The 144,179-nt window shown below is 39.3% G+C and overlaps 3 protein-coding genes across 10 annotated transcripts; 1 reads left to right on the top strand and 2 right to left on the bottom strand.

Annotated features, from left to right (window-relative positions):
- Positions 1 to 73,640: 73,640 nt before the first annotated feature.
- Positions 73,641 to 80,631, bottom strand: snap29 (synaptosome associated protein 29). 3 transcript variants are annotated; one of them, XM_066643548.1, is made up of 6 exons: positions 80,162 to 80,631; positions 77,677 to 77,946; positions 77,348 to 77,544; positions 77,122 to 77,207; positions 75,786 to 75,890; positions 73,641 to 75,671 (listed from the first exon to the last, which is right to left on the bottom strand). In XM_066643548.1, exons 2-6 carry the CDS (start codon positions 77,914 to 77,916, stop codon positions 75,511 to 75,513), a joined length of 789 nt encoding a protein of 262 aa, XP_066499645.1. In that variant the 5' UTR covers positions 77,917 to 77,946; positions 80,162 to 80,631; the 3' UTR covers positions 73,641 to 75,510. The 3 variants fall into 3 exon arrangements, with proteins under 3 accessions (XP_066499645.1, XP_066499646.1, XP_066499647.1); XM_066643549.1 differs by having other exon boundaries at positions 80,167 to 80,631; XM_066643550.1 differs by lacking the exon at positions 80,162 to 80,631 and adding an exon at positions 79,273 to 79,922.
- A 12-nt stretch (positions 80,632 to 80,643) lies between these two features.
- Positions 80,644 to 143,501, top strand: pi4kab (phosphatidylinositol 4-kinase, catalytic, alpha b). Of its 6 annotated transcripts, XM_066643546.1 has the most exons (57): positions 80,647 to 80,882; positions 91,088 to 91,204; positions 92,621 to 92,714; positions 93,097 to 93,185; positions 93,925 to 93,997; positions 94,601 to 94,863; positions 97,654 to 97,720; positions 98,447 to 98,595; positions 98,712 to 98,777; positions 99,475 to 99,565; positions 99,660 to 99,851; positions 100,024 to 100,124; positions 100,542 to 100,671; positions 100,913 to 101,042; positions 101,133 to 101,228; positions 101,318 to 101,501; positions 102,453 to 102,556; positions 103,574 to 103,742; positions 104,093 to 104,143; positions 111,601 to 111,709; positions 112,195 to 112,331; positions 113,812 to 113,945; positions 114,039 to 114,121; positions 114,207 to 114,277; positions 114,529 to 114,653; positions 114,765 to 114,846; positions 115,715 to 115,798; positions 115,889 to 115,978; positions 116,498 to 116,617; positions 118,020 to 118,046; positions 118,515 to 118,613; positions 118,729 to 118,821; positions 120,780 to 120,936; positions 121,929 to 122,056; positions 122,387 to 122,545; positions 123,454 to 123,605; positions 123,818 to 123,925; positions 124,041 to 124,168; positions 125,969 to 126,127; positions 126,328 to 126,407; positions 127,310 to 127,509; positions 128,408 to 128,498; positions 129,834 to 130,001; positions 130,188 to 130,241; positions 134,258 to 134,378; positions 134,483 to 134,612; positions 136,914 to 136,984; positions 137,125 to 137,197; positions 137,437 to 137,507; positions 137,617 to 137,723; positions 137,822 to 137,926; positions 138,141 to 138,266; positions 138,396 to 138,516; positions 138,824 to 138,983; positions 139,084 to 139,173; positions 139,283 to 139,366; positions 141,891 to 143,501. In XM_066643546.1, the coding sequence occupies exons 1-57, from the start codon at positions 80,784 to 80,786 to the stop codon at positions 141,940 to 141,942; spliced, it is 6,414 nt and encodes a 2,137-aa protein (XP_066499643.1). In that variant the 5' UTR covers positions 80,647 to 80,783; the 3' UTR covers positions 141,943 to 143,501. The 6 variants fall into 6 exon arrangements, 5 of the variants coding, with proteins under 5 accessions (XP_066499641.1, XP_066499643.1, XP_066499639.1 ...); XM_066643542.1 differs by lacking the exons at positions 118,020 to 118,046; positions 118,515 to 118,613 and having other exon boundaries at positions 100,542 to 100,656; XM_066643541.1 differs by lacking the exons at positions 118,020 to 118,046; positions 118,515 to 118,613.
- On the bottom strand, positions 104,921 to 111,362 carry serpind1 (serpin peptidase inhibitor, clade D (heparin cofactor), member 1). Its single transcript, XM_066643547.1, has 5 exons — positions 111,316 to 111,362; positions 110,188 to 111,133; positions 108,817 to 109,090; positions 108,452 to 108,596; positions 104,921 to 105,451 (listed from the first exon to the last, which is right to left on the bottom strand). The coding sequence occupies exons 2-5, from the start codon at positions 111,119 to 111,121 to the stop codon at positions 105,260 to 105,262; spliced, it is 1,545 nt and encodes a 514-aa protein (XP_066499644.1). The 5' UTR covers positions 111,122 to 111,133; positions 111,316 to 111,362; the 3' UTR covers positions 104,921 to 105,259.
- Positions 143,502 to 144,179: the final 678 nt, after the last annotated feature.

Below are 144,179 nucleotides of genomic sequence, written 5' to 3'. Positions count from 1 at the left end.
TGGCGGCTTAAAAAAATGTCCGTAAGTGTGAGTGAATGTGTGTGTCTGTGTTGCCCTGTGAAGGACTGGCGCCCCCTTCAGGGTGTAATCCCGCCTTGCGCCCAATGATTCCAGGTAGGCTCTGGACCCACCGCGACCCTGAATTGGATAAGCGTTTACAGATAATGAATGAATGAATGAATAATTGTGGCTTATTTTTGATGTTGCTCACAGGTACGAGGCAGTAGTTAAATTGGATACACAAGGGGCAAACAATAGTTAGGGTAAAATAGTCCATGGTTTAGTTAGCTAAAGTTTGGTTACGTTTAGCCATTTAAAATATCATCTTTGTATTGCTAATATGTAATATATTTTTATTCCTGTCTGTGCTGTACTTGTGATGACAGGGTAGTCAGGATGAAATTGTAGAGTCAGCCAGACTGTAATGTGCTTAGTTTTTTGTTCTGTTCTGTTTTGTTTCTTGTTTGTGCTCCCCTCATCATGTGAGTGTTCCCCCCTGTCTTGTGTCTGCTTCCTGCTTGTTCCCTGGTCATGTGATACCCTTCCCTTGTGTTTCTAGTGTCATGTGTCTTAATAAGTACCCAGGTGTTTCTTGTTGGTGTTGTCTTTATATAACCCTTGTCAGTGTTTCCTGTTTGTGGGTCATTGTATGTATGTTTGCTGTCTTTGCTTTATGGCAATGGTCTTTAGCCTTGCTCTGTTTAGAGGTGACAGTTTTGATGTCACACATCAAGATATGGGGTTAGAATTAAATTTCAAGTCTTCTACATATGGTTTATTTATACATTCACATTTGATGAATTGATGTTAATAAATACTATTGGGTACAATCCTGCAGACATCAGAGGCAGGAAGTTGTGTCAGTTCAGCCCTTCAGCCAGAAACACTATCTGTTCAAATGACCAGATAAATCTTAAAGGACAAGTTTCCTATTTTAAATGTTGTTAACATGTACAGACAAAATTACGCCTGTTATTTACAGTAATTAATGATTTCCATAGTTTTGTTGCACATCTTAACAATATTACAAACTTTAGAAAAGTTTGGAAGGAAGCATTTCATGTTCTGTGACCAGTAAAATATATAAAAAATGCAGTAATATGTAGATCTAATGTGTAATGGCTAATGAAATTTGGTGGGGTGTGTCATGGTGTTAAAGGCCAGAATGATTGCCTGTTGTATCTGGTGAGAGTAAGTTTTTCAAGTTCATTTTTGTCATGCAAGACACAGTTGAAATGTTATTATTGTCATCTTTTCATGTCATTATGGAAAAAAATTTTATAAACTGAGTTCATGTTTTAATATTATTTTATATAGGTCCTACCTAGGTATTTTTTACCAAGAGCAGAGGAAAGAGGCGATTTCCTGCAGCAAGTCTTGTTCCTGCCAAGAGACTTATACCACTTGAAGTGACTCTTTTTGATGCCAAAAAAGTGTGAAAAGACTCCAAAAGAGCAGGAGGAAATAGTTCATATGCAGTCAGGTTTGGGCCGTAGGACTGCTTATTTAGATGAGAGCACAACACATGAAGAGATAACAAAATACAGTTTTGTTGTCTAGCTGTATAGTAAAACATACAGGGGATGGACAATGAAACTGAAACACCTGTCATTTTAGTGTGTGAGGTTTCATGGCTAAATTGAACCAGCCTGGTGGCCGATCTTCATTAACTGCACATTGCACCAGTAAGAGCAGAGTGTGAAGGTTCAATTAGCAGGGTAAGAGCACAGTTTTGCTCAAAATATTGTAATGCACACAACATTATGGGTGACATACCAGAGTTCAAAAGAGGACAAATTGTTGTTGAACGTCTTGCTGGCGCATCTGTGACCAAGACAAGTCTTTGTGATGTATCAAGAGCCACGGTATCCAGGGTAATGTCAGCATACCACCAAGAAAGATGAAATACATCCAACAGGATTAACTGTGGATATGAGAGGAAGCTGTCTGAAAGGGATGTTCGGATGTTAACCCAGATTCTATCCAAAAAACATAAAGCCACAGCTGCCCAAATCATCGCAGAATTAAATGTGCACTTCAACTCTCCTGTTTCCACCAGAACTGTCCATCGGGAGCTCCACAGGGTCAATATACATGGCTGGGCTTCTATAGCCAAACCTTTGGTCACTCATGCCAATGCCAAACGTCGATTTCAATTGTTCAAGGAGCGCAAATCTTGGGCTGTCGACAATGTGAAACTGATATTCTCTGATGAGTCCACCTTTACTGTTTTCCCCACATCTGGGAGAGTTACGGTGTGGAGAAGCCCCAAAGAAGCATACCACCAGACTGTTGCATGCCTATACCATACTAATAAATTATTGTGGTCTAAAACCAGGTGTTTCAGTTTCATTGTCCAACCCCTGTATATACTGTTTGTGATGGTAAAAACAGTTTGAGTTTGTCCTATAACCCTTTGTTTCCACTTTTAATTGTCTTTACCACACAGGAGAGGACAGATTCAGTGTCAGACTCACATTTGGTTTCCAAGAATTTTGAGGAGACAGTTTGATGCAGAATGTTGCTGGTATTTTTTTTTTTTACAAATAAATAGAAATACAAAATAAAGATGCAATTGTAGCATAATATCCATAAATATTGCATTTATAGCTGTTGGACGTGGCGGGTGGGCCCCAATGACTGCAGGCCTTGTCACAGCTAAAGCACAGTACGCCACCTGTGTCCCAATTGAGGTCAATGATGGTATTGATGGTCTGCCCTCCTCCCCTTCACACATCTCATTCCCCAACTTATAGGGTAGCACCCATCCTATAAAGGGTGCACACTCTCAAAAACAACAAGAAACACGAATATGAACAAAATTTAAAAACCTATTTGTGGCTCCTACACTGTTAATAACATTAAATTAAACAATTGCATAAATTAATTTTTTTTAAATCATAAATTCTTACCTTTTTAAATATATCCTTAGTTGTCCTTACCATTACACCATTATTATTTTTTATTTCTTTCAATGCAGCAGATGACTGTCTTCTCTTTTCTAAATCTCTCCCCTTCTATTTCCTTGGAGCCCTACTCCTTACCCATGCCTCTTTCCATTTCAGTTCCTCTATTTCTAGTTTATGTTCAACTTGTCTAATTTTATTCAATTCCCTCTGCCTCCTCGTGCTTGCTTTTTTCAGATTCTCCCTGATCCATTTTTCTCCTTCCCTACAATGTTTTAACATTACCCCATAATTTATTTGAATACATTTTAATGTTTATTTGAATACATTTTAAAATTTTATATTATCCCACCAGTTTGGTGTTTGAACAGTCAAGTACTGGGTCAATTTGGTGTTTGAACAGTCAAGTACTGGGTCAAGCACACAATTTAAATCTCCTCCAAAACCAAAGTGTCGCAGAAATTGGATCCATATTTTTATAGTGGATCTAACAAGTGGACATGTGTGTTTGGATATGGTTGATTTGCTGCAGTTAGTGATGAGAGAGAGCAAGTGTTGCATGAGCCTGCTTCTGAAATACACCAACTTAACTGGGGTCATTGGTACCATAATACTCTTTTTTTGAATGTTAGCTGTCCAATAACAGTACAAAAATTTGGGTAGAGTAAGGCCTCCCAAGCTTCTGTGGAGATAGCTCTTGTGGATTCTTTCCACCCCAGATAAATGACAATAATTGTTTGTCAAGAGAATGGAAGTAGTTTTTTGTTAAAGGAACAGGGGTGCTTTGGAACAAATACATGAATCTAGGTAGAACAGTCATTTTAATACAATTTATATGACCTGCTAAAGTTAAGCCTAAAGTGTCCCATGTTTGAAGATCTTGTTTGAGTTTATCTATAAAAGGTACAAAGTTTTTTGAGTAAAGTTCTTTAAATATTCAGGTAATATTTACTCCCAAATATCTAAATCAGCATAAAGAAGTACTCGATATTCTGTTCTCCTCCTAGATATACCTAGAAATTTATTAGTTGTTTTCAGAAAAATCGATAAGGGTTCAGTAGCCAAGGCGAATAAACTCTGGCTCAGGGGACACCCTTGACTGGTAGACTTAGAGAGTGGAGAATACTCAGAATTTACCACATTAGTGAATACTGATACTTTAGGAGAAGAATATAACAACTGAATCCAAGATATAAATATTGGTCCAAATCTAAAATGTTTCAGGACTTCGAACATATATGTCCACCCCACTCTATTGAATGCTTTTTCAGTGTCGAGAGATTTGATGGCCTCAGGTATCTTAGAAGATGAGGGAGAGCATATGACACTAAAAAGTTCACGGATATTTGAATATGAACTACGGCCTGGCATGAATCCAGTCTGGTCAGTGGATATTAAGTTAAGTATGACTTTTTCTAATCTTATTGGAAAAAATGTAGCCAAAATCTTAACATCAGTTTTTAACAGAGAAATGGGTCTGGATGAATTGCATTCTGCTGGATCTTTACCAGGTTTTAGAAGGAGCATAATAGAAGCTTTTGTTAGAGTCTTGGGTAAACTGCCTGATTCTAGTGCATGATTATACATTGTTTATATCAGTGTTTCCTGTTTGTGGGTCATTGTATGTATGTTTGCTGTCTTTGCTTTATGGCAATGGTCTTTAGCCTTGCTCTGTTTAACCTTGCTATGTATTTAACCACTTTGTTCTGTATAGTCCTTGTCTAATGCTTAGTCGTGTGTGATGTTTAAAAGCTTTGTTTAGGGTTTAGCTTAATTTAGCATCTAGCCTTGCTTAGTTTTAGCTTACATCTGTCTAGTTACCTTTTGTTTATCGTTAATAAATCTATCCTGCATAAACCTCCTTCCCTTACTCCTTGACCACTCCTACAAATCCCCCCATTATTATACAGATGCTTATTGGACCTACTAAGATCATCTGAAAGACAACGAAGCACAGTTTTGATGTCACACATCAAGATATGGGGTTAGTATTAAATTTCAAGTCTTCTACATATGGTTTATTTATACATTCACATTTGATGAATTGATGTTAATAAATACTATTGGGTACAATCAGCGTCGAGAGATTTGATGGCCTCAGGTACCTTAGAAGATGAGGGAGAGTATATGACACTAATAAGTTCACGGATATTTGAATATGAACTACAGCCTGGCATGAATCCAGTCTGGTCAGTGGATATTAAGTTAAGTATGACTTTTTCTAATCTTATTGGAAAAAAATGTAGCCAAAATCTTAACATCAGTTTTTAACAGAGAAATGGGTCTGGATGAATTGCATTCTGCTGGATCTTTACCAAGTTTTAGAAGGAGCATAATAGAAGCTTTTGTTAGAGTCTTGGGTAAACTGCCTGATTCTAGTGCATGATTATACATCTGAAGAAGAATTGGGGCCAATTTATGTCAGATTTTTTTTTTTATAGAACTCAATTAGGTATACATCAGGCCCTGGTGCCTTGTTACTTTGCATTTTATCAATGGAACCCAAGATCTCTTCAATTTGTATAGGTTCCTCTAATTGTGCTCGGACAACAGAATGTAACTTGGGGATCTCTAATTCTTGTAAAAATGTAATAATTGCCAAATGATATTGAGAAGAAGAATAAAGTTTTATATAATATTCTTTTATTAACTTTTATTAAGTTTATTAATTTGTGTTGGGTCATCAATAAGATCTCCACTTGGGCTGCGGACCTGCAAAATAGTTTGAGAAGCTAAGAGATAGCTTGCTTAATGGATGTTTTCATATATATATCCACGCAATCTCAAAAGAGCTTGTTCTGCTTTATCTGCAGATGCAATGATTTTATTTTGTTTTAGTATTTTAAATTTTTTAAGCACAGTGGAGTAAGCAATTATTTCCCTATGACTTTCAAAGTTTCCTATAGAATAGAGGGTGAAATTGAATCAGATTTATTTTCCTGTATAAAGTTATCCAGTGCAATTTCAATCATTATACAAATGTTCTCATCTGCTAATAATATGGGGTTTAGTTTCCAGGGAGGTCCTGTTTTGCGTGTCGAGGCAAATATTAAATCTAAAGATAGTGGAGCATGATCAGACTCCACTATGGCATGATATTCCATGCCTTTAATGGAGTGGAGAAAAAAAAGATCTATGAAAAAATAACTTTTTGTCTGAATAAAGGAAACGCCATGGGTCCACACAACCTATCTGAGATACAAATGTTGACCAGGTTTGAGCAAACCTGGATGTAGTAAATAATTTAGTGTTTAAACAGTCAAGTACTAGGTCAAGCACACAATTTAAATCTCCTCCAAAAATGTTATATTTATGCCAAATATTTATATGAGTTTATGTCTGGTTAAAGGGAAATTATTTTGTGTGCAAAGTTAATGTCATCCAGATTATAGGGACTTGAAAGAATAAACATGCTACTATTATAAATTTCCCTTGAGGATCAGAGACTATTTTATTAGGATGGCAGTACCCCCATTTCTAGAGTTAAATTGTGAATGAAAAATCTGACCTATCCAGGGTTTTTAAAGCCTAATATGATAGGTATTGCGTAGATGTGTTTCTTGTAGATATATAATTTCTGGTTTTAATGCCTTAAGATGTGCAAAAACTTAACTCTTTTAACAGGACCATTTAGGCCTTTAACATTCCAACACACTAGACGTGTATTAGTGCACTCTCTTATTGATTTAGTGTTCATCCTACTATCCATGTAAGCTGTTTTGGAATTTAATTAAGCAGCCAGTTAGTGTTAGTCTATAATAGATCACACAGAAATTAAAATTAGCAAACGAGATTAAAGAAACAAACAAAAAAAACCCTAAATACAACATTGCCTATTTTAACCTAATAAGTGAAATCACCACATAACATAGTTTTGGGAGCTAGACCATGCCCTAATTACCTCTCCGCAGCTTTATTTATACCCCTTCACTCTCCATCCCCGCATTTTGTCTCTCACCCACCCGTTTTTCTGCCACCATGGACATCGCTCTTGTCGCCGCCGATGACAAATTATTTTCAACCCCCGGTCCCTCATCTACCAGTTCACAACCTACCCCTAGGCTTTGCTCGGTGGTTGAGGTTCCACGATACTTCCCGATACAGCGATCCCAGCCTCTGACATGCAGACGCTGTCAGGCTATCGCGCCCTTCAATTTACACCTGTCTGCTACTCCCACCTTGGGTCGGCCACTGCCCCGACCCTCCCAGCTTCAGCTCCGGCCCAGGCCCCACCTTTCCTACCCGGGTTTCCGTGTTTTCTCGATTTTCTCTTCCCCTCCCTGCTACCTTTGTTTCTCATTCTCTCTCTCACACACCTTCACACCTGCCTCTGTCTATTTTCTTCCTCTTCCACTGCCCTCCTCTTGCATCCTTCCCGCTTTCTCGTCATCTTGACCCCCTCCCCCTTCATCCCAACCCGTCCCTATTCATCCATCCCCTGCTCCCCATTCATCCCACCCCGACCCTATTTTGTCATCCCAATAATTTCCATTTCCAGTTTCTCAGGCCCCTCACCTTCTCTCGCTCTCTGTGCCAACAGGTGCTGCTGCTGACCCGTCCCCGCCCCCTCATGCATCGGCCTCAAGACATGTCCTTTTCCTCGGCTTCAGCTCCCTTGGCTCCGCCTCCTCCCAATGCTTGACTGTTCTCTATTTCTCTCTATTTACTGCATCATCCTCTGCTCTGCCTTTCTGAACTGTCGACAGGAATTTGACAATTTTCTGTCCATCCTCAATCTCGGCGTCCATTTCAGGGGTTCCGCCTTTTATGAATACCATCGGCAATTCTCTGCCCGCCTGCAGCAATGGAACATCACTTGCTACTGGGGCGCTCTGGATCTAGAACTTTACTGCCGTGTCTTTGCCGGTTGCATCGCACTTTTATGCGACGAGTGTGGCAACCCATCCCATCCTGCCCCATCATGTTCACTTCTCACATAAACTCCCACTTCTGCAACCGCTATTGCCCCCACTTCATCCTCAGCCACCATCGGATCACGTGTTACTACTTCCAGTTCTCGTGGTAGTCACGGACGACGCCTGTCCTACCTCAACGCCAGATTATTTGTTTAACTCGGGTGGATGTTTCGCACCCTCATGTAGATTCCTGCACATACTGTGGCCAGGCTCATGCCCGACCCAGCTGTCCCCTTAGACCACCTAAATTTGGCAGCAGCTGACTGCTTCAGTTCCTTTCCACTCCCATCAACGTGCCGGAATTTGCCACCTGCCTCTCCCATCATCCCGACTCCACTTTCACCCATTTCCTTCTCGATGGCCTTCTCTTTGGCTTTTCTCCTGGCCTGGTAGTCCTCCCCAACTCCTCTTTCTCCGCTCACAATCTGCTATCAACCGAAGCCAAACCCGATGTCGTTTTGTCACTTCTAGACAAGGACGTCTCAGATGGTTTCATGATTGGCCACTTCTCCATGCTTTCCTTCTCTTTCTTCCACATCAACTCTATCAGCATCGCCACCTGAAAATATTCAGGCAAGAAACGTCTCATCATAGACCTCTCAGCTCCCCATGGCTCCTCCGTGCCATCCATCAATAATGTCATACCCAGCACGGATTTTTCCCTCTCCTATACTCGAGTTAATGACGCTATTTCACTCATCAAGATCATTGGACATGGCGCCTGGTTGGCCAAGGTGGACATTGTCTCTGCCTTTAAAATCCTCCCACTTCATTCCAATCTCGGGCACCTTTTTGGCGTGCACTGGCGAGGCTCATATTATTTTGCAGTATGGCTGACCTTCGGTTGTAAGAGCAGCCCCAAGATTTTTGACTCCTTGGTCGAGGCCCTATCTTGGATATTGCTGAATGTCGCAGACGCCTCCATTTTCAGAAGTCATCTTCCCACTTCATCCCGGCTCCACCATCTTTCAATCGTTTCCCAAGACCTCATCTTCCAGGCCGTAGCACCCAACACCCTCTCTACACACTGGACCGGCTGACTAAACTTCAGACGTTTCCACCAGCTTCATAACATTCCATTTCCATGCTTTGACTTCCAAACTACAACCTTGTTCATCACTTTTACCAGCATACAATTTCCTATCCAGTCATCAACCATCTTCAGTATAAAACACAGCAAAACCGACCAGTTTGGCAGAACCACTCCAGTATATCTGTTCAAACTGTCTTCCCTATTCAGTCTATTTGAACCATTCCTTTGCCATCTTCAGACCCAACACAAGCAAGCCTCATCTCGACACAGATACATCCGTACCCATGCCCATGATCTGCTTGCAGCCCACAAACAATTTGGAACCGTCTAATTTTGGGGGCACAGCTGTACACGCACACCTCCAAGCCACCTCGAACTCCAGCCCAAACCTTCTGAGTCCCCCCCCCCCCTTCAATGCTTTTCTGGCCGTGGTCTATGCTAGTAAAGGCTTGGTTAACTGAAGGCTATTCTAAATCAACTAATTTTCTAGAAACCTCCAATATTATCAACAAAGAAAACAAAAAAAAAATATTCAGAAAAATATTCTATAGAGGAGTACGAGCAATTTAAAATGTGCAATATCGATGCTTAATATTTTGCATCTACTTCACAAGTGTAGCAGGTATTGAAGCGTAGATATGTAAGTGAATAATTTCGCTAAAATATAAAATTATGTACTAATAATAATTTCTAATGAAAATTAGAAATGCATACCATGAAGATTTCAGCACATTGCCTTGCTATACTTGAAGAAAGAAAACTAAAGTTTGGTTGAACACCAAATTATGAATTAGCAGATGTAATCTTCCTTATACAGTTCCATTAGAATAAATTCTGAGAGAAGTTTTCATTTCGTCAAGGAAATCTGTTCTCTGAAGAATTTCTGAGCTTAATCTGGGGATTCGAATGTAAACAACACCTTGTTGAAATGTATACTCAGACGAGCTAGGTACAGCAGCTGAAAGCAAACAATTTTCTCATATAGGGAACGTTCAATCTCCTTGTATTTTGCGCATTTCCTAGATAAAGCAAGACTAAGGCCCGTAAAGAGTCTCAAAGCGCTACCGTTGTAGATTATGCCATGTTTTCTTGCCCATTTAAGCACCTTTTCTTTCTCTTGATAGCGGTGGAAACACACAAAAAAAGGTCTAGGTGGTTGGTCTGCTTTAGGCTTTGGAGCAAAGAGTGATGTGCCCTCTCCATTTCTTTTTAGCATCTCATCTCCCAAGGCCTCCATCAGTATTTTTGAGATAAGAGGCTCGAGTCATTGGAGGTTGGGTATTTTGCGTTTTTTTTTCTTTATATTTTATATTACTCATCTTATTTGGTGCCTGTTGAAAGTACGATTCTTGTTATATCCTGTTGAAAGTCTTTAAGCATCGAATTTACAATGAATATAGCTGAAACAAGATAAGTGTTCTGAGCTCCTCACATCCATGTGACACATCTTCCTTCTATCCTGCCATACCAGAAGTCCCTCAAAACAATTCTTAAAGAGAGAAAGGAATGGTTACTCAGAGATGTCTCAACATACCTGACTGATGCTGCTTTGTTTGAGAGAGCCCTCCACCCACAATGAAAGCTTTCTCCCACCCCCTCAATTTTTGGTTGAGGGCATGGAAGAAAGCACCTTTCCCAGCTAAATCACCTGCAAACAAACTAACTAAAAAATACTATTCCCTATTTTAATTTCCAACTTTATACATTTGTGTTAATATGAAATGCTATTCTTATAAAATCATAGGTACCAATCCTTGCAAGAATAGCAACTCTATCTACCACTGATGACATCAAACCATGTACAAATGGTGAGCCTACCAGAACTTTACAATTCTGTTTAATGGGAAAATAAAGAGTCTGTGTTTTGTCTTTGTTTGTTTTAGGCTTCTTAGTACTAGTCTAAGAAGTGAGGTGGGGTGTTTTCCTGGCCTCAGCACTGTCACATCCTGGCCCTTTTTTGTTTGTTTTCCCCCGCCATTTGGCTCTGTCTGTCTGTTATTGTCCATGTCTCCGCCTTTGTTCCGCCTCCTTGTCATTTTCCCTCGTTATCTGTGTCAGGTGTGTCTAGTCTGTTCGTGTATTTAAGTCCTCTTCCCTCACTTCCTGTGGGCGTTCATTTGTTCTTTGTTTTGTTTCGTGCATCTCTTTCCCGTACTCGTTCTCCTACTTGTTGGATTCCCTTAGTCTAGTAGTGTTGTCGTGTGTGTTATCTAGTCCTAGTCTGTTTCGTTGTTCCTTTTTGTAAAATAAAGTCTGTGTTATTAGCGTGTGTGTCCGCCTCAGTCAGTCCGTCCCTTGTGCCTGACAGAATGAACGCCCGACAAAAGGACGCACCTAGCATGGACTACCCTTTTACGAACTGTGCAATTCGCCGGACTCCATTTCGCACTGGCCCTAAAGATCCTGTGGAGGAGGCTTTAAGAGCGGCCTCAGAATGGAGTCATCGGCTCCAGCACGTACACGCCAGAGCGGCTCAGCGCCTTCAGTAGGAGTCGATTCAGGAATCGAGTGATTGCTCCAGCGGGAATCGTAGGAGCCGCCGAAAGAAGCAGGCTGGAGTCTCCCCCTCGCTGGTGGATTACCCCCTCAGGTCTGGGGGAATTTTTGGGGGGATGTTAAGGGTAGGGGCTGTTAGCCTCCAACCTCAGGACAACGGAGGTGAGTCTAACAGGGGCGCACTTCCGGGGGAATCCCTCAAGAGTGTGCCCATCAGACCCCCTAAACCCTTAACAGCTCCAGTCCAGGACGTCGCTGCAGGGCCCCCTGCCTCCGTGGACGTTGCTACTGTCCCTCCTGACCTCCAGGAGAAGATTGCAAGCCTCTTGGCAAGTCTGGAGGTCTCCATGAAGGCGGCCACCCAGGCCGCTCCGGTCCCCGAGAAGGCGTCTCCCACGGCCGCTCCTGTCTCCGTGAACGCAGCGCCCGCCACTCCTGTCTCCGTGAAAGCGGCGCCTCCAGCCGCTCCTGTCCTCGTGAAAGCGGCGCCTCCAGCCGCTCCTGTCCTCGTGAAAGCGGCGCCTCCAGCCGCTCCTGTCCTCGTGAAAGCGGCGCCTCCAGCCGCTCCTGTCCTCGTGAAAGCGGCGCCTCCAGCCGCTCCTGTCCTCGTGAAAGCGGCGCCTCCAGTCGCTTCTTTTCCCGTGAAAACGGCGCCTCTAGCTGCTCCTGTCCTCGTGAAAGCGGCGCCTCCGGCTGCTTCTGTTGCCATGAAAGCGGCGCCTCCGGCTGCTTCTGTTGCCATGAAAGCGGCGCCTCCGGCCGCTTCTGTTGCCGTGAAAGCGGCGCCTCCGGCCGCTTCTGAACCCGTGACTGTGGCTCTGGCTGCTTCTGAACCCGTGACTGTGGCTTCGGCCCCAAGGACTTCTGGGCCGATCCCCAGAACTGTGCCCAGGCTGGCACCTTGGACAGTCCCACAGACTTTTGCCAGTCCTGGGCACCCTTCACTTGTATTAATTCCCATGTCTGTCCCTGTCATTGTTCCTGTTTCTGTTATTGTCCCTTTACCTGTGTCTGCTTTTGTTTCGATTCCTGTCCCTGTTACGGTGTTCGTGTCTGTCCCGGTAAACGTCATGGTTCCTGTTCCCCTGCCAAGTCCAGTCCAGTCCCCTGTTAGTCCTGTCCAGTCACTGTTTAAACCCTCTGTCCGCTCTCATGTTCAGTCACCATTTAAACCCTATGTCCAGTCTCCTGTTCACTCCCAGTATCCATCCTCAGTCTCAGCACCTGTCCAGTCTATGTTTCAGTCCCCTGTCTCCGCTCCTGTTCTGTCTCAGTCCCCGTTCAGTGTTCAGTCAAATGTCCAACACCCTCTCCAGTCACGTGTGCTTGCTCCTGCCTTGTCTCCTGTCTTCTCTCAATTCCCGTCTCTTCTTTCTAGTCCTGTCCAGTGTCCATTTAAGTCGAGTCCCTTGTCACCAGTTCCATGTCCTGTCTTATCATGAGTCTTCTAGTTTTGTTTTTGTTTTGTTCTCCTGGCCCCTCCTGCGCCAGCTCCTGGGGAGTCTAGCTTTTTCGCGCTCCGGGAGTTGCGCGTCTTGGGGGGGGGAGGGCGTCTGTCACATCCTGGCCCTTTCTTGTTTGTTTTCCCCCACCATTTGGCTCTGTCTGTCTGTTATTGTCCATGTCTCCGCCTTTGTTCCGCCTCCTTGTCATTTTCCCTCGTTATCTGTGTCAGGTGTGTCTAGTCTGTTCGTGTATTTAAATCCTCTTCCCTCACTTCCTGTGGGCATTCATTTGTTCTTTGTTTTGTTTCGTGCATCTCTTTCCCGTACTCATTCTCCTACTTGTTGGATTCCCTTAGTCTAGTAGTGTTGTCGTGTGTGTTATCTAGTCTGTTTCGTTGTTCCTTTTTGTAAAATAAAGTCTGTGTTATTAGCGTGTGTGTCCGCCTCAGTCAGTCCGTCCCTCGTGCCTGACAAGCACACAGTCATTTCTAATTGGGTTTATTAGGATTCAGTGGGTTTTGAATGTGACTGATCTGGTTTTCGGTCTTATGCTATGTGCAGGTATTTTTCCTAATTCCTAATTATTTGTCTAAGATCTGTTGCAACACTGCAGTATTTTTACATGTGTTTCTTTAAGACAGAAGACACATTGGGGCAGAATGATACTTGTGCCCATACAAGTGTGCTTAAATTTTCCCTGGTTTAAAGATCCATGGGTGAACTAGAGTTCCTGGTCAAATATCGCAAGGGTAAAACAGAATTTTCTCTAGTTTTTTTTTTCCCCGTTTGAGGCTGCTCTGACAAAACTGTCAGACAAATTATGCTCCAAAATGAAGGCTAAGCTGTGTAAGAGATTTAATATTCCAGTAGTGTTATACTGGAATCAGGAGCAGAGTTTTACACAGTCTTAGCTAAATGTATGAAAAAGAAGGACCTTGAGGGGTGCGTTCAGGTGTTCACAGAGTGGCATTCCTTAATAATGAATGAACAGAAGAAACAAAATGCACAATTGTTACAGGAATGTGCTAATCGTCAGCATACAGACATTAGTGCACAGAACACACTCAGAGCTATCTCAATGAACTTCAAGCTAAAGTAGATACATTTGAAATATAGAACTTAAGGAATAAGCTGCAAAAAAGGTGGAGAAGCAGTAACCATCCCTTACAAAATTTCAAAGAATCTAGAGGATAAATTTTCCAGCTCAGATTCTAGTGACAGCATTGATGATGAAATTATGATTTAACAATGTTTGAAGCTGCTCCAGTTGAAACAAGTAAAATCTAGAGAGGGGGAGGATAAAATTTAAATTAAGCACAACCCACTAAATCTTGAGAAGATAGACCGCCTGTCGAAAGAGATTAAGCACCCAAAAGAAATGGGCATTGGTCCTTTTTTGAGGCAAATGACACGTAAAATCAAACTGTATTCTCTCCATCCTTTAGATGTCATGTGTGCTCACAAATGCTTCTACCAGACGAGGCTGAAGTTATGGAGGAAAATTATAAGATACAGATAAGTTGAAATCTAGGAAAGCAGTGCAGGAATGTAGTATGGGATTGCTTTCAGTATTTAGGAACAGTATACTGCCAAAATGTGGAATGTCATCAGGGGAAAACTCGGTACACACAGGTTTGCTGAGGTGTTTTTGCCCCTGGGGGAAGTTCAGAGTTTGTCTGAAGAATGTCGGTAGCAGACGTTCTGAATTCTCATTTGTCAGTGGCCTGATGGCTTATCTCAAGAAATGAGGACGATTTTGCTTCTGTTGAAGCCCAACACACTAGTACACTGACTGAGTTGTCCCACTTCATCCAGACTGTCAAACATGGGTGGCTCTTTCTATAGATGGTGAAAGGTTTCAGTGGTCAAGACTGCCACAGGGCCTACACAATAGTCCAACTACTTATACCCAGGCTCTAAGGCGGCTATATATATATAGCACAAATAGGACTCACAGACCCCTTTAAGGTGGAACTAGATGCTTGAATACAAAAACTGTGAATAATCGGTTGAATAATATAATTAGTTTGTGAGATTTAAATGGATAAAGTGGAATAATGGTTGTTTCAAAAGTTACAGTGCTAGCTTCAGCTCTTAAGGTGGAACAGATAATTCAAGAAGCGGGTTGGCATTAGGACTTATAAATGGACACGTAAGGTGTAACTAAATGTTTGTCTATGAAAATTGTGGATAAGAAGATATGCCTCCTAAACAACATTTATGGAGGAAGGGAAAATCGATAGACCCAGATTGTTTGCTTGGAGCTGACGGCCATGAAAAACTGTCATTGTGTACAGTAAATCTCTCTCTCAAATGTGCTCTCAGGGTAAATGCCAATTTCAAATTTTTGATAATTACACACCTCTTTTAGTTACTGGTTATTTATTGCTTAAATCTCAGTTATCACACTCCATATATATTAATCCCTTTTCTTCGCACATTATTGAAGGTCATATAAGGCTTTTGGTTTGCCAATTAGCCCAGTCTTTGAAATTTTAATAATTAATTTCCTGTTATGAGTGCTATTGTTACCCAAATAAATAACTCTTCTATAAGTGTGCTGTGTCTGTGTTGTAATTGCTCATGAAAGACAAGTGTAAATCCAAGTCCAAGAACTCATCCTTAATCTAGTGAAATTGCATATTTATACTTAAAGTTGTGTTGCCTGCTCAGCTGATTAATTACTAATTATTTAGTAATTAATTAATGGCTAATTAACTGCTACACAAACCAATGAACTTGCATCACTAACACACCTTCAATTCATTATTTAGGACAAAGGTCCATTCTTCCTGACTGTGCTTCTGCAGTGGGTTCACTCCCGGTACCAACCACCATCAGAGGGCATAGGGCATTCTTGGGCTTGTGCAATTATTGTCATCCATGGATTGAAAATGATGCTCAAATTGCTCAGCCATTGTATACTGTATGTTGAAGGGGATCCCCAAAGAAACAGTGTTCAAGTTTCCAACATAGCTGAAATAGCAATTAAAGCTTAAGGATGCTGTGACATCTGTCCCAGCATTAGGTTTTGTTTAACCTGACCTGCACTTTACATTGTATGTTCATGAAAATGATGGTACGTAGTATGGCCTGTAAAGGACTGTTCAAATAAATTGGATATAAAATGCATCTAGTTTTGGTCCATGTTTGCATGCCATGCAAGCAACATATTTAACTGTTACTATGTGTACTCCAGTGTTCTTATCACAATCACCCAGTGCATGGTCCACATGCTGTTAAGTCTCAATTGTTTTCTGCTTGTGTAATTAGTTACTACTCAGAGATGGGGTAACTGGCTCTCTGCACTCACAGCTCCTATTATTTGCCTGCAAAGGGTACATATTACTAATTACTTGTCATTAATGATGACTACATTATATGATACGTGTAATGAGGGTGAAGATGATCATGACTGTTGTTTTATCACACATTCCACCCATGAATAATTCTGAAATTCCATTGGTAAATCTTAATTTAATTTAGTTTACTGGTGGTTCAGCACAAATTCTAAATGACTGTAAACATGTTGGATGGGCTGTCTGCTCGCCACATGCAGAAATAGCTCAGGGTCCATGATATTTTTTCTGCCCAAGCTGCTGAATTGGTGGCCTTAACTAATGCTTGTATGCTAGCATCATTTTATATAGATTCCAGGTATACATTTGGTTTCATTCATGATTTTGGCCATATCTGGTCATGTTTTTCAAACGGCTACTTGTAGCCCTAATAAACATGCCTTTCTGATCTCATGTCAGCCAGTGATCTCCCATCAGAACTTGCAGGTGATAAAGTAAAAGCTCACAATTCCTCTGACACAGATGAAACACAAGGTAATGCTATGGCTGATGCAGCAGCAAAAGCTGCAGGAAAATTACCAGCAGTGACAGTGGCTGCTACAAAAACACTGGTTCACAAACTGTGCGTTTATCACTTGTGCAAATGTACTCTGATGCTCATTCTATTGAAGTGTGGTCTTGGATGGATAAAAGTTTATGTCTTGATTACAGTATTTTTTGGATAAAGGGAGTGAAGTATTTAGCTCCTGTGGCAGTTTTACCACACTTGGCTCAGCAAATTCATGGTTTAGTACATGTGGGAGTCCACAGCATGGTTCACAAGTTCTCTTCAGTATGGTGCAATCCTAAATTCTGCTCCCATGCAGCTGAAGTAGTGCTGCATTGTATATTGTCAGCTGAACAATACAGTGTCAGGTGTCTCCACAATAGCACACTCAGGACCTTTCACACATTTGCAAGTTGATTACGTCACACTACCTCCCTGTCAGGGAAAGCAAGATGTGTTGATTGTGGTTGATAAATTTATACGTTGGATAGAAGCTTATCCAACCAAAAAGGGAACTTCTTTGCACATAGCCTGACATCAAAGAGACTGACCAGGGAACACACTTCACAGGGAAAGTGGTGCAGGAAATGATGAAAATGTTACAGGTTAAATGGAAGGTCCACTGTCCGTACAGACCTCAAGCATCTGGCCAGGTGGAATGGCAGAACCAAAATATAAAGCAGTGTACATCAAAGTGGGGTTTCTCGGGTGGATGTGCTACCTGCTGTACTGTATAGTATCAGTGCCTCACCTACATGCAAAATTGGTTTGTGTCCATATGAAATCATTACAGGACGTGCCATGTCTCTACCAGGAAATATTGATCTTAGATAGGCAAATATGCATCTTACTTCAGATGCCTTGTTAATGTACTGTAAGCGGCTCACCAATTCTTTACATCCTGCTCAAAAATGTTAAAGATGCTTGGACTGAGCCTTCCAGAGGGGGACATCCACTTGTTCCAGGACAATTTGTGATGATTAAAAATCACACTACTCATCCACTTAAGCCAAAATGAAAAGGCCCATTCCAAGTGCTTTAACAGATGCAGCAGTATTATGTCAAGGAAGGAAAGCTTGGACACATGTCACATTGCAAAGTAGTGTTGCCACCTAACTAGGGATAGATGGGTGAACTGGCTGGAAGAGCTTTGGAAAGAACTGTAAGCATGTAGGCTACAGGGGCCACACCCAAAGTGAAGACACCCTCTTTCTACCTACGATTATTGTTCCACACTTCCAGCCAGTATCTTAGGAACCCAGTGTTAGGTAAGGTAAGATGTGGTGATACCCGTTGCAATACTGATGTTCTTCAGAATTTGTAAATTTTATATATAGCCAACAAGATACTGGCAGGGTATCTGTACCTTCCAGGTAAAGTCAAGTACAACAGTGGATGAACTGAAACATCCTTGGAGGTTTCTGTGTGGATGTGTTCACTTCACTATTCTTGATTATCCAACTTAATTAATCAGAGGAGATTACAGAAAGGAAAATGGAACTGTAGCTCCTTCTACGGACTATAATGGACTACATGTGCTGCTGTTCATATCTCAGATGTAGGCCTTGACAATGTATTTCAACTACACTAATAATTAAAATATATTAGTGTAATAATATTAAAATATCTAATACTAGATGTTTTAAAGATTAAGGCCTATTCCATTTAGGAATTTGAATAAGTTTTATTTCTTTTGTTTGCATGTACATTTTTTCCTTTATTTGAATTACCATTTTGAAATACCATTTGTCCTAGCATTCAACATATTCAAGAGTACATGGATGGTACTCTTTTAGAAAGGTTTAAAACCTCCCCCACATTTGGTCCTCCCTCTTTTCTCTCTTGCCTTCTAGAGGTTAGGTTTTGGCTTCAATGACCTCCTTCTTTGTGAGGTTTTATGAAGAATTGCTTCTCCTCCATTTGCTCCCTCCTCTAGCTCAGAAGGAGGTCCTTGTGTTGGTTGTGTTGTCCTCATCCATCTCCATGTGCTCATCCTATGACAGAGCCAGCGGAGTCCAGTCCATTGTTCTGCCTGTCCATCTTCGTTATTGTCCCAGTTTGTTTGTCAGTTTCACCGTACCTGTTTTTTTGTCCGTTAAAGTCTACTCCTCCTTGAACCTCCATCAGTCTGATCTCTTCATGTACAGAGAATGTCACTGTCTGCTCTGTCCTCTCTCTCACAGCCTCATCCGTAGCCCTTCCCCTCCTCATCCTCACAGACAAAGCTTATGAGGGCCCTGTTACAATCAGGACACTTCACTGCCTTACTCTCACTCGCAAAGTGCTCATACCAGTCCCTGCAGACAAACTCTGCCTCATAACATCTCCTGGTCTCATACACTGCCTGCTCCCCTTTTGGGGAGGAGGATGAAATCCGATGCCGCCTTCTCCAACACCTCCCTTTGGGAGAGCTCCGGTCTAGGAGCTGTACCAGCATCCTGTTCTCTCCTTTTTTGGAGACATGGACACTTCTCACTTGAGGCAGGACAGATGTGCCAGTTATTGTGAGTTTAGTTTGCAAGCTCTCTGCAAAACAGATGAATGAGTACGTGCAGTTGCTGGAATGGGAGCTGGGCCCATCTTCAACGCAGCGATTCTGGATGACGTTGAAAAGGCAGTCATGACAGGTGTACAGGTCAAGGCTGCAACAGATAATGAAGAAACAACTTTAACCACAGTTTGTTTAACAGACTTTGGTAATATCGTAAATGATTCTGCAGCCACTATGATGCTATCCACTGGAACAGACTTTGAAGTGCCCTGGACCAGCTTACGACCATATCCAGGAAGTGCAGCATCTGTGGTTTCAGAACTCAACATGGATAATGAGGCAGGTCTTGTGAGCATGGGAGTTTTCTTTGTCACAGAAATACCAACTGGTGCATTCAAGGATCCAGACTCCTTTCCTTACTTTCTGTTTGCATTTCCACTGTCCTCTGCCTCTCTCTGAATCCTCCTACCTACTCCATTCTCCTTCGCACTTCTCGTCCCACATTCACCGTCTCCTCCACTCACGGCTTGACTATGATTTGGCATAGCACCAGAAAACACCAGTATCAGGATCGCTCCTTACTCTACCTTAATTGACAACTTCTCGTTTTTATAAATTCCTGTGGCTACTCTCTTCAAAATAGGAGCCAAAGCTAAAAGGCTTAAAGCACCTAGTATTCCCAGTCTCCGATCCAGTACTAACTAGGCGCAACTCTGCTTTGCTTCCGGCATCAGGGTTTTTTTTGTTTTGTTTTTTTCCCCCCCCTCTGTATTCATATGTCAAAACTACATTAACACAAACAGAAATACAACCAAACCAACACAGACACAAGAAAACAAACACATCATTCAATAAAACCAAAATGTCACCAACAACTGAAAAAGAGAATCACACACACAACAAAAAAAAAATCCTATAGTCCCCACCCCAACAACCATTTCCAACAAAACCAAACACAAAGAAAAAACATTCCATATTATTCAAAATCAAACAAAAATGCTGCCCTTTTTTGCCTTTACAGAACAAAAAAGAGAAACAAATCAAATAAACAACAAAAAAAACAGAAAAACAATCAATTCACCTCCCTACTCCAAATAAACCAGAAACTATACTGTACCATACCATATATTCATTGTAAAAATAACCCCACTCTAGTGAATCCTACACTTAACTAATTTCGGGGCTCACTGCAGTCCAGGTCAACGACAAGCTTGCTGCCAGAGAAAAACATGCAATGGTTATGCCTAATGAAGAGCCTGAAGAAATCATGGTCAGTATGACCCAGACTGCAATAATCCCACAAGGTTCAGACCCTATTCAGAATATTACTTTTGAATACAGGCCATACCTCCGTTGGCTTGCCCACAAGATTATTCCTGTGAGCACAAGCTGCCCATCATGTTTTAGACAGCATGAGCTCGGCAGTGTAGACTAAGGCAGATGAGAGCCGCCCCTGCAGCATGAACAAGGCCATTGTTTCCCATCCCATCAACCATAATGTTGCCCACCACACACTTCGCTCCAACGACAGGCACAGCAGTGCACAAAGGTGCCCCTTAAGCCCCTCCAGGTATGTACATGTGACATACCCTACACTTGGCCTCCTCATCTCCCAGGATCTGGCAGATCCCGTGCTTGGTAAAGATGGCCGATAACACCCAAACCTTCTGCCACATCAGAGCCATACAGTGAGCACCAATAGAAGCTGGATTTTGGCTTTACAAAAGCTATATTTTGGAAGAGGGCATAGGGATCCTTCATTGTTAGTGGTACTGAACTCCAGTCCCTTCGAAAAAAGAACCTTTGTTTGGCTGACTGGATCTTCATGATGTAGAAAAAAATGGGATGTCTCTCAAAAATTGATGAAAAATGGAAAACCTTTATCTTTAATAAAATCTTTACAAAGATGTACCATGGGTTCAGCAGAGCTGGACTGAACATTGAGTAAAAGAACACAGCATTTTTATATTCCAAACACCGCCTTTAATCTCAGCTCCTCCTAAGGAACACAATACACATAGAACCCTCTCATCTGTGAGGAACTTAATGTGTATTGAGTTCTATCACCTCCTCGTCTAGACTATGCCCCTTTGGCTGTGATGGCCCTGATTGTCCACCAACTGTTGGTCACAATGAGCTGTTGTGGCCCTTCCTGTTTATTCATAACAAAGGCTTTCCCATCTCGAGAAGGAAGCTGGTTTGAACCATTTGCCATAATGCTGTTGAGTGTAGTATGGTAAATAAGTAAATTTCCTGGGTCCACACTTTAATTTCTTACAGTCCCCCCTTTTGATGCTTTTGGCCCTTAAGCATCACTTCAACTACACATACATTCTCAGAGTGGTACCTAGTGGCCGACACCTTCCTGCCTTAGGTTGCTCCTCACTGGGCCTGAGAAGTCTTACACGTCATTGGAGAAGTGTCTCAAAACACACCGGTACCCACTCTTTCAGCTAGCAGCAGGATCATTGCTGTCCTTCTAAAGAAAGGGGAGAAAAAAAATAACAAAAATAATAATAAAGTAAAATAATACTAATGACCCGTATCGAGGCTTCTTGGAGTCTCATTCAACAACCATCACATCCAACTGAACTGCCTAAATGAAGTGTTGGAGAAACTGGTAATGTGGCGTTTCAATACAGACCACATACAATGTAACATTACACACTGACATATTATAAGAATAACACACACACAAACAGCAGCCTTGAAAGTCAACTCCCAAGCTAATCCAGAAATTGCAATATCCATATCACCATCATGCATTTGCCTAATCAAGTCTGTATCCTTTTTAGTGAGGTCCTGTGAGACTTTGATAATGTGTTTGTCTTTCCTTTGCATTAAAGACATTAGCAGATTATCCAAGTTAGATAGCTGAAAATTTAATTCAGGGACATCTTCTACAAACCCTAGCTCTTCTTCTGGATTAACAAAAACAATTTGCTCAGTTAGATTAACATAGGGGAAGTGAAAGCTCCCTACTGACCAGGTTGAATGTGGTGTAATACAAAATGAGGTGGCATTTAGGGGACAAACTTTTTCAGTTCCGTTGTAATAGATGGAGAAATTTCTGTAAGTTGTGGTGACACATGCCTTACTTGTGCCTTGTACCACTACTTTTGTAAAATCATCATGTAAGTGTTTCAAGGAAATTTAACATGTTCCATCACCCATTTGTTGCTCTCCACACAAGGATTGTTTCCCTATAGCATCACATTCACAAAAAAAACCAAAAGGAGTCCGGTCACAGCAGTTGGGGTTCAGCCTCCTCCATTCTCCTGACTGCAACTGTGTGATAAACTCAGGAAGGTCTTTCCTTTCCTTTAAAACATTTTCCTGTAATATTCCTAGACTATCAACTTTGACCACTCTCTCCAACACCTGCTCTTTCTGGAAGATAGGTATAGAAATAGTTAAAAGCATTGCATACATTTGTCTCATAAAACAGCCAAAATGTTCAAAGCTATTACCAGCTGAACAAGCCCATGATTTGTCTTTAGGGTTGTTAATCACATTTTCATTCCAAATACAGATTTCCTGAAAATCTGTATTGGTGGTATCTTATTATTGGTTTTGGATGGTATCCCTCCTTTGGGGGTGAAAGGTAGATGTGTACCCTCCATTAAAGGCCCATAGTCTAGGGGGCTATAAAATCCAGCTGGAAGAGGATGAGAGGAGATCCTTGCCATTTGTAAAATGTAACTATATGGAATGGGCAGTTTACATTCACCCAATATTTTCATGAAAGTCTTTGGGTCTCCTGATGAGGTTTTAAAACAATCTTTTAGTCCAAACCATTTCATGACTACTTCTTCAGTGAACAGTGTTCCTGGAACCTTTCCAGCCAACACGTTCTGTAGAATGTGAGATATCTCTTGATACTTTATTGAGGCACAATTTAGTTCTTTCTGCATGTGGTTGAAAGCTCTCTTAACACTATTGGAGATAACCGACAAGGATGAAGCGATGGTGTGAATATCTTGTACAGCTTCCTCTTCCTCTTTCAATCCCTCTTTTAAGTAGGCATCTGTCTGTAGCACTTGTTCGCCTACCATGGCTTTCAGTTTGAGCTCGTTCTTTTTAAGCTCCTTGGCACTGATCCAGCTGGATATTCCTAAACCAGTCCCCGTAGCTCCAAGTATACTGTCCATGAAGCCTAGTAATTTCTGCTTATAATTGGTTTTCTGCAAGAATGGGGGTTGAAGATCCTCTGTAGGCTGGTTTGAGGAGGAACTGGTTGCCACAGCACCATGATATTTTAGGGATGCTGTAGTTAGTAAATCTTTGTACATCTCAGTCAGACTTACTCCCTGACACCTTTCATCTATCTCTGGAGACCATGTTGTCAGGTTCACCAAGACTGGGATGTGGACCCATTGGATATTGTTGATCCAGATCCCTTTATAAGGTCCGGTCACCACACCGGATTAAGGGCTGGTTGAAGTTCTGGACATTCTTGCAAACTTACGGCCATAGGAAGAATGATTAGAAGTATCTCCTGCCACATTTGTGGGGAAGAGAAAAAAATATATACAAAGAATTAAAACCCTGCCCCCCCAATTTTTTTTTTAAATAAGAAAAAATTAGAGAAAGAAAACAAAAAATTTATAGTAATAATAATTAAGTAAACTAATAATAAAAAATAATAATTGCCCTCCTTTCCTGTTTCTAACAATTAAAGTCGTTATATGTCCTGTGAGTTCTTATATGCTTTTAGTTATTCCACATGGAACCATTTTAGTGTGGGTTTGTTGTATCTAGTTTTGTAGGACACTTTGTATTCAGTATCTCTACATTTATCCACAACAACATATGGTCCCATCCAATTTGCTGACCATGGACCATCATGATGATACCATGATTTACCATGCTTTCTTCACCAATTTCAAATTTTTTTTCACTCACTTTTTTGTCATAATACATTTTATTGTATTTCTGATTGGTACCAATTTGTTGGGCAGCTTGGTGATACATTGCAGGTAAAGAGGAGCATATATTCTTAAGAAATGTTTCTGTTGTCCATCCTTCAATCATAGGTCTTGGCATTTCCAAAAACAGGTGTTCTGGCATTCGCATTTTCCTGCCTGTCATCAATTCATGAGGGCTGAACCCTGTACTTTTATGTATTATCCCATGTAAAGACATTAAAATGCTTGGAAGATTCTGTGCCCAGTTAGAGGCATTTTCCAGCACCATTTTCTTTAATGCTGTCTTCAATGTTCTATTTGCATGTTCTACCCCTCCTGAAGATTGTGGATGATGGGCTATATGTAGCTCGTGTTTTATCCTCAGTAGTTTTGCCATGTCTGTGTGTATTTTGCCTGTAAAATGAGTACCCCTATCACTCTCTAGGCTTAGAGGTAGACCCCATCTGCAGTAGACTTGTTCCCTTAGAACTCTTGCTGTAGCAGAGGCTGTACCTGCCTTGATTGGGAATGCTTCCAACCATTTACTGAAAGTGTCCAAGACAATCAGAATGTACCTGTAACCTCCTTTAGCTGCTGGAAGTGGGCCTAAATAATATATTTGTAGGTTTGTCCATGGACCTTCTGCTAGACAAACTGGTCTCAAACAGCCTTTCTGTTTGACCTGTGATGGGTTCATTTGGGCGCATGTTAAACAGTTTGCACAGTATTTGTTTATGTCTTTATCAATGCTAGGCCACCAAAATATGTTCTTCAATCTGTCTTTTACCTTTGTTACTCCTAGGTGTCCCCCTTGATTATGAATATGATACAGGATATCATTCCGCAATCCCACTGGTGGAATCCACAGTGTAGTAGTGTCATTTTTGTAAAATAGCATCTTCTCATGTACTGTGAGTTGTGTTTCCTATTTTGTAAAGGGGCCATCTAAAAGAGCTTCATTATTAAGTTTCGCCCTAATTGCCTCACATATGTGTGGATCAGAGTTTTGGGCAACTTTAAGGTCCACTGGCCTTCGACCGCCGCTCTCTTTGCCAACTCGTCCACCACCAGGTTACTATCCCCATGTCTGCATGTTCCTTTTTTTTTTTTTGATGTGCCTTCACCTTTAACAAAGCTATTTTATTTTTACTAGCTTTGACTCTCTTTTGCCAAATGGGTAAATACTCTGTCAATGAATTGACCACAAATGCAGAATCTGAATAAATGTTTAAATCAGAATCAGGAAAAAGCTTGTAGAGCTTGTAGGACTGCTAATATCTCAGCTTTCTGTGCTGAAAACTGGGCCGGACACTTGTACATAAAGTCACGTTCCTTTGAATGAAAAGCAAAACCAGTGTGGTATTGTCCATCATTCCAATACCGAGATCCATTAACATAAACATCTAAGGCATTCTCCACAGGTCGTATCTCAAACACACTGTCTGGGGGCTGGCTAGGTTTGTTCTCACAAATATGTGGGATACCTTCATAAAGAAGTGTACGGGGCAACATAGAATTGGAATTGTACACTGTTTTTAAATTTTTGGAACCTAAATCTAGAGTCCATCTGGCTAATCTAGAATTAGACACACCCTTTACCTTACCAGTTAAAAGGAGCTGGAGTGGGGTGTGACGGGTGTGGAGTGTTACTTCATTAAAGCCATAAATGTATTCAAAATGTGACATGGCCCAGTGGACAGCTAACAGATGTCTTGTGCATGAATCAAATGCCTTTTCAACTGGACTGAATACACAAGAGGCATACGCTATAGGACGTGACCATCTCTGTACCTCTTGAAGTAAAACTGCTGAAAGAGCTTCTTCTGTTGCTGCTGTTTGTAACATGAATGGTCGTGATCTGTCAGGGTTGTGCAATGCTGGAGCTTCACTCAGTGCATGCTTCAGATTCTCAAATGCTAATTGATGTTCTGGGCCCCAATCTAATGTGTCAGATTTCTTTTTTTTCTTGATAGAAGAGAGTTCAGTGGTTTTGCCATATCAGCAAATCCTTCAATGAAATCCCGACAGAACCCAACTAATCCTAGGAAAGATCTCAGAGCTGTTACTGATACTGGTACTGGAAGCCTCTGAACTACTTCTACTTTGTGTGGATCTGGTGTTCGTCCCCCTTTGCTGACTTTTATACCTAAGTAAGTAACTTCTGACTTAAGAAGCTGAGACTCTTTTGGGTTCAGTTTAAGCCCTGCTTCCTCCAGTAGGTGAAGTAGTTCTGCAAGTAATGTAATGTGCTCTGCCTTTGTAGTGGTCTGCAACAACAAATCATCCACATACTGAATGAGGCATTCAGGCTTGGAAAACCACTGCAGTATTTTTGCTAGACACTGGTAGAACAAAGTTGGAGAGTTAGCAAATCCTTGTGGAAGTACTTTCCAGGTGTACTGGGAAAACTTTCTTAAATTTGAAAGCAAATTTATATTGACATTCTGGATGTAAGGGAATGGACCAAAAAGGAAGGAGACTCTCGTCCCTGAACATTCACCTCCATAATGTTGGCATCAACATGCCCGCAGTCATGTTTGTTCTTGGCAAAAATTTCTCTGTGCAGTATTAACAATTGATAACTCATTGTCATCTACAGAAAGGAGTGCATCCAGATCGTAAGATTTAGTTTTCTTTACTGCGTATACCGCATGTACATCTGAGATTTCCACAAAGTTGTCATTATACTGAGGATTACGCCAAATACAGTTGTTGCCATAATCAATGATATAGCCACATCCTCCCATTAGGTCTGAACCTAAAATATTACAGCCATCTCCTGTTTTACTGAGCCAGGCTTTATGTTTAAAACCATCGCTACCAATCTGAAATGATCGGACTGAGATGCTAATGAAATTGTGCCATTAAAACCTTCTAGGGTTATTATATTTTTAGAATTATGTGGTGGATTTTCTGAGTGGAAACATTGTTAGTGAAGCACCAGAATCTACTAGCCAATTGTTGCATCGGCCTCCAACAGCAACTTTTACTACTGGCCTACCATAACTGTCACGTGACAGAGGTGCTACACGTACTACGGAGGCCTGTGATTCCTATGTCGAACTATGAACAGGTTTAGAGTCTTTTCTTTCCAGAGTAGCCCGTAATTCACTGTTCTCTATGCTCAGTTTTTCCATTGCAGTTTGCAATTCACTGAGTTTTCTATGCACTTTAGAATAAGGAGACGTGTGGGAGGATCGTTGTCTCCAGGTGGATTTGCATTCTCTAGCAATATGTCCCTCTTTATCACAAGAGTAACACATTAAGATTGCATTAGGATTATAAGGTGGTGGTCTCTCATCAGCCTTTCCGGCTATCTGACCTTCATTCTTCATTCTCAAACATTTCTTTGAGCTGTATTCTGATGGGAAAGTTTACCATTGACAGCTGCTATGGGGGTGGATTTTTTTTATTACCGCTACTACTATTGTAAAACTGAGTCATTTTAGTAATGATCTCATCATAGGTAGACATATAGGTCACATGCATTGCAATGGTGGCACGGGTGAAACCGTCACTTTGTGCAATCAGAGCAGATTTTCACAAATCTCTGGTCTTGTGTAGTAATGTCCACAATACCGCTGTAGGTTAAGAATGCATCCATGAGTCTCTCTGAGAATGTGACAGGATGCTCCCGTTTGTTATGTTTATTCATAACAAAGGCTTTCCCATCTCGAGAAGGAAGCTGGTTTGAACCATTTGCCATAATGCTGTTGAGTATGTATGTATGGTAAATAAGTCAATTTCCTGGGTCCACAGTGTAATTTCTTACAATGACTTAATGCGCTTGTACTGCTTTTGCAGTGTGGCTGCCGGTACCTCATCATAAAAATTGTGAATAGCATTGATGTCCAATTGCAGTGGGACTACATGTCCCCATACCAGGAACATCTCTCTGAAGAACAGAGGGATATCACCTAGCCACGAAGCTCTGGGAACCTTCCACAATTCAATTGTGCCCATAGCAAACCCCCCACTCCATCCAGATACTCCCGCATGACCGTCCGCTAGTCCCCAGATGGGTTGAGGAAACACCAAACCACCTTCACCCATAAAGCCTTAATAAGGGCCAAGGGATCCAGTAGACACAGCCCTAACTCTTCCACCGTCCAAATTATGTATCAAATGCCACTTGAGAGGTTTTACCATTCCACAGGAAGGCTTTGTCAGTCTGCCATACACCCATATGGGCATAGGTAGGACTGCCAAAACACAGCACAACTTTGAAAGGAAGAGTGCATTAAGTACCAACACCCTCACCCTCAAGAAAAGGGCCCTTGTCTTCCAGAAGTACACCTCATACGGCTGTGTGATGCGAACAATATGCAGCTGGGTCAACATTAACATTTTAGCTTAATTAATATTAAACTTAAACTTTATTAAGTAGGGCAATGGGACTATAGTTGTTAAGGGAAGCCCTTTCTCCCTTCTTGTAGACCAGCCTTATAAGTTCAAGCCTTATAGAGGGACACATTTCCCCATATCCGAAGATGGAGTTGTACAAGGCTGTCAATATAGGCACTAGTATATCACTGAAGCCCTTGATCAACTCAGCAGGAAGGCCATCCCACCTTGGACTCTTCCCAGAGCTCAGAGCAGCAATAGCCTCTTGATCTTCTGAAATTAAAGTGTCACACACTGCCATACAGTCTTGTGGGACAGTAGTAGAGATATGGCCCAACACATATTCCATATCTACAATACTGTAACTTTTTAAATATTTATATTATAATAATCCCTTACCTCTTTTAATATATCCTTAGTATTCCTTACTATTACACCATTACTATTTCTTATTTCTTTTAATGTAGCAGATGACTGACTTATTTTTTCTAAATTAAAAAGAAAACAGTACATCTCTCCCTTTCTATTTCATTTTGAGCCATGCTCCTTACCCATGCCCCTTTCCACTTCCATTCCTCTATAATTTCTAGTTTCAGTTCTAATTGTTCTAATCCCATTCCTCCCAGATTTTTATTATTTCCCCTTCCCTCCAATGTTTCAACATTGCCCCATACTTTTTTGAATAGGTTTTAATGCCATGTTTGACATTATCCCACCACACCCGTATATCCTGAAAATATAGGAGTAGTGTATGTTGCATATACCGTAATATATGAATATATATTTTATATATATTTATATATTGTGTTTATAGCGTTGACCTTATTCAAACTCTTATGATTACTGATATTTGACTAATGATAGTGATTAAAGTTTTATAATTGGCTTAAGTAATTAAAAGGTTAATAATTAATTTGAGAAACGAATAATGGTCAAGCTAAGTGAGTTCTTCAGGACCTTCAGACTTTTAATGAACAGACTCCACACACTGTGATTTCAAATTATGAAGGTATTTATTAACAAAAGAAGAAGAATATTTACTTAACATAGCATAATCTTGAGATCTCACGGCATCAACGCAGGGGAAGCCGATTCGAATTTAAAGATAAGCTAGGCACTAGGACTTATGACTAATGTATTGCTAACTGAGGTTTTACTTGTGTATAAATTTATCAAGGGACTTAATTAGGCACCAGCTTCTGGAGAGTGAATGAATTTTGGCTTGCTTACTCTTTTTGCCATTTTCACAGAGCCGTCGAGTCCCGCTGTTTCACCTCCGTGCTCTAGGGGTTGCTTCTTGTCCTCCCCACGTCGTTGAAGGTAGGCCCGCTGAGAAGGAGATTCCCTCCAGGTTGAGTAAGGCACTGTCGTCCTTAGACGGGCGACGTCAATCGGGAGTTCCCTTTTTCGGAGAATTGCAGGCTTGGCTGGTCTTTCCCCTGAGTGGGGTGGCTTCTCAGAGTGTTTAGCTCCTCAGTCGAATCTCCAGAAACTGTGCCCTCAGAAGTCGGTTTATAACGCTAATATATCCGCTTTCAACTAATCTAAAGAGGTGATATCTTATTCTGGCCACGAATAAGTTTCACCTGCTTTGATCACTCGTGAGATTAAACTTAGACTGGGCGATAAAACAAAAACACAATTAAAAGAAAAGAAGGTATTCAAATCACTCGACGTATTCGTAAATTTCTTTCACACTAGCTAACTCAAGACGTCTCCTGGGAGCTTAGTGAGGTCCTTTTAAGGTCTTTGTTCGTCGGCGTGGAGAAGAGAAACCGTCTCCTTGGAGAGGTTAGAACTTAGAGCGCGTGGGAGCGCGTGAAGTAAGAGCAGAAGTAAGAGAGCGATTCGGAAATAAGAGAGTTAAAGTTTCAGCAGTAAGAGAGGAGTGTAAGAGAGAGAGAAATGAGTCGGGCACTCTCTTTTCAAAGGTAGCGCGGTCACGCCCTATTGGGAGGTGTCCTTCCTTTGATTGGATCCAGGGTCCGAGGCTCACGTGACTGACTTCACGAGAGAGGAAAGGGGGAAGAGAGGAATCAGAGAGATTCAAAAAGAATAAGAGAGAAAATTCGTGTATACATGTTAGTGACATATCACAATGAGTGTCCTGGATCATTAATATCAAACATCTACATATAATTTTATTTTGGGTACGTCATGCTTACGTCCCACTACAATATCATGTTAGAAGATATTAATTCATTTTCTTAGTTAGAGACAGAACTTTCTTTCATGATTGAAAACAGTAATACACATCACTTCATTGGTTGATAGATGTTCATCTGGAGACACAAAGAGTGACATTCATACATATCGCGTACACATATTTATCAGAATTTGATTAATTTTCGTTATTGTTTAGGCGACCTCGGGCGAGACGTAGTTTCGCCAATGTCCACTTGGGGTCGCTGTTGGTCCATGCTGTTTGTCCTGTGCGGATGGTTACCGGGAGGTCAGCCCAAGTTCAGTCAGTTTTACTATCTGGGGCTGTCTGTTTAGTAGGCCTTGAGATAACGTTTCTGTCGTTTAGGCGCCACGGCCATAAAACGGGATTGTAACTCCCCACTTTGTTTGTTCTCCCTTTTGCCTAAAAGCATTATGGCGGGCCTGTTATCTTTCATCCTAAGGAGATGAGGGGGTTGCTGGAAGGTGTCCTGCTCAGCCTTTGATGTAGACTTTAAGTTAATTTCTGTGTGTGGGGGAAGAGTGCAGCGTTTTCACACACACGCAGTTCTGTGGAATGTGGGATTCTGTTGGTGGAGAGTTTTTATGAGGAACTCTTATTCAGTCCATACTCCACTACATAGGAGAGAGTTAACCTAGCCGAGAAGCATGTCACTCTTACTAACTTACAAACTTACAAAGTGATTCTTTCAAATAGGACACATTCAGAGCCCACACTCCAGCTCCCCTCTCTATGTCATTCAACACCACCCTCATGGAGAGAACGCAATGGTCACTCATATGTCAGACATCTCCATGTTGATCGACCTCTGAGAACATAAAACAAGATATATTCTGCCTTCTAACCCACTGTCTTCGGGAGAAGGAATCTCATGTACATTCATCTCTCTCTGCACATTGTGGGAAGAATGATTCAGCAATCATTATATTTTTTATTTAGTTTGGTACTTTTTGTTCAGCATTAACTTTACCTTTTTCAACAGGACAAAGGATAGACAGTGTGTGTGAACGAGGTGTATGACCTGGCTGAAGTCAGCGTAAACAGAACAGGGTCTCCCAATAAAGAGGTCACTAGGTCATTGGAAGGCCTTAGTAACAGCATAGCAACAACTGACGTCAGTCATCAGGCAGCCAATCAAGGTGAAACATATACCTAGGGGGGAGGGATAAGTATTATAGTATATGGACACAGACGTAAACCCGTCGGAGAACAGAACAGAGAAGGAGAGAGAGAGATAGGCACAAATGTACTGTTCTTCCCAGAATTCTGTTTAAAATAAACTGTTTGATTGTTTATTCAAATTCTCTGTGTTAACCTCATTTGTTCCCAGTATCTACATCAACGAATACGCAGGACAGTTTTTGTCCACAACATCAACAATTTCTCTTTCAGACATCAGGACCCTGTGTGTTGCTCTTTCTGTGTCAGAATGAAAACACATCCCCTCAGCCAGGTATTCTCTCCCCTGTACAGTATTAAAATCGCTCACCATGAACACCCTCTTTCAGCCTCCCAACTTCTGCTTGAGAGTCTGAAAGAAGGTAGCTTTCTCACCTTGTTCATTGGGTGACTAAAAGAAAATTTACCTCTCCATCAGAAATATCCACCCCTATACATTTATCTATTTGAATATGGAATGCTATTCTTGCCGTATCATAGGAGATCCTCAAGTGTAAGTGTGGTGCCAAAAAGGCTTTCTCCTTTTAAGCCTGACTTAGCTTTGTATATGCCTTATTAAAAATCACTATTTCTATAAAAATCAATAACTAAAACATTTCAGAGGCACGGGTTTCAGATTTAAAAGAGAACATGTTCATTACTTTATTTACTGGATTGCAGGGATCTGATAGAGGGCAGTATCATACCCCTTGCCCCCAGCTAAGTTGGGGCAAGATCCCTCCTCATGCCAGGAACAACTCTCTGAAGAACGGAGAGATATCGCCTAGCCACAAAGCCATCCACGGAGCGTTCGTGGAAGGCAGGAAGCAGTGGACATAACAGTTTTGATTTTTGCACCTGATGCTCTACCAAACCGGCGCATAAACTCCAGAACTGCAACTATGCTCTGAGCATCCTTCACGATCATGGTCATGTCATCGGCATATTGGAATACCGGGCTAGAGGTGCTCCAGTCACCTCTCGAAATGCCCTTGATCTCCTGACATGCCATCACCGCCAGAGCAGAGCAGCCGATTGGTCAACCCTGCTTAACTGACCTGCACACCCTGACAGCTCGGGTTAGGAAGCCATTGGCCTTTGTTTTACACTGTACATCTGTGTAGAGTATGTCAATACACTTTCAAAAAGTGGATCTGAACCCAAAGGCTTCCAGGACACCACATAAATAGTCGTGTTCAACACTGTCAAAGCCTTCTCCACATCAAGGCTCAACAAATAATCATTTGAGCCCCTTATCTGGAGGAGTTCGGTGATGTGGCAAATGCTGAAGGCAGCATCAAACACGTCCCTCCCTAGCACTGCATACACCTGCGTGGTGCGAACAATATGCAGCAGGGTCAACATTAAATTTTTAGCTAATATTTTGGCCAAGATCTTATCAGTGATCAATAGGGTGATGGGACAATGGTTGTTAATGGAAGACCTGCCACCCTGTTAATAAACCATCCAAACTAGTCCAAGCTTCATAGAGGGACACATCTTCCCATAGCTGAAGATGGAATTGTACAAAGCTGCCAATATAGGCACTAGTACATCAATAAAAACCTTGTACAACTCAGCATGAAGGCCATCCCACCCTGGGCCAACATATATTGGCCCAACATATATTCCATAGACTCTGATACTACCGTGTTTCCCCGATAGTAAGACACCCCCGATAGTAAGACGCTATGTGGGTTTTAGGGGGGTCGGCTAATGTAAGACGTACCCCGAAAGTAAGACATAGTAAACTGTGCGTTGGAAAAATATAAGCCATAGTACCGGTACCTTTTGCTGCATTAACTGCGGGATGCGGACGGATCTGGAGCGGAATGAGCGGAGGGATGTGGAGGCCGCGGGAGCAGCAGTAATGTTGTCCGTGGTCCAACACGCAGCCTCAGTGCCCTCATGTGCAGCCGCTGGTGGTCGCTCTGATTGGCATGGCCATGGTTGTCATGGAATAAATCTGTTTTATCTTCCAGTATAACATATTCAAACTGTTCGTTCTTACCGTTTTTCATTGTTTTACATGTTATACATGGAAATACCGTCATGATACGGTTGTAACAAGACATTCTTGGCACTTGCTTTTATAAAACTGTTTTATGGTGAATACCATACTGTTCAGGTTGTTAATAAATGTTAATTTTATGGATAAAACAAAAATCGACATTTTATACCAATATAAGACATACCCCGAAAGCAAGACATAGTGGGATTTTCGGGGGTAAAAAGAATGTAAGACACTGTCTTACTTTCGGGGAAACACGGTATATCTCTCCTTCTGAACATATTATTATTATTATTATTATTATTATTATTATTATTATTATATCCTTTTCTAAATTAAAAAAAGAAGGCAGCACATCTCTCCCCCTCTATTTCATTTTGAGCCCTGCTCCTTACCCATGCCCCTTTCCACTTCCTTTCTTCTATAATTTCTAATTTTTGTTCTAAGCTAATTATTCTAACCCATTCCCTTTCTGCCCTGTTTCATACAAAGCACTTAGTTTTTTTTAAATGAAGGAATGGGACCGGACTGGTGTTTAAAAAAACAACAACAGAATATTAATTAAAGACTATAAAATATTAAAATGTAAACTGATTTTTCTTTCACTTTAAGTGCACATTTCCTGGGTATCTCACAAACACAAGTCTAAAGAAGAACTAGATGAGCACTGAGAAAATGAGTTTAATATTTCCAGGAGCCACATTTATACAGCTTCACACAGACATGTGCAATATCAAATTGATATAGAACTATTAAACTGGTTTCACATAGAACTGGTTTCAGGAGTTTCACAAGTTTTTCATTTCCCAGTAGTGGCGGATGCTGGTCTTTCAAGGAGGGGAAGCTCAATTTCGTCTACATCATAAAATGTTTCGGTTTATTTATACGTAAATTCTGCCCTCCGTTCCTTTTTAAGAAAATGATCTGTGACCCTGTCGTACGAACAAGGCGTCTTTTCCAGGGACTTGACTAGTGTCCTCTCAATGGCCAGCAGAGCTAGGCTGCTTAAACGGCCTTGGACCATGTGAAGTGTGTCCGCCTGTGCTCCCACGGATCTTTACACCAAAGGATCGCTGATTCTCTCATTTCGCTGTCAATCAAAAAGGGACTCAGCCTCAGGCGGGACAAAGTCCAGCATTTATCCAATGACTTGTCTCATTTCGCTGCACTTGGCTGCTTCGCTATTGAACTCTGTGGACGCTCAGCGTCCTCACTGTTTAAAGCACTGAAGCTGCAGGAAAGCCGCGTCTTTACCCGTGATAAGAAGCTGATTCTGAACAAAAGTTGAGCGCGTTGTAGTGCATATTTATTCAATGACATGTACACACAACAGTATATATTTGATCACTTATTTTTTAAATTTTAGGGGAAGCTGAGCTTCCCTTGCAGTCTTAGAGCAATCGCCACTGTTTCCCAGTATTTGTTACAAAATGGAAATCCTTTGACCATATAATCCGTGGATCATTTGAATGTGGCCCAAATCTGATATGAAATGTCAGATTCAATGCGATCTGTGCTGTTCACACAGCCACATGAACGACACATCCGTGTCACATATGACTGGGCCTCTTTACCTGCTGTGTGAACGTGACCTTGGTATTCCTTGCCCAGAATATGCTAAACCAGTAAATAACAGATGTTTAAGCCATAGTACATTTGATTTGATTTTTTACTTATTTTGAGAATTTGCAAATATTGTTTTCAAACAAAAAAAAATTAAAATTTACAGACAGAACAAGGAGCAAATAGCTTTACATGTATTTATGAATAATCTGTTCAATAAACGTTCTTTACCATAATAGTGTGTGTACATTATTATGCTTTCATTAAGCATACAGGCATATTGAAATACTGGGAGTGTAAAAAAACCAGACAATTAATCACAATTACTTGTATGACAAATAATCGTCAGTTAAAATTTCATGATCGTGACAGCCCTAGCCAGTTCTTCTTTCCCTTGTACAGTGTTAAAGTCACTGACAATGAACACCTTTTCCCAGCCTCCCAAATGTCTGTTGAGAGCCTGGAAGAAGTCCGCTTTGTCGCTGTGTTCATTGGGGATTTGCAAAGAGACCAAAAGAAAAACAAAATCCCCAACAGAAAACTCCACCCCTATACATTTACCTGAATACATTTGAAATGCTGTTCTTGCCACACACACACATAATATATATATATATATATATATATATATATATATATATATATATATATATATATATATATATATATATATATATATATATATATATATATAATAAGAAAAATATATACTACTATCTATATATCATTATATCAGTCCCATTATTTTATCTGCCTTACCCTCTATTGTTAGATAGGTCCAACACCTCCCTTACCTTTTGTCCACTGTCTCTCCTCTCCCTAGCCCTCGAGAAGTTAGGTCGAGGCTTCGAGGGCCTCCTTCTCTGTGATGTTTTTTGTAGCACCGAGTCCTCCACAGCCCCTTGAGCCGGATTGTCCATGTCAGTCATCACATTGTCCTGATCAATATCCATTTGTCCCCCCCACAACAAAGCTAGAAGGGACCACTGACCATACGTTTCTTGTCTGTCCGTCGCTTTGTCAGTCAAAGTCTGTTGTTCCTTGTCCTGCAATTTGCTATTCTCTTCTTTCTCTGCTCCTCTCTCCTCCACATGCATAGTCTATTCCTGTTGAGGGACTGGAGCAGCGGCTTCCTCTTCTCTCCCACCCTTGTCATTATCACCCTGTTGATGTTCTGATGAAAATACTGAGGGCCCTCCAGAGTATCAAACCTGATGCTGTATGGCAGGGACGGCAAACTCGGCGGAAAACTGACTTTCACGAACTGAGTTCCGTCCACTACTGTCATCCCTGTAAAGAACCTCTGCTGGATTGGCTTTAAGATGGTCACGCACCATAGCCTCAGCTTTGCCATGATATCCTCATCGGATATGTAAGCCGGCAGATGCAGAAAGGACACCATATATTCAGTGTGCATCATCCTGTGCACCGTAAATACGGCGTCCCCGATCTATAGACCATTCTCTAGCTTATCTGTGGAGCTCTCTGAGTCCAGCGGTGCGGCGATGAGACGCTTGTCGCCCAGCCATGAAGCCCTGAGAACCATCCACAGGGCATTCGCGCCAATGGAATTATACAAGGCCGCCAATATAGGCACTAGTACATTGCTAAAGGCCTTGTACAACTCGGGAGGGACTCTTACCCGAGTTCAGATCTGAGATGGCCAGAGATGTTGGCGTCACATGCTGCCTCCGGGACAGCCACAGTGATGTGGCCCAGCATATAACCTATTTCATTATCTACTATACCTCTGCTCATGAACATATATCTATCCCCCACCTCGTGAAATATATCTTTTGTCCCCCTCACCTGTCTCCCATCCCTAGTCTTTACCACTCTCAGGGCAGCAGATGACTGCCTTCTCTTCTCAAGGTTGAAGAAGGCAATACATCTCTCTCCTGTCTCTCCCTGCGCCCTACTCCTCACCCACGCCCTCTCCACTTCCTTTCCTCTATCTTTTTTAACCTCTGTTCTACCTCGACTACCCTACCCCCATTCCCTCTCCCCTCCCACCCTTGCTGTCTGTTAGTCCCTTCTTACCTGTCTTTCCTCTCCCTCCCACCAATACTTCATCATTACTCCATATTTCTTTGAATACATTTTTATATCAAATTTTATATTATCCCATCAAACCCTCACCTCTTCATAATAAATGGGAGAGCCAGGTCCCCTCTCAATCTCAGATAGTACCAACCTTATGGAGAGAACGGAATGGTCACTTAAAGATGTCTCCACATACCTGACAGACTGATCCAACTCCGAGGGCAGAGGGCGAGGTCTAGTCGGCTTTGCTTGAGAGAGCCCTCCACCCACTGTTTACGAGAGAAGACTCCCATCTTCATTCCTCTCTCTCCATATGTCCACCAAGTCCCTATCAACCATCAGGACCTGAAGTGCAGCCCTGCCCGTGTTGGACTAGAAACACATCCCCTCCGCCAGATCCGCTCTTCCCTGTGTGGTGTTAAATTCACCCACAATGAGTACCCGCTTCAGTCCCCCCAACTGCTGGTTGAGGGCCTGGAAGAAGGTGGCCTTCTTGCGCTGCTCATTGGGGGAGTTAAGACCAACAGAAACACACCATCAGATACAATACATTCCACCCCAAGACACTTCCCCACATTTATCTAGAAGGCCACTCTTGCCTTTATATAGGAACCTCTCCTGGCAAGAATGGCCAGTCCATCCCCCAACTCACCATGACCCACACTCACAAGCACCTCCTTGTCTCACTCCCTCCTTACTATACCTTCATGAACTCCTTCCCTGTTAGCCTCCATCCTCAGGACAAGAAAGAGGAGGCTAACAGGGGCACACCTCTGGGGGATCCATGGTCGATGACATCCCTCATGAGTGTGCCCGCCAAATCCCCTAAACCCTCTACAGCTCCAACGCGAGCCCGACGAGCAGCACAAGCCCCTGCCTCCGTGGACATCGTCGCAGGTTCTCCTGCCTCCGTGGACGTCGTCGCAGGTCCCCCTGCTTCCGAGGACGTCATCGCAGGAAGGCTTACCGCTGCTGCTCCACTAGGCGCAGCCTCCAATCACTCCTGTCCCCATGAAGGTGGCGAACCCAGCCGCTCCTGTCTCCGTGAAAGCGGCGCAGCCAGCTGCTCCTCTCCTCGTGAAAGCGGTGCAGCCAGCCGCTCCTCTCCTCGTGAAAGCGGCGCAGCCAGCCGCTCCTGTCTTCGTGAAAGCGGTGCAGCCAGCCGTTCCTGTCTTCGTGAAAGCGGCACCTACGGCCGCTCCAGCCCCAGAGAAGGCGGCTCCCTCAGCCGCTCCAGCCTCAGAGAAGACGCGAGAAGCCCCCGTGACTGTGGCTACAGCCGTTTCTGCCCCAGTGACTGTGGCTACGGCCGTTTCTGCCCCCGTGACTGTGGCTACGGCCGTTTCTGCCTCCGTGACTGTGGCTACGGCCGTTTCTGCCCCCGTGACGGTGGCCCCGGCCGCTCTTGGTCATGTCCATAGGTCGGCCCATAGGACTTCGGGGCCGATCCCTAGAGTTGTGCCCAGGCTGGCTTCTCAGAAATCCCCTCAGACATTTGCCAGTCCTGGGCACCCCCCTGTTATATTGGTTCCCCTGTATGTCCCTGTCCTGATTCCTGTCTCTGTGCTTGTCCCTGTACCCTTGTCTGCGTTGGTTTTGATTCCTGTCCCTGTCATGGTGTTCATGTCCATTCCAGTAAACGTCTTGGTACCTGTTACCCTGCCTAGTCCTGTCCAGTCCCCTGTTAGCCCTGTCCAGTCACCACGTAAACCCTCTGTCCGGTCTCATGTCCAGTCCCCTGTTCACTTCCAATATCCGTCCTCAGTCTCAGCACCTGTCCAGTCTCTGTTTCAGTCCCCTGTCTCTGCTCCTGTGTTCCCAGCACTCAGTCCTGGGCACTCAGCGCTCAGAATCTGTTCTGTCTCCCGTCCGGTCCTTGTTTCCTTCCAGTGTCTTGTCCAATGTCAAGCACCCCGTCCAGTCTCATGTGATCACTCCCGTTCAGTCTAAGGTCCAGCACCCTGTCTTGTCACAAGTTACGTCTCCTGTTTCTAATTCTGTCCAGTGTCCATTACTGTCTAGCCCCTTGTCCCCAGCTTCATTTCCTGTGTCTGTTCTTGTCTTGTCCTGAGTCCTGTCTCTTGTTGGTTTCCTGCCTTGTTTTCCGTGCTCTCTCCTGCGCCAGCTTCTGGGGGGTCTAGGTTACACGCCCCGGGAGTTGCGCGTTCAGGAGGGGGCATCTGTCACGCCCTCGTCTCGTGCTGAGAACAGGAAAACAGACATGGCTTTGTTTTGTTTATGTTCATGCCCCGCCTTTGTTCCGCCTCCTCGTCTTTACCCTTGTTATCCGTTTCAGGTGTTTCTCGTTTGTTATCGTATTTAAGTCCCCTTCCCTCACTTCCTGGTGTTGTTCATTGTGCTTCGTGTTCTTTGTACACTTTACCCTGTTCCTTGTTTCGTTAGCTCTTCGTAGTGTTCTTAGTATGCTTCTTCGTATTGTTTGTCTCGTTTCTCTTGCTCGTTTCACGCCCATTTCATGCTCGCTTCCTGTTCAAGTCGTGTTGTGTTTGTTTTGTTAATTCCCTGTGAATAAAGTCTGTGTTATTAGCGTTTGCGTCCGCCCTCCGTCAGTCCGCACCCTTCATCCCTAAGAATGTATATCAGTCTTGTTATTATATCTATCTTACGTTCAGTGACATTCTATACTCTCCTAGATATGTCCAGTGCCTCACCCACTCTGTCCAGTGTCTCTTCTCTCCCTAGCCTTAGCAAGGTTAGGTTGAGGTTTTAGAGACCTCCTCTGTTGAGACGTCCCCCACAACACAGAGTCCTCCACAGCCCTTTGAGCCTCCTCCTTGGGTTCGGAAGGAGGTCCCCGATGTTGATTGTCTTGTTCAGTCCTCACAACCTGGTCAATGACCATCTGGTCTCCCATGACAGAGCCAGGGGGGACCACTGTTTGTCCAGTCCATCTTCCTGTCTAAGTGTTTCACGGTCAGTCTCTGTCACCACTCTGCCGGCTCCAGGTCCATTTTCCTCCTACTTGGGGGCAGGGACATCCTCCTCTGGCTCTCCCCTCAACCTTAATGCTCCCTCCTGGCCTCTCTTCTCCCAGGTCAGTGGGCTGCCTCTCCTCCATGGTGTGTTATGGAGGCTGCTCTGGTTGGTCCTCACAAGTGCAGCTGATCAGGGCCCTGCTACAATCAGGGCACTTCGCTGCCTTGCACACTCTTGCAAAGTGCCCCTGCTCGTAGCACTCCCTACAGATGAACTCTGGGCACTGCTTCATCACGTGCCCCAGCTTCATGCACTGTCTATACAGTTTCCCTTGTTGTGGAGTACCCAGAAGTACTTAGGGCCCTCCAGAGCGTCAAATTTGATGCTGTATGGCAGAGATGGCAGACTCAGCGGAAATTTGACTTTCATGTACCGAATACCGTCTGCTACCATCATTCCTGGAAAGAACTTCCTCTGGAGTGGCCGCAAGATGGTTACACCCCATACCCTCAGTTTAGCCTCATACATATCCTCATCAGATATTTAAGCCGGCAAATCCAGGAATGACACCATGTAGTCGGTACGCAGCAACCATGCAAACCGTACACACCGCGCCCCCCGATCTGGAGACCATACTCCAACCTCTCCACGGATCCCTCCGAGTCCACTGTCAATTCATCCCCCAATTTCTTGGGATGGAGCGCCAACAGACTCCCTGGCCCCAGGAGCTCCTCGACAGCGTGAATGATGTCAAAATGGTATCCCCTATCTCCAGTGCCACTGTTGCCTCCCACGTGTAACAAGGTGTAACGTGCTTTTTTGGAGCGGTCACCCTCCATCTCCATAGTTGGGGAGGGCATGGCCTCGGCCGCCACTTGTGTGTCCATTCCCGCCCTCTCCAACACCTCAGTTCCCAAGGGCTCTGAGCCAGGAGCCACTCCAGCTGCAGGCACCGCTGAGGGTTTTCAATGTTCCTTCGCTCTCCCTTCTGTAAGGGTCTGGACTCTATTCACCTCACCCATTACTCTTACCAGCTCTTCAAAATGCCACGGCTGTTGTTCAAGGGACGAGGAGTTGTTCCCACGTGGAGGTGCACACAAATCCTCCAAAATATCATCCTTTTCATCATCTTCCTCCCCACTATTTCCCACAAACTCAATGAGATCATCATTGATATATTCATCCACTCAGCAAAATCCATACACATCACGTGACACATCACCTTCCTCCAGTTTAGATCCCAGTGTAGCATTCACCTCTGTAACACCACGTGCATACCTCTGCCTCTCTTCCTTTCCTCAAACGGTCACCAGAGATCCTTGCTCTCTACCTGCCACAGTTTTCAGCTCCTTCTCTCCTCTCTCAGAGCAGCTCCTCTCCCCACCGTCACTTGCTCGGCACCACCGTCAGCTCCATAAGAAGTGGAATTTAAAACATAATTCCACATAATTCACTGCAGTTAATATTAAAAACAGGTCTGATTGACTAAAAGAACGGTTTGCAACCCTTAAAAAGTCCAGAAAGGTCCATAAAATGGAAGGAATTCAGTTTCCCTGAAATTAAAATTAAAAATCAAACTGTTACCAGAACATTCCACTGGTGTATTGAAAAACATGTCTCCAGGAATTTGGAGTAATATTATTTCAAAACATAAAAATGATGTTTAATTTACATATATAGTCAATTTTGAGTGCTATTAAAGGGTTAAATTAAACTGTTACCAGATCATTCCACTGCAGCCTTGAAGAACATGTTCTAGAGTACCCAGATTATAATGCCCATAAATTTATACTGTAAGAATTTGGAGTAAGAGCCTTGCAAAGATCGGTTATGTTCATTTTTAATTTGCACATATTGCAATATTGTGAGAGCTATTAAAGGGTTGAATCCAGCTGTTAACAGATTACTCCACTGCAGCCTTGAAGAACATGTTCTCAGGTACTCACAGTATAATTTTCATACATTTTTAGTGTAGTAATTTGGAGTAACAGCATTGCAAATTTCAGTAAAAATTGTTTAACTTGCAAATATTGCAAAATTGTGAGAGCTATTAAAGGGTTAAATCAAACTGTTACCAAACCACTCCACTGCAGCCTTGAAGAACATGTTCTCAGGTATCCAGGGAATAATTTTCCTACACTTTTACTGTAGGAATTTGTAGTAATATAATTTCAAATATCAGTAAAATTGTTTAATTTGCAAATAATAATAATATTTTGCAATATCTCCGATTAAAATATTCATACATTTTTACGGTAAGACTGTGGAGTAAAAGCATCGCAAACTTCATAAAATCAACTATACAATTCCATAAATTCCTTTCCTGAATTTGGGCCTTGTCATGGACGAAGGGCTTTTGTGATCTAATGACTTCCAGAGCTATGTCTTTGGGGGCTGTTAACTTTCAGTAGGGTCTTCAAATGCGAACAGGTCTGAACAAGGATCTAGACAAACACTTCCAAATCGCATACATATGAGAACAACATTTAACACTAAGTGTACCCTGCCTGGGAGAGGGTTACTGGGACCTAAACCTCTAGCCAGGCCTGGGGGGCCCCCCCTGGGTGGGTGGTGTCTGACAGCGAGTGCCTGGTGGCAGGGCAGCTCACGTGACCCAGCCGGGATCATCCTGAATAGGCAACATGGGAGGATCAGGTGGGCTCACCACCCACAAGATCCAGAGGAGGGGTGGGTGCAATGCCCATTGTGCACAGAGCGGGGGGCGAAGGGGCCCCTGGCGTCATGGAGCTTGGCAGCAGAAACTGGTTTTTGGCACATAGAACGTAACCTCATTGGTGGGGAAGGAGCCGGAGCTGGTACGGGAGGTTGACCAGCTAGATATAGTTGGGCTCACCTCTACACACAGTGTGGGCTCCAGAATCAAACTCCTTGATAGGGGTTGGTCTCTCTCCTACTCAGGAGTTGTACAGTGGGAGAGGCACCATGCGGGTGTCAGAATACTCACAAGTCCCCGGCTGGCTGTGCAGAGTATTCTGCCTTCTTGGAGGTAGTGAGTGGATTTCTAGAGAGGATTCCATGCACTGACTCTATTGTTTTATGGGGGACTTCAATGCTTCAATGCAATAAGCTTGACCATGCTTTTTATGGTAGTGTGGACAAATCCGTCCTGCGTGTTCGTTGATGCAAATAATTGGAACAGAAGAGATTGACACAGAGTTTGAGTGAACAATCAAAACAGTTTTTATTATACGGAATTCCAGAGAGAACAGTACATTTAACACATCCTACCTCCTGTTCTCTGGAGACCTCACTTTCTGACTCTGTTCACTTTTTGTCACTTTCTGACCTCTTCTTATACTATGTTCTGTCTGACTCTTAAGCGAGGTGTCTGTTTGTGATTGGACCTCAATTTGTGCACATCAGCGTTGCTAGGCAGTTGCTATGTGTGTACAACTGTCAATTTATTCCTCTCTGTCTGGATATGTACGTGTGTTATGAACATTCTGTTTTGCTTCAGCTGATCCATCTGATTAGCAGTGGGACCCCGCCCATCTCTTCTTCCTGTGTTGCTGCTTTTCTGCACTTACTCATATTGCCTAAGCTTTGTAAGATTGTTCAAGATTAACTGTCAGCATATGCAGAGCATATTGCTTGCTATGAACCCCTGCCCTTCTCTATATCCTGTTTTGACTACTCTCCTGCACGTACTCATGTTGCCTAAACCTTGCAGGGTTACTTTAAGGTCAACTAACGCCAGGGCCAGAAGTGTCTGGGGTGTCATTTCCATTTGTTAGGCTGAAGTCACTGAGGTGGTGAAAAAGCTTCCCAGTGGCAAAGCCCCAGGAGTGGATGAGATTCGCCCAGAGTTATTGAAGGCACTCAATAATGTGGGGCTGTCTTGGATGATTCACCTCTACAATATTGCATGGACCCCAGGAACTGTGCTTTTGGATTGGCAAATGGGGATGTCAGCATGGAATAGTACTGTGATTTTCAGGAATATTAAATTACTATTACTCTAAATTCCTATAGTGCATATACTTAAAAATTAGACCCTATTTATCTGGGTAGAATATCTTCAAGACCGCAGTACAGTTCTATGGGAAGAGTTTGTTTTCATTATTTGACTGCAGATTCAAACATTTACACAATAAATAATTTTCAGGATATGCTAATTACTATTTCACCCAATTATTACAAGAACAAAAAAATATAATAATAATAATAATAATAATTAAAAAACTATGATATGATTTAACCCTTTAAAAGCTCTAAAAATATTGCAATATGTGCAAATTTAACATCATATTTATGAGTTTTAAATTATATTTCGCCAAATTCCTACAGTAAAAATGTATGAAAATTATTCTCTGGCAGTGGCAGATGCTGGTCTTTCAAGGAGGGGAAGCTCAATTTCAACCTACATCATAAAATGTGTCAGTTTATTTTCTACGTAAATTCTACCCTCCGTTCCTTTTCAAGAAAATGATCTGTGACCCTGTCGTACCAACAAGGCGTCTTTTCCAGGGACTAGACTAGTGTCCTCTCAATGGCCAGCAGAGCTGCTTAAACGGCCTTGGCCCATGTGAAGTATGTCCGCCTGCGAGAGCTTTGTGACGGTGGAGGGGCTCAGCAGCACCCGCTGGTCAGAAACTGCGATAGAAGTCAGAAAGAGTGATAGAAGTCAGTCTCCAAACACAAGCAGCTACAAAAAACCCCACCAGAAATAGAAGCTCGATTTGTCGCTAGTCATTTTTAACAAAGAAAATGGCGCTAAGAGGATTAAGAAAGTCTCCGGTTCAACTCAGAACAGAATGAAAATTTAATGTGCCCACGGATCTTTACACCAACAGGTTGCTGATTCACTCATTTCGCTGTCAATCAAAAAGGGATTCAGCCTCAGACAGATCATCCAATCATCATGCAGAAGCTGAGCGTCCGGGCCAGCCGAGGCCAGCCCACTGCCCCATAGACCCCCAGAGACGCTGAGCGTCCGATGGGTGGGACAAAGCCCAGCATTTATCCAATGATTTGTCTCGTTTCGCTGCACTTCGCTGCTTCGCTATTGAACTCTGTGGACGCTCAGCGTTCACACTGTTTAAAGCACTGTGAAGCTGCGGGAATGATTGAGAGGAAAGCCACATCTTTACCAGTGATAAGAAGCTGATTCTGAACAAAAGTTGAGCGCGTTGTAGTGCATATTTATTCAATGACATGTACACCCAACAGTATATATTTGATCACTTTTTTTTGACATTTTAGGGAAAGCTGAGCTTCCCTTGCAGCCTTAGAGCAATTGCCTCTGTTCTCTGGGTACCTGAGAACATATTGTTCAAAGCTGCAGTGGAGTGGTCTGGTAACAGTTTGATTCAACCCTTTAATAGCACTCAAAAATTGCCATATATGTAAATGAAACATAATTTTATGAATTTTTAAATAATATTACTCCAAATTCCTACAGTAAAAATGCATGAATATTATACCATGGGTACCTGAGAACATATTTTTCAAAGCTGCAGTGGAGTAGTTGTCACGCCCTCATCCTGTCATGTCTGTTTTCCCCGCTATGTGCTCTCTTAGCACATGGCTCTGTTTGTTATTGTCCATGTCTCCGCCCATGTCCCGCCTTTCTTCCGCCCCTCGTTACCTGTTCCAGGTGTGTCTTGTCTGTGTTATGTATTTAAGTTACCTTATCTCACTTCCTGTTTGTTGGACATTCGTTTCATGCCCCAAGTCATTAGTGTTGCTTCCAGTTTTGCTGTGTCGTGTTACTCAGTCTGGTCTGTCTGTCTCTGTCTTTTCCTCAGATCATGTTATTAAGTCTGTCTGTCGTGTTTGCTCTAGCCCTCTGTGTTTAGTTTCGGATTTAGCACTGTGTTTATGTTTAGCTTTAGCTATCTGTGTTTGTTTAGCTTTCTAGGTCTCAAGTATTTCTGTCTAGTTATCTGTCTTTGCTTAGCATCTTTAGCGCTTTCTGTTTAGGTTTCTGTTTAGCTCTGTGTCCAGGTTTGTCTATTTAGTTCTATGTCTTGGTTGAGTCTGTTTCTCTGTCTGTTTAGCTCCCTCTAGGTTTCTCTGTCCTGTTCCCTCTCTATCTGTCAGTCAAGTTTCTCTATCTAATATCATGTCAAGTTATCTAAGTCGGTCTCTGGTTTATTATTATCTTGTGTTTCAATAAAGTCACCGTGTTTTAGCAAGTGCGTCCGCCTCCGTCAGTCCGCCTTATGCGATTTCTGACAGTAGTCTGGTAACAGTTTGATTTAATCCTTTAATAGCTCTTATAGTTTTGCAATATTAGTAAATTAAACATCATATTTATTGGTTGTAAATTGTTTCCCCAAATTCCTACAGTAAAAATTATTCTCTGGGTACCTGAGAATGTTCTTTAAGGCTGCAATGTAATGGTCTGGTAACAGTTTTATTTAACCCTTTAATAGGACTCAAACATTGCCATATATAAATTAAACATCATACTTATGAGTTTGAAATGATGTTTCTCCAAATTCCTATAGTAAAAATGCATTAAAATGATACTCTAGGTATCTGAGAACATGTTTTTCAAAGCTGCAGTGGAGTGATTTGGTAACAGTTTGTTTTAACCTTTTAATAGCTCTCACAATTTTGCAATATTTGTAAATTAAACCATGTTTGTGAGTTTACAATTATATTACTCATAAAAAAAAAAAAGTGGTCTGGAAACCGTTTGATTTAACCCTTTAAATGCTCTCAAAATATTGCAATATGTGAAAATTTAACATCATATTTGAGTTTGACATATGTCTCCAAATTCTTACAGTAAATGTTAAGAATACTTAAAATCCAAAAAAACTTAAATGTCCAAATACTTAAAGTATTTTATTCTCTGGGTACCTGAGAATATGTCCATCAAGGTGTCACACCTTGACACTTTCTGGTTGTTTTCCTCCTTTCTATGTGGCTCTCTCTTCGCTGTTTTCCTGTCTCTGCACATGGCTTTGTTTATGTTCATTCTCCGCCTTTGTCCCGCCTATGTTCCGCCTTCTTTTCCCTCGTTATCTGTGTCAGGTGTGTCTAGTTAAGTTCGTTTATTTAAGCCCTCTTCCCTCACTTCCTGGTATCGGTCATTTTGATTTTGTTAGTTAGTTTGTTTGTTTGATTTTGTCTGTTTGCTTGTTTTCGTTGTTTGTTTCACGCTCATGGTTCTTCGTAGTGTTTCTGGTTTCTCTTTCCTCGTTCGTTCTCTTACTCCTTTCGTGACCCTCTAGTTCGTTTGTGTTTTGTAATGTTTGATCTCTAGCTTGCCCTGTTTCCTGCTCATTAATGTTATCTCGTGTTTCTCGTTAAGTTCGTTTGTTGTGTTTTCGCTTTAATAAATCATCTGTGTTGTAGCGAGTGTGTCCGCCCCCCGTAATCTACTCCTCACACCCCTGTGACACAAGGCTGCAGTGAAGTGGTCTGTTAACAGTTTGATTTAAACATTTTATGGCCTTCAGCATCCTGCAATTTATGGAATTATGTTCTTATGAAATTTGTAATGCTATTACTCCACATTCTTACAGTAAATATGTATCGGCATTATAATCTGGATACTCTAGAACATTTTCTTCAAGCCTGCAGTGGAATGGTCTGGTAACAGTTTGATTTAACCCTTTAATAGCACATAAAATTGGCCATATATATAAATTATGTGTAATTAAAAAATAATTTTTTTATGAGTTTTGAATGAATATTACTCCTAATTCCTACAGTAAAAATGTATGAAATTATATAATTTGGAGGTGCTGAACCTCATCCCTACCGCTTCACACTCGGCTGCAAACTGACCCAGCAAGAACTGGAGGTCCCGGCTCGATGAAGCCAACAAGACCACATCATCTGCAAAAAGCAGACATGGAATCTTGAGTCCACACACCCGGACACTTTCCGCCACTTGGCTATGCCAAGAAATTCTGTCCATAAAAATTATGAACAGAACCTGCGACAAGGGGCAGCCCTGATGGAGTCCAACTCCAACTGGAAACCAGTTGGACTTACTGCCAGCCATACGAACCAGACTCCTGCTCTGTCTATACAGAGACTGGATGGCTCGTAGCAAAGAGCCCAGTACCCCATACTCCCAGAGCACCCCACACAGGATATCCCAAGGGACACGGTCGAATGCCTTCTCCAGATCACATGTAGACTGGTTGAGCAAACTCCCACACACCCTCCAGGATCCTAGCGAGGGTAAAGGGCTGGTCCTGTGTTCCACGACCAGGGCGGAATCCGCATTGTTCCTCCTGGATCTGAGGTTCAACTATCAGTCGGACTCTCTTCTCCAGTACCCCCACATAGACCTTACCGGGGAGGCCGAGGAGTGTGATCCCCCTATAGTTGGAACACAGCCTCCGATCCCCCTTTTTAAAAAGGGGAACCACCATACCAGTCTGCCAGTCCAGAGGCACTGCCCCCGATGTCCACGTGATGTTGCAAAGGCGTGTCAGCTAGGACAGCCCCACAACATCTAGAGCCTTGAGGAACCCTGGGCGAACTTTGTCCACCCCCGGCGCCCTACCGCCAAGGAGTTTTCCTACTACCTCAGCCACCTCAGCCCCAGTGATAGATGAGCCCTCCCCAAGATACCCAAACTCTACTTCCTCTGAAGAAAGACGTGCTGATGGGATTGAGAAGATCCTCAAAGTATTCCTTCCACCACCTAATGACGTCCCCAGTCAAGGTCAACAACTCCCCACCCACACCATATACAGTGTTGGAAAACTGTTTTCCCCTCCTGAGTCGCCAGATGGTTTGCCAGAATCTTCTCGAAGCCGACCGAATGACGTTTTCCATGTCCTCACCGAACTCCTCCCACACCCGAGTTTTTGCCTCAGTGACAGCTGAAGCCACGAGCTGCTTGGCTCTTCTGTACCTGTCAGCTGCCTCCGAAGTCCCCTGAGCCAACCAGGCTTGATAGGACTCTTTCTTCAGTGTGACAGCCCCCCTCACCCGGGGTGTCCACAACCGAGTGTGGGGTTTTCCACCCCGACAGGCACCGACAACCTTGCGGCCACAGCTCCATTCAGCCACCTCTACAATGGAGGTCCGGAACATGGTCCATTCGGACTCAGTGTCACTGGCCTCTCCCGGGATGCAGTCAAAGCTCTGCCGGATGTGGGAGTTGAAGCTCTTTCTTACAAGTTGCTCTGCCAAACGTTCCCAGCAAACACTCAACGCACGTTTAGGCCTGCCATGTCTGTCCGGCATCCCCCCCCCCCCATCTGATCCAACTCACCACCAGGTGGTGATCAGTTGACAGCTCAGCACCTCTCTTCACCCGAGTGTTTAAAACATAAAAAGACTATAAAGTTGATCATCGAAATGGGGCGTAGGGTATCCTGATGCCAGGTGTACTTGTGGACACTCTTATGCTTGAACATGGTGTTCGTAATGGACAAACTGTGATGGGCACAGAAATCCAATAACTGAACACCACTCGGGTTCAGATCAGCGGGGCCATTCCTACCAATCACGCCCCTCCAGGTCTCATTGTCATTACCCACGTGTCACACCTGTCTCTGTGGACGTCTCGCTTCCTCCCTCAGTTCAGGCCGCATTACCACTTGAGTCTGTGAATGACTCTGGGGACTTCAGTTCCCATGGTTCAACAGATGGTCACATGACTCCACCAACCAATGGGAACTCTTTCGTACGCTCCGGGTCACCTGAGTTTTAACTTACAGCTGGTCTGTATTTAGCATAATCATTCACGTACTATATAAACCCAGGCTGTTGCATCTGCCAATTGCGAAGTATTGCTAACCTATGTTACTTACCGAGCGAACCTTGTTTCTTAAAGCCAACCCATGTATGACCCTTTCTTATGTTCCTCTTGACTCTGTGTTTTTGGTTCCAGACTGCTATTGTTTAGTACGTTGTGTTTTTGACCTCAGCCTGTACCTCACTATTCTTTGGATTGCCCTTTTTGCTGTGACTGCTTTCTCTTTACGGTGTGCTTTGCATGTGAACATCTCTGAAGTAAATCTGTTCCTGATAAAAACCCGCAAGCATCTCTCCTGTTTACAAACCCTGACACCACGTGAGCGTTGAATTCCCCCAGCAGAACAATGGAGTCCCCAGAATGAGTACTCTCCAGCACCCCCTTTAGGGTCCCCAAGAAGGCCTGGTACTCTGAACTGCAGTTTATTGCATAAGCACAAACAACCTTCAGAGCCCTTTCCCCAACCCGAAGGTGCAGGAAAATTACTCTCGTCCACTGGGGTAAACCCCAACGTACAGGCGCTAAGCCAGAGGGCTATGAGAAGGCCCACTCCTGCCTTACACCTCTCACCCTGGGCAACCCCAGAGTGAAAGAGCATCCAGCCCCTCTCAAGGAGATTGGTTCCAGAGACCATACTGTGTGCTGAGGTGAGCCCAACTATATCTAGCCAGTACCTCTCAACCTCGCGCACCAGCTCAGGCTCTTTTCCCACCAGAGAGGTTTCGTTCCATGTTCCAAGAGCCAGTTTCAGTAACTGAGGATCAGAAAGCCAAGGTCCCCGCCCTCGGCTGCCACTCGATCCACAATGCACCAGACCTGGATTACTACCTCTCCCACAGGTGGTGGGCCCATGGGAGGGTGGACCCATGTTGCTCTTTCGGGCTGAGTCCGGCCAGACCCCATGAGTTAAAGTCCAACCACCAGGTGCTCGCCGTAAGTAAGTAAATTTAATCAAGCACAGTGTCACCATTTTTAGCATAATCATTTTATATCAGGCTTATACTAGTCATTATATCTCTCATTGTTGTTGCTAATATTTATATTAGTTTGTTTTCCAGAATAAAAGTCTCTGTGAATTTAAAAGCTGTTTGAGGAGATTAAAAATGAGTTATATCCTTTACAGAGGACAGTAATCTGAGTGGTCCGATGGTGGACCAGAAGTGGTCTACAGCCAGCCTATTTATGCTGGTGGACTGATATATACTCGCTGTCTGGAACTCCTAATTCCTACAGTAAATAAACATAAATATTATGCCCTGTGTACCTGAGGACATGTTTTTCAACACAACAGTGAAATTTTCTGGTAACAGTTTGATTTTTAATTTTAATTCCAGGGAAATTTAATTCCCTCCATTTTTTGGACCTTTCTGGACTTTTTAAGGGTTGCAGACCGTTCTTTTAGCAAATCAGACCTGTTTTTAATATTAACTGTAGTGAATTATATGGAATTATTTTTTAAATTCCACTTCTTATGGATTTTCAATATCTGCGTTTTTATGCAAGTCCCCCCTCTCGCGCTCATACGTTCTACCTTAAACCGCGATGTAGACGTGCAAAGGAAATCTTAGTGTAGATGGTGTGACTGCGTTTTCGCGAAGTGCAGATGGTGTGACTGCGGTGCTTTCTAAGAGTGGTATGGCTGTAAGCAAGTTTTCTTCTTCTTTTGTTTAAACGACTGTGACTACTGTCTTCATAATTGGAGCCTAAGCTAAAAAGCTTACAACACTCCCAGGCAGTCTTCCATCCAACTACTAACTAGGCCCAACGCTGCTTTGCTTCCGAGATCAGACGAGATCGGTATGTCAGTCTATTTCTACCCATTAAACAAGGAATGTTCCTGGACGTTCAATAAAGGTCTAAAAGTAGTCTGTCCGTCAAGGACATATTTTAAATGTCAACGGACGTCCAAAATCCATCTTAATAAGTTAGTTAAATGGTGACCAATCGATAACGTCAGTGGACGTCCAAAACGTGTTTTATACAAGTAATTTATTTCGGGACCAATTAATAACGTCAATGGACGTCCAAAATACGTCTAATAGTCGTCTTTTCAATGTCTGTGTTTGGACATCTTTTCAACTTTCATTTTCAACCTTAAGAGAACGTTGATTAGACAGCAGTCATTACGTTATTTCAACGTTGAATCAACGGCTAATTGTTTACTGGGTAATGAGTATTTCAAGAACAATTCTTGTTTTAGAGCTGCGTGTAAACTGTAAAATGCCTCAAACCTCAAGTGAAACTCATTGGCTTTTCAGTGCTGTGTGTGTGTGTGTGTGTGTGTGTGTGTAGGTCTTCTTCTATTGTGTTTAAATGACTGTGCCTTATTTCTTCATAATAGGTGCCAAAACCGGTAGCATTGGAAGCATCCCAGTAAACATTTCACAGCGGTTGATTCGACGTTGAAATAATGTAAGGACTGCCGTCTGATCAACGTTCTCTTAAGGTTGAAAATGAAAGTTGAAAAGACGTCCAAACACAGACATTGAAAAGAGAACTATTAGATGTATTTTGGACGTCCATTGACGTTAATAATTGGTCCCGAAATCAATTACTTGTATAAAATGCATTTTGGACGTCCACTGACGTTATCGATTGGTCACCACTTGATAACTAACATATTAAGATGGATTTTGGACGTCCATTGAAAAATATGGACGTCCATTTAAAATATGTCCTTGACGGACAGATCTACTTTGAACGTCCAGGGACGTTTCTTTTTCACTGGGATACATGTAGTAGTCGAGTGAGCTAATTAATTAGTCATTAATTCATTACTAATTAATTATTAATTATAATTGAGCCGTTGGTCGGGTAAAGCATATAACTTCATTCAAGTATGAATATGCAATTTTCCTATGTTAAAAGGTGATTTCTTGGACCTGGGTTTACACTTGACTTTTATGAGCATAGTCAACACACAGAACATTTGTTTTATGAAGAAATTTTATTTATTTATTTGGACAACTATAGCTCTCACAACATAGGACTAATTATTAAAGATTCATAGGTGGCTAATTTGTGAACCAACCTTTTTTTATGACCTTCAATAATGGGCATTGCATGAAAAATTAATATGTTCTCTCCAGAAGAAGTTCCGGACTGAGGTGGGAATCTTGGCAAATGGGAGTTTTAGTTACACAAACATGTTCTGAGGACAGAATGAAACACTATTAGTTCGGAGAGATAACCAATCAAATTGTAGTGGACTGGAGCCAATAAATGCGGGATTCCCACCCCCCATACAATAGACAAAACACCAGTGGAAGCATGTGGCTTTGCAGGACAATTTGAAAGAATGTGAGTGCATTTTTATTAGCTTTATTAGATAATGTTTCTAGCTTTATTTGGTGGCAAACCAGCAAGTAAAACTTGCATTTCAGAGCTTGGTTAACTATAGCAAGATTAGCTATTTGTTATCCCATAATGTTGACTTGTTAATAGCTGTGCTATCTGTTGATTAACATGCATTATGATTGACAGCCTTATTTTTTTTTGAAGCAAGTTATTTGAGTTTAGTGTATGAAAGCAAATCTGTCTCATCAGCCTTTAAAATATTACCACCTTTGAATTTGTAGCACTGAATTGTTTTGTGCTGAAATTTTTGTAGTGGATATGATGAATGTGTATTAATTTCTAATAAGAAATTTTGACTTTCTGAAGATGTGATTTGATATACCCAAACTTTAGCTCACTTCAGAGACACACCAAGCAAGATCGGAATTTGAGATTAGCATCCGGAGCAGGCTCATAAAACCTCACTCCAGGACGTTTACGACCCAAGGTCCCAGGGTCAAGAGGAGAATCTCTGCAAAATGCAGAGAGACACACAGACTCAAACTTGATTAAAACTGTTCTCTCACACATTTTGAAAGATTGTTAAACAAAACAACCACAAACCTTAATTCCCATTGGTTTAAAACAATTTGAAGTTACATATGTGCACAACTGTTTGAAATTAATCCCGTTTTGACAATCAAAATAGGTGGAACTAATTTACATGTGTTTAAAGTCATTTTTGTTTTATATGAATTTGTGTAGATCCAAGGTAGCCACATACTATGTGTTTAGTTGGTTAATAATTATATAGAACATGGTTGTCTTTTTCCTAATGATATTACTTTGTGTTAACATATAATCTTTTAAATTGCAAAGTATGATTCAGAATCCTGGGATATTCACTCACCAGGGATGGTCAAGTATTTGTCTTTTCAAGTGTCATAAATTCTATGTGATGCCACTCCCAAGGTACAGGAAACAGCCAATCAGGAGCAAGAAAAGCTCCATTTCTCCCTCATTGAGGACGAATTAGGTATTCGGGGCGGGACTCATGAGGACTCTGCAGGCGTCAGACTCATGGCTTTCTTAAACAGTCTTGGGCCTTTAAAGCGTGGTCCAGATAGAAACTACAGATTAAGAAAAGCTATAGTTTAACCCTAGCGAAATTTCAACGCCACACCCAGAGCGTGAAGGAAACCTTAGACCTCTGACAAAGAATCCCCACAGAGACCTTCAGAACACCACCAGCTCCGATGGCTGTGTCTGAAAGCCTCGGGAGAAAAGGAACGCCCGCGGCTGCAACCTATAAGGCCCGCATCTGCAATACTCCAGGAAGTCGTGCCGGAAGGCACCATCAGCGACATGCTCCCTGTCCATCTCCGGATACGTAAGGTCACATGGTCTCATGTCTCTCATGGCTCATGGGTTGGTACTGAAAGTTTGCTGGGATAAACAATAGCCTTTCTTAGAACTTAGGGCAATTATTATAATAGAGAAATTCCCTCATATATTAATCTCCCTGTTCCCTCATATATCGCTGTAATCCATTTTATTATATGAATGTCTAATCAATATTCATTATTTGATATTACAATTAATAAACCAGTTGTGTGATAAAACCAATCCTTGGTTATTTGTTTATGTGTGCACCTTTCTTGTATGGCATTATAACTTCTAGTTCAGATTCAATTTCAGAGTCAAGAACCCATGGCAGGTCAATGAGCATAATTCATTAATAATAGTTAATTCTAGCTAATTCTGCTGTATATGTGAAGATGACCTATTTGTCTAAGCTAAAATTAAGACAGGTAAGGACACTATATATTAGTTAATGGCTCCCAAACATGGAGCTTAGCAAAATGAATTAAATAATTAATTATTAATAAAATAATAATTAATTATCATTGACTCCGCTATGTAGTGCTAATGCCACCGCAAAGTGTGCATACTATTTCCACTACATTCTGCATCTGAATTTTGTTGCTTTTGAATTTATATCTTCAGATTTTCACTTCTGAATATTTTGCTTCACAATTATGCATCTGAATATAATTGCTCTTGAAATGAACTCGTGAATTTTCAAGAACACATTTTCACTGTTATTATTCAAGTTTAATAATTTCAGATAAAAAAAATCAAGCTTAAAAAAAATCAAACAATACAAAAAAAATTCAGAGTACATGTCCGGGATACAAAGGATATGCTATCAATTCTGTCTCCAATCGAACCAACATCCAACGATGAGAGAAGCCTCTTGCTGCAGCCTGTAGGAAGGCGGAGTTGGACATCCAACCCCGCCCACATCCAACCCCGCCCTCTCACCACGTCAGAAGCCACACCCGTGGCCTAGTGACTTTTCTGTGTCCCAAATGGTGCTCTAGTCACTATATACCACACTATTTTAAGGTAGTGTCCGAAATTGTTCCCTACCCTCGTGAATTCGAACACAGCTCTTGCTCGCGCCCTAAAAACTCTCAAACAGAACGTTTTTACGGAAAAAGTAACAGCGCACGTTATGTCGGTGAGTAAAAACATTTAGTTTGTAAGTATAATTACAAAGCTCATTGTTGTCAGTGTTTTTGCTAGATACACGAACACGTTATAAATACATTATTTCAGTATGTACTAGTAGGGTCATAGATAAATATACGAATATTCAACTGTGGCATGCGTGTCGTATGTGGTTGATTTCGCCAAATAAGTAACAGAGTTACTGATATTTAATTACACACAGAAAAAACCTGCTTATAATATTGCCTTCGTGTAAGTAACAAGACTTTTGACTTAAAGAAAAGCTCACAAATGTAGTTACTATGAACATGCATATCACAGATAAACTGTAATCTCCTTTAATGTTTTATTGTTTTATTTTTTTTAGCATCCAGCCCACGTTCAGGCCACTTTTGACCCTTCAATGTTCAATGTTCTCAGCTGTATCTATGGTATGTTTCAGTATGCACTCTACATGGCCCTTGGTTGGCCTTTTGACTTTGAGGTATATTTATCAGACGGTCTCATAAGACAGTATTAAGAAATGTTCAGTGTGTTTTTATGTTCAGCCATATGAACATATGTATGTGCGCTACAGAGAGGGATGTTTAGGATAAGCTGTCAGTGAGGTAGGACACTATCAATTTTACACCCTCCCTTTAGAGCATGCAAATGTAAACTATGCTCTATGTTTGCCTTATTTGGAAAGGAGAGAACTATATAGACGAAAGGATCCGAGCCAGCGGAGAGAAACAAATAGACATGAAGGGGAGATGATCGGAGTGCTCAATTGAACACCCTCTCACGGGATCCTTAAGAACCCGTAAGACACTGTTTTGGTAAATAAAGATGTATTTACACTTTTAACCGTGTCTGCGGAGATTCTTTTCCATCACCTGTCTTCACAACACAGCAAAAGTTAACAACAAAGATGGCGACGAGGATGGGAATTGAGCTGTGACCTGCCTGCTTCGGACGGCCCCTGCATTCGAACTCCCGCTTAAAAGCCGGCAAATAGAAGGTGAGATTTTCACAAATTTGAGCGCTGGTTGGGTGTTTGGGCTGTCTGATGCAGAAAAGGTTGCACCGAAATAGACTCAATAGTGTATGTAGTGTTGTGTTGATAATGGTGTTGGATAAAGTTCTCCGTTCTAAATTTTTAACTATAGTCATAGTAATAGAGAAATGAAGGAAATAAAAGGGAGTAATGAAGAAACAGTAAAAAGGAATAGAAGAAAAAGGTTAAAAAGGAAATGTTGAAGTATAAGTGTAGAATAGCTTAATTAGTAACGATAAGGTGAGTTGATGATGACATGCACGTTTGGGTAAACAGGGCCCTATTTTTGCTTGAAACTGTAAGACATGAATCACCGTCATTGCGTGAAAGTAAGCTTTGTGTATTTTGGAATTGAATTGTATTGAAATAGTGAGAAGCCCTGGGCCCAGTGGCATTTGGTTAAAATTTATTTAAGGTTTTAAGGATAACGAAAAGGGACAATAAAGAGAGTTAAAGAGACAATAAGAGAGTTAAATAAAGAAAGGAAGCCGCTGATTCGGATAAGCCCTCGTGGAGGGGGGATTAGCCCGGCCGCAAATCCTGAAAAATTCACTAGGTGATTTTTTGGGTCAGTTTGATGAGAAACTGGAGGTGTGATGCAGAGATTTAATTACGGGTGCCCACTCGAAACACTGTTGACGAACACTGTATTGATGCTGCCTCTTTTTGAATTATTATACCTCATAAAGTAGCATAAATTAAAAATAAGGAATAAGAAATAAGGAAATAAGGTAAGGGCGGCAATAAAAAAGCATGCTGTTAATGTGTGAAAGAGTCGACTATGAGAAATTGTGTTGAAAATGATGAGTGTGTGTAAGCGCTGTTTGGATGATGTGTATGTGTGTGTGCCTAGTGAGTTAAGAAAAAAGGAGTGTCTTGCTGTGCATGTGTGTGTCATCTGAATGTGTGTGCCTCACCCCTCCCTTTTCCCTTTTCAACTTTGTCCCTTAGTCTGTAACTATGTGTGTGCATGTCAGCTGAAAGAATTTTTTTGGGAGAAAAAGGAGAAAGTGGGGGAATGATCAACCCCCATATTGAGTGTGTGTGTGGAGAGACCTCTCCCTTGCGCTGAATTCTGTGGGTGTGTTTAGAGAAAGGGGGAAAGGACACCTCTGCCTAGAGAGTGTCAGAGAGAGAGAGTTTAAAATAAAAGAGGAATGTGATAAAGAATGAGAGATTTAGAAATTAATAGGGAAAGAAATTTGTAATGGTAAAAATTATGAGCTTCGTTCAAGGACAGTTATTTAAATGAATATGAACCTCAATAAAATGAGGGTTTGTTGATTTATGACAATGAGCCTGAACGGAAGACGTTTTAAAGTAAAATATATAAAGTAAAAATAAATGAGCTTTCTGGGAGACAGTAAATTAAAGAAAACAGTAGAAAATGAGCTCCAGAGAGACGATTTTATGAGCTTTCTTGGAGATTATACATTAAGAAAATATAGATAATGAGCTCCAGAAAGACGTTTTAGATGCTGAGAATAGGAGAAAGGAGAGCAAGGGGTAAAGCTGAGTAATTAATAGGGTACATTGAGGAAACTGTAAGGTTTAATCATGGGAATTAAAGGTAAAATTGTTATTGGGGAAAGGAGAACATTTTTTTTGAAATCTCTATATGATGGTTTTTATTGGGAGAAAAAAGGGACTTCATGGGTCTAGTTCCTCTCATTTTATTGAATTTTTGAAATCTTATGCTTTGCAAGGGGGGTCTCTTTCTGCAAGTGTGTAAGGGCTAAAATTCACTCTTGAAAAAGAGAGAAATGGCAGGACTTTGATTTGTGACGTACTGATAAAAGCCACGTTGATTTGATTTAAATAGAAACTAATAGTTATTGGGCAAATTAGAAAATATTGATGTATAGTGCTGTGCAGGGGTTTGGAGCTCCTGAGAATGAGAATATTTGAACTGAATTTTTTTTTGGGTGTGGTGCTTGTGTTGTGCTTATGATCTAAAATAAAAGGGAATAGAGGATTAATTTAATATAGTGGGTGAGAGTGAATTGGTGGAGCAGTAATTTGGTTGTGTTCTCTTTGAATGCAATAGTTTGATGAAATTGAGATACATTGAATGGGGTAATTGTTTTAGGCCAGTGGAACTAAGGAATGGCCTTATATGGAGAAAGCTGCTACAAGATGGAAATAAAGTGTGTTGGAATGGTGTTATTTCAGTTGCTCAGAAAAAGGGGTTGAATTTTATAGTCTATGGTGTTGAGATCTCTGTGAAGTACTGTTACTTTATATGAGAAAAATAATAATTTTTAGCTGCCAACTGATAGATGAAAAATACTGCCGATGTGTGAATATTGGATAACTCTGAGTGTTTGACATTGGTGCTTTCTGGGGTTTAAACATACCACTGCGATGTTTATATGTGAAGAGTACAACATAGTACATTAATCTTATCTTAATATACACATCTTAGGAACCAAGATGCAGGGTTGGAAATTTACTATCATGTGGTCATAGAATAGTATGTGAAATGTTTATGCTAAACTGGTTAAGCCGAACCAGATGTTAAAGGATGCTGCATTAAGGATGAAATTATTGCCATCAATCACTTTAGACCCTTTTTAGGGGGGTTGAGATTAAGGTCGTTTAGGCTTCAAGCCAATGAAGAGATTTGTGTTTACAATATTGAATGAAGGGTAAAAATGTTATGAATGAACTAAATGTTGGTAAATAAAATACAAATAAGCATATTGAATGTTTAATTACTAAGAAGTAAGCTGAATGTATTAAATTTCTATTTGTCTTTTTATCCTGTGGGGGGGGGTGTGTGACGGTGAGAAGAGGACCAGGAGGAAAAAAGGGGGGTCAAATTTGCCCATAGCAGAGCAGACTGCACAAACACCTGCACTGATACATTTAGATTAAATCATTAATAGGTCTCATTGTTAAATAGTAATAATTGAAAATTCATTGATTTGTTTATCTATTTGCATTTAGTCCATTATTGGTGCTAGTACATGACATAGACTTCTTCAAAGAAAGCTTGGCAACAGGTTGTTCATTGTTAAGGTAATAATTTGATTATAAAGAATTAACAACGAGGTTTATGAAGAAAAATTATTATTTGAAAAGGGATTTTTGATTTAAGCTTTGCTATGAGTAATGGGGTTGCAAATATTTAGTGGTAATCATATTTAGAAGTGCTTGTTGAGCCTTATATAAGTTTGTATATTCTTTAATTACAAGATAGTTATTGAATGTTTAATAACTTTAGGTTTATGGTGCACTTAGTAGTTATATCACTTAGTAAAGGGGATTTAGTGGTGTGAATTGTATTGCATATTAAGGTTTGATTTCTCTGAAGTTGGCAAATTCAATTGGGGATTAATTTTTATTGATTGTGGTAATATAGTGGCCTATAAACAGAGGAAAAAAAGGGAGAGAAATAATTAATAAGTGTAAGTTGGGAAAATATTTAGTCATTGTTATGCCAAAAATGGGTACTAATGTTTCAAAAGGGGTTACTCCTGTTGATATAGTTAAGAAAAATAATCCTTTAATAAAAGGCATTGCAAGAATATCAGAAAAATTTTATAAGCGATGGCCTGACATAGACCAACCATGGCCGGTAGAGGGGACACTTAACCCAGATGTAATTAAAACAATAGAGGTACTTGTATGAACATATAAAGCAGGACAGAAGAAAGGGCGTCAAGGAGAACAGCGAAAGACAAAAAGAGAAATAGAGCTTGGCATTCTCCAGTTATTTGAACAAGAGAGTCAGAAACTGATGAAGGCGGCAAAAGACAAGAGGGAGAAAAGTGTAGAAGCAATTAACCAACTTACGAAGAAAACCGAAAGACAGATGGCCGAAGTTAATGTGTCTTTTTCACATGTGGATTCAGTTAAGACACCTCCACCTTATGAGAAGGAAAGCCTATCCTCAGCTTCCAGTGATTAGTCAAGGAGGAAATTATCACATTGAAGACAAGCAGAGACAACGATAAAGCTGTATTCGAGTTCCAAAAGCAAGAAGAAAACTCGACGTCTGCAGACTAGAGGTGAACTAAGAATGAGAAAGAGGACCATTGAAGATGAGGATTTGAGTGACCAGGAGGAGGCCATGGGTGGATATGATCCATCCATCAGACGAATGCTAGCTAAAGCAGAAACAAAGAGGAGAGAGATCCAACAATAGAGGTGAAAATAAATAATCGACCATTGACAATGATGGCAGATAGTGGAGCTGCTTTCACCTGTATTCGGCCTGAAGATGCTATACACCTCCCCAGGTCTGGTCAGATGATTCGGACAATCGGGTTTGAGGGAGTAAAACAGCTGATTCCTCTCACAGAACCAATTGAGCTCTGCTATAAACATCTGAAGACTACAATACCCATACTGGTATCAGAACATACACCTATTGCACTTTTGGGAAGAGATGCTTTGTGCAAACTGAACTGTACAATAAAATGCACACCAGACGGCTGCCTAGTGGAAGTGCCAAGTGAAATGATTGATCAACTGATGATGAAAACAGAGACTGAAGCTTCTTCAGTATTTTGGATTGGAAATCTTAGTGAAGAATTCTTGGAACCAGCCAAGATGTGGGAGACGTTTATTGTAGCAAGCATGCCTGATGCAAAGACTCCAGAGTATCCATTTCATTGTACACTCAAATACTTTAAAGATGCTGAACAATCAGATGGAGAACAATGGCTGAGTCATCAACCAAAGCAAGTTGAATTACTTTCATGTTGCATAATTTTGGGACCACAAGGAGCTGCTATGAAGATAGACAAAAATGATTACTTGCATAAAGAGTTTGAGATGGGAAAAAGGGTACCACATGTGACTTTACTGGTGTCTGAAGATTGTGAGCAGAAACAAATAGGTGAAATGATGGCAGAAGCAGAAGAAGTTGTCTTTAAACCGCTTAAAGAGAATCTTTCCATCTGGAGGAGTGAAGATCAGCGATTTATTAAGATTATGATTACTGCTCAAGGACAAGGACAGCCACAAGTCATCAGGATGACACATGAATCACTTTACAATGAGAAGATGGATTCAAACTCTTTGAAAGAGGAAATGCTGCGATGTGTTCCAAAATGTTTATGGTCACAACATAGCACTGACATTGGATTTGTGAAGTCAGCTCAACCAGTGAAAGTTGAACAAAACCTCTGTGGAAGCCTCAGTATCCTTTGAATGAAGAAGCAATCAAAGGGATCGAACCACAAATTGAAGGTCTTGTGAAAGCAGATGTTCTGAAGATAATACAGAATCCGCAGAGTAATACACCTTTGTTGCCTGTGAAGAAGCCAGATAACTCTTATCGTTTAGTACATGATTTGAGAGCAGTAAATGAAGTAGTAGCAGACTTTCCAGCAGAAGTGCCAGATCCACATGTCTTGTTAGCCCAAATTCCTCCGGATGCAAAGTATTTCACAGTATTAGATTTATGTGGTGCATTTTTAGTGTTCCACTAAGTGTAGAAAGTCAGGGTTTATTTGGGTTTACATACAAGGGACAATTCTATGAGTATAAGAGATTACTACAGGGATATAAACATAGTCCTCACATTTTCAATAAAGTATTGAAAGATGATTTAGTTGGGGTAGATCAGAAGTTAAAAAGTACTGTCATTCAATACATGAATGATATTCTTCTTAGTGCACCAGATGAGGAAATAGGTTATAAACTAAGTGTAAGGATGCACAAACTGTTGTCAAAGTTTTTGTGTAGAGAAGTCATAAGCAGGTGGGGACTTCCAGATTGAATATCCTCAGATAATGGGAAAGAGTTTGTGGATAAAATGGTGAAATTAATTTTGCAAAAATTAGGAATTAAACAGCGTCTGGGAGCTGTGTACCATCCGCAAAGTCAAGGGATTTGTGAAAAAATGAATGGTGTCTTGAAAAATTGGATTGTTAAAATCTGTCAGCACACGGGGTTAAATTGGATAGCAGCCCTTCCATTAGCATTAATGGTTTGTCGCTCAAGTGAGCTGCGTGATTTACACATGACTCCTCATGAGTTGATGACAGGCAGACGAATGCCAACGCCATGTTTGCGTACAAGTGGGAAAGGTCCAAGTTTAGCTCCTTTACAAGATGATATTAGAGCATATGTTTCATACTTAGCTAATTTACATAAAAGAATATCCACATACGTTTCAGAAAAGCAAAGAAAAGAGGAGGAGCAGGAGAGGCTGGATGAGCAAAGGAAGAATACAGTGCAGCCTGGAGACAATGTGTTTGTAAAGGTATTTAGAAGAAAATGGTATAACGAACGCAGAGAAGGACCTTTTGAAGTTGTTCGCAGTACTGGAACGGTAGTTCAAGTCAAGGGGTCTCCAACGTGGTATCATTTATCTCACTGTGTTAAAGCACCAAGTGAAGAGGAGCCTTTCTCAAAGGGAGGAGAGGTTGCAGGTTCAGGAGAACCAGGAGAACATGGGGGAGAACAGGTTGAAAATAACATGCAAGAAACAAATCAGAGTAGATCTCCTGAAGAGGAGATTGTCCCTGGTTTGGATGATGCTGATGACTCTGTGTATATTTCTGATGATGCCAGATATGACACAGCAGATTGTAAACGAGACAAAAGGTTTGGAGAAATTGAATTTCAATATGTCCCAGAAACAGCAGGTCCCATTCCAGAAAGCAGTAATTCCATTTCAAAACAGTTCAGAGACTTGGATCAAGAAAAGAGTCCAAGACCAGTTCGGAAAAAGGTTAGACCTAAACGGTATGAGAACTAAAGAGAATGAAACTTTAAAGAATTTTACTTTTCCAGTGTCAAAAGTTAGTGAGGGGGTTAATGGATCACATCTAACTACACTAGTACCTTTGATAATTTCAACAACGTCATCACCTTTCAAGACAGTGGTTAAAGCTAAATTAGGTAAAGCAGTTCATCTTCCCTGTAAATGTGGAAGATTTAATACAGGGAGTAATAGTCCTCCTGAGTGGAAAAATAGTCGTAGTTAAAAAGTGGTGTTAACAGGACCTGAAGTTGATCATTTGTCTCATGACCAGAGAAAGTATCTTTTGTTTAATGCCTTTAGGTGGTTCAGGGTTAGAGATGATTGTTCAATTCTTTTACGTAATGTTACATGGGAAGATCAAGGGGAATACACTTGTACTTATTTGGAACCAGAGCTTAGGTTTGTGCCATTTCAAAATGTGTGGAGAGAAGGGTACATAACTCGTACAGTGATAGTGATGATAAAGGATCAGAGTCCTATTGAAGTTTTTACATCTATTAAAAGAGTTCAGGACCAAACCACTATAGTGATGACTTTAAAGGTTACTAAAGAACAAATTAAGCCAATTACTTTAGCTCCAGAAATAAGTAAAGGAAATAATGTAACTAATCGGAATACTACTTTAGATATGCCATTAAAGGAGATGAATAGCACTACACTGCCAATGATGACTTCTGCTTCGGGTACATCTGAAACTATCACAACTGTTGAAAATGGAAAAATAACAAGATCACATAATGTTGTAAAAGTAACCCAGACTCCAGAAGTAATGTCCTTTCCATTGCAGAAGGAAATAAACATAACACAGGGTCCAGAGTTAAATATGGAGCATGAAGTGAATATCAGTCAAGTGACTTTTGAAGCTAAAAACCCAATGGAAGACATGGATTCAATGGGTTTAGTAACCACTCAGAAAATCACTTTAGAAGGGCAGAGAGAGTTTTTTGATTTTGACTGCACATCTGAAGAAATGACTGACCATTACCATGCATTACAGAAAAGAGAAGCAAAATGGAAAGCATATGGATTTGATTCTTCAGTGTTACAAATCACAGACCCATGGGCATCTAGAAATTTATGGTTTCAGCAAATAACCCATTCCGTAAGAATGAGTACGAGGTTGACTGGTCCATGTGTGGTGAAAGTTGCATCACCAAGCACATGGCCATCAATTTTAGAGACAGTACCAGAACCACTGCATGCTATGTGTCAATCTTATGCTTTATCGTGGTTAATATATCAGCAAAACTCTGAAGAAGATATAATAATGGCTTTATCAGTGCATTTGTTTAGACCTAGATTAAATTGTACTTGGTTGATGAAGTTACCATATGTGAATTTCCTTAATCAGCATGAAAATATACTGACAGCACGGCCTGATGCGATGGAAGTAAAATCTGTGAAGACTAAAGACTGTTTTTGTTCCAATGATACTCACAATGGACAGGAGATGTTTATGGGAATATCTGATTGTGCTCGTTATAAGATGAATTTTAAAGAGCCTAAACCTAAGGATGTTTTGTTTAAAGTGAATTTTCATACACCAGATAGCAAACAGAGTAGAACATTAATGGTGCAGTATGACATTTTGCCTGTAAATGTGACTATAGGAAATTTTAAAGATATTTGGTGGGTTTGTGGAGATAAAGCATACATATTTCTACCATATGGGTGGACAGGCTGTTGTTATATGGCAACATTAAAGCTTCCTTATGAGGTTTATACTCTACAAAAAGTTGAAGCAACTGATGAAGGGAATTCTGAAGAAATGAAAGGGAAATGGCTCACTTTCATAACTTGGAAGCATATCATTGGAGAATCAGTATAGGAGAAAAAAGGGGTATATGATTATTCCCATGGTATGGTGTGACATTTTTAGCAGATCATATAGATAATATTACGTACACTTTACAAGGGTTTGCTAATGAAACAATAAGAGGGTTTCAGTATTTGTCAAATACTCAAAAAAGTCACAGATTAACATTGTTGAAACATGACATGGCTCTGGATTACATTTTAGCTAAGCAAGGGGGTTTATGTGTAGCTTTGAATCTAACGGGATGCCTGTTATACTTTGATTCTGGATAATTCTGATAATATGACTAGTGTTATAGAAGCATTGAAGCATATAAGAGAGGCGTTTGGTCCATCAAAAGGAGCTGGATGGTCTGTGAATGCTTGGTTATTGGGAGAAATTAGGACCACTAGGAGCAATGTTGGCTCAAGTTTTTGGAGCAGCCCTTTTAGCAGTGTGTATAATGTTTTGTTTTTGTACACTGTTGTTAACTTGTGCAAAAGCTATGATTTTAAAATGGGTTGGAGTTGTAATGCCTGGAAATCAAGTACAGATGCCATTATTAAGTAGAACCGACTCAGACAAACATGAGGAGGAAATGTTGGAAAACAACCTGGTAGAAAGATATCCATTTTGAATATCCACTATTATATATTTTTCCATTCACTTATGACATTATCTTTTAATTTGTTAGGTTTATTATTTAGTAATCAAGTATAAAGATTGTAGGATGAAGTATACACTGTAGCTTATAAAACGTATTAATCCATTAATGTTACTATTATTAAAGTTTTGTTTGATGTTTATTTGCATGTCATTTTTGCAAAAGATACTGGCTGTTGTTTCTTTCTTCCAGAAAGAAAAGGGGGGAAGATCACTGTAAGGGAGGATGGTTGTTCGATATTCCTGAAATGCTACAGGGATCCAAAAATCAAAAAGAGGACAATAAAACAGAAGGACTTTGAAACAGAATGGTGAAGACTTGCTGAAGCTCAATATGTCATCAACATCACATCAGAAGAAAAATGCTGAAAAGACAATATTATGTCATATGTTTCTATTGAATTGTTTATTATTAGTAATCTTTGATATTGATAAACCATTATATGAGTGATATTAAAAATTGTAACAACTGTTTATTATGAAGACTTATAGACTGATGAAATGTAATCTGTGTAAGTGTAATGAAATCTCAGAGTTTTTTTTTTGTTTTATCGATGTTAGGGCCAAGGGGTGTGTCAGGTAGGGACAGGTCCATTGGAAGGTCCGATGGGTCGACCAGCCTGAATTTGGACATTGGTTTGATTTTATTTTCTGAGATTTTTATATACATTTACTTAAGTCAACTCCCTACACATATAGAATAAATTTAATTGGATTGGAGTACAGATTTGTGATCGCCTGGGCAGAAGGGGATCGTTGAGGGAATTTTTCCTGTCTAAAATGTTTGAAGGATTTTCAAGAAAGATGGCTGCTGGGCAGGTTTTTTCGCCCTCACACTCCATGAAATTTTGTTACATCATAATGCAAGTGATGTTAAAATTGTGTGTAGGAAGGTATCACTTATTTGTTATGACATTTACATGTATGGGTTGCTTAAATTTTTACGAGACTTTAACAGTCTCGAAGGGAGGAAATTATGAGGTATATTTATCAGACGGTCTCATAAGACAGTATTAAGAAATGTTCAGTGTGTTTTTATGTTCAGCTATATGAACATATGTATGTGCGCTACAGAGAGGGATGTTTAGGATAAGCTGTCAGTGAGGTAGGACACTATCAATTTTACATCCTCCCTTTAGAGCATGCAAATGTAAACTATCCTCTATGTTTGTCTTATTTGGAAAGGAGAGAACTATATAGACGAAAGGATCCGAGCCAGTGGAGAGAGACAAATAGACATGAAGGGGAGATGATCGGAGCGCTCAATTGAACACCCTCTCACGGGATCCTTAAGAACCCGTAAGACACTGTTTTGGCAAATAAAGATGTATTTACACTTTTAACCGTGTCTGCGGAGATTCTTTTCCATCACCTGTCTTCACAACACAGCAAAAGTTAACAACAACTTCAGTCAGGTGATTACTTCAGATTATGACTTTTTTGAGGATACGTTTCCAGTAAGGCTTTAAACTGCATTCTGAACTTTGTCATTTGTCTGTGAGAGTGACACCCCATAGCTCCGTAGGTGGTGGTGCCGGTTACTTTTAGGGAGCATGTCACCTGCAAGGTATATACACCTGTTACTCAAACAAAAATATTTACACACACATGCAGCTTTCTCTTCAGACACATTGTACATTGTACTGCGATGTTTTGCGTTTTGGAGAGACCACTTGTTAAAGTCGTATTGAGTTATTTAAATTGGTTTTGTTTGATTGGTTTATTGCAAACAACATAATGTTTGTAAATGTAGCTGATAAACCTAATTTTCAATTAGCTTACATCATTTATATTCCAACTGTATTTTAGAATGGTGAGCTCTAATGTACAAGGAAAGGCCAGTAAGCACAAGAAGGGAAAGACTGAGGAGCTTTCAGGGTTTGATGGTTTATTTGAATTTATAAAGGCACGTCAGTGTGTAACTAGTCTGACTTAAAAGCAGTTATTTATAGCATCTGATGAGCTCAAATTAGACATGGTCCATTGTTAAATAGTATTTATATTAATTTCAGCGTGGATTTCACCTTGTTTTTTTTCTGTTAACAGTAAAGGAGACAGAATGTTTACCGTCTCCATTGAGCAGGTGTTTATGTGTCTGTTCTTGAAGCTGAACTGAGCATTTCAACTTTCATTTTGCTTAATGTGCAATAGCCTTCACAAATGAGAAAACTGGGGTTTGTTTTAATAAATTAATTGGAATGTAGGTTCTGTGGTAAATTTATATTTAGCTTTTTTGTTTCACTAAATTTAAATAAACTGTACAACAATATCTGCATTCTTCTATAACGTCTTTAACAGATGCCCCTCACGGTCCTGGAGCAGATTCTATTAGAGGTCGTCCTGGAAGAGGGTGACCAAGCTTTTTTAAAGCTCTCGCTGGTGTGTTGCCTCTTCCAGGACACTGTTGGAAGACAGTCATTCTGGGCCCAAGCACCTTTTCAGTGGCTTGACAGTGAGTATAAAGTGCATTATTGTGTTTCAGTAAACTTAATTTTAAGATGTTTGTATTCCTTATAAGAAGAGGTGGTAATCTGATTATTAATTCTCAAATTCGACACATGCAGCTGTTGTGACTTGGAAACTCTACAGCACAGAATATAAACAACAGTTTCACACAGTGTATGGACTGGAGCGTATGAAGTTTGAGAATTGTTTCTTTTGCCAGTGGTTGCAAAAAAGTTGACAAATAAATGTTTTATGATCAGAAGATTTTGTTGGAATTTTGCAGTCAAATGCAGTGTTGCTGGCTTTAATAATAATAATAATAATAATAATAATGTAATAATAATAATAATATAAATACATTTTAAATTTACAGCATTTTTCAAGGCCTCAAAGCATTGTGCATGCGTTACGATACAGAGTACAAAGAACATCAAAAGACAGACAAGATAAGGAAGTAAAATAAGAGAACATATTAAAAGTATGCTTCTGTTTATTATTTGTTGTCCACAGGCTGCTTTGGGCATGGGAGACATGGGGAACTTGTGGGGTATCACAGCGAGGACATGCATCCTGGGTTCTGCAGTCCATTCTGCCAACAAGTTTATGAAGATTTGTGTGTGTGTGTGTGTGTATATATATATATATATATATATATATATATATATATATAGATATATATATAAAATGTTGTAAAGACTTGAAAATAAAATAATAAAACTACTGTGCCAGTTTTTCCTTGTCTTTAATACAGACTGCACACTTGTGACTTAACCACATTTTAGAGTTCTACATGCCAATGCCAATAAGGATATTCTATTTGACTATATTTCAAGCGACCGCGATGGTAGGGTAGTTGTAAATGGAGTGCTAAGTTGTGTAATGTGTTTCTCTTTCTTCTTATTGAAACCAATCCTGCACAACTGGATATCTGAACATGTGTTATATATTTTATTGCAGCATTTTCTTCACTTGGACATTTGCAATATTGTCATTAGCATCATTATCTCTTTAGTCTTTACTTTTATTTCACAACCTGGCTAATTACCCTTAGAAATCTCTAACCACTCACAGGTAGTAATTATTAGTCATTATGAAATAAGTGGTACCTCTAATATTTGTGAACTTATTTCTCTGAACCTCTAAACACAGACGTTTAAATACATATGAAAATGGTATAAGCTTCAAATAAATTGTATGCAGACAAATAGCATCACCTATGGAAATCTGTTTGTTCTTAAAATGAGAAGATGTTCATGACCAGGCAGGGATGCTTATATTTTCAAGGCACTGTACACTTAATAGCACCGGATTTTATTATTGTTTTGCAGTCAGCTGTGCACTACATACACTACATAACAATCCATCATGTCATAGTTGGCATAACATCACCACTCGTTGTGGCTGAGAATGACCATTACGAATAATAAAATTAACGATTTTTGGGACAAGATATTAACTGAATGGAGAACAATATTTTAATGAATCCTGAACGACATCCTCCGTTCACCCTACCATTTAGTGATGTGTCGGTCGCGAACGAACCGGTTCAAAGAGCCGGCTCTTGTAAGTGAACGATGAGAGCCGGTTCCCGTCTAAGACCGAGCCATTTTTTTTCTAAGGCTTGTCATTCAACCAATCAGAGAACAGCAAGCTCCAACCCTCCGAGCTGAGACACTTGGAAACTTCTGCCTTCCAAACAATAGTTGAAGAAGATGTTAAATCAGTTAAATGTTTGTTGACAGTTGTGGTTGTTTTAATCACTACCGTTGAATGCTGCTGTTTTGCTCTTTGCAGAGTATTTGTTTATTTCCCAGAAATGGATGATTATTTAATCTAATAAGCTATTTTGTAATACCTACCTTTTGGGTTCCATTGGCTGTATTTCAGAGTTTACAAGTGATTTTTCATTAAGGTGTTTAAATAAAAATGTAAAGTTATTTATAGTTTAAAGTTATTATTTAAAGTTATTTATTCAATTGAATGTGTGAGTGCAATCAGTGACATCCATAAAAACAATTGGCCATTGCAACACTATTTATTTTTAATATTGAACAATAATATTTTGTCCATATAGTCATGTAAAATGTAGGTAATATTGTTCTGTACCAGTGGAAATAAGTGGTAAAACAAAGAGCCATTTAGGAGCCGAAAGAGCCGGCTCTTTATGATGAAAATAAAAATTTAAAGCAGCACCTTTCCATTAATGGACATGGTAGAAATGGTGCTAACAATTAGCAAATAATCATAATATTCAGCAAACCTACCATGACCACTCAGTCATGTTGGGTGTATATGACAATATAGTCAGTGCATGTAGTAAGTTAGGTGAACTTAATAAGATGGAAATTCACTGTAATGTAGTTATGGTATAATGAATTCCAAGATAGTGGTGCAACCTTTAAGGAAATTTGGCTCAAATTAAAATTAAACAATATAAATAGACATTCAGAGAAGTTCACTGTACTTCATCTAGTTCCTTTGCATGGTTTTAAATGATTCTTTAAATAAGTATGTCCTTGTTGTAGAGTATTATGTATTGCTCTTTGCATTCAGATGATCACACATGCTTTGATTTGGCATCAGAACCAGGTCCTGGAACACCCTACCCACAAAATTAGTTGAATCAAGTTTGTTTGAACAGGTAGAATAGGATCAAAATTGGATAACACTGGCTTAGACTGTCAGAAAGCCTCCCTTTCGTCTTACCTGGATTGTGCAGGCCAGAAGGGCTATCAATTTATTTTTATATAGTTCATTTATTCAGTTTAATTTATTTCAGAAATACATCATATGTACAAATATTTGAGGACAAATTTGTAATGAAAGAACACACTGCCTCTCTAATCTCTGTAGAGAAATACTGACAATAGAATTGGATTCTCTGGAGTAGAGAAACATGAACCTAATGCCAAGCGAGGAATATATAGCACCCCAGTACTGAGCTGTGCTGATGAACCCATATTTACTGTCATGTCTCTTCTTAGGAACTGAGTAGTAGCCTATATGTAAGCAAACATTATCATTCTCAGTACATGTGGTCTCAGTTAAATGGTTATTATCTTTATTTATTGCAAGAATTTCACATATTAAGCCAACCACAAACAAGTCTGTAAATCACATAATGCGGAAAATGTACTCTATAATGTACTTAATGTTTACAAGGTACAAAATTAATACTGAAAACTAAAAAGTTATTACATGGTCACCAGGCATACAGCTGTACTACAAAATACACAATAATCTAACACAATATCCCAAAGACCTTGACAGCACACTGCTCACTGACATTCTCTTAAAATTCCAAACAATGCTCAAACAGAGCAATTTGACCTGCATTAGTTATAGAAATTTGTTAGAAGAAAGAAAATAACTAGGATACCTATTTTGTGCAGGGGTATTTTATGCAAAGCAGGACATCACAGTTAACCACACAGCCTAGGTTTCTAAAAGTATCAAACTACACACTGTCTGAACTGTGGTGTATAAGGTGCCCTGCAGTCTAGTATCTGTGCTTTAAGAATTGAGGTGAGGGGCCCTACCGTCCAGTTTCCATGCCTTAAAAATTCTGGGGTGAGGGGCATGGCTTAACCACAAACATCACATTGACCCTGAGACCCTGTTCATCAACACAAGCCTTCAGAAACAGCTCCATATCACCCCTGTTTTCAAAAGCAAATAAAAAGGATTCTTTAGCCTCTGGGTCATCTCCATACATGACCTCATTGAGAGCCTTTATGCCAACTACATATCTCGAAGCCAGCGACGTGCTTGAGTCGAGCTGTACCACCCACTTGGAGCTGTACCACACACTTGGAGCTGCCTCCGGCCTGCAGAGATACCCTTCTCCTGAAACTAGCTACTTATACGCCAGTTTCTTGTACAGATTTTCTGTTTCACATTAGTGGGTTCGATTCCTGCTCCGGGTGACTGTCTGTGAGGAGTTGGTGTGTTCTCCCCGTGTCCGTGTGGGTTTCCTCCGGGTGCTCCGGTTTCCTCCCACAGTCCAAAAACACACGTTGGTAGGTTGATTGGCGACTCAAAAGTGACCATAGGTGTGAGTGTCTGTGTGTGTTACCCTGTGAAGGACTGGCGCCCACTCCATGGTTTATTCCCGCCTTGCGCCCAATGATTCCAGGTAGGTTCTGGACCCACTGTGACCCTGAATTGGATAAGCGGTTACAGATAATAGATGAATGGATGTTTCACATTATATGTTGCAGTAGTTGCATTCTGTCGCCGCAAAATATGAACATGTGGAAACATGAACTTTGGGGTGCATGTCCTATGGCATTTTTATTTTTTAATTTTCAGATTATCAAGAATCTGCAATTGATATTACAGAAGATGTAGTACAAATATAATATCCCAAAGTGCACAGTTGAATTCATAAAGTTGTGTTTGCTTAAACACTGAATGTCGGTGTGTATGTCTGGTTATTTCTAATATTATTATAAATATTTATATAGATGGGCGGCACGGTGGCGCAGCAGGTAGTGTCGCAGTCACATAGCTCCAGGGGCTGTATTCCCGCCTTGCGCCCAATGATTCCAGGTAGGCTCTGGACCCACTGCACCCCTGAACTGGATAAGCGGTTACAGATAAAGAATGAAATGTGTGTTTGGTAGATTATTTCTTTGTTGTAACAATGCTTCTTGGCAGTATACCGTTGGAAAGCCTGTTAATTTCCCTTTTCAATGGTGCTACATTTGTAAGGAACATTCATTTGTGGGATGAGTATGTGGGTTGTGCCCATGAAAAATTTGCCAAATTCTCTCTGCCAAAGCCAATTACATTGTACAACCTATGTTTATAAGTAATTTCTTCAGTTTTATTTGTACAAGGTCCATCTCTCAGTGCTGCTGAAATAAAGTCAAATGTCAATATGTTTAAATATGTTCAAAAAGACAAAGGCTTTCATGGGGTGTCCTAATTTTCACATAGCTGTATAACCAAAGTTCATGCTTCCACATATTCTGTCATGTCACATGCTATGTTCACAGGGCCATTACAAAACATTTTCCACAGTAAAATTTCTTCATCTTCAGGATATCAATAGTCTGTTATATTGTGTCTTCAGTGAGCCTTTCAGATGTTTGAGACACTTTGAAAATAAAGAGATAATATCCGCGGAATGAAGCTGGACGTGTAGTTTTTCCATGGCAAGGAAGTTGTGTTTCTTTTGTCTTTTGCATGTCAAAGGAGCGTGTGGGCTATCTGGCAGGCATCCTGGGCATTTCAGCTGATGAGATTTTCTCGGTTGTAACTCGAGGTGTGAGGAGAACACATGTGCATCCTCCATCTAGCAATAAATATTTGCCATGTCAAAAGTTAGTTACCAGCAGACTTCCAAGTAACACATTTCATTTTATTTTCCTCCACGCTTAATACACTGAATATCACATTCATTTCTGAAGATACACAGTTTGGTCTGAAACATGTTTGTTTACAATGATTTTATCCCAGTTGAAAATATTTTTGCAACCTGAAGACACTTTCAGAGATTTTAATTCAAAAGAGAGGCAGTCCCACCACTAATTGTGCACTTTTTAACTACATCTATGAGTGCACTAACTGGTAATAAGTGTGCAGATTATTTGCAGAACATTTATACACATTTAACATTTAGTATGAACTCAAGTGGTTTATAAAAAAAGAAATATGTATCTCTCTTCCAGGTCATAATAGATGTAACTGTCTAAAAATTTTTTTCATCAATGGGCTTATAGCTTAAATTTAGCACGTGTTTTACAAATTCCTGAATTAATTTCTCACAGAAATAGATCATACTGTGTTTCTCAGATTCATTCATATCCTAAACCAGTCTAGAATTTCTTTAAAAAAGGAGACTGATATGTATAACTTGATCCAACCAGACACTTGCTCTAAAGTATAATGGCAAACATGTGGATTCAAAGCATTCAATTTAAGATATCAGCCATAAAATTCCAATTACCTCATTGTTAATTTTATCAGTGCCACTTTTTTCTTTTAGTGCACAATTACAGAATGTAGTCCATGTGCTCCTCTGCATGCTTTGTTTGCCTCATTTCACCCTGTGATTCAATAGGAAAGACCACCACAGAGCAGGAATTACTGGTGCTGAGGACATTTCCTCTCTGTAAATGTTGTGCTCCTACAAAATCCACCATAACATTATAACCATTCCCTTGTTTCTACACTCACTGTCTATTCTCTCAGCTCCACTGTCCATACAGGATCACTTTGTAGTTTTACAATTACAAACTCTGCAGAACAACAGAAGGAACAGAGTCTGTTTCCCTCTGTTCTTCAGTGGTCAAGATCCCAAGATGACCATTACAGATCAATCACTTAAATCACAGCTGCTCTCTGGTGGTCCTGAGCATTAAGGGGCAGGTTGAAAGGGGACAAAAGTATGCAGAGCAACAGATGAAGTCCAGTTTGTACTTACAGAACAACAGAGTCCTTCTGTAGGGTCAGTGGAGCTGAGAGAATGGACAGTACATGTAGAAACAAGCATGTGGCAAAAAACGGAAAATGAGTTGAAAAAAGACATTTAAAAATTGTGGCTGATCAGTTTACATTGACTCAGAATTGAACAATGTGGTGAAATGATATTAATTAAAAAAGGGACAAAATTGTTTTATTAAGGCATAAATAACTGACCCATCCCTTCTCTGCTGTTGCTATTTACACAAATTTCCAGTGCATATGTAAGATGACTGACCTGGGCTGCCTCACTAAATTGCATAAAGAGGGACAATACCTATTATAGACAAAAAATATATATTGGTTAGCTTGTCAAATGAAATGTAATGTTATGATCCATGCTGTTAATGGTTAGCTGCACAATTATTAAAGAAAGCAAGAAGGCAAATCTGGTAATTATTTGTCATGTGGTAGAGTTGGACTCTTATGCAATGCATGATTGGATTTCAATAATAATTATAAAAACCCCACTAACTTGAAGGTACATATAATAAGGTGTCACTGTCATTTGATGAAGAGACCATCAACACTAAGAGCTAGCAGCTACTTATATTGGGAAAAAAGTGTTTTTGAATATCCAGCCAGGCCATTGGAGTTGATAGCAGTTCCTGAGCTTATTTGAGATTTTTGATCTGGCGGTTAGTGGAGCTGATCTTGCCATCCATAGAGTCCACCTTATTAAGTAGAGAATCCAGAGAAACATCTTGATCATCAATTTCTGACTGCAAACCGAGTCCCAAGTTCTTCAGCCGATTCAGACCCAGGGACATTTCATCTGGATAATACAAACATACACAGTCTGTGCCTGATCTCAAAATGCACACATCACAATCTGTCTCATTTCTTTGATTTTTCAGTCATGAATTCAGAAATCAATATTTTGTCTCACCTAAGTTATTGTCCAGTTGTTGATGAGCAGCTCTCAAGTGTTTATTTTTTGGGTATCCATTCTGATTGGATGGTTCATTTTCAAATGAAGGAGAAGCTCCAAACCCTAGTTGATGAAAGGTTACAGTAAAATTTTAATACATGCTCTGTTGTCAAATGTTCTCAGCACATAATTTCAACCACTTACTCCAGCAGCAGTCCACTCCTTGTGAACCTACGCCAAATTTTTTAATGGCCTCTTTTTGACAATCTTTTCAAGTTATCCCTGTGGATTGTGCACCTTTTTCTACCACACTTTTTCCTTTTACTCAAACTTCCATTAATATGCTTGGATACAGCAGTAGGTTGTCAATGACTGCCTTCTGGACATCTGTCAAGTCAGCAGTCTTCCCCATGATTGTGTAGCCTACTGAACCAGACTAATCAACCATTTTAAAGGCTTAGGAAACCTTTGCAGGTCCTTGTGCTGATTATTCTAATCAACTGGCCTGAAGAGGTAGATCGACCCATGCCACACAGCACTGACACAGTAATTCATGCAAAAGGGGCCCCAACCAGTTATTGAGGGCATATACTGTAAATTCATTGCAGAAGGCCAACATTTCTTTATTAAATAGTTTTTTAAAATTGGTCTTTTAGAATTAGAATTATAATATTCTAATTTTCTGAGATACGGCTATAAGCCATAATCATCATTAAAAGAGATAAACACTTGAAATAAATCACTCTGTTTCTAATGAATCTATATGAGTTTCACTTTTTGAACTAAATTACTGAAATGAATTAACTTTCTAACGACATTCTAATTTGAGATGCACCTGTATGTAGAGTTTTCAAATGTACAGCCTAATAAGTTAGGGGATTCTTGCTCAAGAATTCAGCTGATATACAATCCTCGTTTGCTGTTGTTGGATTATCCTCTTTATATTCCATAGAAGACAGAGCTGGACCACAGGCCAATTAAACTTAGACACAGTGTGTCTACAAAGCTACATTGTTATGCCATGTGCAGAATGACCCATGGTATGATCTGGCTGAAATTATGATGGACACTGGATCTGTCTACATTCCTATTATATGACTTTGCTAATGGTACCTTAACCCATATGAAGGTCATGTATTCTGTGGATTATATAATTATAAAAAATTATAATCAAATTGATCAGCCAGAACTTTTGAAAATTTTGTCAGTAAAATAAATGGTCCGCTAAATAAATAAACAATTGATTCTTTATTTTTCTTCATTTTACAAAATATCCAAATTATTTGGAAATGGGATTGTATATGCCCAGACCTGATCCTTATTCAGTAGAATTAGGGTACATTTTTTAACATACCTGACGTGTCCAGTTTCCTCAAGTTGGGGTGGCTGGCCTCATATTTACCCTCCTGCTCTTTACTCTCAGTCAACGCATTCTGTAACCTAATGGTTATTACCAACAACACAGTTTATGCATGTTGTGTTCATTTATGACTTTCAGTTGTACTACACAAGTCCCAAAGATGAGTTTTGCATAAGTTTCCCCAACTACACTTCAACTTCATATGAAGTCATTGTAATACCTGTTGTTAGCCTGATAGGCTGTGGGCTGTTGTTTTTGTGGCACTTTGGGCTCAGGATTTCCTTTGAAGTAATTGACCAGACCTCCCCATACACTTTTAATGGAATTTATGTGCCTTTGGCTAGTCCTCATGTCCTGCTCCATATTGTCAACCATTCTCTCTGTCCTTTTCAAAACTTCTCCTTGGCGAATCAGCTCCTGTAAAAGTAAGGAGACATGCAGCATAAAATGGAGAAAAGATATCCTACAAAAATAGACAAGAAACTTGAAGTACAGTCAAGTAACATACATCAGGGAAACCAATATCATCATTCTATAAAAATATCTCACCTCTGCGGTCTCAGTCCCAATTTTTTCAGATTCATAGATGAGACCAAGTGACCGATTGCTACTGTCTACTGCAGAATTTGCTGTTCGCATCACCTCCTGCTGGAGCTGCCGCTGACGTCGCTCTGCAGGGCTTAGTTTTAGATCTTCATCTTCATCATCAAAATTAAAGCCCCTCCTAGGTCCTGCGGGTTCATCTTCATCATCGGCAAATGGGTTGTGGGATTTAGGATATGCCGCCATTCTCTGATCAGATCTGGATTACTCAAGGACCTAGGGGAAAAAATATTATGTTTATTTTGAAAAGGACTTTTGGAATAAACTGGCATATGCTTCCAGATTTCAGGTTATTATAAATCAATAAGCCATGATTGATCAGTACAGATCACTCATGTATGAGTCTGGTGAACCTTTTGAATACCAGTTCTATCAAGATATTTACTAACAGCACATATTTTCAGATTTATCAATAATACAAAAAAAGTGCACCTTAAAACTATGCCTACAACAAGCAAAAACTATATGCAGAGAAAATTTTAAATGATCATAATCCAGCATCAACGAAACAGAGCTTTCACATCCATCCATCCATTATCTGTAGCCGCTTATCCAATTCTAGGGTCGCGGGGGGTCCAGAGCTTACCTGGAATCATTGGGCGCAAGGCGGGAATAGACCCTGGAGGGGACGCCAGTCCTTCACAGGGCAACACAGACACACACACATTCACTCACACCTACGGACACTTTCGAGTCACCAATCCACCTGCAACGTGTGTTTTTGGACTGTGGGAGGAAACCGGAGCACCCGGAGGAAACCCACGCGGACACGGGGAGAACACACCAACTCCTCACAGACAGTCACCCGGAGGGGGAATCGAACCCACAACCTCCAGGCCCCTGGAGCTGTGTGACACTACCTGCTGCGCCACTGTGCCGCCCAGAGCTTTCACAGTCATAGTGAAAAACAGACACCCCTGCACTTCTAATTTTAAAGAAAATTATTTCTTTTGTTTGAAATTGATAAACAAAAAAGAGAAAATTAATCAAATTTGATATCACTCAACATTAACTATCTGGACAAAATTAATGGCGGATTTTCAAAATAGTATGAAATGCAAGAATTTCATTTGTGTGATGACCCTGTGTAATTTGTATTCAAACTCAAATGTGGCAAGTAACAATACTGACAATGTGCTGACAATACTGAAATCACACTGCAACCAGTTTAAATTGAGAAATGTTTCATTTTTGTGTCTGTGTGTGTCATTAAGTAAAAAAAGAGAAAATTGTCTGAGGTAGGTGGAATCAAAATTTAGGAAAACATGGACAATCTCAAGGCTACAAGTCATTCTTCAGAGATCTTAATGTTCCTGTTTCCACTATGTGCACATATATTTAGAAGTTGCACAAAGAGAAAGAAGAGAAATATTGATGCAATGTTGCAGCCAACCTGCACACACAATATACAACAGGGTCAGCTCATGCTTTCCTTCACCATGAGAATGAAACAAGATGTTTGGTAGGACACCCAGGTAGGACCCCACTTCTGATACAGTGCTGAGACATAAAAAGGCTGGAATATATTTATCCAGAACTTACCTGATGAAGCTACAATGCTCATGGGAGGAGGTACTGTGTACAGATGAGCTCATCCTGGTATCCTATATAGAAAATGTAATGAGGCTTGCAAAGGAAGTGCACAGTCCCTTTGGTCAAACATGGAGCACCCATGGAGAAATCTCAAAAGAGAAGTTGGGAGAAGGCACTTTTCAAACCTGAGAGACCTGGAGTAGTTTTCAAAAGAAAAGTGGTACAAAATTCCAGTAGAAAGTTGTACCAACACACCGAAGGTCAAAGGAATTAAATGATTTCAGTTGTTGTTTCCAAAAGTTGTGCTACCACATGCTGATGGTGCCAATCATTTTCCTAAGTTCATTTGAGTGTTTGTGTGGAATGTGAAAAGATTTGATGTTTTCTCCGGTTTTGTGTCGTTCCAAAGCAAACAAACATATAAACACTAAAGTATTTGCAACAAAAGGTGCAGGGGTGCCAGTACTTTTGGCATTGATTGTAGAGGTGGTGTATATGCTGCCATGTAGTGCTTCAATAGTATTTCTATTAAAAGATTTTTTAACATTTAAGGAATGGGAGACACACACACACACAATACTGCTTTAGCCAAACAACGCTAAGCACATTAGCAGTTAACAGCTGACTACTGTCACAGGCATATTATCTGGAAATCCTTTATAAAAAAAAAAACAAAAAAAAACGATAAATATGATCTAATCTTAAAACGTCTTCTAACTAAATTTAGCCAACTATGGATTTAAGATTCTTATAGAAGCTTGTAGATAAGCTACCTGTGAAACCATCTCTAATAACGCTATATTACGGTTCACGACTAAATCCCCTCAGAAGGACATTCACATTCGTTACCTTTTGATAGTATAAATGAATGTTTATGTATAACGAATAAAGAGCCTACCATACCACTGCTGTCTGAAGGGTGGTGGTGATCAGGTGACTGCTGTGTAGAAACAGCTTCCTGGCGTGATGACGTCAGACGCAGTTTCACGTACAACAACACAGCAGTATACAGCATATTATATAGCACAAAAAGGCTGTCTGTATACGTCTAGAAGACAAGAGATTCTGCATATGTGTCTTGCATTTGTTATTTATATCCATCTATAATCAGCCATAAGGTTCACGAATCCCTGTCTAACATTTACAGCGCTGTCTGACTGCAAAACCCATGGTTATTGGGTATAAAGAGCTATAAAGGGTGCTCTGCGCCAGTTTTATACCACAGATATAACAGGAATTATTTTTTCTTTTGGATAAGTGATTTAAGGTCTAGAGTCTTAACCAGCTCAACACTCAGGATCGTTGAATTCGTTCCCACTCAGCCTCGCTGTTGCTACTGCTTTCAAGTGACACGCCCTCCACTCACACTTCACGCACAGAGATATCACGCCTCCTCCACTCCTCCTCCACTGTGCGTGTTTTGTGCCTCAGGACTTGCCGTATTGCGGTTCTCTCGCCCACGTAGGTGCGTTCATCGTGGTTAGAGCTGAACTTTCCCCGTATTTACAAGAGGGGCGACCATGTCGGCGAAGGGCGGCGGAACGCGGGACTTCTATTTCAACACAGTGCTCTCTCTGGCTCGCTCCCTGGCGGCACACAAACCCGCGCCCCTCGATAAGGTACGAACTCGAGACACTCATTTGATGCATAAAGCACATCCTGTTCGTTTGTGTGAGTTCTTAAAACTTCAGCCTCAGGTCGCCTCTTCGCAGCGATAGATTTGAGAAGTGATATACTTTAGAAAATGAAATGATTTAGGGTTGTGTTTTAATTGTAGCTATTTATCTTCCTGTTAAAGATGTACACTGATGGCGTGAACTGGTACCAGCTCGTACCCTTGTATTTTTGAACTGTGAACATTAGAGCCTTTTGTTTAAATTTAACAGTATCAAACAAAGCTACAGGAAACGCCCATGTTAACGTGGCTTAAACTGTACAGACAACAACAACAACAACAACAAACAAACAAAACTAAAACAAAAGACACAAACCTTGAAACGTTTCTGTTTATTCCAGGATTCAGCAATAGTTTCCAGTATATTCCTGATGAGCGGATGCTGATTGTATAACAGGTGCTCTGTTACTGGTTAGAGGGAATTAATAGTTTCTTATTACCCCTGTCCAAATTATAAAATGGAGTATAGTATCTTCACTTGACTTTTTAATTAGCCGAACAAAAGGAAAGGTATTTACTCCATGAACATCCCACCTTCCTGAAACATGCCTGCAACAAGTCCTGTGACAACAAGTTCTAAAACATATATCTTTAAAACAAATATCCCAAACAGCTAATTTTGCTGCAGTTAAAAGGGACTGCTTACAGACCATAATAAATATTTAAACTTGGCTAATTGAAAGAGTAGTGAAGAATAGTATAGTGCTTTTTACAACTGATGTTGTCACAAAGCAGCTTCACAGAACTCTGGTAAGACAAAGTTTTGACATGAAATGCAAGAATGTAAAAATATAAAAAAAAAATCCCCAGGTGAGCAAGCCAAGGGCGACAGTGGCAAGTGGCTACTCCCTCAGCTGAGGAAGAAACCTTGGGTGGAACCAAGGCGCACAAGGGGTGACCTAGCCTCCTCTGGTCAATCTATTGGTAATAATAGTTAGGAGTCCATGAAAACGTCAGTGAAGTGCAGACAGCTCCAAGGCAATTTGTAGTGGCTGGAGCGTGGTCAGTTGGTCTGAAATGTGGAGCAATAGCTTGACAGTCATCCAACAGTGTCCAGCCGGACAGGTGGGCGGTCGTTTACTCAGAAAAATGTAAAGGGATGGAATTAGTTTTAAGCTGTTTGGTGTTTGTAAAGCAGAAAATGTGAACATTTCCAGAGTGTGGCTAATGATTCCAGCAAATCTGACTATGACAGCTTTAACTAAAAGGAGAGAACCAGAAGGACACACACATGCAGGAGCGTCCTGAAACACTGGCATCCCTCCACTCCACCGTCAACAAACCCGAGTGATCGCGTGATGTGGCAGGACGACACCTGCATCTCAGTTTATTATAATTTCTTGTGTCCATGGACCCCCTGGATCTGCTGCCTTTATCTATGGGGGAACATTAACTACCAAAAGCTAAACTAACCAAATGAGTTTTTAGTCTAGATTTGAAGATTGCGACTGTGTCTGAGTCCCAAACATTTTCTGGAAGATCATTCCAGGGTAGGGGGGCTTTATAAGAAAATGCTCTTTCCCCAAACTGAGGCCTTCTGAATTCTGGGAACAATTAAAAATCCAGTACTCTGTGATCTGTGTAATTGGCTCATAATAGGAAATAATATCTTGAAAGTATTCAGGAGCGAGCCCATATGCAGAGCTAATCGCTGGGGAATTTAACAGGCAGTTTGAAGTGATGATAGAACTGGACTGATATGTTCAAATTTTCTAGTTTTAGTAAGGACCCTGGCTGCAGCTTTTTGAACTAATTGAAGTTTAAATAACTGCTTGTGCATCCTGTCTGTAGTGCATTACAATAGTCTCGCATTGAACTAATAAAGGCATGTACTAATGTTTCTGCGTCGTGCAGGGACAAGGGATTTCTAATCTTAGTGATGTTGTGAAGATGTAAAAAAGCTGTCCTAGTGATACTGCTTATGTGCTGATCAAATGATAAATCCAGGTCAATTATGACATTCTTTGCTGCTCAACCAGGTCTAACTAGAAAGCAAGATTTAAAATTAAATCTGATCATTTATTTCTTGCCACCTTTGTACCCAAAAGCAGGACCTCGGTTTTGTTGCTATTTAGAAGGAGGAAGTTATGCAACATCCAAACTTTCATGTCTTTTACACAGTCCTCTATTTTCTTTAATCTTTCTTTGTCATTGAGCTTGGCTGAAATATACAGTTGTGTGTTGTCTGTGTAACAGTGAAAGTTAATGTCGAAAGCTGCACTGAGGTCAAGAAGCACCAACAGGGATGCGTGGCCTAGATTAGAGGCAATAAGAAGATGGTTTGTTATCTTGACTAGAGCTGTATCTGTGCTATGATGTGGCCTGAATCCAGATTGGAATTTTTCATATATATGATTCTTATGTAGATATGAACTAAGTTGTTGGGCCACAGCTTTTTCTAAGATCTTGGATAGAAATGGCAGATTAGATATAGGCCTGTAATTAGACAGTGTGCTAGCATCAAGATTTGGTTTCTTGATCATAGGTTTAATAACTGCTAGTTTAAAAACTTTGGGTACATGGCCCAGGCTAAGGAATGAGTTTACTATAGTTAAAAGAGGATAGATAATAGCTGGTAGTAATTCTTTGAGTAATTTTGTGGGAATTGCATCAAGTGTGCAAGTTGTACAGTTTGCGGAGGTGATAATCTTTTCTAGCTGACTGTGGGTGTGGGTAAAAGATTTCAAGTCTTTCTTTTACAATTATGTTAAGTTTTATATCAGCCACATCGGGTATCAGCCAGGTCATATTTAATACTGTGGGTTGAGTTTGTTGTCTAATATTCTCAATTTCCTTATTAAAAAAAGTCCATAAAGACTTTACTGGTGAGTGTTGCTGGAATTAGTTGTTCAGAACCTGCTTGATTTTTAATTTTTGTTTGTAGGTCTGGAAAACACACTAAACAGTACTCTAGAGTGATTTTTATTACTGGAGATCAGCAAGTCCAGATATGCAGAGTGATCTTTAGTGAGGGTATTTCTATATTTTATAAGGCTGTCCTTCCAGGCAGAGTGGAACACTTCCAGCTTCATTGATCACAATTTCTGGTCTAGTTTCTCTGCTGTTTGTTTTAAGGTATGTGTTTTGTCACTGTACCATGGGGCAAGCTTTTTTTGACTCTTTGACATGAAATGTAAAAACAAATGTAAAACCCTCAAGTGAGCAAGCCAGGGGCGACAGTGGCACTCACAAGGGGTGACCCATCCTCCTCTGGTCAATCTACTGGTGATGATAGTTAGTAGTCCATGAGAACTTCAGTGTAGGGACAGCTTCAGGCACTTGGTGGTTGCTGGAGCATGGGCAGCTGGTCTGAAGTGTGGAGGAGGGTCTCGACAGTCATCCATCAGTGTCCAGACAGACAGGTGGGCAGTTGTTTACTCGGAAAGATGTAAAGGGATGGAATTAGTTTTGAACTGTTTTGTGTTTGTAAGGTAGAAAATATGAAAATTTCCAGAGTGTGGCTAATGACTCCGGCAGATCTGACTATGACAGCTTTAACTAAAAGGAGAGAATCAGAAGGACACACAGACACGGGAGCATCCTGAAACACTGGCATCCCTCCGCTCCACCGTCAACAAACCTGAGTGATCGCGAGAAGCGGCGGGACGACAGCACCAGCGTCTCAGTTTACTATAATTCCCTGTGTCCATGGACCCCCCGGATCTGCCGCCTTTATCTATGGGGGAGCATTAGCTACCAAAAGATAAACTAAACAGATGTGTTTTTAGCTTAGATTTGAAGATTGCGACTGTGTCTGAGTCCCGAACATTTTCTGGAAGATCATTCCAGAGTCTGGGGGCTTTATAAAAAAGGCTCTTCCCCCAGCTGAGGCCTTCTGAATTCTAGGAACAATTAAAAATCCAGTATTCTGTGATCTGAGTGAACGTGGAGGCTCATAATAGGAAATTGTATCTTGAAGATATTCAGGACCAAGCCCATGTAGAGCTTTATATGTTAATAACAAAATTTTGTAGTCAATGCGGAATTTAACAGGCAGCCAATGAAGTGATGATAAAGCTGGGCTGATATGTTCAAATTTTCTAGTTTTAGTGAGGACCCAAGCTGCAGCATTTTGAACTAGTTGAAGTTTTCTTAAATTGCTGCTGGTGCATCCTGACAGTAGTGCGTTACAGTAGTCAAGCCTTGAAGTAATAAAGGCATGTACTAATGTTTCTGCGTCCTGAAGGGCTAAGGCATTTCTAATCTTAGCAATATTCCGAAGATGTAAAGTGTCCTAGTGATACTACCTATGTGTTGATCAAATGATAATTCCGGGTCAATTATGACACCAAGATTTTTTGCTGCTGAACCAGGTTTAACTGGAAAGTCAGCTAGATTTAAAATTAAATCTGATCATTTATTTCTTGCCACTTTTGGACCCAAAAGCAGGACCTCTCTTTTGTTGCTGTTTAGAAGGAGGAAGTTACGCAACATCCAGCCTTTCACGTCTTTTACACAGTCCTCTATTTTCTTTAATCTGTGTTTGTCATCGGGCTTGGCTGAAATATACAATTGTGTGTCGTCTGCGTAACAGTGAAAGTTAATGTCATGGTTTCTTATAACTGTGCCTAGCGGTAACATGTATAATGTGAATAATAATGGTCCTAAAATAGAGCCTTGTGGAATTCCAAATCTTACTTTAGAGTAATTTGAATTTAGATTGTTTACTTTTACAAACTGATAACGTTCCGTTAAGTAAGATTTGAACCATAATAGGGCTGTCCCTGTGATTCCAACCATGTTTTCTAACCTTTCTATGAGAATATTGTGGTCTATTGTATCGAAGGCTGCACTTAGGTCAAGAAGCACCAACAGGGATACGTGGCCTTGATTAGAGGCAAGAAGAAGATCATTTGTTATCTTGACTAGAGCTGTCTCTGTACTATGATGTTGCCTGAATCCAGATTGGAATTTTTCATATATATGATTCTTATGTAGATATGAACTAAGTTGTTGGGCCACAGCTCTTTCTAAGATCTTGGACAGAAATGGCAAATTAGAAATAGGCCTGTAATTAGACAGTGTACTAGCATCAAGATTTGGTTTCTTGATCATAGGTTTAATAACTGCTAGTTTAAAAGCTTTGGGTACATGGCCCAGACTAAGGGATGAGTTTACTATAGTTAAAAGAGGATTAATAATAGCTGGTAGTACTTCTTTGAGCAACTTTGTGGGAATTGCATCAAGTGTGCAAGTTGTACAGTTTGCGGAGGAGATAATCTTCTCTAGTTCTAATTGTGGGAGTGGGTAAAATGTTTCAAGTCTTTCTTTTACAGTTATATTATGTTTTATATCATTCACATCGGGTGGCAGCCAGGATGGATTTGATCCTGTGGCTTGAGTTTGTTGTCTAATATTCTCAATTTTATTATTAAAAAAGTCCATAAAATCTTTACTGGTGAGAGTTGCTGGAATTAGTTGTTCAGAACCTGCTTGATTTTTTGTAATTCTAGAAAACACACTAAACAGTGCTCTCTGATTATTTTTATTATTGGAGATCAGCGAGGCCAGATATGCTGAGCGAGCTTTAGTGAGGACATTTCTATACTCTATAAGGCTGTCCTTCCAAGCAGAATGGAACACTTCAAGCTTGGTTGATCGCCATTTCCGCTCTAGTTTTCGTAATGTTTGTTTTAAAGTACGGGTCTTATCATTATACCATGGTGCGAGCTTTTTCTGTCTTATACTTTTATGTTTAAGTGGTGCTACCTTTTCTAAAGTAGATCGACAGGTATTTTCTAGGTAATCAGTTAGTACATCTAGGTCCATTGGGTCTGATGGAGTTGGAACTGGGGTCGATAGTTCTGGTAGGTTTTCTATAAATTGTAGGGCGGTAGATGGTTTTATTATATGCCTTGTAGAATAGCGAGGGTTCTTACATATATTATGGCTAAAACGTAGCTCATATGAAATTAAGTAATGATCGGAGATTGCTAAGGATTGCGGTAAGATATTAATTTTGTCAATGTTAAGACCTAGTGTCAGAACTAAGTCTAAAGTGTGGCTGCAGTAGTGTGTAGGCCCTGTTACATTTTGAGTAATACCAATAGAGTCTAAGATTGAGGTAAATGCCTTTTTTAGTGGGTCACTTTCCTTCTCAAAATGGATATTGAAATCTCCTACAATTATAACTTTATGATTGCACACCGCTAGGTTTGTAGCAAAATTGCTGAATTCTTTCAGAAATTCTAAGTAAGGCCCTGGTGGTCTGGAAATGTTGCATAATAAAAATGCGTCCTTTTTTGTGACCGGATTTGTAATAATAGTGGAGAGTACCTCAAAAGAAGAGAAGGTGTCACATTGTTTAAGACTAATTTCTAGGGTATAATGGTAAATTACACATACTCCACCTCCTTTGCCTGATATTCTTGGGCTATGTGCATAATTATAGCCTAGGGGGGTGGCTTCATTTAGTGCTAAATATTCATTTGGTCTAACCCACGTTTCCGTGAGACAGAAAACATTGAATTTATGATCACTTATAATATCATTTACAATGAGTGCTTTGTTGAGTAACCCAAATTTTAGTTCTGAGGTGTTGCTGCTAGGTGTTGTGTATGATTTAATATTGAATAGGTTGCTGAAACAGGCTGATTTTGTTTTTCTACTTTTATATTTAGTTCGGGGGAAAGACACAGTTGAACCTGGGTGACGCCTCAAGACAGTTCGCAGAGGGTCGGTTTAGCCTGTCTGTCTGCGACCTGGTCCCGGCTCTGGATTGTCAGCAGCTATCTACACTACTCTGCTGACTAACTAAAAGACTATGTGCTATGCTGCAAGAAAGTAAGGCAGCACCCTCCCGCATGGGGTGGATACCATCCCTACCTATAAGACCAGGCTTGCCCTCAAAACGTAACCAATTGTCTATAAAGCCCACTTGATTTTCGGAACACCACTTGGACATCCAGCAGTTTAACGCCCAAAGTCTGCTGTAAGCTTCGTCGCCACGCTGCATTGGTTTGGGGCCAGAGCAGATTACGGCATCGGACATCGTCTGGGCCAGTTTAATCACCTCTGTAATATTACCTCAGACTGCCGCAGACGAATATCATTGGCCCTTACATGAATGACTACCCTCGAATATCTCCTATTAGCTAACAGTCTAAGGTTGCCACTAATATCCGGCGCTCTGGCTCCCGATAAACAGCTAACTGTTACTGCCGGCGCCCCTAAAGGAGTAGCTAGTTTCACGTGTCGAACAATAGAGTGTCCTATAACCAGAGCACTCTTAACAGGCTCCTCAGCGGGTGCTTTGCTGAGCGGGGCAAACCTGTTTGACACGCGAATCGGAGGAGCGTGGTGTCTCGGTGGGCTCACCTCAGCGTTAGCATCAGCCTTAGCTTTCCGGCTATGACGCCGAGACGTCACCCATTCACCCCGCTGTGAGGGCTCTAACGCCGGAGTCGTGGGGGTGCTAACTCTCCCTAAGGCACCCGAAGTTGCTAACACTGAATCTCGCTGTTTATCCCTTAATAATAAGCTCCGGATGCGCACTTCTAACTGGTCCACTTTGTCCACCAGAGAGCTAACTAGCTGACACTTAGTACAAACAGAACCACTATCTTTATCGCTAGAGGTGGAAAAGGGGGTTAAACTAAACATGCCACACTCTGAGCAGGCAAAACAGCCAGTAGTAGCCATGGAATTGCAGGTACTTACCGCTTTTAGTTGATTTTAGTAACTTACACCAAGAACGTTACTCCAGGGTCCGGTGGCAGTTTTAGTGCCTCTGTAATGAATATTCCTGTGGAGACAATCTAAAAGATAGATCTATGAATGGTTAGTAGGTTATAAAAACAGATGTAAATGTAGAAATAACAGTGGAAATGAGTAAACAGGAAAACCGAGCGATCAAAACAGCTTCCAAACGGGTACAGAAACAGCCAAACGGGTTGCCAGATTAGTAGATGGTTTTATTATACGCTTTGTAGAATAGTGAGAGGACATGCATATATTATGGCTAATAGAGTCTAGGATTGAAGTAAATGCCTTTTTTAGTGGGTCATCTACCTTCTCAAAAAGGATATTGAAATCTTCTACAATTATAACTTTATGATTGCGCACAGCTAGATTTGCAGAGAAATCACTAAATTATTTAAAAAATTCTGAGTATGGCTCTGGTGGTCTGTAAATGTTACATAATAATAATGTATCCTTTTTTGTGACCAAGTTTCTAATAATAGTTGAGAGAACCTCAAAAGAAGTGAAGCGGTCACATTGTTTAAGTCTGTTATCTAGGGTATTTTGGTAAATTACACATTCTTCGCCTCCTTTGCCTGATAATCTTGGGCTATGTACACAGTTATAGTCTAGAGGGGTGGCTTCATTAAGTGCTAAATATTAATTTGGTGTAACCCGCGTTTAGACCAAATGAGACAGAAAACATAAAATTTATGATCACTTATCATTTACGATGCCTTATTAACACAATTTTTAGATATGATGTGTTGCTGCTACCATATATGTATGATTTAATATTGGTAAGGCTGCTATCATATGTGTATGATTTTAACGTTGATTCGATGATATAAAGATGACTACATGGGGGAAAAAAAAACACTTTTACCCACTCATTTATGATATGGGGTTGCATGTCAGGTACATGACCATGGGAGCTTTATGCAGGTGTACAGTGATATTCTTCACTTTTTCTTATTCTATTTATAAAAATATAAGTGGTGTTTTTTTTCGGGTTATATAGCCGAACACATTGTGACATTGTCACGGAACAAAAGGTTTTAAGGCTTTTCCTTCAGGAAAAGCATGTCACATCAATGATGAGCCAGCAAACACTGATCAAACAAATACTGATCTCTATTCAAGAATGTTTGAACCAGCTTGATGTAGAATATTGTTTATTATATTAGTCCAAAGGATTCAAGTATGAGAAACTACTCTGTAGCTGTAAGTATGAATGTTGTTTATTTAATTTTTTTTTAAGATTAGTGAAAAATAAAGTTTTTCCTCAACAGTGAATGAATCTACTTGATCTAGTAAAAAGGCCATTCATTTTAATAATTAAATATAATGTGTAAGTAGTGATGGGTGATTAAAAAAAAATATCGATATGTTTCGGTGATTTTTTTTGCTTGATAACGATGATAAGTTTGGGTAACAGAGCTCAATAAACCTTAATTTCTATCCCTGATTAGCACAGCAATATTAGTAATATATTAGTATATTAGTAATGGACATTTGGTGTATTCAGTCAAAGATGTCCAAATGTCACAATGTGGCAAAATGTTAATATTGCGATTAAATATAGAGATGATCAATAATAATATATTATTACATTCATGTCAAAATGTTCAGCTATTAAAATGTTTTGTGCCATATATAACATATATAAAAGAAATATTTAAATGAAATTTGTGTTTGTAATATGTCGTAACTACAGATTATTCTCAGTTTCACTGAAGGGCTACTTTGTTTTTAACACTTCCATTTGAAGACCTTTCTTTTCAAATATACTTCCCTATAAACACTGAAAAGTCAGAACAAATTACGCAGTTTGCTAAAAGCTTACTGAGACACATCTGTGAAACAGCATAATCATGGTTGGCTTTTCTGCACTTGCTGTTGCTCCAGACCGTTCATATTGGCTGTAGGCAAGCTACCAACATTTACATCTCATTCTTCAGTTTGTCTGGTGGCCTGAAATTAATTAACCTGACATTTCAAATCTATCACTGCCTGCTGCTGTCCTTGCGTGTGTGGCTATTTTATATATTTGTGAGGACTAGATATTGCACATTTTGTAATATTGTGAGGACGTTTGGTGGTCCTCACAACATCTATTATTTGGTGTGTTTATTTGTTTATGTATTTATTTATTGTTTGAAACAAAACAGGTACTTTAATGTGAAAATGTATATAAGAGTGGCAAAACCAAAGTGCATGGGTTCGTGCTCACTGACACATATGGGTTAAATGAGGAGAATGAAAATAAAATTATATTTATACCCTTTAATACCTTTTATTTCAATGGATAAGCAGGTATCCTGAAACCTTTGGCTAAATACTTTATTTCTTGGACTACCACTTGTATGTCTCTTGTCTTGGTTTCCTGTTTCAATTACTTAAGTCCCATATTATGATCTCATATTTATACATCCTATAATTTAATCTATTTCTTCATTTTCACCACAGGTACAGAAACTGCTATGCATGTGCCCAACAGATACCCGGGATATGTTCACTCTGGATATCAGACGCAGGGATGCTGTTATTGCTCTGGCTGTTTTCCTGGTGGAATCAGATTTACAGGTGAGGTGCAGCCACTAGTGACATATGTAGGTAGCCGGGTGGAAAATAAAATTATTATTGTTCCAGAGCTTTCAATTTGGAAAAATAAACACAAACAGGTTATCAGTATCCTTTCTGTAAGTGCATGTAATGATGTTTAAATAGACACTGTCCCTTTAAGAAACCCGGCTTATCACGAAAGGTTGTTGCCAGAGCACATGCTTTTGGTGTTTGGTGGGGATGAAATAGCTCTGAGAGAGAAATCCAGTTGGTTATGTGTAAGCAGTTGTGAGCAGTTCAACTGGGGGGGGGTCTAATATAGTCGAGATTTGTAAATCATTGGTGTATTTATTTTGCCAGTCATTTTGCACTGTATTCTTTCAAATTCTTCAATGAGTTTGTAATTAAAATCTATCTGTACTTAAAACCAAATGCAGCATTTAGAAAGAAAATAAGCAAGCAAAACAAGAACGTTAATTTTTGTTTAAGTGACAAGCAAATAAAGAGCACACAGTATTAGGTATGTTGTTACCTATTTCACCGCACCACATGTAGTCTGTTTATGTTGAGTCAGACTTCATGGATATACTCATAAATAGTGTTCATTCTTTTTAGAAAATAATGTGTACATTTATTTTATTATGAAAGAACTGTGTTAAAACCAGCTGATGTGCTCATAGGATTAAAGGGGATATGTGGTTACAACAGTGCACCAACAGTAGCAGGGTTGATGGAGCCAAATCCCATGACCTGCACAAACAACTATGATATATGCTAATAAGCTTTTTTTTGAAACCTGCAAATAAGAAAAGTTAGAATCTAATATCAGGCTGCTGAAAGACACTCAGCGTTTACTTTTGCATTAGGCAAATATCAATACAGCAGCAGTTCTCACACTTGGGGGCAAGATGATTTTCTGTGGGAATGTATTAAACAGTTTTAAAAATATATATATATTTTTAACATAAAATCAGTAGTTTTTAAAACTATTCAGCAGTCTAAAGATGTACAATTTAATGTTTCTTTACTGTTAAAAGTAAAAAGTTACAAGTGGCTCTGTTTCTACAAGAGCACCTTCAGGTGGCCCTACATACTGGGTGGGGGGGGGGGTGTCTGCATTATTAGAATGAATTTATAAGGTTTAGCTTCATAAGTGACCCACTTATATATTAGAATGAATATATAAGGTGGGCCCGTCTGAAATTATTGATTTATTGATTACAAATTATTGACAGTTTGTGAGATCTGATCAGTTTTTTTGGGGCAGTTACAAGAAAAAAATGTTTATGAACCAGTGCAATAGAGCACAGCCTGATTTTAACAAAAGGGAGAATATTGACAGCTGATTATATAAGTTTATGATATATGATCATCTCCTAATATTGTGTGGTAAGTATAAAAACACCATATAATATTTCTCTCTTTTTTATTTACCAGCACAAGGATATAGTTGTGAGTTACCTGCTGAGTCTTCTCAAGGGGCTGCCCAGAGTGCAGTGGGTGGAGGAGGTGACTGGGAGGAAGAGCAAAGGTATAACATTCACACAGGGCAAATTGATAGAAACATGTCAGAGTGAAAATGTGTGTTTCACATATAATAATAATAATAATAATAATAATGTTATTATTATAGTACCATTCATACATAAATGCAGCTCATTGCTTTGCAGAAATTCTTCAAAAAAAGATAAAATATGTAATAGTAAATAGTGTAATTTCAAATAAAGTAATTAGTAGAAAAGGAAATTGTTAAATAATAATAAAATGGTAAAATAAGTAGTGCAACAAAAGACATGATTAAAATTATTCTGTTTAGTATAAAACATGAAAAATAAAAGCATTAGAACATTCCTCAAATCTAGCATCTCAGAAAGGGTATAGCTTGGGTTGTTACAATTAACATATTCACACAGAGTGTCTTCCAATGGCGGAGAACTTCAGCTTCTGTCTGGTAACTCTGCTGTCGGATGTGGCTCAGAGAGACCCAGAGTCATGCACTCAGGTCAGCTTCTTTTTTGTGTCTGTGTGTGTCTATGTGTGTGTTTCTTTGTCTAACATTACGACCATCTCCTTGTTTTTACACTCACTGTCTGTTTTTTCATTTCCACTGACTATAGAGTAGCACTTTGCATTTCTGCAATTACAGCCTGCAGTCCATCTATTGCTCTGCATACTTAGCTTGTCCCTTTTTCCCTCCCCTTCTTTACTTCAGTGGTCAGTACCTCCCACAGGACCATCACAGAGAATGTTTGATTTTGGGTGGTTGAATATTCTCAGCGTTGCAGTTATACTGACATGGTGATGGTGTGTTAATGACCCCGGGGACTGGGAATAGTCCACCAACCAAAAATATCCAGCCAACAGTGACCTGTCCACTGATGAAGGACTTGAGGATGACCAACACAAACTTGCAGCAACAGATAAGTTATTCTCTCTCACTTTCTACAAGGTGGACCAGCAAGGTGGGTTTGTATAACAGAGTGAACAGTGAGTAGAGCCAGTGTTTAAATACTCCAGCAGCTCTGAAGACTCTGTTTCACTCATACAAGACACAATAGCACATCACCACCTCATCTGTGTCACTGCAGCACTGAAAATGTTCCAAGTCCTCAATGGACAGTGGAGCTGAGAGAATGGACAGTGAGTATAGAGACAAGGAGGCGGTCATAATGTTTTGTGTGTGTCTGTGTGCACACAACCTGAACTGTTGTAAACATTTGGGAATTCCTGTTTTTTTCCAGATTCTGGAGGCTGTAATGGAAGTGATGAAGTCTCTGTTAGAGATATGTCAAGCACCAGAAAACCATGATAAAGGTTAGTTCACAGAGAAAGTAGCACAACCATTCACAGATGTTAAAACAAGGTATATACTTTATACAGCTAAACTCAGCTAAACTGCTGATAGTCACAACAACACAGAATAAGTCATAGAGAAAAGCGACTATTTATATAGTCTTAACTCGTTATAAGAATAATTTATAAAGGTCTGCAAGCTAACATTGCATGGTTGCAGAAACTATTTCAGCATTATATGATTAGGAGCATGAAATAATGACAGCAATAACACAATATACCAAAAAGCACAAATGTCTGTTTGGAATCTTATAGTAATATATATGACATTCTTTACTGTCATACATTACATTATCATCTGCAAAATGCAATTTTATTTTGGGAAGAAAACATTTTATCTTTGATTTAATGTAACAAGATTTTTTTTCAAGTGATTGAGACACATCCTATCTTTCCATTTGTCATGAAATCTTCACAAACTGAAAAGGACAGATCACAAAAAGATTTTAGATGAAACCATTTACCTCAAACATTCTTGTGTTTACAGAGTGTAAAGAACAAAACGATAGCCATGACAAACAGAGCACTTTGAATTTTATTGTTCTTTGTTTCTATTTTATGTAGTTTACCTGTGCAAGTTCTTGGTGCCCTGTTTACTGGGTGTGACCAGGGCATTTGGACGGTATGGTAATATTAGTGAGCCATTACTGTCCCAGCTATTCCCTCGTGTGTCAAGCCAACCTGCTCAATGTGTTACTGTGGAGACAGAGGGCATCCGTAGGCGGTCCTTTAACGACTTTCGTTCCATTCTGCCAAGCTCCCTGCTTACTGTGTGCCAAGGAGACACACTAAGACGCAAGGCTGGCACTGCCAGCTCTGACACACAGGTATATATAAATTTTCTTCTGATTATTGCTGTATACACTGATCAGCCATAGCATTAAAAATGGCCATGTTTCTACACAAAATGTCAATGTTTATAAGTTCTTTTTACCATATTGGTTAACTTCATAGTTGTGCAGTTACAGATTATAGTCCATCTGTTGCTCTGCATGCCATGCAAAACCATTGGAGCTATGAAGGTTAGTTAAACTGGCTAGTACTTAGATGGAAATGCTAGGGTGGCTGCTTGAAGTGGTGTTAGTGGGACCAACAGGTGCTGTTCCTCTGTTCTGTGTAGATCCCAATGCCTGAGTGCATTGATGTTGATGGCTGGATATTTTTAGTGAGTGGACTATATTCAGCGATATACTGAGGTGTTTTCTATGCCTGATAACATGGGATTAAAATGAGTCATTCTGGTTTTGTGCTGCGTCTTATGTAGATTTTATGCACTTTAGACATGTCCCGCCTAATTGCCTGAGTCTCTCCTATCACAGCACTGGACATGCGTTCATGTGAGATCACAAAATACTAGGATAAACAGCAAAACAAATGCAAAAAGCACAGACCAATTAGTTGAATTATGCTGAAAATAAATCAGAGAGGAAAAAAAAGAAGTGAAAATAGCAAAAAAAAAAAATATATATATATATATTCAACTGTGGCTCAGTCTTATTTAAAGGAACAGGAGCTGAAACAGGTTGTTCTGATCAGGGCTGATTAAAGGTGGAGAATGATGCTGTGTTGTTTGACCCTTGTTTTATTATGAAAAAACATTACACGTTTCATGAAGACCCTGAGGAACTGTGATAATTTGTCAGCTTAAAAAGACAATCAGCACTTGTGTGCCTTACCTATGAATGGCAGCATAAAGCACATTAGCATGCTTCCACCACAGTGTCATTGTAGGACTCAGGATAATCCACCATCCAAATAATACCTTTGAAAAACAGGGTGAAAGTGGCCTATCAAAGTATGAGGGGCAACAAATGGCCTACTGTCATTTATTGTGACATTACCTGATGTACATACTGCATATATATTGGCAGTAGAGCTGACAAAGGACAATGAGTGTAGAAACAAGGAGATCATTATAATGTTGATGAGTTATTATATTTTATGTGTATTTGTATAAGTAAGTTTCTTGGGTAATTTGGATATTTCAGAGTAATTTAGGGTAAAACATAAATCATTTATGTAATCAGAATCAAGTGTAGTATGCTTTATGTTCTTCTGTTGTGATAACAACAGGACCTGCACATTCAGAAAACAGTTACATATTTCTATATATCTTTAAATATTCTTCAGTACCCTCAAATATTTCATACATATATTAACGGATTATAATTCTATTAATTATGTTTTTTAATTAATTAACACAGCACTAGAATCATATACCCAGGTTACATCAATAACTGATAAGACTATAGTACAGACAAGCCAGATTAAAATTGTAAAGCAACATTACAGCTCAGCATCCCAATGTAAATAAGTATTTAGAGATATACTTATATATTCAGAGATAAGTCAAAAAAGCTTTTATGCACATATTCAGAACTATATCATCCTTGTATCCTATGATGCTGCTATTTGCTCTTCTAGTTTGTGTTAAAACACACTTTTCTGACACACACATTCTTTCCATTAATCATAATACCCACATGTTTGTATTAAAGTTTAAAAGCTCTTCTTTTTCATCACACTGTCAGTTAACCCTATGCTATGGCATTGATTGAACAAATGCACTCTTGCTAACTTCCCTTAATTTTTTTTGTAGGTATTGGAATAAAGTTTATTAAGGTTTTTAAATATTAATATAAACATTTTATCCTGTTTAAATAATAAAAAAAAAACAAATTAAAATAATGCAACCCAGTAGCCACCCACACACACATGGTAAATGTATTGTATCTGAGTTTCATATATTTACAGAAATACACTAGTGTCATGTTGTGCATTTAAGTCTCTGTCTGTCTCTTTTGCCGGGATCAGACTACACAATATTTTTCTTGGTCACAATGTTCACTGTGTCCGATTATCGCTATAAAATTGTGCCGTGTCTTGGTCGGGAGACTGGCAACACTACACGTTTGACATGGACCATCTATTGCTTGCATCATTATGTGAGCTCAGAGGTTCCCCCAGAGGAGGGTTGAGAAACGGTCAATCATAGCTACAGAAGTGCTGTGTGTGATGCTGGCAGTTTTGTTTTCTGAAGTGTAAAGGGAGAAAAAACTCTTGTGGACCTGTTCCTGGGCATTTCGAAGAGGCCAGTATGCATTGTTTATTCTGCAAAAGAGAAATTGAGGTAATTTGTCACGAGCATTTCCTCAATTTCATTTTTCCACCTAACAGCTGCTGCTGCAGCCTCCCTCTTTCTGTTCTCCATGTTTACATATGTGCACCAGATGGTGCTCTGTCCTCCTGTTTATCATCATCAAGCAAGATATGTCAGACTAGGTGAAAACATCCAAAAAAGTCTAACATGCTAGACATTTTGACCGTTACTCATCCCCAATGCTCTTATTCGGTTCAGAGACTGGAAATTTGTCGGATACGACAGAATCGTGCCAAATTTGGGCTAAATTCCTGTAGACTGTTCTCAGTATTTCTGTATCGCTCTCTAACAAGTGGTGCCAAAGTCACAGCTCCTGTGTGTAGGACAACTGTAATTAGTAACATAGGAAAAATTAATACAGACATAAATTCCAGTGACCATAAAATAATCAGTCTTTTTCTGTCCACACACATACATGCACATGCCCACTTGTGCATATGTTCTTTGGTGTTTATAGGTGAGTCCAGAGAGAGGTGGGCCTTCACCTTGTTCTCCTACTGTACCAGGACCTCAGTATTTTGAAGGTAATCAGGTTTGTGTTTTTATTTACCTAAGATAACAGATACGATGTTTAAACCTTGTGTGTTTTATGATGGTATGTGAGATTTATATTCAGTTTTTACAATGGCTCTAGCTTTAAGGGCAGTTGAATACACATTATATTTGTGATTTAATGTATGTTATGTACATGTCATTCTTATTGCAGAGAATGAAAACTTAATTTGTATTATTATTAAATATTGGGGGTGTAAAGGTTCACAAAAGCCTTAATTCAGTTTGATATGATCTCAGTTCAGTACATTATTTGATGGAGCAGAAATATTTGAAACATGTTAAAACTGAGCTAATGCTCTCTTACAAGAAAGGTAACAGCACTCTTCTTGCAGTTGGGTCATAAGGATCAATATTTTAAATATAAAAATTTATTCAAGTAACAGTCCCTGGTGTCCTTGAGGAGTTTGTCTCGTGGAATCCTTTCACTTTGCTTTGCTTCTCTAATTTTAATGGTTTTACTGCTACCAAAGTTCTAGCTATAAAAATACCTTCAAAATGACACACTGGTGATGTCCTAGTTTATAATTCAACAAGAGAAAGACAGATATGGAGTAATTACATTATAATTTATTGCCTTAGGGCTTTTCCTTGTATCAGGTCTTTATCTTTATCACTAATGACAGTATCATCACCACCAATGACACAAAATTAAGAACTTCAGAAATTCAGAACTTTCTGAATTTTGTTGCGTCCAGGTTTATATTTACCAGATGGCAGAGCACTTGATCCAGATTATTATTTCACCGAAATCAGCTCCAGTTTCTCAGTGTCTCCTCTATTCACCGGTGCCAGTGGACATGAGATGAATGTGCCCTTGGAACTACTCAGACGCCTCTTAAACATGGTGGGCACACACAGTGCGCAAGCATTTAAGGAATGTTTAAAAAAAAATTTATGAAGATTTTCAGATCTGTCCTCATAGCTTAGACACAGTGTTTTCCTTTCTTCTTTTTTGGGCAGGTGAAACTCTTTGTCTCAGATTCATTTTTGAAGAGTCTGGATGCCACCATAGTGGAAGTATCTGAGGTAATTTTCTAGTAATATTTTGCTGAATACCATTTTTTGAATACCATTTTTAACAACTTTATAATTTCTGATTTTTAATAATCTATTTTCTTGATAGCTTAACATAATATCACAAAATAAACAATTATTTATTGAGATATGAAGAATGTGAGTAAAGGTTGTAGAATAATTGCTAAGCAACACATCAATGTCATTTTTCAACATAGTAAGATAACATTTGGCTAAAATAAGTAAACTTTTTTCCAGATGGCACGTAATAACTCTGTTAGTATAACAGTACCATTTCTAATTTTGATGTTACCACAAAGCCAGGTGTCCCTCTTTGATTACTTGAATATTTAATGGGAAGAGACTGCCGACCATACTTTTGTTTACATAAGTATGAATGTCACCAGTATTTTAGTTGCTTGCTCACTTCTGTTCTCTGAACATCTTTGGTCTTTCTGTTCTGGAGCCGTTGGGAGGAAATATTTAAAAGTGGTTTTGATTGTATTTGTGGTATTTCTTTTTATATAAGTTCAATATTAGTTCAATTTCTGCATATTCTTAATGTTAATTAAATCTTTGCACAAATGTATTGCTGTTTAAAGGTGTGTAATTGCAATTGTTATGCTATAATATTTTCTATATCAGTGGTATAAAATGGTTATCTATCTATCTTATCTATCCTATCTATCATGTTGTGCATTTCTTATAGGTTAATCCTGATCTCTTCTACAAAAGCTTCAGTGACCCTCTGTATGTCAGCATGTTCAAGATGCTTAGGGATACACTCTATTACCTGAAAGGTTTGTGGGATCACTAGGTTTTATTATATTTACAATAATTTTGATTACTTAATAAAATTGATTACTTATTCTGCGTTTATCTATCTCCAATTAGATTTGCAGGCAGGATTTGTTAAAGAGGTGCATGACTTTGTGTTAGAGCAGTTCAGCAGCAGCCAATCAGAGCTGCAGAGGGTGCTTCATGAAGCAGAGAGGTTGCCAGGGGAACCTAATCCTTTGAAGCTTCGTTGTCACGCCAACGCTGCCTGTGTGGACCTCATGGTGTGGGCTGTCAAAGATGAGCAAGGTGGGTGGAGATGGAGGATGTACTTTTTTTTTTTTTTTTTTTTTTTAAATCTAGAAAGCTTTGTATTATGATAGTGCATTACTGAAAAGAGCTGGTAGATACATTTATTTTAAAGAGATAATGATAGCAATGATTCAGTCAAATTGCTCCTCTGCTCTTTCTCTCCTTTCAGGAGCTGAGAATCTGTGTACAAAGCTATCAGAGAAACTGCAATCCAAAACCTCCAGCAAAGTGATAATTGCACACATGCCTCTCCTCATCTGCTGCCTCCAGGTATTGCAGCGCCAGCTGGTGTATTTAAGTGAAAAGAAATCATTGGCTCCTATTTCCAGGCCTAGTTCTGGGGGCCTGCTGGAAAATATTTTTTATTTGGATAATCAGTTTTATGTGAACATTGACAAGTGCAGAGTTAAAAAGTCAATTTATGCTTCTGTACTGAATCTATACCTCAAACAAAGCTGCAGCCTGATGTGCACTTACCCAAAATTGTTACAACACAGACCACAACATCTGTGACTTGATTGAATTTGGACGAACATGGGTCAAGTTGAATTGAAGTTAAGAGATATGAACTCAGCATTTCCACACTGGTCCTGCACTCAGCAATATTAGTTATGGGTTATTTTCCAGGTAAGAAGAAAAATACAGGTATGAAAGATAAATGACTGGTGTGGGTTTTATTTTTTGTAGGGTTTAGGTCGTCTGTGTGAGCGGTTCCCTGTCATAGCCCACTCTGCCACCATGTCTCTAAAGGACTTCCTGGTGGTGCCTTCCCCTGTTTTGATCAAGCTCTACAAGTACCACAGTCAGTACAGAACAGGTACTCCTAATAGGGGTGGGCATTATGGCTATTTGATATACTTATGGCACAGTAGTTACAATAGAGTAGGCTTTGCTCAAATTAAATTATTGTTTCAATTTTTACTTTTTAAGGTGCATGCAGCATTCTAATATCGTGAACTTTTTCTCCATAATGCCCACCCTTACATTCAGACTGCATTATTTGTGTCATAGCTTCCATATTTATAAACGCTAATTTAATATAAATGGCTTCTCTATAGGGGGAGGAGATATTAAGATCAGCGTGACCAATGAGAACTCGCTATCCACTTTCAATGTTCTATCTAACAGGAAGGACCAGTCTTCTATGTATGAGCAACTTAGAGATATCTCCATTGACAACATCTGCAGGTTCCTTTTAGATATTCTATAATGTTTTTTTTTATAGTCTCACTATTGTTTTGTATGTCTCATGCCATTTTTAATATGTTTGGTTTCAAGATGTCTGAAAGCAGGTCTAAGTATGGATCCTGTTATAGTGGAAGCATTCCTAGCCAGCCTGTCAAACCGACTATACATCTCTCAGGAAAATGACAAGTACACAGATAACTAAGCACACATATTTCCAAAATGTCTTTCTGCCTCAATCAGCTGTCTTGTCTTATTGATTGGTGTTTGCTCCTCAGGGATGCCCACCTAATTCCAGACCATACTATTCGAGCCCTAGGACACATTGCTGTGGCAATGAGAGACAGTCCCAGGGTAATGGAGCCCATCCTGCAGATCCTGCAGCAGAAGTTCTGTCAACCGCCTTCACAGCTTGATGTGCTTATTATAGACCAGCTGGGTTGTATGGTCATAACTGGCAATGTAATATTTTTTGTTATTATTATTTACCAACTGAAATACACCTACTGCACCCTCCACAAATATGCCAACCTAGTAAACATATTGCTTATCCTTTTGACTCTAATTTCATAACTAGCACAAATCTAAACTTTATTTGAAGTACAGTGGTGGAAAAAATTCATAATGGTAAAATGTCAAATTTTTGTCTGTGTATATACCAAGGGTACCAATAGGATAAAGTCAGAATAATTAAGAGAATAAAAGGATTATGTGATTTATTTAAATATTTGCAGAACTACACTCCCAGTTGTGCATTAGTTTAACGTGAGTTGTGGAAAAAGCAGGCAAATGAATCCACATGAGATTACAAATATCCACACCAATGCACCTACTGACTAATACATAAGGCTTTGCTTTAGAGTCTCAATTGGTGCACTGGTGCTGGGCAAGCCAGAGTTTCACTCCATCTGGATTGATTATTTTCATGATCATTATTGTATCATGTGAAACTATGGGTATTATTCTGAATAAACGCAGGTTCTTACACAACCAGCATTCAATTACTAACAGTCTCATCCTGATATGCCAGAGGACTGAACATTTCTTTATTCATGAACTGTATATAATATTACTTCAACAATACACAACATTCCTCATTTTCATCCTAAATGTGAAAATGGTTATGTCTCCCTTTGTTCGGACTTTGTTCTCAGAATTATTCTGACTTTATTCTATTTACAGAAAATTAAATTCTGAGAATTTTTTTTCAGTGCAGTGGCTTCAAAAGTCTCGTAATTTTGAATTTGTATGATTAATATGATATTTATATTAGATATATATGCTGACAGTTTGATTTAAGTTCTTTAAAGTAACTATAAAAAAGGTACTGTGTAGATAAGTGGTATTTAAAATGTCTAAAATTATACAGTACCTATTGTAGCTTGTGTTTTAACAGATTTTAATTTTTCATAGCAATACATCTATCAAGAAGTGTGGAACCTGTTTCAACAGATCAGTGTGAAAGCCAGCAATGTGGTTTACTCTGCCACCAAAGATTACAGAGACCATGGATACAGGTACTTGTGTGTGTGTGTGTGTGTGTGCTTCAGCAAAAATACTTATTTGTACTTATATTTGAATCAAAGGCACTATATACCTGCAGTACTGGAGGCTTCTGTTTAAGGGCCACAGTTCAAAGACTACAGTTTTATTATTGCATTTATAGTACCCTGTGTGCTCACAAAACTGCCCTCTACAGGTATGGCAGAGGTACAAAATTGGTCACTAAAGGTACAAAAATTATAAATGTACCTTTAAAGGCACAACAGTGGTTTTAAAGTCCCGTTTCTGAAAGGTACATTACTCTTCTTCAGAAGGAGAGGTGAATATTTGTAAAGTTTCATAAAAAATATGTAAAATAAAATAACATAATATAAATCCTGGAGACAAAATTCGGCAAATGAATTCAACAGGATTTAAAAATATTTTCCTTAATGAAAAGTACAAATATGTACCCTTGAAGAATGACAGTGAAAGGTGCCACCACATTGGCAGTTTTCTGACAGTGGAGCAAAATAGATGACCAATGCTTCTTTGTCTGCTTATATTCAAAGGATTATTCCACAAAATATTACTAATTTATTCACTTAAATATTGTTACTTTATGTATATATTTATTGTTTTGAAGGCTTATTCCACCCAAATGCGGCTGCAATTAGAACCAGCAAGATTTAACAAGAAAGTTTTAATCCCCCCCAAATACCATTCCCACACAAAACAAACACGCAGTCTCACACGTACACACAGAGATCTTCAAATCTGGACCTTAGATCCAGGTTCCAGGCTAAGATTTTAAAATGGCCATTTATTATGACACTATGCCTAGCCTGTCAGATTTAAATACCTCAGTCATAGACAATCAGCCGTCTTTTCCATGTCCTTATATCCACTTCGCTAGGTGGCAGTGTCACTACAACATAGGGTTTTGGATTTAGCTTTGAAACTGCAGAACAGGATCTGCTGTTCTGCCGTTATACCCTTCTCCATTTTAAGCTTACAGTAACAAGCTAATCATCATATGTGTCTACCCACAGGCACTGTTCTTTAGCAGTCATCAATGCATTAGCAAATATTGCTGCTAACCTACAGGGAGAGCAACTAGAAGATGAACTCTTAGTAAACCTACTGGAGTTATTTGTCCAGCTAGGACTGGAAGGAAAGAGGGCCAGTGAGCGTGCAAGTGACAAAGGACCAGCTCTTAAGGTAGGGTTTTTTTTTTTTTTTTTTTGTTTTTTTTTCTCCTCCCCCTTTTCTGTGTACTTTGCACTTGCATTTATGTACAGTAGCATACAGTTGGGCAAAATATCCCTTGTACTTTCAGATTCTCTAGCCATAGGCAAACAATATAAACTCAAATATTTTAAAAGCTAACAATAATTCCTAGTAACATAAACTGATCGGCGACTGACTGACATCACAAGTTTCTGATAATTAACCAGATTTTTTTTCTGTGTGCCACAAATTTCTTCCCAAAAGAAAATTTAGGGTGAAAAGAACTGTTGAACTGAAAGAAATGTATTCAGAGAAAAATGTTTTGAATTGTTATCTTTCAGGCATCGAGCAGTGCAGGGAATCTTGGTGTTCTCATCCCGGTGATTGCAGTGGTAAGATCATTTGTGGTTTTCATTACATATTTTGCAACTCACATGTTATTTAGCTACAAATGGCTGATTTGTATATGAAGCTTGCTGCTATTTTCTAAATGTCAGATTCAATTTATATCTGTCTAAATGTAAAAAAAAAGTACACTCTTGCCTGAAGATAGGCTGGATATAATCTATATTGCTGTCCCATATGTAGATGTGCATGTACTTGTGTGTGTGTGTATATATATCTTTATAGAGTGGTATATGCCCCCTCCAGGGTGTAATCCCGCCTTGCGCCCAATGATTCCAGGTAGGCTCTAGACCCACCGTGACCCTGAACTGGATAAGCAGTTCCAGATAATGAATGAATGAATGAGTGGTATATTATTATACTGGGGTCTGGATTCTTCTTGTAGTTTTGAATGAATAGTTTCATAAAAGTGATGCCTGTGAACAATAGTAAGTATTGAATCTATGCTGCCCAGTTTTGATCAGTGTAATTTTAAGAAAAGCAAGAAAAATAAAAAAGATACAATTAAAACAAGCTTAAAATATGTTCCATACTCAGACATGGTGTACCAGAACTCAGGAAGCATAACTTGATTAATAAATGAAGATATTGAGCAGTGACTTTTTAAAATGGACTTTATGAGCACCATCTGGCCCTACATTTGGATATATTTAGTCATATTTCATTTGATCTCTGACATGCGTATCACAGTCTTATGTTCTCCCACAAGAGAACTGGCAGTACATCTCTGATTATGCGTCAATATTGCTTGTTATGTTCTCAAACTGCTGTTATCTGATTAAGCACAGCTTTGGTTAGACTTCAACTTCGTTGACAAATATTGATCTGGCTTGCAAAATATTTTGCTGTTGGTGGATTTGAGTGAAATAACCCTTGTGAAATAACCTCTCAAATTTGAAGTGCTTTAAATGTTAAAAACCATGGCGAGGTTAATGTTGCATAATTAAGCTGAATCGCATAATTTAATATGATGTACTGTCATACTGCCAGCACCTTAACAGTAACTATAGATTTTGCTGAGTCTAAATGACCCATTACACTATTGTCCACTAACAACTATTTTATAATAAATTTTCTACCAGACAGTGTATTTAAGAATGAATTTAACTCTTTGAGGGATCTGACACTCGTCCCATGAAGACCAGGCAGTCAGTGCGGTGTTCATAGATGAGAAAGAGGAAGGGCCGGTCCACTACAAATCTTGTCTGAGTGGACAGGGGCATAAAGCCGATGTGGGTCATTGCTGCTGCCTCAGTTCCTTCCTCATTCACTGTAATGGTGCCTTGGTGCTGAAACTGAAAACGTGACATATATATTAGCTGTACAAATGTTTTAACGCACTTTATTCTTTAACGTATAATTGCAATACAGAATTCAAACATTCTCCTGCTTTTTTGTCATATTATGGTAAGTGTTGCATAGTATTAAAGATAAAGTTTGTATTATATTCAACAAAAGAATAACTAAATATGATGTACTTTGAAAATGGCAAGCGAGAAGAATTTATTGGTCACTGCATTGGAGTTTCGTCAAGAAAACATGTTCTGGGGATAATACTGTATCTAAGCATATATTTGAGGATTTTTGAGACAATTGATGTAAACGTAGCATTTCAATACTTAATTTTTAAGTTTTTTTATATATATTTTAATGCTACATAATACTTAACATAAAATGGCAAAAAAAAATAAAATAAACAGGAGAATGTTTATTTTACGACCATGTTACACAAAAAATGATTTAAAATGTATGTGTGCACTTAATAGCTTATTATTGTTAACTGTAGATGTAGTCTTCAGAGATAAAGAAAGGTTAATTGTTCATGCTGTCTATTTGTCAGGCCATTTTATATTAAAGTGTAATGCTCTTAGATGTAAATGCACTTAGAAAACTCTCAATCCAAAGTTTTTTAACTTCAAAGCAAGATTTTCCTTGCTTCATGTACATGAGATCAAGCCTCTTTTACTACTGCACATTGAAATCATTCTGTGCTTTGAAAATTTGAAAGTTTCTTGGATGTTTTTCTTACTTTAATCTTTGTCAGTAGTAAACATACTGGAATAAGACAAAGTTATTAATTTATACATAGCTGTTTAGGGATGGGCATTATGTTCACCATTTTTCACCATAGTGAAAATGTGTTTCAGACTACTATGCTGTTTTAATTTTTCTTACAGTGCCCTGTGTTGGTGTGTAGGGTTAAAGCCCCTGGGAAATCATTTTGAAATTTAGTTTTAAATATTTATTTATTTATTTATTTATTTATTTATTGTATAATTCTAAATGTGGGTGTTATGTGAAACGTTCAGCAAAGTTTAAATAAAAAACAAAACAGAAATATGATAAATGCTCCTCAAAAATGACTAAAATATGGTCCTCAGACCGGTGTGGGCGGTCATACTAATGACTGTGTATGACAGAATTCTGTTTACTTTACTATGGCAATGCAGCCCTAAGACAGAACAATTGCTGGGTTTGTATTCTGAACTGCGGTTGTCATATGAATCCAAGGACGTGTCTTTGGTGTGATATCGTGTAATTATTTTGTTGACATAACTGTACGACAAATTGGTGCTTTCCCCCTCTACTACGCTGCTGTACCGCCAACCGAGTGTGGCTGTTATCCCTCCTGCTACTTTGCTGTACATGCCAACCCAGTGCGGCTGCTATCTCTGATGCTACTCTATTATACAGTCCGACAAAGTGTTGCTGCTATCTCTGCTGTACTCAGACTTAATAAATGTATGCTTGTTCTGTATTGTTTTGTGTTCTGTGTTTGCTGTTTTTGTCTTTCACTCCTTCCCCATAGCTGGATCGCTAGCTCGCTCACTAATGGCTACTAAGCTCACCATTCTCTTTGAATCAGAGGGGAGGTGTGGCTACGTTAGTCTTGTGATTGGTCAGGGTAATAGTGACATAAGCATTACCCACTTTTAGGACTGCCCATTCTACATCGAGGGGAGGGCAGTACTGGTCATTTTTGAGGAAAGATTTATCATATTTCTGTTGTGTGTTTATTTAAACATGGATGTTATGTAAAACATTCAGCAAAGTTTAGTTTTATACAAAAAAAAATAAAAAATAAAAAATCTCACATCTCATCTCAAACTGGGCTCCCAGGAGCCTTAAGTTGTTGTTGTTTTTTACATTTTTATTTATTTTTATTTCTTTCTTCTTTCAGACAGGGACTTAAGATAATGACAGAAGAAAAAGAAGAGCTAATTTGCACTAAATAAAATGAGGGCCAGCCCTCCACCCCCCGAAAAAACAAAACAAGAAAAAATACAGAACCATATATTTTATATAGGTGTTGTCAAAATTTGGGGTTTAGGATGTTTTTTGCACTACGCTTTTCTTCAACACTATTTTCAAATGATGGACCAGACCCTTGTCTTACCAGAAACGTGTCCATTTTGCTGGATATCTCCACAAAAATTGCACACTTGCCCGTAGCTTCTAGCAATGTTGCGCTGGCTGTTCTAAGGAGAGACAACCTGCCAAGTCACAGTGGACGACTGTGAATTGTGATTGGCTGGCAGAGATCTACTTTTAAAAACATTTTTTAAATTATCATTATTGTTTAAATCATGAATCACGTTAATGATAAATGGACATAACTGAAAATTATATAAAAAAAGGAGATACAACCTCTAATGCTTTTCTGCTCTCCTGCTAGTGCCCCCTTGCGGCCCCCAGTTTGATAACCGCTGCTTTAGACAGTACAGTGTATATGGTGTACAAATACATTTTAGAGCAGTTTTGTGTAACATATATAATTGTAATTCAGACATTCTTCTGCTCTTTTTTTCATTTCATGGTAACTGATGCGTAGTATTAAAATCAACAATAATCATTTATTATTATTTATTATTTTTTTTTTAGAAAAAAATTCCACATAAAATGATCACAGTTTTACATCAGCATTTTTAAATCATCTAAACCAAAGCTCATATACTTTTGCATATAATATGGTCTGCAAGAATGGAATGAATCAGTGCACTGGCTTTTGCTGTGCTTTTTCTCGTTTTTTATTTAATTATTCTCGTTTGCCTTTTTCAAACTTTTTTTTTCTTTCTTTTTTTTGATTCAGATTCATTCATTTTTTTTTTTTAATAAAATGACAATTCTCAATTAATACTATGCAACAGTTACAATACAATGACAAAAGTTATGGAATTATGGGAATATATTTGAATGTTTAAGTACATTTTAATGTTAAATTATTTAAAACGGATTCATACACTTAATAGACTTATTAATATTTGCATTACGTTGACTTTTGCTCAAGGTCTTACCCAGTTGATTGCTATGTCCTCCAAGGTCATGGGTGTGAAGTCCCCTTTTTCTGTGAAAAGGTCGTTCAGGCCCAACTTCTTCATGTGACTGATCAAGTCATAGCTCTGCTCCAGCTTAAACCTTGGGAACACGACTTCACGTGTTCTTCCAAAAAGAATATGACATTATTAATATTTAGAAATTCCCTGAATTAGTTATAAGAATATTTCATCAGTAGAAAATGGCAAATCTTATTCTCAAATCACCAATTACTGCTAGCTGAGTGTTTCGTCATATTTTTTCCTGATTAACTAGTCCATGGTTCTTAGGATTTTGTATATTATTCATGCAGCCAAACCTGGACAAGCCAGTGTTTTTGCCATACCTGTTGGTCATATTGTTGAGCCACTTGTTAATAACCGTGGGTGATATCTCCTGCTCAAGGTTTCTCATGCCAGAGAGCTTCTGGGGCACAGCAATGAGCATGCTAATATTGCCTTTGTAGGGCAGCTGTAGAACATCACAGTTCAGCTCATGATCAGCTGCCGCAAGGTAGCTACCCTTATTCTGCATCATGGCCACACGCACCTGGTGCTTCTCATTCACACGAAAGTTGCGGTAGTGGGTCAGTTCCTTGGGGAACTTCTGTTCCCATGTTCCTACAAAGTGGAAAGAAGAGTTGTGGATGTTGTGTTGTAATAAGCTTAATGACAAAGACAAGTACAGTTAGTAAACTGGCCTAATTTCTTGTTTAAATGTTCCAAATACAGTTCATATGATTTCCGCCTGTATCGTAATCAGATTAAAGTAAATGTTCCCAGTCTTGTTAATTGGAGCCAGTATTTAAACTAAATCCATGATTACTTCTTAATTATGTCAAATATGGACTTGTGGGCACTCAGTTTGCATGTACAAAGTAGGTCAAATGAACAGCTTTTCACTGTTTACATGTACTTCACCCTTTTTCTCAGTATGAGCTCAACTTGTAGGCCAACAGTTTGTGGACACTAGCTCATCTAATATTTCTTCTGAAATAACAGGTATTAAAAGGTCGTTTTTTGTCTTTTTGCTGTATTAACAGCTTCGACTCTTGTGGGAACACTGTAGACTCGATATCGGAACATTGCTATCCAATACGCATTCATCCACAACACTATTATGAAGGTCAGATAGTGATTTTGCTGGATTAGTTCTTTATGTGCACAATTTAGTGCTCTTGTCTACAAGTGGTGCACCTTAAATTAGCTATTTAAGTGGGGTCTACAAACTTTTAGATACATAATGGCAATTAAAATATATATATATTATTTCAGCTTACAATACCTAGCAGTGATTAGTGTCTAGTGTTTGGATGTGTGTCCAGCCTGCTCAGATATTATACCTACATTCATACACCTTTACGAAAACGATGTACAGTACAGGTACATTACTGTCACTAAAAGTGCTTTTAAAGCCCAGTTGTATTCCCTAAATGTGCATTACATTCTCTTCTTCAGAAGAGGTGAATATTTGTAAGCTTTTATTTTAGGACCTTGAAAATTAAAGAATATAAGACCTGGAGAGGAAATGCTGCTATAAAAGCAAAGGCTGAGGGTACAATCAGAGTGACAGCAAATGGTAACAACATAGTAATTATTTCTCTGAGCGTGTACTAATTAAATGAGCCCACAAATTTGTGAATAATATATTTCCTTGGTTATTAAACCATATCTTTATTTATAAGTGACACAGTTTTAAAGAGTTAATATTATTTTACCTTTAAAGTAGAGGTAGTTTAGAAGCATCACCACCATGTTGGGGTCAACATTCTTTAGTGGCTCCTTGATGAGTCCTTTGGTGATCTTTTGAATGCGCTGGTTTGCCTTGACAAGAAATGTGGGGTCTTTAAAATCCACAGACTGAGGCTCAGCAAAGTAGTAGGCCTTTACCTCACTGTGAAAGCCCTCCTGTATTTTGACATTTTTCTTCACATAAAGGTCATTAACAGAGCGCAAAGTATAGCCAAAGTTTCGCCGGAAGAGTCTGTGTGTAAGTTTGCGGAAAAGCTTGTGCACAGTGGCATTGTCATAGTGACTGCTTGCATTGACAAACTCTGCAAAGCCCAGAGCTTGGTAGAGCTGAGTGTGTGTTGATGGACCTGCACCTAAAGCCATCATACCCATGGCGATGGAGATCCCCGCAGGTGCCAGCAGGATGTTATCTGTTTGGTTCTTTTGGTTGCGGATGCTTCGGTAAAGACGGAATCCAAAGTGGGAATTGACCACGTTGATGCGCTGTAGACGTGTCCGCCCATGGAAGAGTTGCAAGAGACGGACCCTGCGCACTTTGGGGTCGGAGGGCTCAGAGACAAGATCGAGACCTGGTGCTGGTGTGGAGATTTCATCTATTGCATCACCATCAATATAATCATCATCACCATGTTCTATGATTTTATCAAAATCAATATAGTCCTCTTCTTCCAAGCCTTCCAGGGTCAGGTCATTAGTGACCGTGTTCTCTCGATGGAATTCCAAAGGGATGGCCTCCATGTCCAGGTCCTCAGCTCCCTGTGCAAGACCTCGGGGGTCCGCAGCCTTGGCACCATCTTTTTCAGGCTCATAAAAGCTGAAATGAGAAGGAAGGTCCTTCACCCCACCTAAAGTTGGAGTGGCTAGGAGAAAGGTTGTTGCTAAGACTAGGAGAAGCCACATCCTTAGTGAATGCTGAAAATAAAAGAGGCATTTATATATTTTAGAACAATAAAGAATAGAAATCTTTTATTGCAATGGATAATAATAATTATGTTTGTGTCAATTAATCCACAACACCAATAATGCTTTAATAAATAGGCCAATCTCAATGATTAATTCTAACAGACTTTTTCTTAAACCTGTATCACACTTACCTCTTTCTGTCTCTGTAATGTATCTGTGTTCCCTCTGTTTGTTTGTGCCCAAGTCCTGCTTTTGGACTTTGATGTTGGCTTGCACTGATCAAACAGTGTCCAGTTCAAAGAGTAGCCTAACTCACAGCTTTATCCCAACTGACATTCCATTAACTCTTCCACTGCACACAGTTTTTTTAATGTAATTTATTATTTGAGAGTAATTTATTAATGCATTACCATCTAGTCTAAACATAGTTTGGCAAGTATATATAACATTGTATGCTTGTTTTTTATGTTATTTAGTTGACCCGACGGTTGCCCCCCATTAAAGAGGCTAAGCCTCGTCTGCAAAAGCTCTTCAGAGATTTTTGGCTTTACTCTGTGGTCATGGGCTTTGCTGTAGAGGGTTCCGGTAAGAAGACATTTTAACAACCTTACCAGTTGTTTAACATACACTATCATAGAAAAGTACAGTAGACATTGTCACAGAAGGTACAGTAGACATTACATTTAAACTTTTAAAGGTAAAACAGTGGTTATAAAATCCAGTTGTGTTTACTAAAGGTACAACACATTCTGTTCTCCAGAAGGAGAGTTGAATATTTTGTTATAAAACGGTGTGAAATAAAACAACAAAAAATAAGTCCTAAAGATGAAATTGGGCATATAACATTTAAAATCTTCAAATATAATAGAAGATGGTACAATTATCTTCCATAAATTAGGTACAGAATTTGTATACTTCTACAGTGACAGGAAAAGTTACCACTACAGTTTTTCTGACAGTGTACAGTCATATTCCATGGATATAATTAAGATTGCAATAATTATTTATTTATTTAAAAAAAAAAAAAGGTTTTTGTGAAAATGGTAACATATGATTTTTGTGCTATCCAGGATTGTGGCCAGAGGAGTGGTATGAGGGAGTGTGTGAGATTGCAACTAAATCCCCTCTGCTTACATTCCCGAGTGGAGAGCCATTACGCTCTGAGCTTCAGTACAACTCTGCCCTCAAGAATGACACTGTTACACAGGTGCCTTTTGAACTGCATCTTGCCCTCAGTTAGGGAGGGTGATGTGGCAGTTTTAGATGATTAGGATATGAGGTCACAATTTAATCATTACTTTAAAAAAAATAGTGATCAACTTCAGTTAAACAGAGAAATTGGTTATATAAAAGTCCTGACATGTTAAGCAAACTGTGGATTAGAATCCAAATTCTGGAGTAATTGGTCTTCTTTTACTATTTGTAGTTATGAGGTAGGCAATGATCAATACTTTTTGTCATTATATTATGTATTTATTTTTTAATATTCTATTCAAACCCTGTTTGACCTGTCATGATATGTATAGTTTGCAGAGGTTATGTAACGTTGTGTAGTTGGAGACACATGTCCAAATAAGGAAATCCGTGTCTAAGTCTATTTAGAAAAAAGGTTTCAGTTCCTTGAAGCCTGTGGAAAACAACAAATATGGTAGCAATTTACTGATTGTTATTAAGGGGGTTCTACTAAAGTAATATTTTAATTAACCATTGTTTTAAACCATAAATTAAAGTTCACTTTAATTTTAAATTAGTTGTTACAAAATAATTATTCTGTACTTCTAACTGCAGTAAATTTTTCAGTATGTTTATGGTAGTTTTGCTGAAATTTTAGTGCTGTACTTTGTTCTTTACCTGTTATGCCTTTAAATGCTGAGGTACAGAATGATGTACACATCTACTGCAACTCGCATCATTTTATTATAACAATTTTCCTGTTGTTTGTGCCTGAATTTGAACCCTTGTTGTTAGTATATCTGAACTGGGATCTCAACCCTTGTCTTCTACATAGAAATCAAAAATGAATTTGATTAATATTACAAAACTTATGACGTGCAGTTACTGAACATTTGAGTAACAATAAGATAATTGACATTTATGGATAAATGCAGCTTGTTACCAGATTATTACCATATTAATATTCACTTATTACTGATCGGCTAAATGCTGCCACATCTGATGTACACCTCATAAGTTTTATCCTATGTATAGTTTTCTCAATGTCATTTGGATTCTCAAAATCACCAGGTCATTTAATAGTAAAAATACAAATATTGCTACATGCATGCTACAACCAAGCTAGCACTCTTGTTTGTTGAATCAGTAATGCATGAATGCATATCTAGTACAATAGTATACAATTCTATTACATAAGAGTATGACCGTTGGATAAGCTTACTGATTAGTCTGAAGCATTTTCTGGAGTTTCCGGTCTCATGTTCAGTATGTATTACTATTTATTGACCTTCTAATTGGGCGCACCTTTCCTATTATTCCCATAATGAAAACCAGTTCAGACCTGGAGTTAACTGGGCATGTCATGTCTAAATTAGTTAAAAATCATTCTTCAACTCTTTTTCTGTATCACCCTTTCCTTACCCTCTGTGTCTTTTATTCAATGTCTCCTTTATAATATTTTACACAAGTATTTTATTGTAAAATGTTTTAAAAATGACTCCTGTTCTTTGTAGGCAGAGCTAAATGAACTACGCAGCACTATCATTAACCTCTTAGATCCTGCACCAGAGGCAGCGGCCCTCATTAACAAACTGGATTTTGCTATGTGCACTTATCTTCTATCAGTCTACAGACTTGAATACATGAGGTACATCTCTAATTTGTACCCAGTGTTTCCCTATGTTTAGTCATCATCACATTATTGATCAGTTTTAAATTTTGGTTTCAAATTTTCTCTCAGAATGCTGCATTCAAATGATGCTGACCGGTTCCAGGTGATGTTCAGATATTTTGAAGATAAAGCCATACAAAAGGACAAGTCAGGTTTGAAGAATTATTTGCTGCAATTGCAAGTTTAAGAAAGAGTGTATGATTTCTTCTTAATCCCTGTGCCTCCCCACTATTTTAGGAATGCTTCAGTGTGTGATATGTGTTGGTGATAAAGTCTTTGAAGTGTTCCTACAAATGATGGCAGAAAAGGTGAGCTACTAGTGGTTAACAGACATAAATTAAATGTATCTATTCTAGGAGTTGGTGACTAACTGGTTTGTTCTGATGATTTATAAGAAACCTGTCCCTGATACTTGAGGACTGTCCAAATTGAGGGGGAAATCATTTATAAGCATAATCTAAATGTGAACAGCTTTACAAAATTTCTCTTTGTTTCTGTTCTTTACTGATCAAGTTTATATATTTATTTATTTATTTATTGTATGTTATATTTTTTGAAGCCAAAAACTAAAGAGCATGAAGAGGAGCTAGAGCACCATGCACAGTTCTTACTGGTCAACTTTAATCACACCCACAAGAGAATTCGCAGAGTGGCTGACAAGTATCTTTCAGGATTGGCTGAAACGTGCGTCTTTTGTTATATAAATCTCTTTGCTTACAGATCATCTGCAAACCTATCAAAAAATTTACTGTTTTTTTTTTCATGCTTACACTTTTTTATTTCTTGTCTGTTCAGGTTTCCTCACCTGCTGTGGAGTGGACGAGTGCTGAAGACTATGCTAGATATTTTGCAGACACTGTCTCTTTCTCTGAGTGCTGTGAGTTTATTTCTCATCTGAAATGTATGGAATGTATGTATATACCGTTAATTAGTCAATAGTTAACTAGGGCTGTTTGTCAATTTTAAAAAATAACCACATTATTCACACAATTTTCTGTGGTTAATCACAGTTAATAGCTTAACCCTTTAAGACCAAAGCTTTAAATTAGCGGTATTTAAATCTTAATTAAAAGATTCAATTTTAGATCACCATAGTTAATAGAATAAAATAGAATTATATTTATATCAGTGGTGTTTATTGATTAAAAAAAATTTAATCATAACACTAAAGTTAAAATGCTAGTACTACCTTGTATATATGGGTGAAGATGAATGTGTGCATGACAAACTGGCTAGAGGAAACAGGTCATTTTTTTATTTTATAATAATAAATTAGATTCATTTTTCTGGATTTTTTTTTCTGGATTTTAAATCTCTTAATTTGCTTAATAAATATTCAGAGATAGCTTTAACATTAGAAAATTTATGGTTATTTATAGCTCAAACATGGAGGGAGTTGGGTGACAAAATAGGAGCTCTGTGGGTATGTGTGCATGCATATGTGTGAGAAAGAGAGAGAAAAGGAAGAGTAAGAATTATAATACTTAAAACCATTTTAGCATAAATAAAATGTAACATACCTTCTGAACTAAACAGAAGCTACGCTGTGTTTACATTTCTAGGTATAAATGCTAATAACTGTGAAACAATCTGTCAAAGTGTGATAATGGGAAGAAGTTTTGACCAAATTTAGTAAAGTTATTACTTAGCATTACAAAAATGTACATGTTAAGTTCCCACATCCGTTAATATGTTAATTTTGACAGCACTAAAATTAGCACATCGTCTTTTTCTTGGTTGGCAAGGACATCCACAAAGACCAGCCTTACTACGACATTCCTGACACTCCTCACAGAATAACTGTACCAGACACACATGAAGCTCGAGAGGTGAGAAAAATGGCTTGCATGCTTAATCAGTGGTACTTGTAGCTAAGTACTTTAAAATTTAATTGTTATGAATTTTTATGTTTTATGTAGAGTATAGTGAAAGACTTTGCTGCTCGTTGTGGTGAAATTCTTAAAGAAGCAATGAAGTGGGCTTCTTCTGTCACCAAGTCCCATCTCCAGGTACAGCACAGTGGTTTTTGCATAATTGCCTCTAAATCCAAACGTTTGTAACGTTTGCAGTAGGCTGTCAAAAGGATAAGCATCAAACCTTGCATTCTCTTGATTATTATGTCTACTATCCCTTATATTGTATTAACCATGGGGTGGCATGTTAGCACAGCAGGGTAGTGTCACAGTCACACAGCTCCAGGGACCTGGAGGTGGTGGGTTTAAGTCCCGCTACATGTGACTCCTCACACCGTTGTGTTCTCCCTGTCTCCACATGGGTTTTCTCAGGGTGAACCGGTTCCTTCCTGCAGTCCAAAAACACACGTTGGAAGGTGGATTAGCGACTCAAAAGTGTGTGTGTGTGTGCTTCCCTCTGAAGGACTTGCACCCCCTCCAGGGTGTGTTCCTGCCTTGCGCCCAGTGATCCGGATCCACTGCGACTCTGAACTGGATAAACAGTTACAGACAATGAATGAATGAATGTATTAACCATTTAACATGAATGTGAGAATAACTGTGTTTTTTCTTTAGGAATACCTTAATAAACACCAGAACTGGGTGTCTGGTCTCTCTCAGCACACTGGGTTGGCCATGGCCACTGAGAGCATCCTCAACTTCGCAGGGTACAACCGACAGAGCATGACACTGGGGGTGAGGTCACACACCACACAAATGCTTTCTCTGGGTTTAAATGTGTTAATGTATTTTTACTTGTATGTAATTTTTTTTAAGCCTTATCTCTCAGCCACATATGTATCATACACCCTGTTTATTTTAAGTAGCTGAAACACCTGCTTATTGGCTTCTGTTATACACTGATCAACCATAACATTATGATCACGCCCTTACTGCTACACTCACTGTCCATCCTCTCAGCTCAGTTGGCCCTACAGAAGAACTTTGTTTTTCTGCAATTACAAATTGAAGTTATCTGTTGCTATTTAGGGCGGCACGGTGGCGCAGCAGGTAGTGTCGCAGTCACACAGCTCCAGGGACCTGGAGATTGTGGGTTTGATTCCCGCTCCGGGTGACTGTCTTTGAGGAGTTGGTGTGTTCTCCCCGTGTCTGCGTGGGTTTTCTCCGGGTGCTCCGGTTTCCTCCCACAGTCCAAAAAAACACGTTGCAGGTGGATTGGTGACTCAAAAAAGTGTCCGTAGGTGTGAATGTGTGTGTGTGTCTGTGTTGCCCTGTGAAGGACTGGCGCCCCCTCCAGGGTGTATTCCCGCCTTGCACCCAATGATTCCAGGTAGGCTCTGGACCTGCCGCGACCCTGAATTGGATAAGCGGTTACAGATAATGAATGAATGAATGAATTTTGCTATTTATACTTTGTTTGCCACTTTCACCCTGTTCTTCAATTGTCAGGATCCCCACAGGACCACCACTGAGCAGCTATGATTTTTCATCATTCTCAGCGCTGCAGTGACATTGATATGTTAGTAGTAATTATTGTTGTACTGTTATGAGTGGATCAGACAGCAGTGCTGCTGTTTTAAACATTGTGTCCTGTCACTGTCCACGCTAATAGACACACCTACCTTTTTGATGTTAAATCAGAGATAGTAGCTTATCTGTTGCTGCACAGTTTGTGTTCGTTGTCCTTTAGTCCTTGATTAGTGGTCACTGGCCTTTGCCCACAGGGTGCTGTTGGCTGGATATTGTTGATTCAGGGACTATTCTCAGTCTAGCAACGACACCTAGGGGTTTAAAAATACTGCAGCAGCCCTGATGTGTCTGATCCTCTTGTACCAGCACAACACATGATAACACAGTGCCACCACATTAAGGGTCCTGGACCTTGTAGAACTACAAAGTGCTCCTTTGTGGTCAGAAGGGTTTGATAGAATGAACAGTAAAGTGTTCATAATGTTATGGTTGATCGTGGAAATGCTTTTCAAATATTTTGTATTCAATTGCAATAGTCCTGGTGAATTTGTTAAAATTTTTCTCCATGGTATTCAGCATTATATAACAGATAGAGATTAGGCTGAAAAACACTGGCTTAATCGACATTTCCTACAAGTAATATGGCTGCTGTGCTCTTAATGGATAGATTGCTGAGGTTATTAGCCAGATTAAGGTAAGAAAGCCCCATTTGTAGAGGCAATCCTATATGTCAATTTTAAATCAAAATGTAATCACTTTAGCTTGGCAATTGTGTATTAGTTTGATGTTAGAGGCAAAATAATTATTACACACTATTGAGGCGATGATTTTTAATTTTCTTTTTTTTATTGCTTAAATATTATTAGAATTTGACTGATCGGTCTGAGATTCAGTAATCTGAGTAGTAGGCTATTACTATGTTAGTATAACAATTTTTAGTGCACTTTATTTTCACTTGTTTGTGTTGCATGTGTGAGTGTACTATGAATACAAGGTTTTTTTTTTTTGTTTTTTTTTTTGGCTTCTCCATGTATGTGGAGTCTGTGGACACTGCATGGCATTATGTATAAGTTTCGAGCCAGCTGCATTCTTGTGGCAGTGTTTTGTCTTTGGTTCTGTTTTATGATGTTTCAATCCATCACGTCCCTGTTTACCTGCTGAGCTGTTTACTCGTAAGTCTATGTGCCTGCTGGAATGGGTGATTGGTGGTTGGTTTACTGGGTGCCTGTTTGGTTCTTGTCCCAAGTCTGCTTTCCCTCAGGTTTGTATTGTTTGTACTCAGGTGAGAGAAGCCTGTGCTATTGGTTTTTTACATTTGTGTGCTTTTATATAAGATTTTCTGGGCTTTGACAAGTTCCATGCTCTCTTCCCTACAGGTCACTCAGCTGACTGACCGGCCAACGTGTGTGAAGAAGGACTACTCCAACTTCATGGCTTCTCTCAACCTGCGAAACCGTTATACTGGAGAGGTACAAACACTTTGCTATGCATATTAATTAATGTATATTTTAGTAGGAAAATTCTTCAAATGATTTTTGCAAATTATTTTCCTGTTGTCCAAACAAGTTTTATTTTGTATCTTATATATACGGTTGAAACCACAGTGGTGGAGTTGTCGCTAGCCTATATTGTCTATAATCCTGCAAGCTAGAGATTTGAGTTTTCATTGCTGTGTTGCCAGGAGGCACCTTTTTTGACTAAAATGCAAAAAACCCATTTTCAATCAATTTAAATTTGATTTTGAAATTCTTTCAAATGAACAGGTATTAGAATGTGGGGATTTCTCTACCATTTAAAGTGTAAATGTAGTTTCTAGGTCAGGGGTGGGCAATTATTTTTTCCATGGGGCCACATGAGAAACAGAAAATATTGTGGAGGGCCGGCCAAAAGGCTGATCTCAATTCTGCATAATATTAACTGTACTTCTTTGTAAAAAGCAGTAAATAGCATTGTTTTGACAAGCTGGTAAGAGTATATGTTATAATTAAGCAATGAAAACATGAGGTTGCCTTCCAAAAAATGTAATTTATTCAAGCGAATTTCACAAAACAATGGGAAAGGCAATTAATCACTAAAACGGCATCATAAAAACACGCTAAACATGCAAATAAAAATAAAAAAAGAAGCTTGGTAAAAAACGCCTTGCTGCTTTTGCAGTTTAGCTAGCAAAGCTTCCGATGTCCGCGCCCTTTCAGCATCAGTCACGTTCTTGTATTTCTCCCCGTGTTTCGTCTCGTAATGCCGACTCAAATTGTAGTCCTTAAACACGACGATCTGCTCCCCGCAAACTAAACACACGGCTTTACCTCTCACTTCAGTAAATAAATACTTAGCAGTCCAATTTTTGTTGAAAACCCTGCATTCGGCATCTACATTTCTTTTTTAGCATGAGCAGACGTTTCTGAGGGCTAAAGTCGTCTTGTGACTTGCTAGTGACAACGATCAAATCACGCCCATGCCTCAATATACGTTTTGCGTCATCATGTACGTAAATAAAAAAACAACTTCAAAATAAAAGCAATGCAGCTTCAGTCCATGCATCAGGTAAAATAAGAAAATATGTTTATTTTGTCATTTCCAATTAACGTTACACGGGCCGGTCAGAGTCAATCAAAGGGCCGTATGCGGCCCGGGGGCCGTACAATGCCCAGGTTTGTTCTAGGTGAAGGTATAATGAACTTACAAAAAGGCATTTCATTTTCTCTGACAGCTAGAGTGGTGATAACCTCACACACTCCAGGGTCCCTCATAGACAATGAATGCAGGACAGAAAATGGGGTTAGGTGTGAAATTTGACAGTTCCTGGTGTATTAAGTCTAATCATGTGAATATCGGGGGCAGTAGCTTGAAAATTGACTAAATTAACATTGACTTGATAAAATGTCTATGCACACATTTCAGTGCATTCCTGTGGGAGTGTTTGGTCAATAAATGCATATTTTAAAAAATAAATGTATTAAAAACTACAAATCCCGTCAACTCCAAAAATACATAACACTCACTGCTGAGATCTTCAAAACTCAATTTGAACAGATTCTGTATATTTTAGTCATTTGGGCTGCATTAATTGAAGAAAAGGATAAGTAGATATGAGAAGAAGCATGCGGATTAAAAACATTACTAGATTTGTGTTTTGTGAAGGAAATACATAATGCTTGAGCTGAGATTTTTTGCGTGCAATGCATTTTGTTCCTAAGTTCATGAAGATATTTTAAGGATATTTAGTGGGCCTAAAGTAAAAATTCCTATGGGCATATTTAAATACATTTTCAGTTTATTTCTGTTTTAATCATCTTTTTAATAAAGGAGCCAGTACTTTCCACCAAATATTTGTCCTTTAGTCAGGTTTAGGGGGAGGCCCAGGCTGATTTCAATGTAGGACATTATAGGTATGATAATACGTTATTCAATTTGTACATATGTGCAGGTGGCAGGTATGTTGCAGTTTGCTGCAACCACACACAGTGAATCTGACCTATGTAGACTGATGGTCAAACAGATGAGTGAAGCTTTAGAAGTCAACGACTCAGATGCCTTCACAAAGAGCATGTTCAAAATGACAGCTCTGCTCATCAGTGCTAAAGGTAACATGTGTTTCTGCACATATTACATTAAAGGTGCATATAATAATATATCAAATTAAATACAATTTTTCATTACCCTAAGTGGCGGCACGGTGACGCAGCAGGTAGTGTCGTAGTCACACAGCTCCAGGGGCCTGGAGGTTGTGGGTTCGATTCCCGCTCCGGGTGACTGTCTGTGAGGAGTTGGTGTGTTCTCCCCGTGTCCACGTGGGTTTCCTCCGGGTGCTCCGGTTTCCTCCCACAGTCCAAAAAAAAAACCACACGTTGGTAGGTGGATTGGCGACTCAAAAGTGTCCCTAGGGTGTGTGTGTGTGTGTGTGTGTGTGTGTGTGTGTGTGTGTCTGTGTGTGTCTGTGTTGCCCTGTGCAGAACTGGCACCCCTGACTTGGATAAGCGGTTACAGATAATGAATGAATGAATGACCCTAAGTTAACTGTTGCCACAGTTAATCTATATTCATCAGACAATGCTTTAGATTTTGAAACATTGCTTATTGCGTAACACAACTAGAGCATTATTGAGACCAGGTTACAATAGAGGCTGTAGATTCAGTGCTACCAATCCCAGTACTGAGGGGTTTTATACCCTTTACTTTTAAAAATAATAGTGCTAGATAAGGTTCTTTTGTGTAACGCCATAGAAGAATCACTTTTGGTTCAATAAAGAGCCATTTTTGCTAATACATTTAAATGGATAAAGAACCTTAATATTGTAATGGATTTTTAAACTTTTTAAAGGTTCCTCACACTCACACATCTCTTTAAAAAATGGTTCTTTATGGAAACAAAAATGGTTCTTCTATGGTATCACTCGAACCATTTGTAGCTGTTCAGGAGCATCCCATTTTATTTACTGTGTGTACAGTTTTGAATGAATATTATAGCAGTGGGTGTAATTCCATTGCAAAACTGGCCAAGCAACTTTTGGACACCAAATCTGATTTAAAAAAAATAAATAATTATAAATTTCATATATCCACTGTGTCTCCGTAGATGTCGATCCTCAGCTGCTGCACCACCTGTGTTGGTCTCCTCTGAAGATGTTCACTGAACATGGTATGGAGACAGCTATTGCCTGCTGGGAGTGGTTCCTTGCTGCTCGTAATGGAGTGGAAGTCCCGGTAATGCATCTCACACACACAGTTTGTGGGCATTTCACTGATTTATTTTGTAGAGAATTACCTTATGTATAAGTACTACTAGCCTAATCCTAACCCTTACACGAACCTTTAACCTTGCCACATTTGTTCACCTTAAAATTGATATTTGAAATGAAAATTTATATCTGGTCCCCACAATGTGATACTTTCCCAGAACACACACACACACACACATTGCATGTGCAATGTGCACATACATTTCACTCCCTTGTGTAATGGTTTTTGCAGTTTTGCAATGTTATTAAAGCCACGTTGTTTATATGTGAATCTTGCTATTGTATTTGTGTCTAGTTTATGCGTGAGATGGCAGGGGCTTGGCACATGACAGTAGAACTGAAGATGGGCCTGTTTTCAGAGGCAGAGTTGGAGGCAGATCCTCTAGCAGCCTCAGAGGAAAGTCAGCCTATGCCTCACCCTCCAGACGTTGTTCCACACACTCTCTGGATAGAGGTGAGTGTTTGGTTTTATATTAGGGCCTTATTATTAGGGATTGGAGAAACTGGAGTGTTGTGATATATTATGGCTTTCTATATTTACACTGGAGTAAAAAAGTTCCAAAAAATTTTTTGAATGGTCTCACTGAAACCTGGAAATAAACAAAAGATATTTTTGAATTTTGAAAATAAATTGGGAAACACTAGTTATGTCATATTAAATTTCTGTTATTATTCATATATAAGCAAAATTTTATAAGGATTTTACATTTCTCTGAAATAGTTTTGCTGATCTGAGGCATGTGGTGCTACAGGTAGTGCCATAATCATACAGGGTATTGAGATCCTGGTTTCTGATTTCCTCCCACAGTCCAAAAACATATGTTGGTAGGTGAATTGTCTATGCCAAAATTGTCCACAAGTCTGAGAGTGGCTAAATAAGTATGTGATGAGTTGTGATTGGATTGTTGCTCTCTCCAGAGTGTGTTTCTGCCCTGTGCCCTACAATTCAAAGTAGGTTCTAGACCCTCAGTGATCCCCTTCAGGATTAACAGAAGATGAATGTGTGACAGTTATGCTGATAAATGGCCATTAGAAATTTTGTATTAAATCATAAAATAGTGTTAAACTGAAGCATTGTCACTAGAGGTCTCTCTTTTAGAACTTAGCTTATCTTATCTTAGAGCTTGTAGTGAGTTTAATTACAATTTAACCCCTTGCACCTAGGAAACAATTAAACTACCATTTTATGTTCCTTGTTCAGAAAGATGATATAGATTCTCTTTCTTGCTGACAGAGAATGGTGTAGTCTTCCTGATATTTGTCAGGACATTCTCTTTCATATATGAGGAATTAATATCAGCATTGCTTTTGGAGATCTCAGATTGTTTTAAATCAAACAACAAAGCATGTGTTTGTGTTCAGTTTCTAGTGCAGAGGTTTGAGATTGCAAAGTATTGCAGTGAAGATCAGGTGGAAATATTCACTGGACTCCTCCAGAGGGCACTCTCCCTCAGTGTTGGTGGAGCTAAGAGCTGCTTAAACCGGCATGTTGCTGCCATAGGACCCCGTTTCAGGTAACAAAAACACTAAAAATAAATAAAATAAAATAAATAAGTAGCTCAGGGAAGCATTTATTTTAAACTATCAATACATTACTGTACACAACAAAGGATAATACATTGTATATTATATCTTCTTTGGCATAGTGCAGTTACAGATTAATATAACTGCCACAGAATCATATAATTGTGTGACATACCTCTAAAGTAAATTGTGCATGTTTTAGGCTCCTGACTTTAGGTCTGACCCTTCTACATGCTGATGTTGTGACAAATGCTACGATACGCAATGTCCTCAGAGAGAAGATTTACTCTACAGCTTTTGATTATTTCAGGTACACACACACACACACACACACACAGACAAGCAAATAGTGAGAAATCTGTGTCATATATAAAATTCCTTTTCTAAAAGCTGGTTATATAGCTTTTTATTTGTGTGTTCATCAGTGTTGCTTCAAGGTTCCCTACTCAGACAGAGAAGCGTCTGCGTGAAGACATCAGCATCATAATCAAGTTTTATGCTTGTCTGTTGTCTGACAAGAAATACCTCACAGCCAACCAGCTTGTCCCACCAGGTACTCAATTAAAAGGCCATACAAATAGAATAAACAGTTTGTAAAAACATTCAACCTATAGTAGCATTAACATAGTGGTGGTTCTTTTGTTGACATAAGGTTGTAAGTTTAATGTGTAGATTTTGAAAAGATTGAAGCAGCTCACACCTGATCTCCGAAAGGATGACTTTGCAATTATCAGTAGAGCTTAACAGATTGGTAAAATATCAGTAATAATATGATAATATTATGGTAACAAATAGAATTTACCCGTAAATTTATTGTGAATTTCTTAGTTGTTAATAAACAATTAGTGTAAAATGTACTCATTCTCTTGTTTTTGCTTTGTTTCTGACCTGTTACATCATTAAATGGCACAATGCGATGTACAGTCATGACTAATGCCTGAAATTAGAGTGAAACTCTAAGCTGTTATTCCTTTAAACAACAGATTCCTGTTTTGCATCTAATTCCTTAATTATTGCATCCTGCATCAAGTAACAACATCCAGTCTTCAGAATAATGTTGTAGTGCGTGGTTGTTGTAGTCAGTAAACCTTTTGCATTCTATGTGGAAGCTTAGGATTCAAATCAGATCAGAGTTCAGATCAGAAGGAACTGGTTCCATTTGTGTAAACCACAGATTAGTAAGAACTGATACTATTCTGAATCAAAGCAGAAAAAGAAAACTTTACTGTACTGTTCCTATAACCATACAATTATTAATCCAAAAGTAGTACAGAAATTCTGATGCAATTATAATATCACAAAATTAGTAACTAATTCCATAAAAGAATAAATATTTAGTAATAACTACAAGACAAAACAAATAGAACTAGAATGAACACCTACAATTACAACTTGTTACCATTATAATGCTGTTGCTGTCCAATGAAAAACATGTACAGGGTGAATCAAAAGTTGCAGTTCACTCTTTTATTTCAGAAGCAAAAGGAAAAATTACATAACTGAATACCCCAGCAAGTAGTGGGTGGGGGCCTATCTTTTAGACTATGTTCAGAAATTGCGCGTCATCTTGAAAGCCGCCATATTGGAAAGTTTTTCCAATGGGAAAGTGGTCATGTAGTATATTACCAAAAAAACAGTAATATATCTGTTGTGGTTCAAAAGTTATCAACACAGAAATTTCAGAACTTTTGTTGTTCATTACAGACTTGTTACAGGCTTGATCAGACCATAAATTCTCAATGCCATCTTCGGTCAGAGTGGATGGGAACATTGCTCAGCGGTATCTGACAATGCTACAGGAAATATTCTTTGATATGCTCATGACCACTTTTCCACTGTATAAACCTTCCCTTGATCGAATATGACCACTATGTTCCAGACATAGCCTAAAAGATAGGCCTTCCTCACCCATTGCTTGCTGGTATATTCAGATATGTCATTTTACTTTCGTTTCTGAAATAAAAGGTTGTCCTGCACCTTTTCACACTCCCCGTATCTCCCAAAATATTAAAGAGAAGGAAAAACCCAAGTTAAACCTAAGTTAAAATAAAAAGATTTTGGAGCATTTCTATTGGTCCATTCATCTTGATATTTGCACACAGTATGAAGGACAGCTGCTTTGTGCAAATGATGTAGTAAACCAAAAATTGCCATATTTATTCCCACTTTTTTGTAGATACATATATTACTATCCAATTATTATTAATAGTACCAAAAAGTGTAATTATATACCCAAGCTTTTTGATCAGTTTAATGCCACTTTCAGCATTTTTGTGTTCACAACATTTGTGCTTTTGTGTATTATATCGTTATAAAAAACATGTATTGTGCATTTCATCACTGGGCTTTTCAGATCCTCAGGATTTGTCTGTGAACAGTCTGTCAGTGATGGCTGTGGCAGATTCCCGAAGCAGCCTGGATGCTGCTGTTGGCTCCAGACAGCCAGCCACACAAGGCTGGATCAACACTTATCCTCTCTCCAGCGGAATGTCCACTCTGTCAAAGAAATCAGGTAAAAACACATAATTGATGCTTGAACAAGAAGTTATGAAGTTATTGAACAAGAATTTTTTTTTTTTTTTTGTGAGGAAGAACACAAATAAACCAAGTTTATTGTTATTTTATGGGGTATTGTGTGTGTGTGTGTGTGTGTGTGTGTGTGTGTGTGTGTATATATATATATAAACAATGCATTGTTTTTCCCTTTTTAAGGTCTGTCCAAGAAGAGCAACAGAGGGTCTCAGCTACACAAATACTACATGAAGCGAAGAACACTGTTGCTAGCTTTACTGGTGTGTCAAATCACTTACATGACTTACATTATGTTGTATTTGCTTAACTTTATAATTTTAGACTAAACTATATAGTTTGCTATAGCTAACCACATAAGTTATGAATGGAAATGGCTAATTAAATTTCACCACAGCTGCCATTTCAAACCAGTGGAAGTTTTTTAACAGTGCCATGAAAAATGATGGAAAAAAAGGGAATGTTAATTACTGATTTTGTTACAATGAATAATGGTGGAAGTAGAAAATCTTTAGTATCAAGTATGTTTTTTTATATTGGAGTGGGATTGGGACCAAAACATTCTGTCCTATTCCCTGGGGTAGTTGGAAAAACGGGGGCAGTGTCATGAAGGAAGAATGTTTTCTCTTTCCTTAAAATTAATAGCTGAAATGCCTTTGAGCTACTCATTACATGCTCTTCAGGTGTGTGAGTTCACTGCTCTGTGTACAGTTATTACTTGTGTGTGTGTGTGTGTGTGTGTGTGTGTGTGTGAATTCATTGATATGGTTGGATTAAATTAAGTTTTGCTCCTTTCTATTGGGCATGAGAGCTATACAATGACAATAAAGGTATTTTTCTTCATTAATATTCTTTATTCTCTTGGGGCCAAAATATATAAGTGACTAAATCAGCTATAAAGCCATTAGAAACATTACACAAAATATCCAGGATATAAATTTATGGCATGTGTCCAAATTATGGTTTTAACAGTTGAATGGTCTCTCAGCATGGTGAGTTTTGGTATGGAGGGTTCCCTTTTCTTCATCTGGCTTCTTCTTACAGTGCAAAGATAAAAGTCAAAGGTATAAATGGGTAGATTTTTTTAAAATGTGAATTGTGTATGTAATCCTTGAATATTATGACTTTGTGAATTTGATGGATAATACAGTCAATCTTTGTGTAGGCCAGTGAAGTGGAACGGCTGACCACATGGTATAACCCCCTGGGCACACAGGAGCTGCAGATATTAGCCGAGCAGTCGGTTGAGACGAGTATAGCCAACTGGAGGTCCAAATACATCAGCCTGACTGAGAAACAGTGGAAGGACAATGTCAACCTTGCCTGGAGTATAGCACCTTACCTTGCCCTTCAACTGCCTGGCAGGTTCAGTACAAATCCCTGTTTCCACATATTCCTGATATGGAATTTATATTGAGATGATGGCTTTTCCTGTAACTGTACTATAAGTAGGGACAATTTTAAAAGTCTATTATCAGAAAACAAGACCAAAATACACAGAAAAATTGTCACTGTGGTTGTACCTTTTGCTGTCACTGTGGTGCTACCCTCAAGGGTACATTTCTGTACCTTCAGTTAGGGAACACTTATTGTACCATATTATATATAAATTCTAGATTTTAAAAGTTGTGTTGAATTCATACATTCCATTTGATCTCCAGGACATATATTACGTTCTTTTTTTTTACACAGTCCTATAATGAAAGATTACCGATAACCGAAGATTTTTGTCAGGAAATGGGAACAAGAGACATGGACGACTACTCCTAGAGGGACAGGGTTTGGGGACAAAACTTTTGGAACTTTCTCACGTCATATCACTTCATACCATAGTACAAACCCCTTTCACAGAGAAGTTGGGATGCTGTGGAAAAAATTTAAATTTAATGCAATCATTTTGCATTATATTTAATTAAACTTTGTTTAAAAACTCAGAAATGGAATTGGTTTTGACAAAAGAATGGCCATTTTGTACATATCAGCATTACATTTCGAAAAAATTGGGATAGGTCTAAAAATCTGAAAAAAATATGATGCTAAAAAAAGGGGAAAAAGACACAATTAAGAGTCTTTCAAAAGCAGGGTAAATGGTCAAACAACTCATGAATAAGGTACCCCAAGGGTACACTGAAACATTAGGCATAGAAATCCTGATATATATATATATATATATATATATATATATATATATATATATATATATTATTTATTTTATTTTTTGTAATATATATATTTTTTTTATTTACATTTTTTTTTCTCCAAGGTTTAAGAACTCTGAGGCTATTGTGTCTGAGGTCACACGGCTGGTGCGCATGGACCCTGGAGCAGTGAGTGATGTTCCAGAAGCTGTAAAGGTATTACATTTAGTACAAAAGCATATTTTTGTGACCCTCTTACTAGGAACGGTTTATTAAAGCATATGCATCTTGGAAATACATAGGAAACAATCCCTTTAGGATACAGTGATTTTGGAAACTCTATGCTTGAAAAATATAAAATAACAGTAGACATATTTGAGCAAATTTTATTATCATTCATTCATTCATTATCTGTAACCGCTTATCCAATTCAGGGACGCAGTGGGTCCAGAGCCTACCTGGAATCATTGGGCGCAAGGCAGGAATACACCCTGGAGGGGGCGGCAGTCGTTTACAGGGCAACACAGACACACACACGTTCACTCACACACACGGACACTTTTGAGTCGCCAATCCACCTGCAACGTGTTTTTGGACTGTGGGAGGAAACCGGAGCACCCAGAGGAAACCCACACAGACAAGGGGAGAACACACCAAACTCCTCACAGACACTCACCCAGAGCGGGAATCGAACCCACAACCTCCAGGTCCCTGGAGCTGTGTGACTGCAACACTACGTACTGTGCCACCATTACAAATATACATTAAGCAAATTATTGTTCATGTGTATGTGACCAATTAATACGCCAGTAATATTAGGTGTTGAAACCAATATTTTTTTTCTTGTGTAACATATAATTGCATTTCAAAATTCAAACATTCTGCCACCCATTTTATTGTAACGGTGGTGTAGTATTAAAATGACAATTGTCAATTTTAAAATGTATTTGTCACTGCATTCATTTCATTAAGGAAAATGTGTTGCAAAAGCATGTGCATTGTTTTGTTCTTGGGGATAATACTGTGTTCAAAATACATGTGAATTCAGTGTTAGTGCTTTGTTATTGAAGTTTTAATTACAAAGCAACATTTACAATAAAGTGTCAATAGAGTGAGAATATTTTAATTTTTAACTTTCTGCATAGTATAATGCAAATGAATATGGAAATGGAGCAATCTAAAATAACAATATTCAGAATGGAATTCAAATAAAAAAGTAATTACTTCCTTCATGTTCTTGAAATATATATATATATATATATATATATATATATATATATATTCACTGTCCAATAAAAAACGTTTATCTCCATTTTAGTTGATTTTTAATTTACTTCATCATTTCAAGACATTTCAAGCAGCTTTTCTTCACATTGTGTGACAATTTCATGATGAAAATGAAAATCCTTTGGACAGCGATGACGATCAGTTGTAAAAAAAAAAAATGCAGTGGAAGGCAGGAAAAGTGGTTCTTTGTTTCAGCTCTAAAGAGCAAACTGGCTGCACAAGTCAAGATCAAGTGTTTTAAGATGTGTACGCACTCTTTTGCAGTTTCTAGTGTCATGGCACACCATTGATGCAGACTCTCCAGAGCTGAGTCACATCCTTTGCTGGGCACCTGCAGATCCACCTACAGGATTGTCTTACTTCTCCAGCATGTACCCTCCTCACCCTCTCACTGCTCAGTACGCTGTACGAGTCCTGCGATCCTTCCCACCTGTATGTAATATTTTATTTTATTTAGCATATATAGCATATTTATTTATACATTTAATTTGCATTCTATTTTACTGCTTTGTTTTTTAATTGTACTGGAGTTCATTTTATATTCCCTTTTGAAAAATTATAGATCTCTGCAACCTGTGCTATTTTTTTTTATAGATTTCTTTCCATCTCTTTCCACAGGATGCCATTTTGTTTTACATCCCACAAATTGTTCAAGCACTCCGCTATGACAAGGTGGGGTGTGTGTGTGTGTGTTTGCGCGTGGGTGCGTGAATGCAATTATCTCAATTCAATATTAATTTACAAAATATAAGTTACAAAAATTACTAATGACAATTTTTGTTTTTCATAATCTTTTTATTGCTTATTCAAAAGTGTAGAAGACATAGATACAAACATAAACAACCCAAAGAACACACATAAAGAATATAAGTAATAAAATGTAAATACATTAATTAAAATAAAAGGTGGTGAGGTGTTAAAGGAGTCAGAGAATATGAGGATCAGGAGGAGGGACTATTCATGTCATCTGCTGGAAGATGGAGAGACAAAGAAGGTAGACAATTCTACAAATTGTCCACCAGCCCTTCAAACTAAACATAATTCTTTCGAGGCGCAAAAAGAAAACATCTCAACAAGAGGGAATGTGAGGGAGGGGCACAGTATTTCCAAAAGAGGAGGATTCTTTGCCTTCTTGCCAGCAACAAAGTGAATGCTACTGTATCTAACTACCAGTACTCAACTGCATGATGTCAATAGTATTGGTTCAGCCGTTTGTTAAAAACAGCAGAAGAAGTAAAATACACAAGGCCCTAAAATCTTCTTAGCATGTGACATGTTAAAGTGTCGCTGGGTCCTCACAGCACGGACACGTAGGCTTCACCTCAGGGTAAATCCGTGCTGATTTAGCATTGCAAATATGAGCTCTGTGGAGAATCTTCAGTTGCATCAGATTAGGGCTGGGCAATTAATCAACATTCAGAACTTCTAATCAACATAATCTTGTCTACATCGATTATATTGATTATTTTTAATCTGTTATGTCCCCAGTGTGTGTTCCTGTACTGTACCTTTAAAACCATGCTACAAAATGTAGTCACATGATTCTCCGCCTATCTGCCACATGGAAGCAACCTAAACGCTGAGGCCGACCAAGCGTCTCAAGCAGCTCATACAAAAAACATGCTGCAATTGGACTATAATTAAGACGACACTGAACACAAATTCAAAGTCAAATGTAATGAAAAAAATGCTAAGAAAAAAAAAAAAAAAGCTTCATTGACCAAAGCACAATCACATGCCAAATATAAACAGTGCTCAAAAAACAAAAGAGGAACAAGCTCCCAACAACATTAGAAAAAATATCCCAGCTTTAATTCTGGAGCATATTTACATTATAAGCCTCCTGACTGAAGAAGGATCAAAAATACAAAAACAAAATAATCATTTATTAATCGTAATCATGGTAAAATGTACAATTAATCGCGATATTGATTTTGAGCTCATATCGCCCAGCACAACAACAGATTTAGTCTAGCACAGAAGGACAAATTATTAACTCTAGCTAGAGTTTGAGTCCACCAATTCCAGACCCAACTCCTCACATCTTATCTTAATCTCTGAACTTACTAATTTGTTATCAAAAATTGAGATAAGCCCACTCTCAGCCTGCACTGTAAAAATTTCTTCCCAGAGAAGAGCTGGGGGTACTGTGGGAACATGAGGAAAAAAGGATTATGCGCAATGATGAACCAAAATAAGTCATTTCTAGGGAGATTATATTTTGCAGCCTCATAGAGATCTCTGAAAGTACAAATGCCCAGTCGCTTACAAATTGTGAATCTAGAGTCCGAGAATGCAAGTTTGAATGAATGTTTATTGAATATGGGGCTCCGATCGGAGGCAAGACTGGGATATGGGTAGAAAGGAATACACCAGGACACAGACAGAAGATGAGAGACAAGGAGATTCCATACTACACCATGCCGTTTGTGGAGGTTTATGCCAGAGAACCAGTTTTTGTATATTAGCTGCAAAATAGTAATACATAAAATTGGGGAGAGCCAGGCCACCCAAAGAACAGAGACACTATTCATCTTAATACAATGAATCCTATCCGTTAAAAAAAGAGGGAGGGTATTCCACTTTTGGAAATCACTGCTCATTTTAGTAATTAAACAAGAGAAATTAGCTTCTTGAATGGAAGATATTTTACATGTGAGGTTAACACCCAAATATTTAAATCCGTTGGGCGCCAACTTAAAAGGAATTTTTGCTTGGGTAAAGGTAAAGGACACAATATTAATTGGATAAAATACACTTTTGGAACAATTTTATTTGTAACCGGTATAGGTGCCTAATTCTTCTAAAATGGAGTTGATGACTGGAATAGCTGAAAAGGGTGGCTTATATATATCAAAAGGTCATCCACATAGAGAGAGACCTTGTTCTTGATTCCATACTGCATGACTCCCTCTATATTGGGAGTTGTTTTAAGTGCAATTGAAAGGGGTTCTAGTGTTATGGTGAAAATCAGGGGCGAGATGGGGCATCCCTGACGCATACCTCTATACATGTAACAATAATTTGAGTATACAAACTTTGTATGAACTCAGGTTAATGGTGAAACATACAGTAACTTGATCTAATGCATAAGCATATATCCAGATTTTTTGAGAAATAAAAATAAGTACTCACATTCTATTTACAAAGACCTCTGCGTCTAGGGAGACAGTTGCTTTAGGAACCCGTGAAAGATCAGATGAATATACTAAATTTAAAAGTCTTTTGATATTGGAAAACAAGTGTCGTCCTCTAATAAATCCTGTTTGATCTTCCACTATAATAGAGGGGAGCACAACCTCAATTCGTTTGGGCAAAATATTTGCTAAGATTTTATGCTTGTTGCAAAATAGATAATGGGACTATATGAGCTGCAGAGTATAGGATTTTTATATTTAAAATAAGAGAAAAGTATTCATTGAGTACTTTCAGTAATCGAAGGGATGTGAGAAAAAGGGTGTCAGGCCCTGTAGATTTACCACTACACAGAGCTCTAATAGCTTCACAGAGTTCTACCATAGTGAGTGGGTGATCTTATTCCTGAGCCAATATGGGTTCTAAAATTAGAAGGTCTAATTTATCTAGAAATGAGTGAATCACAGCAATATCGCACAAGCCATCAGAGGTATATTTATATACTGGGGTGAGTCACTAAATTGAGTATTTCTGTCTTTGTGTATTAACATAGAAGCAGCCTACCTCCTCAACTGGAGTGATAGTAATCATCCACTCATTTCCCCATATTCATTAAAAAAAAAAAAACAAAAAAAAAAAAAAAAACCTGACAGCATAGGATAAAAGCTTCAGCTTAATTGATAGAGAGCAATTGGAATTAGGCTTGGAGATGCAGCCTTTTTTTAGTCAGTTCTAGAGTAGGGCTACTAGAGATCTGGTCATCTAAATGAAGAATAGCATGCGAAATATTGTGTAACTTCCTCTTGTTGCTTTTCTTAATATAAGAGGAATAAGTAATTATTTGACCAAAACTAACTGCTTTAAGTGATTCCCACAGTACAGGATTAGAAATATTAGTATATATTAATATTAGTATCTATTAAAAAATTAATGGAATCTGAAATCCTGTGCAGAAGTTCTCTTCTGAGAGTAATGTTGGGTTGAACCGCCACGGAGGACAATCATACTGATATAAGGTAAAGGTGAGGTCCATCTGCAAATGTGCATGATCTGAGATCACTCGATATTCGATTCAGGTAACAAACTGCATGAGTTCACGAGTAATGAAAAAATAATCAATTTGGGAGAATGAGGAGTGTACTTGGGTAAAGGAGATAGACCTTGGAATATGATGGAGCTCATGCCATGGATCAACACATTTGGTAAACCAAACATGGTAAAGAGGGATAACAATGATGCCATTTTTAAGTTGTTGTTGATGTTGGGTTTGACCGGTCTAATGTGGGGTTAATGACACCATGTCTGCTCCAAAAATTTGTTTATGCATGTTTATGTTAGGAATGATAGACAGCAATCCTATCCAGAAAATCAATCCCAATTTGTTGCGTATATGTTGACTAGTGTTATTTGAACTTGGAAACGTTATCCCACTACAATAACATATCTACTGGGCTGATCAGAAAATGTTGAAAGGTATAAAGTGATAATGAGATTTTTTTATGCAGATATTGGAATTTGTGTTTTGTTTTTTTTTTCCTCCCCCCATGCTGCAGATGGGCTATGTCCGAGAGTATATCCTTTGGGCAGCACAGAAGTCACAACTTTTGGCTCATCAGTTCATTTGGAACATGAAAACCAACATATATACAGATGAAGAGGGACACCAGAAAGACCGTAACCAATTGTTCTTTTTCTTTTTCATATTTTAAAGGAAGTGAAACTGAAAGGTCTGTGTTCAAAACTGTTTATTTTCCCTGCTGTTTGTGTGGTTTCTTTAGCGGATATTGGAGAGCTGTTGGAGCAATTGGTTGAGGAGATCATGGGCTCTTTGTCTGGTCCTGCCAAAGATTTCTACCAGCGCGAGTTTGAGTTCTTCAACAAGATCACCAATGTGTCAGCTATAATAAAGTATGAGCTGTAATCCTCTATTACATTTCTGTTTAATATAGTGCCTCACCAACATGCATAACCCCTTAATCCATGTAAAGCATGACAAGATGAAAATCCTCATCTTAATATTAGTAGTAAGAATTATGAATATTATCTATTTATATTTATGCCAGAGTGAAATAATTCTCCTTCAAATGCTAAACATTACACATGCGGCTCCGTAATTTACTGTCCACTTACATTGATGACTACGCTCTTTCCCCCGTGCAACAAATACATTGATGTCTCAAAACACAGCTCAAGTAAAGCAACACAAAGCAGTTTTGTAGCAGTGAAAACTCAGCATGAACATGAGACAAAAACCATATGACCATAAGATTAACTAAACCTCCAAAATAAAATCCTCCCTCATTTGGTCAACAATAACTTTAGTATGACACAAGTAATATGACTTTATTAGAGAGATTAGCCAGTGGCATAGAGAAGAAAAGCCATAAATTAAATGCTATTTCTCACAACACACACACACACACACAAACAACCGCACAGAGAGAGGGACAGTCTACATTACACTTCAAAATGTATTGCCCTTTGATTCAGTTAATCACTCCATTCTAATAAATAGATGGATGGACAGCAGAGGGTTCATAGGCCATTGCATGTCTTATAGTGTGGTTTACAAATTATTTTTATCTTAAATCACAACAAGTGAATGTGTTACAAGGGTGCATACCTTATGTTTTTATATTTTTTTTCTCCCTCACCAGTACAAAAAATACAACTTTATTCATAGTCACTTGCTTGGATGAATTAAACACTAGAAAAGGAATCATTGTTCATTCACTGCACCAATCCCCTTTCTTCCTGCTGGCCAAGGGGATCAAATTGGCAACTTTCCAGTCCCGAGACCATTTCCCTAACTTGGAGCTGCTGAGTTCATAATGGGGAGGAGGCCCCAGGGCAGACCAAGAACACAATGGAGAGACTACATGTCTCGACTGGCCTGGGAACGCCTCTGTATACCCCCGGAGGAGCTGGAGACGGTGGCTGGTGAAAGGGAGGTCTGGGTTTCTTTGCTCCGACTGCATCCCCCACGACCCGGACCCGGATAAGCGGTGGATAATGGATGGATGGATGGATGAAAGTAATTGGGAATGACAGCAACTTAGCCATAAAGTGGAAGGCCATGAGTAGAACCAGTGGATGCTGAGGCGCATAGTGCGCATAGGTTAGCAGTTCTCTGCAAAGTCAGTCACTACAGACTTCCAAATTCATGTGGCCTTCAGATTAGGTTTCCATAGCCAAGCAGCTGCATATGGTCCTCACATCACCAAGTCGGGATATGTTCTCTGGAGTAACGAATCACACTATTCCTCCTGGCAATTCAGTGACTGGTCTGGGGTTGGCAGTTGCCAGGAGAATGGTACTAAAATTGACTGCATTGTGCCAAATGTAAAGTTTGATGGAGGGGAATTATTTTTCAGGAGTTAAGATGGCCCCTTAGTTCCAGTGAAAGGAATCCTTAATGCTTCAGCATACCAAGACATTTTGCACAATTTCATGCTCCCAAGTTTGTGGGAACGTTTTGGGCCCCTTCCTGTTACAAAATGACTACGCACCAGTACACAAAGCTAGGTCCATAGAGGCTTGGATGAGAAAGGTTGGTCTGGAAGAGTCCTGACCTCAACCCGATAGAAAACCTTTTGGATGAATTAGAGAGGAGATTGCAAGCTAGGCCTTCTCGTCCAACATCAGTGTCTGACTTCACAAATATGCTTCTGGGAGAATGGTAAAATTTATTTTAAAGAGTTTAAGCTGTTATAGCTGCAAAGGGTAGGCAGACATTTTATTAAACCGTATGGATTAAGAATGGGATGCCACTCAAGTTCGTTTTTGGCAATATAGGATGAGTGTTAACTTAAATTGCTGCCCATTATTATAGCACGTCTGAACCCCTTTTGAGTACTGTTTTAAGCATATCCTAACATTGACTGTTAGTTAACCCATCTGATGAGCATGTTACTTTGTGTATCAAAATATATGTGCTTTGCACTGTACTGTGTCCATCCACTTTTTTCATCTACATTACATCTACACTAGTTCATTCAAGTTCATTCATTGATTCATTTGTCTTCTGGGCACCAGTCCAACGTAGTGCACCTGTTCAAGCTTCTGATATTTTTTCAATAAATAGGTAATGGTTTGTTTATGCTTGTTTTCAAAACCAGAATATAAAATCAGAAGCACTTTTTGTTGTCTTTTTTTCTGAAATCTGCACATAGCTCTTTAACAAATACTCAAATACTTTGATCCTTTCAGACCAATTCCTAAAGGTGATGAGAGGAAGAGAGCGTGTCTCAGAGCGCTGTCTGAAATTAAGGTCCAACCAGGTTAACACTTACTTTTCCGTTTCCTCACCTATTATTATCATCGTTAATGTTCATATTTCATGATTACAGAACCACTGTTTTATTAATGAACACTGCTGTGCATTTTGAAGATTTATTTAATGTAACCTTTTTATCTTCAGGATGTTACTTGCCCAGTAACCCAGAAGCCATCGTTTTAGACATTGACTACAAGTCTGGAACACCAATGCAAAGGTAAGTATTACTTAGTGATGGGAAAATGATTATAGGTTCTGTATATTTATCAAAACGTACATTAAATAGCCACTTTATTAGAAACACCTGTTGCCGTGAATAGCCTTTTGAAAGTTGTAATAAATCCAGCAGTAACACTGGCATGTATAAAGATGCCAGTTTTCTTTCTTTTCACACCTGGAAGTCACTTACTGCTGTATTTAACAGTAAATGTATATATAATTTTGTTTTCCTGCCAGTGCTGCAAAAGCTCCATACTTAGCCAAATTTAAGGTGAAGCGTTGTGGAGTCAGTGAGCTGGAGAAAGAAGGTAGAAACCACTTTATGTAGCATTTTTGTTTAAATTGTAGAGCAAAAATGTAAACCTTAATAGAAAATATGTGTTGGAAAATAGAAAAATATGTCTGCATTTGTTACAGGTCTACTGTGTAGGTCAGATTCACTGGAGGAAGCTCGCAGTATGGAAGAGGCTCGAAGGATTTGTTGGCAGGCAGCTATCTTTAAAGTAGGAGACGACTGTCGGCAGGTATCTCTTTACATTGCCTTATTTTATTCTTACTCCTCAAGCCTTCTAGGTTTTATACATCTCTCTCTCTCTCTCTCTCTCTCTCTTTCTCTTCCTAGGACATGTTGGCTTTGCAGATCATTGGTCTCTTTAAAAACATCTTTCAGCTGGTCGGACTGGATTTGTTTGTCTTTCCATACAGAGTAGTTGCAACAGCACCAGGTGTGAGTGTTCTATGGTCTTTCAAACCTATTTAGCTATCTTTAGATATATTTCACTATTATATTATTCCCACGACCACTGGGTAGCAAAAAGTGTCCCCAGTCGGTTTACAACTTTCAGCAGAAACACATTTGGCTCAGAGAATTAAGCTTCACAGATAAAATGAGAGTGCCTCTGTTGATTTTCTCACATTTTGATTTGCTTTTCTGGCTGCAGTGTGGTGTCATTGAGTGTATCCCAGACTGTAAGTCCAGGGATCAGTTGGGTCGTCAAACAGACTTTGGCATGTATGACTACTTCAGAAACCAGTACGGAGATGAGTTTTCGTTGGCTTTCCAGAAGGTCATAGCAGCTCCATTCTCTTTTTCTTATGGATGGTTTACAAATATTTTGCCTTTAATTATTATGTTTCTTATTATGTACAAATTTATTTCTATGTGTGTGTGTTGCATACATAATATTGTGAAATAGGCACGGTATAACTTTATCCGGAGCATGGCGGCGTATAGCCTGTTACTTTTCCTGCTTCAGATTAAGGACAGACACAATGGCAACATCATGCTGGACAGCCAGGGACATATAATTCACATAGGTAAGTGTTTACTCAGCCCACATTAAAAGTGATTCTTTTGTCAGAAATATAATTTACAGTTTCCACAATCCAGTTGTATCAAATCACAATCAAATCATTTGCACTAGAGGGGATGTGAAAAAATGTTGGGCGATACATTAAATACACTTAACAGAGCACTAGTTAGTATTTTTAGTTTCAGATTACAGCCTCAAAATCATTGTGATGTTTCACTGACCTTTACAAATTTTCCTTTAAATGATAACTTGCATTATATCCTGTATGATCATATTAGTCTCATTCACACACGTGTGTGTGTATTCCACAGATTTTGGCTTCATGTTTGAAAGTTCTCCTGGTGGAAATCTGGGATGGGAACCTGACATTAAGCTCACTGATGAGATGGTGATGATCATGGGAGGAAAGATGGAGGCCACACCCTTCAAATGGTTCATGGAGATGTGTGTGCGTGGCTACCTGGCTGTCAGGTCTGATATGTACACTATGCTGTGAACATTTGTGAAAATTAAAAAATTTGGACAGTGGTGTTAATTAATTTGTATTAATTTTTTCTGCTCTGGGTTTTAGGCCGTACATGGAAGCTGTGGTTTCCTTGGTAACACTCATGTTAGACACTGGCCTTCCGTGTTTCCGTGGTCAGACCATCAAACTACTGAAGTGAGCTTAGCAGCCATGATTGAGCAGTATACATCATAGGCAGATTACATCACAATTTTTGTACGTGGAAAAGAATTTTACTCATGTCTTTGAGTGTGTTTGCTTGCAGGCAGCGTTTTAACCCCAGCATGAGTGAGAAAGAAGCTGCTGTCTTCATGATTAAAGTCATCCAGAACTGCTTCCTTAGCAGCAGGTTGTCTCTCTCTCTCTCTCTCTAGGGATGTTTTCTCTCTTTAACTGATCAAGACAAAAACAATTTGCATGCTAATAGCACTGGATACGTTTCATGGAGGAATTTGATCCACTCAACTAGTAGGAAAATGTGGGAGAAGGCAAATGCTTATCCTCCTCCAAAATCCATAGCTGAGGTGCCCTTGAGAAAGGAAGCTACCTCCCAAGTGCTCCCTGGGCATTGGGACAGTTACCTGCCTCTCTGGGTGTGTGTACTCACTGCCCAGTGTGTGGGTGTATTTTTTCTCAGTGCCACGGATGGGTTAAATGCAGGGCAAATTTTGTTGTATTTTGTGCAAAACCAACAAAAAGCAAGCCTGTGAGGAGTTTAGTTTGTTCTCCCTGTGTCCTTGTGGGTTTCCTCTGGGTGTTCTGGTTTTGAACCATGGTCCAAAAACACATGTTGGTACTTGGATTGGTTACTCAAGTGTCCAAAGGTGTGGGTGAATGTGTGAGTGTGTGTTGCCCTGTGAAGGACTGGCGGTCCCTACAGGGTGTGTTCCAGTGGCGATTGCTTTAAGACTGCAAGGGAAGCTCAGCTTCCCCTAAAATGTCAAAAAATAAGTGATCAAATATATACTGTTGTGTGTACATGTCGTTGAATAAATATGCACTACAACGCGCTCAACTTTTGTTCAGAATCAGCTTCTTATCACTGGTAAAGACGCGGCTTTCCTCTCAATCATTCGCGCAGATTCACAGTGATTTAAACAGTGAGGATGCTGAGTGTCCACAGAGTTCAATGGAGAAGCAGCGAAGTGCTGGGCTTTGTCCTGCCCATCGGATGCTCAGCGTCTCTGGGGGTCTATGGGGCAGTGGGCTGGCCTCGGCTGGCCCGGACGCTCAGCTTCTGCATGATGATTGGATGATCTGTCTGAAGCTGAATCCCTTTTTGATTGACAGCGAAATGAGTGAATCAGCGACCCTTTCGTGTAAAGATCCGTGGGAGCATCTGTTTTATTCTGTTCTGCGTTGAACCAGACTTTTTTAAATCTCTTAGCGACATTTTCTTTGTTAAAAACGACTAGCGACAAATCGAGCTTCTATTTCTGGTGGGTTTTTGTAGCTGCTTGTGTTTGGAGACTGACTTCTATCACTCTTTCTGACTTCTATCGCAGTTTCTAGCGAGTGCTGCTGAGCCCCTCCACCGTCACAAAGCACTCACAGGCGGACACACTTCATATGGGCCAAGGCCGTTTAAGCAGCCTAGCTCTGCTGGCCATTGAGAAGACACTAGTCAAGTCCCTGGAAAAGACGCCTTGTTGGTACGACAGGGTCACAGATCATTTTGTTGAAAAGGAACGGAGGGTAGAATTTACGTATAAATAAACCGACACATTTTATGATGTAGGCCGAAATTGAGCTTCCCCTCCTTGAAAGACCAGCATCCGCCACTGGTGTGTTCCCACCTTGCGCCTAATGATTCTTGGTAGGCTCCGGACCCACCGCAACCCTGAACTGGATAAGCAGTTACAGACAATGAATGAATTTACATGCACTAAATAAGGTACAAAAATAATGTGCATGTGTTTTACATATCAAAAACAATGTGTCACACTAGAAATTACAATACAGATGCCAGTGGGAAACCACAAACTATTATCCTATATTTCTAAGCTTTAGCTGAAAAAAGAATGCTGTAATTTTTTCCCTTTGTCTTTATGTTTAAATTTATGAATGCTCTGTAATAATATATTGTAAAAGAGCTTAAGATTTAACATAATTTTTATAACAAGTTGTTTCAAATGAAATGGTAAACCACAGGAAAGTGATACAATTTGGTATTTAATCTTGTATGGTTTTGTTCTTCTACAGCTAGTCTCTGAACAAAGTCTGCATGTAAGGTTACCTTTAAGTCACATGCCATGGGTTCAGAAGGGCCTGAATAAACACTCAAAATATATGCAATGGCTGCAAGATGGTTTAAACTTCTTCACCCACAATTACATTGCAATGACACATGGAAACTGAACCTTACAGGAGCACTGAGAAGAATGACAGGTGGAGTAGCTCTGTAAAGGAACACTACGTAAAAATCCAAATTCATTCATTCGTTAAGTCGTTCAGCAAAGTCACGGTAGGTCCAGAGCCTACCCGGAATAATTGGGTGCAAGGCAGAAACGCACCCTGGACATGGTGCCAGTCTGTAGCATGGTAACACACACTCACACATTCACACCTGTGGACAATTTAGCACTGTCAATGCAGAAGAATCCGGTGCACCCAGAGGAAATCCTTGCAGATACAGGGAGAACACACCAAACTCCTCACCGACAATTGCCCAAGACAGAGCTTTCTCACCTAGTGTTCCTCCTATTTTATTTTCTGTCAGTTCTCTTTCTCAACACTGCTGTTATCTCAATTTGAAGCCTCCTCATCAGCTTAATTGTTAGTTGTTGCCAATTTCTAATAGCATTACTAGTTTGCAAAGGAATTTTTTCATGAGCATTTGGTTTATATGTTTTATTTATTTATTTTTTTTTCAGGAGCAAAACTTATGATATGATCCAGTACTACCAAAACCAAATCCCATACTGAGGACCAAATTGGCACTTGTGTGTTTGAGTAAAAACAGTAGTGACTGGCATCAAGGGCAGCCAATTAACATGAACACCTGGACACCTGCTGAAACCAGATAAGCAATGTGTGCTTGTGTATATTTGTGTGCACCTGTGTGTGTGAAAGTACACATTTTACCATTTGTGTGTGCAAAGGTAATAATTTTTAAACTTTGCCCCTCTTAATATCTTTATACAAAATTATTTATTTGTGCAATTTAATCAGCCAACAATAAATTCATTTGAACAGGTCTGTAATTGATGACACACAATGTGATTTTTCAGGCATACATGTTGTTTTATTTCTGTTTTATTGATGCAAATAACAATTTTCTGACTACACTTGCAGTAACTAAAATGAATCTTTGGCTGTTCCCACAGCTAGAATTCTTTTTTTTTTTTTTTTTTTTTTTTCCTCCCCCTTTTGGATACAAATGATATGTTTTCTGCTTTGCCACTAATTGTCCAACAGCAGCCAAACAAGGCGAGCTTCAGATTTTCTAGCAATTTGCAAAAGGACTCTGAATATTAGATAGTGAATAAATTGCAAATAATTTATTTTTAAATCACAATGCACAAAACTAAAAATCTTATGTCAAAAACAAAACAATGATCGGAATGCATAGGTTTGCTGGGGAAAAAAAGTATGAATATTTTGTATTTCCTTGTTTACTTACATGGTTTTGGTGTGTAATGGCCTTTACTTTTTCTTCTAATATCCTATGTGTTTTATAAGCCTGAAATCCACTTGCATTAAGAGTAAATGGTATAAACATGGGTAGCTATAAACATACCCTGCACGTTGGATTCAAAGGCTTTGAGAATGCAGTACAATGTTACTTTTGTGTCAGTTTTACAGATTTTTTTTTTCTTTTTCTTTAGCACTTGTAATTTTGTTTCTGTGTAGTGCCACATGTGATTGCTAAATGGAGTTCACAGTGCACTTGCTAGTAGGACACCTGATTTTTATGATTTGAATATCCTTATTCTTGTAGTGATATATATTTTCTAACATATCAGTGAGAAATTTACATTTATTTTGGATATAAATTAAACATGTTTCAGTCTGTAAAATACATATTACACTGTGATGGGTTTGCAACTTGTAGTTTTCGTTAGATTGTTTGGTAGTTCTTCATCAGTAGACTTCAGTTTAATTGTGCAATGTGCATGATGATGGGATGTGTTTAAATCAAGAGTTAATGGACATATTTCTTAATAATTGTCATTTGAATTATAAAGCCCTACAAATAATATTTTGCTTTTTCTGATGATTCCAGCTATTTCAGTTCTTGGAGTTTCTTTTTTTTTGTCTGTTTATATCTGAACCTATTACAGCTCAATTGAATGTCCTCTTTAATCATTCACAGCTTGTTTACAGTATGTGCCTGTTTGTTTGTTGTGAGAAGTTAATTGTGGAGTGATTTTAATATTTGTACAATGTTCATCTTTTTCTCATCTTTTTTACTCTGCAGTGTCTCTGGATGTTTATGAATTGTAATTGTTAATATGAAAATGTTAAATTAATAAATTATTCAGTGGCGACAAAATGTGTCCTGGTTTTTATTCCCACATACTGTATCTGGAATAATAAATATGCTAAGACTTATTTAAGTAAACACGTGTTGTTCTCCTCAGCTGACTGGAGTGAATATTTTTTGTAAGACTGCTAGAAGGCGCCTTTAAGTTGAACAGCACTATACACCAATCAGACAATGACCTCCTTTACACTCATTGTCCATTTTCAGCTCAACGTAAGGTGAGGGTGCACTTTGCAGTTATCCAGATGTGGACTGATGTCCCTCTGTTTCTCTGTATTTGTGATCCACTTTCACACTTTTTGTTTCTCCAGTTTCCTGTAGGACCCACATTGGACCATCATAGACTTGCCATTGTTTGGGTTGTGGATCATTCCACAACCTGCACTGACACTGTGTTGTTCTATTGCTGTATTTGTAGACTATTTAACCAAACAAACATTTCTGGCATCACGCTGTAACCTGTAATGAAGAACTGGAGACTAACGGGCCAATTAAAATCTTACAGCGGGCCGTATTTGGCCCTGGGGCCTTTTCCTTGTGCACCCCTGGGTTGAAGGATATGAAACAGTTCCCAAGGAGTAACAGATTCTGTTACTACTTTTCTGTTCTTTTCTGTTTCTACTTTTACCTATAATGTGTAGCCTGGAATACAGCTTCTTATCAGCAGGCGTAATTA

This window comes from Hoplias malabaricus, chromosome 14 (genome assembly GCF_029633855.1).
Source record: "Hoplias malabaricus isolate fHopMal1 chromosome 14, fHopMal1.hap1, whole genome shotgun sequence".
NCBI classification, from domain to species: Eukaryota; Metazoa; Chordata; class Actinopteri; order Characiformes; family Erythrinidae; genus Hoplias; species Hoplias malabaricus.
This window is presented reverse-complemented; position numbering and strand designations above follow the sequence as displayed.

Coding starts and splice junctions, on each gene's coding strand:
- snap29 (XM_066643548.1), bottom strand. CDS start 77,916: ATGGCGGCATATCCTAAATCCCACAACCCATTTGCCGATGATGAAGAT. Junction 77,545..77,676: donor TTGGGACTGAGACCGCAGAG/GTGAGATATTTT, acceptor TTACTTTTACAG/GAGCTGATTCGCCAAGGAGA. Junction 77,208..77,347: donor GCCTATCAGGCTAACAACAG/GTATTACAATGA, acceptor AATAACCATTAG/GTTACAGAATGCGTTGACTG.
- pi4kab (XM_066643546.1), top strand. CDS start 80,784: ATGTCGGCGAAGGGCGGCGGAACGCGGGACTTCTATTTCAACACAGTG. Junction 114,122..114,206: donor CATACAAAAGGACAAGTCAG/GTTTGAAGAATT, acceptor CCACTATTTTAG/GAATGCTTCAGTGTGTGATA. Junction 134,613..136,913: donor AATGTGTCAGCTATAATAAA/GTATGAGCTGTA, acceptor TGATCCTTTCAG/ACCAATTCCTAAAGGTGATG.
- serpind1 (XM_066643547.1), bottom strand. CDS start 111,121: ATGTGGCTTCTCCTAGTCTTAGCAACAACCTTTCTCCTAGCCACTCCA. Junction 109,091..110,187: donor AAACTACCTCTACTTTAAAG/GTAAAATAATAT, acceptor TCCACTTTGTAG/GAACATGGGAACAGAAGTTC. Junction 105,452..108,451: donor AGGACATAGCAATCAACTGG/GTAAGACCTTGA, acceptor TCACGTTTTCAG/TTTCAGCACCAAGGCACCAT.